Below are 123,498 nucleotides of genomic sequence, written 5' to 3'. Positions count from 1 at the left end.
CCACTCACCGCAGCTAGAGAAAGCCCACGGGCAGCAACGAAGACCCACACAGCCAAATATAAATAAATAAATAACATAAAACATAAAAGAGGGCTTCCCTGGTGGCGTAGTGGTTGAGAGTCCGCCTGCCGATGCAGGGGACACGGGTTTGTGCCCCGGTTCAGAGGGAGCTACATGCCGCGGAGCGGCTGGGCCCGTGAGCCATGGCCTCTGCGCCTGCGCGTCCGGAGCCTGCGCTCCGCAACGGGAGTGGCCCCAACAGTGAGAGGCCCGCGTATCACACACACACAAAAAAAAACATAAAAGAAAAAACGATGCTCATCTGTCTGATGAGCCGCCCCCTGAGCCTCCCTTCCCTTCCTCCTACAAGCCAGGGCTCTGAAGTCACCCTTAACCCCTCTCACCTCTCACCACGGCCCCTGCCATCCAGTCACTAAGTCCTGCCTCCTAAGCTTCTCTGGCGTCTGTTCCCTCTGCCCCAAACCCACGGCCCTGGTTCACACCCCATTGCTTCTTGTCTGGTTTCTCGTAGCAGCCACCTACCAGGTGCCCCTGAATTCCAGTCCAGGCTCCACAGAGTGCCCAAGTGACCATTCCAAGAAGTAAACTGACTCCTAGCCCTCACCCCCTGCTGAACAAGGTTCAAACGTCTTACCATGGCACCTAAGCCCTGGCTGTTCCACCTGTCCCACTGGTCTCTCTAACCACCCTCTCCTAAACCACCTGAGGGTAAGCCACGCTGGGCTACCCTGCAGTTCCCCGAAAATGCCCTGCTCTCAAACACCCCTGCGCTTTCACACCTGCTCTCAATCCTTCTGGGAATGCCCTTCTTCACTCCTCTCCCTGCCCACTTTTTGGGCACCTACCACTTCCTATCCATCTTTCAAGACCCATCTCAAGCATGACCTCATTTGAGAAGCTGTCCCTATGGTCCTGCACAACCCCAGCAGCTGGGCTCTGCCCCCTTTCCTGCCACACAACTGTTCACACACATTATCTCCATTAGGGCATGTCCCCATTTACGCAATTATTTGTTCACATTGTCTCCTCCTCCAGATGGTAAGATCCTGGAGAGCAGACACCGGAATTGTTCATCTTTGTGACCCAGCCATGCTCCAAAAATCCTGGCTGACCAAATAAATGGATTGTCTCACTTCATTCATCTCTAACCCCAAGGCTCACTGGATGGTGAGCTGTGACCAAGTAACACAGCTCAAGAGAGAGGTCGCCCTGAGGGTTTCAGGCTGGAAGATGACTCCAGAATGGAGAAAGAGGAACAGTGAAGCTGGGGAGGGGTGTATGGGGGGTTGCCCCCTCATGAAGACCAAGGAATGGCAGCCAGATAGTGAGGGGCATAGAGAAGAGTCAGGTCCCAAAGGAAATGCAGACCTGGAGCAGCATGGCTATTCCCTGGCAGGTATGTGCATGGTGGAGGGAAGGGGGCAGGGAGGGGAGACCCAGTGGGGTCTGGATTTGAACCAGATGCTACCAGATCCAGCAGGCAGGCCCAGAAGGAATCCCTTAGCAGCACTCTCAGGAAATCCAGGGCTCAAGGTATTTCCTTGGCCCCCAGGACAGGGAGCTCAGTCCAGTGACAAGGGACACTCTCTCCTACCTCACTGCCAAGGAAAGAGACCCTACACAATGAGACCTGGCTCACATATTAAAAAGCTTCACACCCTAGGGACTTCCCTGGTGGTCCAGTGGTTAAGACCTTGCCTTCCAATGCAGGGGGTGTGGGTTCGATCCCTGGCCGGGAGCTAAGACCCCATGTGCCTCGGGGCCAAAGAACCAAAACATAAAACGGGGGCAATGTTGTGGTACTTTCAACAGGGACTTTAAACATGGTCCACATTAAAAATTTTTTAAACTCTTTAAAAAAAAAAAAAAAAAAAAGCTTCACACCCTAAATGCAATGTGACATCCCTGATTGGATTTGGATTTTGGAACAGAAAAAGGACATGAGTGGAAAACATGAAATCCGCAAGAAGTCAATAGTTTGGTTAATAGTATTGCGCCAATGTTAATTTCTTCATTTTGACAAATGTACCACAGTTAGGGAAGTTGTTAACTTTAGGGGAAGCTAGGTAAAATGAAAAGTATTTGGGAACACTCTACACTATCTTGCAACTTTTCTGTAAGTCTAAACTTATTCCAAATATATTAAAATAAAACAAAACCCCCAAAACCTTTAAAACATAAGTTCAAGATTTAAGAGGCAAAAAAAAAGAGAAAGCAAAAGTTCAAAGGGAAGGTAAAGATGCAGAAAGTGGGATATATGTTTAATTCTTAGTTAGAAATCTGAAGACCTTTTCTGTATGCATTTATCCACTCAACAAATATTTATTGAGCATCTACTATGTGCCAAGCATTGTTTTCAGAGTTGGGGTTACAGCAGTGAACAAAACAGAGCCAACCCCTGCCATCCTGGGGCTTACATTTTAGTGAGTCTAGACTCACTAGTCTACACTCTAGAGCTTAATCTGTTTATCTAACCCCACTCCACCCTACAGGCTCCAACACTCAGCCCCCAAGACTGAAAAGCTGGGCCAGTTCCTCTCGGGGTCACATCAGGGTCCAGGAAGGGCTTGCTTTGACCAGCGAGAGTCAGGAGGCCTGAGGTGGCCCCGGATTGTGCGCCGAGTTGGGCTGCTTCTTGGCTTCTGACTAGAGATGGAACTACATGCCTGGCCTTTCTCATTTGTAACATGAGTAAAGCAGTAAGAAACCAACTTCCTCCCAGAGATATGCTGAAGTTCAGTGGGCATAATGTGTATTCAAAGGATAAAAGTGCTTGCATTAATACGATTGTTGTAAATATTTAGATTCAGACTAAGAAGTGGGTTAGGACCTCTCTTCTGTAGTTACTACAAACCCTCCTCCTTCCGTCGTCAAAGAACCTTCGCAACTGGAGTAAAAAATCGAGGCAAACATTGCGCGCTCAGCCAGGGTCAGGCCCACGCAGCCGCTTGGTCCTTAGGCAGTCCTGTTGCAGCGGGCAGGAAGCGCGGAGCGTCCCCGGCCTGCGCCCGCCTCGGCTCCCAGGGGAAGGGCCGGCGGCTGTGGCGCCGCGCCCTGGACGGGGATCCGCGCCGAGAGCGCCGCGACAGGTACCGGAGAGCGGACCGCACCCCTTAGGAGGCCCACACTGGCGACCCGCGCCGTGCCCCGCGAAGGGCCCAGCGCAAGCGGCCCGGGGCGCCTGGCCCCGGCCCAGCCGCCTTCGGAGGGAAAGTTGTTGCTCAACCCTGAAGAATGCGTAGCCGCAGCGGCGGCGGGCGGAAGCGGCGGGAGATCACAGCGACGGCCGGCCGGGGACCGCGCTGGGGCGGCGCGCTGCAAACTTGGCCCCATGAAAACCCCGGGTGCGGCGCGCAAAGCTGGGCCGCCCCAGGCCCCAGCCGGCCCACGGCCTGGAGGTGACAACCACGCGGCCCGGTGGTGCAGCGCGGGAGTAGGATGGCCGGGCCGTTTGGGAAGGGCGGTGGCAGAGGCAGGCCCGAGGACAGAGGCAAGAACCTCCCACTGAGAACTCTAGGAAGGCAGAGGTTTTTGTCTTTTATGATCTCGATTAGTCCCCCCCGCCCGCAGAGTGCCATGAACAGAGCAGGCGCTCAATAAACAGTTTTGAAAGTGTGATCTAATCCCTCCTGGCCTCAGTTTCCTTCTCGGTGCAACAAACGGTTTGATCTCTGAGGCCCCTAGCAACTCTGAAATTCTAGGATGCTGAGATTAAATCCCATGTGTACTGCTGTGGTTTTGCTTTTAGTTTTTCAGGGACATTTTTAGTGCTACCCTTTATGATGTGCCAGGAGTGAATTTGACACCAGATGGCTTTTTTTTTTTTTTTTTAAATAAGAAAGAAGACAAAGGGAGGGAAAAAAATATTTTCCAACTGGCAGTGCTGCCAGCATTTTGGAAGAGAATCCAGGGAGGCAAAGAGGAGCTGTTTCAGCCTGATTCTTCCTCCTCCCGCACACTCTGCCACCCTGGCCTCCACCAGAAATGGGGTAGATCAGATTGGAGCTTTTTATAGATGAGGCGAAGGGAACATCATCACAGGAAGCTCCACCCCGAGTGAGGGCTTGCTTTGTCCTCTCCTGCTCTCACAGGGGACTGGCCCCTGAGCCACAGGGGCACGGATTCCAGCTACAGGCAGGGATCCAGCTACAAGCTGACCCTGGCGTTAATTAGAAGAACAGAGAGACACCTGGCAAATCGAAAGCTAGCGTTCCCCGCCTGGGGAACATTAAGGAAGAATAACCCAAATGGCAGTGTCTCTTCCGGAATTCCTCTCTTGGATCCCAGCTCCTTCTCTTCACACAGGGAGGAGGGGAACTGGTCCTTGCTCAGAATGGCCTCTAGCTCAGTTCTTAATATTGTGGCAAGGAGAAGGGAAATTCCTAGAATGAGCCAGTTTGGCAGTGTGGACTGTGGTGTCAAACGGGGATGGACACCTGCAGTCACACGGCCTGGGTTCAAATCTTGGCTGCACGACCCACTCGTTGTTTGACTAGGACAGTGACTTTGCTTCTCTGTGCCTTAGTTTCTTCCACTGTAAAATGGAATAAACCGCCCCCCCCGCCCCCCTCCGCCGCCCTTGAGGGATTGTTGTGTAGATTTAATGAGATAGCACAAGAAAATTGTTAGCGGTCTGCCTCTTCAACAGATCAACAAGGAACGTGTTCAATGTTTTTCTTATTTGTTCAGCTTCAGGATCCCCCAAACTAGGACCTCTTGCTGGATAGGCCCTTGAAGAGCCCCACTGTGGCACTGTCACCTCTGGGCAAAGGGATCTCAATCCAGCTAACTGGTCCCTCCCATCTCCTCCTTCACATCCCCAGGAGACTGGAGGAATGCAGCACAGGATGAACAGAAATCATACATCAGGCTCCAACTTGATGAATCACCTTAAAGGGATGGGGTGGGGGGAGCTCAGTAAGAAATAGGTCACCCTTAACCCTGGGGGAAGAAGGGAACAGTAGGTGAGGAGACGGGACCATTGGTGCTAGGCTGGGAGGGTGTCACCACCGCAGTAGATAGTGAGGGGACTGTGATGGTCACCGTGGTATATAACCCTATGAGGTATCCTTGATTTTCTGCCGATAAATTGTTTTCTAGTTGTTTCAGATGCAGAGTTCTTGAATCCTTTACCAGCAAGCTCCTTGAGGTTAGGTTTTATCTTTCTGTTGTGGTATCCACCCCACAGAAACTCCCAGGAGAAGCTACACAAAAAGTAAACACTCTGGAAGTGCTTATTGGTTTGGTTGAGCTGTTTGTTATGGACTAAAGGGGCGTGTGTGTGTGTGTGTGTGTGTGTGTGTGCGCGCGTTTCCCCATCCATCCATCACCACCCCCACCCACTCCCCCCCCCCGGCCCCACCCAAATTCATATGCTGAGATCTTAACTCCCAATGTGATGGTATTAGGAGGTGGGGCCTTTGGGTGGTGATTAGATCATAAGCCCTCATGAATGGAATTAGTGCCCTCTTAAAAGAGATCGCATAGAGCTCTCTTGCCCCTTCTGCCACGTGAACACACAACTAGAAGCCAGCCATCTAGGAACCAGGAAGCGGGCCCTCACCCGACGCTGACCCTTCCTGCACCTTGATCTGGAAATGGGAATGTGAAAAATAAATTTCTCTTGTTTATAAAGCCTCCTAGTCTATGGTATCATGTTATAGCAGTCTGAACTAAGACATGTTAAAACAGAGGAACAGTTTGGGACTCTAGACTGGAGAGACAAGGGGAGACACGTGGTAGCACCAGGGTCACCCGCCGGCCCCAGGTGTCTTTCTTTCAACCCACAGGCTCTCTCTCAAAATACTGCATTCAAACTTTTTCAGCCTCTAGAAAGTCAACGACACCTCAGTTCCCAGCCTGTCCTGTCACAGGGGAGCTAATGTCCAAGGCAGAGCCGGGAAAATACAGGTCTTCAGCTATTCTGTCACTCCTGGCCCGAGTGAGCCTCCAAGGCAAGTTTGGCCGCCATGTCTTTCCCTTTCTGGAATTCCCAGCCAGGACAGAGCCAACTGCTGCTCCCTGAGACATTTTCTGGAATCTCCATATGGTTCTTCACGTAGCTGGCTCATTCCCACCCTTTGGGTCTCCTCTTCAGAGCAGACTTTCTGGACCTCCATCTATCAAAATTAACTACCCCCCTAAGATTACCTTCCATTACCTTATCCTGTTTATTGTGTTATTTACATGCTTATTGTCTCTCTGCTCCACTCAGACTGAAAGTTCCGTAAGAGCAGGGATCTTGTCTTCTGCTCATCACCACACCTTAGCCCCTTTTACAATGCCTGGTACATAGTGTCTACTTAATAACTGGTGGTCCCCTCTCAGAGTTATTCCCCTTCTCTCTAGCATTTTTAGTCAATTCTTATTTATGAGGTAATTCTTGTATCTTCAAAAGATGCATCAGTCTCCTTTATTTTGAAAACTTATCAATCCTACTCCTTAGCCATCAGCTTATTTTTTCCTCCTTCACCCCAGGCTACCAGGGAAAGATACTTGGCAGTGTCTTATGTGTCGGTTAGGACCTTTTGGTGGAAAGCAACAGAAGACCAACTAAAGGTGGCTTAAACAATGAACAAGTATATCATTTTTCGGGCTTCCCTGGTGGCGCAGTGGTTGAGAATCCGCCTGCCAATGCAGGGGATGCGGGTTCGTGCCTTGGTCTGGGAGGATCCCACATGCCGCGGAGCAGCTGGGCCCGTGAGCCATGGCCGCTGAGCCTGCGCGTCCGGAGCCTGTGCTCCGCAGCAGGAGAGGCCACAACAGTGAGAGGCCCGCGTACCGCAAAAAAAAAAAAAGTATATCATTTTTCAGAGGCACACAGGGTTGATTCCACCTTCAATAAGGTCAAGGTTCCAGTCAGCTTCTCTGTGATTCTGTGGAGACCCCTGGCCTAGTGGGCTTCCCACCTCATGTCTCATTGACCAGGGTTGTATCACATGCCTAGGCCTAAACCAATCACTGGCAGGGAGGCAGAAGCACCCTGATTGGCTGCTTAGATTGATCAACATTCAACTCCTGTGGCTGAGGGGGGTCCCCTTCCCTGAGTACAGGGCAAGTTAATTCCAGAACAAAATCAAGGCTTACCAGCCCAGAAAAAAAGGTAGGGAGTGGCTATTGAATCTGTGAGCTGCCCAATAACCTTCCAATCAACTGCTTTTCTGCTGAAGTTAGCCAGAGTTGGTTTCTGTGGCCTGTAACCACAGAATCCTGGCTGGTGCAGCTCTGGGGCTGCACAGTGAGGAGTGACAGAAGTGGCATTCATGGCCAGGAGGAGTGATGTCAGCACACAGCCGAGAGGTGGAATAGAATGGCCACACAAGGAGCAGGCGGGAAAGAGCTCTAAGACCCCGGAAACAGCCTGTGGGGTTTTGAGAGCTGCATGATTAGGGCTTAGAGCCAGAGGCTGTATACTTCAAGTGACTTTACTCTGATTGTACCCCCAGGCTATGTAACCTGGGGAAGGTGGGTCACATGGAAGTTCAGTAAATATTGAAGTGGACTGAAGTGACCACCCTCCCTTTTAAAAACTCTATCCTTCCTCGGTGTCCAAGAGGCCATCCATGTAGATGACTGAAATGACTGGCCTTTCCCACCCACCGCGTTTCCTGCAGAAGACTTGAGCAATCACACAGCCCTTTCCCCCCACCTCACATCTCACCCTCCTCAGGGACGTGCCGCTTGGTGGTTCTGCCCTGAGGGGCTCTCCCACCTCTGGACCCAAGACTCCACTGTCACTCCGACCTGCCTCACCTTCAAACCTGAGCCTCAGACCTGCCCTCTCTGACCTTAAACTCCTTTCTTTCCCCTCCTCTCGGCTGCCCACTCCTCTGAGCCTGCTTTGAAGAACTTGGTTCAGCCCCTGGCACATAATCAACATCTGATTAGTGGTTATCAAGACTATCTCATCCTCTTCTGCCTCCTGGCGAATGGCCTGCCTCAAAGCCAGTCACTTTGTTGCCTCTCCCCTCCCTCCTACCCCCCAATTCTAGAACGGCCCCCAGCCCCTCACTCTCTCCCTCCCAGCTAGGGGTTACTCCCTGCCTCTCACTACCTCCATCCCTGTTCCTTGCTGCCTTCTCTGCTGATTCTCAGTCTCACCTCACCCAGGCCTCACTGGGGCCCAGTAATCCTTGTTATCTCTGGGGGCCTCCCAATCAGGTTCCCACAGCAGCTCTTCTAAGCTCTGAAGCTCCTCTTCTCCCCTGCTCACCTCCTCCTACAGATAAGCCCCTCCCTCTCTGTCAGCAGGAGTGTCAGGCACAGACTGGCTCTACTGTCCACCTCAGGGAGACATCTCAGACTTGTGGTCACAAGATGGTGGAGTACAGCCCTTTCTGTCCCCTTTTTCTCTCAAAACATCACCCTCAAAACAAGGAGAATCAGAAACAGAAACCCAAACTTCACCTTCAACTAAACTAAGAGACATTAAGAATCCTGAACCAGGCTTCCTTGGTGGTGCAGTGGTTAAGAATCCGCCTGCCAATGCAGGGGACACAGGTTCAAGCCCTGGTTTGGGAAGATCCCACATACCGCGGAGCGACTAGGCCAGTGAGCCACAACTACTGAGCCTGCGCTTTAGAGCCCGCGAGCCACAACTGCTGAGGCCACGTGCCACAGCTACTGAAGCCTGTGCGCCTACAGCCCGTGCTCCGCAACAAGAGAAGCCACCGCAACGAGAAGCCTGCTCACCGCAATGAAGAATAGTTGCTCGCCGCAACTAGAGAAAGACCGCGCGCAGCAACGAAGACCCAATGCAGCCATAAATAAATAATTTTTTTTAAAAAAAAGAATCCTGAACTACATCGTATGAAAACAGAAAGTGTATGGGAGAGTGGCAAGAAAGGCAGGCCCAGAACACCCACGAGAAGCAAGTGGACACTCCCCTCAGAGAGGCTAGGAATTGGAAGGAGTGAGTAAACTAGAAGGCAGGGGTCTAAAAGCTGGGGGCTTGTTCAAAGACCTACTTAAAGTGCAATTTGATCGTCAGGAAACTCAGTGGTACCCAGCGCAATGAAGTGATTTATTGTGTCCCCTCCCCCACTCATGCAGGAGACAGGAAGATCGATTCTGGAGATACAGTATTGAAACAGAGAGATTCTGGACTTTGCGGGGGGTCAGGGGGAGAAGAAGGAGTGGGATCAAAAGCTGAGGGAGGGGGCTTCCCTGGTGGCGCAGTGGTTGAGAGTCCGCCTACCGACGCAGGGGACACGGGTTCGTGCCCCAGTCCGGGAAGATCCCACATGCCACGGAGCGCCTGGGCCCGTGAGCCATGGCCGCTGAGCCTGCGCGTCCGGAGCCTGTGCTCCGCAACGGGAGAGGCCACAACAGTGAGGCCCGCTTACCGCCAAAAAAAAAAAAAAAAAAAAAAAAAGCTGAGGGAGGGACTTCCCTAATGGTCCAGCAGTTGAGACTGCGCACTCCCAAAGCAGGGGGTCTAAGTTCAATCCCTGGTTAGGGAACTAGATCCTGCATGCTGCAACTAAAGATCCCACATGCCCCAACTAAAGATCCCACATGATGCAACAAAGATCCTGCATGCTGCATCTAAGACCCGGCGCAGCCAAATAAATAAATATTAAAAAAGAAAGAAAGAAAAGAAGGAAGGAAGGGAAAGGAAAGGAAAAGAAAGAGTGAGGGTGGGATAAAACCATTTTAGGTAGGCAAAAGTCTCTAAACTGTTACCTCCCAGGCATTCTTTCTCAGGAAGCTACTGGAGGATGGGCTTCATCCAAACAACGAAGTAAACCGAGGAAGAGGAAGACACTGGGTCCCTGAAAGAGGAAAAGGGCAAAGTGAATTCTTAATTACTGGCCATGAGAAGTCCCAGGGTGACAGGTGTGCTACAGGCCTCAAGAGCAACGCATCCAGAGAAAAGCAGAAGGATGGAGCACCACAGGACAAATGTCTCCAAGGAGAAACAAAACAGAACCAATAAGATTATATGACAGGTTTGGCCATATGCAAAACTGTACTGAGAAGGTGTTTTACAGAGCTGTTGAAGGGTGTGGGAAGATGGAGTCAGAGATTCAAAGAAAACCAAGCAAATAAAAAATGAGGCAATTAACTCCAGGAAAAACAAAAAAGTAGTACAAGAAAGGAAATGTAAACAGAGCACACAACAAAAAGTTATATTAGAAAAGGAAATGGAACCAGCATACTTGCCTCAAAAGTAAACAATATTTTCAAAGTCAATAATGAGATCACTGAACATGGATTTAACCCTAAATTGTGATATAAACATAATGGGAGTGGGAAGAGGGAAAGAGGCAAGGAAGAGAATCAAAACCCTCATCTACCAAGACAGGGAGTCAACAAATTAGATAAATGAACCCAGAATGGCAGTACATATATTATTTAGAAATAAGGAAGGAAATACCAGAAGACACAGCTAAACGAGTTGAAAGCGGTTGCCCCTGGGGAGTAGGATTAAAATTGGGAGAAACGCCAGTGGAACTTCTGTGTTTATTCCAAGCCCTTTAGAATGACTTGATTTGTAAGCAATGTGTTTGTATTAGCTCGATAAAAAAAATTAATTTTATAAAGCAACTATAAAAGGAGGTGTCACATCCTCCACTACAGAATGCCTGAGGAACTCTGTAGACTCAGAGGAGCAAGGGTCTCCCCAACCTCATCCCCTCCCAGATGGGCATTACTCATCAGCTCAGCCCTCTTCTCCCAAATGCACTCTCTCCATCTCCTCCTGTTCTGTCAGCCATTCACAGGGTGGCTGTACTCCACGGTCCAGAACGAGCTTCTGGGACTTCGCATGCACCGCGCATGCCCTCTACCTGGAAGGTTACTCTTTCCTATTCCACTCTCACCCCAACCTATATAGGATAGTTTAAACTTCAGCCCTCGGCAGAGATAACACTTACTCCATAGCCATCCTCCTTCCCAACCTAGTCTGGGCTAAATGCTCTTCCTCTGTGTTTTCCTACAACTCTGCGTCCCCACTGTCGCTCTTAGCACACTGCTCTGTAAATGTCCCTCACTTGTTTAGCTTTCCCACTAGACTGTAAGCTCGATGAGGACAGGAATTCATTCTCAATCACTCTAGCTCCAGGTCAGGACCTGTGACTGGTAAAATAGCCGATGATCATGCCAATGGCTAAACACGTGATTCACATTTAGTAAGGGCTCAATAAAGATTTGAAAGAGTAATAAATGTTCAGATGCAGACCTCCCCCTCCATCCAAAATATGCCTCCCTCCTGTCATCTCCATTCTACCCTCCATACTCTCCCTCCCCTACAAGGTCAAACTTCTCAGGCAAGTTGGCTGTGGCCAGTGCCTCAACTTCCCGTCTACCCACTCCTGCCTTGACCTCATAAGGCAGCCAAGGCCCCTTCACGGGACCAGGTTCAGCTCCAGTAAAGGGATTTCCAACTGAGTTCACACTAAAATTGACGGAGCACTTTAGAGACTGTCTGCACAGCCCGGAAGGAAAGCACACCCCTCTTAAGTTTTCTTGTCCCCGGGGGCCCTAAGTACAGCTCTCAGAGGTCAGGCTGGGTCCCAGGCTACGCAGAGGGGACACGGTTAGCTCTGGACTTGGGCCTAACAAAGACCCGTCTTGGCATAAACTAAGCCAGTCTCTCACCTCCCTATCCATTTTGCCTTGGTGACTCCCGGCCAGTGTTTCCAGTGGGAAAGGCGTGAGCCCCCTGCCTGGGTGCAGGGAGGCCTGGAGGTAAGAAGCGTGAGTACTCAGCACGCGCCAGGCACACAGTAGGCGCTGGAGGGTAAAAATCCGCCTTGCATCACTCCCCAAACGAAGCTGGCCTCCAAGAGGCCTGGGGAGAAGGCACCAGGATCCGCTTCACTGCAAAGCCTCTAGGTCGCCAGCCTAGGTCAGGGACGTCCTGCCGCCCCACCCCCATCGCGCCACGTGACCTCAAAGGGCCGTCCGGGGTTTGGAATGCGGCAACCTCTGCTTTGCCCCCAGAGGGGCCGGCGGAGCGGCTGCGGAGGGAGGGAGGGAGGGAGGGAAGAGGGAGGGAGAAAGAAGTGGCCGCACCCGCGGCTCGGAGGACTGGAGGGGTGGGGGTGGGGCGCGGGAGGGGGCCCTTCTCTCCTTTCCCCAGTGCGCGCGCTGGGGGAGCGAGGGAAGGAGGTGGTTTGGCTTCGTCCAGGAAACCTGTAAATACGGGCCGAGAAACTCGATCTACTCCTGTCGCTTCCCTATTTAGGAGAAGGGACGGAGCCAGGCGATTAGTGGCTCCTGGGGGCGCAGGTCACGTGGCCTCCCAGGACTAGGTGGGGGGAGGGGAGGCAGTGCTCCCGAGGAACCGGGATCTAGGGAGGCCGAAATCCCGGCCAGGCCCGGCGGCTCCTGTCCCAAATAGTTTCATTTGTCCTTATCTTACACGCTCACATACTGCCTGTGGGGTGGGAGGGTCGAGGGTCTACCCTGCTGCGGGTTCGTCCACGGCACGCGCCCTTTCTGAGTGCTGGGCGAGGTGTGTCTGTCGGTTTCACCAAGTCTCAGTCGGCTCCGGCCTCGTTTGCAAAGCCCGGGTTAGATGTGACCAGACTTCCGAGTTCCAGACTCTTGTGCCTGTGGTGGCCGTCAGGCTCCGAGGCTCCGCTCCGGGTCTGGGACTCCCTGTCCTGGGTGGTGGAGAAAGTGTCTAGGAGGCTGGCGTTCTGCCTCCGAGCTTCCCTGGCTCACTGGCCCGGGAGACCCGCAGTGCCCGGGGAGGAAAGTGCCCAGCGGGACTGGCTTCCAACAGAGCCTACTGTTTGCCACTCTGTGAGGGCATGAGGGGAGTGGAGGAGAAAAGACAGTGCCTGCCCTCAAAGGAGCTTACTCTGGAGTGGGGGCAACAGTCAAGTAAACCAGAATGAAAATACAGGAGCGCAGAGAAGCATCTAAGTCCCGGTGGGGACCTGGGAGGATTTGAGGAAGAGGTGGCACTTGAATTGTATTTTAAAGGTTGAGGAGTCATCACACACCGGAGGGGGAAGGGCACGAAGGCAGAAAGACCGGCCTTTGCAAAAGCGTGGAAGCACACGGTGCCAAAGAATCACAGGTGCCTCTTTCCTCCGGACAGAATCACGGGTGAGTGTGGGGAAGGTGTGCGAGATGGGTGGGGTGAGCCACCAGGAGCCAGAGCCAGGCATCTGTGCTCGTTCTGAAAGTCGTGGGGAACTGCTGAATCATTCCATATAGCCAGGATCAGATTTGCATCATCTTCTAGGAGAGCTGGGGATGGATTTGGATTTGGGCCCTAGAGGAGGAGAGAGCTTGATGCCAGCGTCCCCTGAGAGAGAGGTAGTGGGAATGGGGAGAATGAAGAGGCCTGACAAATACTTGCGAGGGGAAGAGCCACTTGGCCTCAGGATGGATTGTGGGGGTGGGTATGAGTGGGGAGGAGGAGTCTTGGGTGACCTCAGGTTTCTGGCGTGGGGAACTGGGCAGATGATGGATGCAGAAGGCAAGCTTGATGAGGATGAGAGTGATATCTATTGAGCACCTCCGGTGTTTCAGGCGCTCATCGCTTTGCATATTATCTCATTTAATCGTCACAGTGCTCTATGAAGTAGGTACTAACATTATCCCCATTTTAAGATGAGGAAACTAAATCAAGAGGCTCAATAACTAAGTGGTAGGGTTGGGATGATGAACATGCCTGCACCTTGCAGAATGCATCATCCCAAATCTGAAGCCCCAGTGAGGTTCCCCGGGCTACTCTACGTAGAAGCTATACTCACCACCACTGGCTCCTCCCTCCCTCCCCAGCCTCCACATCTGGCACCCCCCACAACTGTTCAGTCACTGTCACCAGATCTGTCTTTGCATCCCACCCCACCTCACCCCCAGGACCTTGCCTGAAACAGCCAGGCAAAAGCCTTGTGACAGGAGGGCACAGGGGTCCGGAACCCTGGTGCTGAGACCCCACCTTCCCAGTTACAATACAAAACGGAACTGAGACTCTGCCAGGAACAATCAGAGAAAGCAAGAACATGGATGTGTTCTGTTTGTAATAAAAATTTTCTTAAAACATTTTAATGGAACATTTCAATGACATCAGAGGGTCAGGAAAGGTCTGTCTCCGCCCAACCCTGTGTTTATTTTCTGTGGGGAAAGGGGCAGGGTTCTGGAGTAAGCGTGCACCTCCCATGGAGGAAGCTCCTTCAGCTATTTCCCTTTCCCAAACCTTGGCTCAGGAACAGCCAGTCCAACCGGAGGAGCCATGGGAGACAGGAATGGCACTCCTTTGAGCCATACCCTCACTACCCCACTGCCTGCATTCAGGTGGCGGTAGGGGCAGGAAGGGGCTGTTGCTTCCAGATTGCCTCTCAACAGCCTTCCGGTAGAGGTAAAGGTAAGATACGGGGAAGAAACAGGTAGGTGACCAGAGATAGTTTGTAAGCTTTCTCTTGGGAGAGGTGTTAGGCCCTGAGAGCCCTGGCCTCAGCTGTCACCCCTGAACCTAATTAAACGGGGCCCACCCAAAGTCACACAACCAGCAACTGGCCCAGGGCCTGGAGGGAGGAGGGTATTTATGAGGTTGTTTGAGGCAGAAGTTAGGCCTCCCACTTCCCCAACCCCCTTAACTGTAGCAAAGATGCCCATCATGACCCCAGACAGCTTTCTGGGCTAAAGACCTGTAATCTGGGGACAGAGCAGTGAGAAGCCCATGGCATCAAGAGTGCCAGCCCTGCCTGTCTGTGTTCCAGGCTCCAGTAAAGCTGCCATTGCTTTTGTAGTTTCTGGGGGCACAGAGGTGCTCACCGGGCTTCACAGGGACCTTCCGTCGTCTCACTCCTCTGCCCTTGGTTCTATTAGCACCCCAGTGCCTCCGGTCTTAGGAGGGTTCTGTGTGTTTTCTTAAAAATGAAACTTTCTTTGACCTCAGAGCAAGAGGTACTTGAGGGCCACCTCCTCTGTATCTTTCAGGGACAGCTAGAGCCGTACACACGGAAGGCGTCCACAGCACACAGAGATGAAAGCAGTGTGGTTCCAACTATGGGTCACAACCTGGTGGTGCGTCATGAGATCCATTTAGAGAGTCATGACCAGCATCTTAAAAAAACGAATACAATAAATAGAAAGTATCAGAGTGCATGCACATAGCAAGGATAAGTATTGTCCCATGAAACTTTTGTTTCAGTTATCTCACAACACAAAATGCATTTCTTGCTGTGTGTCTTATTGAACCCCTGGTTCAGAGCACTGGTTAAGACATAGACTCACAAATACATAAAGAAAGTCTGCCTGCTCTGTGTCAGGCACTATGCTAGATCCAAAATGAATAATACAGTCTTAATCCATCTTCTGGTGGGGAAGTCTGTAAGCAAACTATCTGCAAGAAATGATGCTAAGTGCTCTGAGAGAGTACGTAGGAGGCTATAAAGCTCTGGCTTGAGAGTGGGTATCTGGGAGGGCTTCCCAGAGGAGGTGATGCAGTCAGAGTTCTTAGCAAGAAAAGACAGTGACCAAAAAAAAAAAAGAAAGGACAGTGACTAGGTTCTGGTATCTCCTCCATCTTATAGATAGGAAAGGAACTAGGTGAAGTGTCAAGATTCAAGTCTTAAAGTCAAAAGAGAACTTCTAGGGAGTTCCCTGGCAGTCCAGTGGGAGTCAGCGCTTTCACTGCCGTGGGCCCAGTTTCAGTCCCTGGTCCGGAAACTAGGATCCCTCAAGCTGCGTGGCGTGGCCAAAAATAAATAAATAGATAAATAAAAAGACAACTTCTAGTCCTGCCTCCTCTTCTTAACAAGCTGTGAGACCTTAGGTGAGTCAGTTAACCTTTCCAAACCCTGTTTCCTCATCTACAAAATGGGCATATCTGCTCTGTCAACCTCGAAGCAATAAGAGATCAAATGTGACAGAAAATGTATGTGAAAAGTACTTTGTAAACTATAAAAGGGGGAGGGATTGTCTCTATGGAGGAGGAAAATTACAGTGTAGAGAGGTGAAGTGTCCCGCCCAACACTACAGAGTGGGATGGGAGGGGTGGGGGGGAGCAGGTACCCCTCAATCCTCAGTCCTCAGCTCCTGCCTGCACTCCCCCCTCCTCCCACCGCAGCAGCTTAACTACCCCACTAGAGGGTGGGGGGAGGGCCCCAAAAGGCCCCCTAGCAACCTATTAAAGATTTACCTCAAAAATCCTTTTCTATTCATGACCTTTTGACCTTCCGACAAAGATGGGAGGTAAATATGTGAGAACTCCTCCCTTTCCCCTTCTGTTAATGAATTAGGATCTACCCAAACTCAGTGTTTAAAGTTACATAAGCATCATTCAGATCTGTACCAGCTACTTTCATTTTGGAAAAACTGCATTTCCATTAAAATGGTGTTATATAAAAAGGTTTTATGTATGTATGTGTAGGAACAGAAGGAACAGGTACACGTGAGCACTGTGAAGGCACACAGGCACATACACATCACAACCTCACCTGTCCTTATGGGGAGCAGGTGTTTGATAGTTCCTGGTGAGTTAAGATGTGACCCGCTTGCTTGTCCTCCAACCCCCAGTGAGACCTCGTGCATGTTGGGCAATGGGAACTGCAGCAGGAAGGCCATCAGCTGCCCCCACCCCCCCAGGGACCAGAAAAATCCTGACCTTCCTGAAAGTTCCTTCCTTGGCAGGGTGAGCTCCATTGAATCATAAACTACGGGGGTTGGAAGTAGCTCAGAAGTCACCCAGTGCAATCTCACTGGACAATACTCTCACCAGCCTTGACGTGAACAGCTCCCTTTCTCCCAAGGCAGCCCGTGTCACCTGTGGACAGCTGTAGCTCACTGGAAAAGACCTGATACTGAGCTGAAACCTGCCCTTCTGGAGCTCCCACTTCTTGGGAACAAATGTATATCCCTCACCTAGTATCTTGAGCCGGAGGCTCACGAGGGCCCAGGAGCGAAAGGTGCCTGGGGCCTAAAAGCAAGGAGGGAGGGCAGCAAGAGTCCACAGAGCTGAAGCTCTACCCTTAAAGACCTCTATCCATCTAAACTGAGGCTGGGATTGTGAGGGAGGGGGAGCGAGGCGGGCAGGGCTGGATTGGGAGGAGGGGAAGAAAGCGGGGGAAGACTTGAATGGGAATAAGTGAGTGGCTTTGAGCAAAGCTTGGCTCCTTAGGTCTCATTTGAAGTGGGGCGGGGGGGGTCAGACCATCCCGAGGTCAGTTACAGCTCTCATTGTCTGACGTCCTGAGTCCGCCTACACACACACATATCCCTTTCAGGGTTCGATGGTTGTACTCTTATGTGAAACAGTGGGTCCACAATTCGAGCGCCAAATAGGAAGTAAAACAACTGTCCGAACCCTCTCTCTCATCCTGGCCCGACGTGAGTTAGGCTTCGCGGCTTGCTCGGTTACCGGAAGGGCGGAACCATTCTACCTTACCCACGTAGAACTGCACAGACGGGAACACCCCAGCACAAAGTAGGGAAACGTGAGCTTTGGAGTGTCCTTTTAAGTAGTTGGGAAGGGGGTGTGGCCGAGGAGGCTGGGAGGCCGCAGCCCGGTGAGGGGGGGAGTGGCCCGGGGGCGTGGCCGTAGCGTCTGGAATGTTGTTGGGTCCTCGCACCGCATAGTAAGGAGGGGTCACGCCCCTTTTCTCGGAGGGGGCCAATCGGAACGCCGGAGCGGTTTCAAGTCTCCCCTGCCAGCCTGCCCGCCCGCTACCCCACCCCCCTCGGGGATTCGCTTTTTCCGTAACAAAATTGCAAAGCTCCGGATGTTCCGCAACCCGGGCCGCTCACAGGTGGAGGATCCCGGGGCCTATGACGGTGCTTCGGAGCGGGAGGCGCCAGCGGGCTGTAGAGAGGCCGGGTTGAGATCCTGGAGGCGCGCGGGGGTGGGCGCTGCAGCCGCGGGTTGTTTATCTGGAGTACGGAGGGGAGGGGGGAGCCTGGAAACCGCCCCGTGTCCCATTTCCTCCTCTTGTTTTCGCTCCGGATTCTCCATGTTGGACCCAAACTGAGGAGCCCGGAGCTGCCGCCGGGGGATCGGGGCCGGGGGCAACCGGGGGAGCCGTTGCCCGGGCCTCCCGCTCTCCGTACAGGCCGCCTCCCTTCCCGGCCCAGGGGAGGAACAAGAGCAGGGATGTGAACAGCAGTGGGAGTCCGAGTCTCGGGAGCCGGAGCCGGAGCGGGCCCCCGCCCAGGCCCCCCAGCCCAGCCCAGCCCAGCCTGTGCGCCCGCGCGTCCTCCCGCCCAGCCAGCCCGGGCCCGCGGGATTGTTAGATGGAACACGGCTCCATCATCACCCAGGCGCGGAGGGAAGACGCCCTGGTGCTCACCAAGCAAGGTAGGGGCAGCAACTTCCCAAAACTTTGCGTCGCCCCCGGGCGGGGAGGGGGCTAGTACAGCCCAGAACCCGAGTCTCGGCCCCAGATCTCCCGGGGCTCAGAGTGGGGGATTCCCACCCGACCCCCTACTCCATCCGCCTCTGCGACCTGGTGCGCACCCAGGCCCCGGGGAGGGTTGCGCGGGGCCCCGGGCTCCCAGCGCCCGAGGGGGAGGGGCGTCATCCGCGCAGCTGTCACTCTGTCCTGCACTCCCTCCCCCCGGGCAGAGAGACAGAGGGGTAAGCGCTCGTAGCGCGAGTCCACTCGCGCCCATCCTCTCCAGAGTTGGGGGGTGGGGTCGTCACTTTCCCGCACCAGAGCGCGCGGCTGCCCCAGGACCGCGGGGAGAGAGGTGGGGAGGGGAGGGGAACGAGGGGGTCCCGGACGATCCCGAGCTAGAATGGAGCCGGGACTGGAGTCCAGCACTTCCCAGCCCCCACCCCTCCCGCCCCCAAGCCCGAGGTTGCTCAGGCAGTGGTCGGTGACGGCGTCCGGCGGGACTTGGGACCAAGTTCACCGCCCGGAGGCGGGGGCGGCCGCGGTGGGGGAGGGGCCGAGCTCTGGCTGACCGGACTTGGTCCGCGCGCGGCCCTGCGCTCGGCCTGGGACCTCGGCGCGCGGGACTCTGGCCCGGACGCCTCCTGCCTCTTTCGCTGAGCAAACAAGCGCGACCCCGAGGCCCGGCCGGAGCCCCTCCCTGCCCCGGTGCGCTTCCCCGGGGCCGCCGCCGCACACACAGAGCCGCGTTTGTTTAGCCCGAGATTGGTGTCCCTGGTTATATAATTCGCCGGATGGCATCAGACCCGGCGTGTTTCTGAATCGCGCCGCGAAAAAGTGCGAGCTCTTCGTGGGCAGCGGCTCGCGGCCCCCGCCTTCCTGCGGGTCGGGTGGAGACACGAGGGGGGTCGCGGGCCCTCTCGGGGGCGGATTTGGGGACCGGAGGGTGATGAGGCCGAGGCCTCTCCTGGGGGCGGGGGAAAGGTTGAGGCCTGAGGGTGGAATCTCTGAGTTTGGTCACGGTGGAGGCCCCGAAACTCTTTTCCCCTCCCCCACGTTCTTCTTCGGGGCCTTGAGGAATGTGTCTAAAATAGTGGACAGAATTTCCGCGGGGAGTAAGGACTAGCGTTTTTTTTCTGGAGAACTTCCCAGACTGGGGCCACCTGGCCTGAGGCTGGGGAGATCACGCTCTTGGGCCCAAATTCGGAGCGTCCCTGCCCTTCCCCTCAACGCCCCCAGAAGAGGGCAAGAAGGGCCAGTGCTGCACTTGAACATATTGAGGCCTAGAGCCTGCGGGGGGGCCCAGCTGTGGAGCCTGGGTATAGCCCCACATCCCCGTATTTGGCAACATTAGTCAGCAGATCATTTATTTCAGGGGTTCCCGGTCCCAAGGAGCTCCCCCAACTTGCCTAGGGGCAAACGGGCTGGCCTGGTGGTTTCAGCCATTCCCTAATTCCCCGGTGCAATGGGGGGGGAGGGGGGCGGCAGGGTGTAGTGTGTGTTTCCTGCATCGCTGGCCCTACTTTCAATAAGCCTTGCCTGCTCAGATCCCAAGCCCCGCAAAAGACCCTGACCCGATGCTCTCCTGACTGCATCACTAACCAGGCTACAACTTCACCCCTCTACTGCCTGCTCAGCTGTGCTGAGGGCTGAAGAAGGGAGGCTTTCTGTGTTTATAACTTAACTTCGGACTCTTCCCGCTCTCTTCCTAACCTCGTCTCAGGAAGGGACTCCCAAGTGCTAGCCAGAAATGAAGAAATGTGGATGTGGAAGGATTCCAGAGGGGGCAGTGTTGATGAGAAGGGAAAGAAGAGTCCTGAGCTTCCCTACTCTGGTCCTCTCCTCCTGGTGGGGCTCAGGAGGGTGCCTTCCCAGTGAGGGGACCACACCAGGAATGAGGGAAAGCTGGACTTCTGAAGGGACAGCTTACAAATCAGAGTTGGAAGTTTCATCCACCAGGGCAAGTGGTAGGGAACAGAATAGATGACAGTAGAAGGCAAGCAGCTGGCTTCTTGACAGTGTTCAGCTGCTGATGTTGGTTGGATTTTTCTTAGAGTTATGTTTTTCGTTTTTTGTGTGGTTTGTCCTTCAGACTTATCCCTGGAGGAATCTGAATTCTCAAGCGGACAGCTTGGGGTTCTCTTTCCCCCCTGTGTAATTTGACTGCATTCCAGAGAAGACATACTTTCTTCCTAGGCTGCTTGGGCATCCAGCAACCAGCAAACCAACTTTCTGAATCCCTCATCACTTACAAACAAATCCTGCATCTTTAAAAAAATAAAATAAAATAAAATAAAAGTAGGGGTGGGGAGCAGATGTTTTATTTAGCTCCTTTGGAGTTCCGTGCCCTCTCCCCTCCCCACAGTGTCCCATTTCTAGGCTCTGCCTCCCTTTGGAAAAAGGGGAAGGAGTACTGAGGCAGTTTATTAATCAGTAAATTTCTAGAAAAATACAAATTGCTCCTAGCATGGGCGGTTTTTTAGTGCAGTTGTTTGCCATTGCAGGTTTTTTTTTTCTTCTTTTTTAGCATTTTGTTCTGGGAGCTTTAAGGCTGGCTGGGTGTGTTGATGATTCAAAAGTAATTATAGTAGGGGAAGCAGAACAAACAAAGTTGCTGAAAGCATTGATGATAAAAGGACCCAAATTGGATCATCTTCCCAAACAGAAGGGTGAAATGGCTTCCTGGTACAGCAAGGATAGGGGTGTGTACGATACCAAAGTAAAAGAGAAAAGTTAATATCAGTGTGGCCAGAAAATGGCCATTTATTGCAGCCCCATACGAGGGTGTCGCCCCATTGCTGGGAGATTGTGCCTCGGGCTTCGAGGGTAGATGGGGAGAAACCAGGGAAGTGGGCCCACCTTATAACCTCCCCGTGTGAAATGAGAGGGCGGAGGCAAGTTCCTCCAGAGCTTGAGTGACCCACAGCCCCTCTGGGGGAGTTGGGACCTGTTTTGTTTTGTGAGGCCTGAGCCCCTTCCTTTCAGGGAGTGGATGATGATGCCTTGAGTTGTCTTTTCACATGTAGAACTGAACAACAGGTTCTGGTAACTGAGCACCCCTAAGAATTAGGCAGGTGGCAGGTTTTTCTAACTCTTGCTTTCTCCCCATAAGGGAGAAATTCTGCCTCTCTCTCTCATGTAAAAGCTTAAACACCTTTCGCTGTGGTTGTAGCTAGGCCCTTACCTTGAAAAGTTTAGACCAAGTCTCAGCCTCCCTGGGGCTTTCCTCCTTAGCTTGTTCTGTGAGCATCCAGGGTGTGTGTGCGCAGCTGGCTCCTCCCGCCCCACTGGAGCCTCTCCCCTCCCTGCGCAGCCTCAGCCTTGGCCTCTGTGGCTGCTGAGTCTCGCTCCTCTGTCTCCTTTGGAGTTGTTCCCCCATCTTGGAGTGAGGTAGGGGCTTGTGTGGTGACTTAAGCTTGTGTTTGCTCTCTCCCGAAGCAACCCAAGGGAGCCCTGCTAACTCAGCAACAACGTTTGTAAATGCCCACCATCCCGGGACTGGGAGTTCACAGTTCTGCTGCTGAGTTTAACTTGCAGAGCTTGCAACAGACCAGGACTCAGGAAGTGCTGTGAAAACCCCTTGAGAGACGGCAAGGGGTGGTAGTGTCCCTGAATCCTGTCTCCTCCTTCTCAACTATAGGGGTCTTAAAGAAACTGGGTGGAAGAGAGGTCCCGTTTCATGCTCTCGGTGGGACCTTCCAAATCCCTCATGAACACGGACTTTGTTAAAACGGTAAATACGATAGAAGTCACATTTCTAGCCAAGGTGAGTTGATGCTCCCAGCCTTTCTGTGGAAAATTAATACATGTGTTCATAACTAAGCAAGAGAAAGACAATACGTATTTATATGTAAGTATATATCTCTTCCCCTTCTCCTCAACTTTCTTCCTCCTAGCTTTTGGGTAAGTTGGGTTATTATCTTTTATTACCATCTTGGGAAGTTTGTCTCTCAGGGTGAAGAGGGGATTGGGGGGCAGGGGCAGCAGTTAGAAGTGTTCAGAAGAATTGCTCCAGGAGCAAAATTGGTTGCCTCAGGCCTGGATGCAAATCCCTATTTGCAGTGAGACTTGACAAATCACTTTACTGTGCTGGGTGACTTATCTATAAAATGGGAGTATCGGTCTCTACCCTTCTCCAATGCCTTGTACTTAGCAGATAATTGATAGATGTTAATGTCCTTCCTTTTTAGACAGCTAGACCACCACTCCGGTTCTCCTCCATTCCCCCAAGGACATAGTGCAAACAGCACACGGTCATGTGGGTTTTATTGTTAAAGACAGGTGGCCGGGGGTCAGAGGGGACACTAATGTGAGGGCTTAGGCCTTCTGGAAGAATCACCCTTTGAGACTGACAAACAGCCTTGCTGCACAGACCCCTTCTTTGTGCCCCTGTTACATAGGATGGGATTTTATGTGAGTAGCATGTGCCTTGGGGCTTTTGCCATCCTGCCTGGCGCCTGGGCATCTGGGATGGGAGGAGGCCGGGGAGCCACGCACCTCCTGTGAAGAGTCTCTGAAGTCTAAACCTTGTGAGCAGTTGCTCGGCCCCTCAGAAGTGGATGTAATGAAGACTTGAGACAACTGTGTGCTGCGTTCTCTTACCGTCTGCATTTGTTTTGAGAGTTAAAGAACCCAGTGAGATTCAGATTTCTTTAAGGAATGCTAGTAACAAGGAAAGAAAAAGAAGCTGGGATTTTGAAGAGAAATAGATGTTCTTAAGCTATGTCTTTGCTGCTGTGGTTTTGGGGTATAACCTTGAGAAAGCACAAACTCAGCATTAAATTGCTTTTCACCCTGTCTCAGGCCAGCCAGCTCGGGAAGCACAGAATTAACTCACTTGTCCTGCTGACACCGGGTTGGGTGTGGCTCTGTCATGATTCCCTCCCTCTTCTGAAATGGAGGAATAGTTCCCAACTGGGATGCAGATGAGCTTATTAACGTGCAAATCTTATGAAGGAACTAGTAGAAATCAAAGTGGAGAAGTTGACTTAGAACTTGAAGCCTCTCTGGACCAGAGGCCAAATAGAACAGAGTTTCTTTGTCTGGCAGAGTGCCCAGCCCTTCAGGTCTGAGTGTGCCTGCACCAGGTCTGTTATTACAGAATGGGTACTCCAGCGAGCACATGGCCTTCTGGGCAGGAGGTGCAAGGATGTCCTGTTTTATATTCGTCAGCTGTTCTAAGGGTTATAGCCTTAAACCCGATCTCTCAGTGGACCTGCTGGCATTTCCTTTCTTTTCCCAGGTGCGCCGTCCTCCCCTCCCACCCTGCCCCCCACCCCAAATCAGGCTTTGCTCTTATTCTCTCTTTATTCACTACCTTCTTTTTCTCTCATGACATATGAATAGTTTTCGCATCCTGTAGAATTTGCTCTTTCCCACCCACACAGTTCTCAGGGAACAAATGTGGCCCCAACCCCAATGAGAGCCAAGCAGATTCATGGGAAGGCTCAGAGCACATACCGCTGGTGTGTGGAAGTGCCTTCCCAGGACGTGGGTCCCAGCTCTTCTGCCTCCATGGCAGAATGGGGCTAGGGCTCCTCCTTCCCAGGAACAGGGACCTGCAGGAAGAGACAGGAGGCTTGGGTGTTTTGCCTTGTGACGGATTAGAGCGAGTGCCCCTAGAAAGGAAAATCAGGCTCTGGGGTGCAAGTCCCCTGAGACCTGCAGAGACATTGAGCCAGTGAGATGTGGTGGGGAAAGGGGCCACGGGGACTCTGGCTGAATCACCCTCCAGTCCTGCAGGGGTTAGTCAGGGACCACTGGCAACCTTTAGACATTGGCTCCCAGCCAGGGACACACATCAGAAACTCCTGTGACACTTACTAAAAATACAGACCCCACCTGGGTCTTAACTGAATCAGAGCATGAGCAGGTGGGCCGGGCATCCGTGTGTTCCAAATGCTCCCTGTGATTCTGACAGGTGTCCCTGGAGAAGAGCCAGGTGAGCGCAGCAGCGGCCCCAGCTGCCTGTTTAGCCCTGAGCAGGAAGAGTCCCTGGAGGGATCCAGTTTTCCTGTTTGTTAAAGATCCTGCGGCTCCTAAAGGGGAGTCCAAAAGTTTTCTGAGTGTGAATGGACAGAGTCGTGATCCCCACTTACCAGTAATGATCACGTGATATTTATAGAGCACTCACTGTGGGGCAGGCACTGCCCTAGCCTTTTATATCTATTGATAGTGTCTCACTTGAGCCTCACAATGACGTTGTGAGATAGGAATGATCCCCACTTGACAAGTGAGGAAAACCTCCGCTGAGAAACCCCAAGCACCTTGTCCACAGGAACGTGGCTGGTTCGTGTCAGCTAGGACTGGCTCAGAGTCAAACCTAACGCTGACCCGCACTGCCTCTCATTCGCGTTGCGCATTCCACTTTTTAGAGTGCCTGTTCAAGCTTTCAGGGGATCTGAAGCCACCTTGTAAGACACCATGCAGTGTAGACCTTTTCTGATCGGCCTGCGAGGAAACAACCCAGGGTGGTGGTGCCTTAGGTGAGACCACAAGGCTGCTTGAGAGGCTGAAGTGGGGCAAGAGCCAGGCTTCCTGACTCCAGCTCAGTGCTCTCAGCGGACACACCTATACTGGTGGGCTGGTCCCAGATGCAGCTGGGGTGTGGGAGGAGTAGGTGAGTGACCCTGTAGGTGGGACAGACTCCCTGGCAGGCTGCTTCCATTCCTTCTGCAGGGGCCAGCCATGAGAGGAAGGACGGAAGGAACCGGTTGGCCACCCTCAACGAGCGTGTGTGTGTGTGTGTGTGTGTGTGTGTGTGTGTGTGTGTGTGTGTGTGTGTGTGTGTGTGTGTGCCATGAGAGGAAGGACGGAAGGAACCGGTTGGCCACCCTCAACGAGCGTGTGTGTGAGTGTGTGTGTGTGTGAGTGTGTGTGACTGGGATTGGTTTTTGTGGAGTCCTGGAAAAGGCCATTTCCCAGGATTGACCCTGCCACTACTCCTCTGTGACCTCTGGAATGAGAAGAAATCTCTGTGCTCTCTTTCACTGTGAACATTTTGAGATTGAGACTGAGTGAGATAAAGGTATGAAAGTGCTTTGTACTGAATGACTAGCAGCTGAGATTTACTGAGCGTTTTACTAGGGTCAGGACACACCCAGACCGCATTGTAATTCTCACAGCTCTATGTAATATAGGTAATGTTAGTCTTTCCATTTTACAGATGAAGAAACTGAGGCCCAAGGCCACACACCTTATATGTGGCAGAGCCAGGATTTAAGCCTAAGTCCATGGCACCTATGTAACCACTCTGTTGTTCACTGGTCAGAGGAGAGACGGTTGAGGGTCCCTTGCTTTGTCCTGAGCTTTCGTTCTTCTTCCTCCATCTCACTCTCATGCATATGTCACCTAAAGCAGGCTTCTTAGCTGGAGAGGAAAGAGGCACTAGATTCTTCAGGTCTTCCACCAGACCCAAGCATTTCAGGAATCGGGCAGAGAACCAAGTCAGGGGCTGAAACAGCCACTAAGAGGGTGTTTGTGTCCTGCTGGCAGGTTTCTTTTAGCCTCCCGGCCTCCCACAGGGCCTTGCTCCGCACCTCCTTAGGAGGAGCGGGAGGCTCAAGGCGGGCAAGTATGGCTTCCAGTCCCCCACAATGACATCTCTGCTCTAGCAGGCATTGCATACAGTAAAACAAGGGCAGGGTCCAGCCCTTTGGGTTTTCCTGGATGGCATCTCAGGTCTATCCCTGCTGCTGCTGTGAGCAGATCACTTCAGATCACTTCCTGACATCCACCAAGAGCACTCTGGTGTGGGGCTGGGGGCTGAGCCTGCTGCTGACGTATCCGTGAGGAAATTGCTCTGGTCCAGGGCCTGTTGCTGCTTCTGGGAACCCACCCCCAGCCCCAGCATGTTTCTAAAATATGTTACAGCTGCCCAGGCGGGTGTTCTGCCAATAACTCTTTTAAAGGCTGATTTGGAAATTGACAGAGTATCTTGATCCTGTTTTAGAAGTTGCTAGGGATCCCGTGCTTCCAAAACTTAGTGCTTCTTGAGGGAATGTCCTGAAGTTGAGGCCCTATGTTGAGATCAGTGACAACTGCTGGAGGGGCAGGGAAAAGGCAGGCTAGGCAGTGAGTGACCGGGTCCCCCACCCTCACCCCACAAGTGGCATTAAGGACCCAGGACTGAAAGAAGCCCTCCTCTCTTAGAAGACAGGTAGAGGCAGGGAGCTGTCCTGTCCAGGGAAGGGGAACTAATGGAGACGTCTGCGTAGGTAGGACGGCCTGGCTGCTGGTCGCAGGGAGGGTGCTAGTGTAGAACATGCTGGTGTGAGCCAAACAACATGGCTAAAACTACTTTTTAAAAGTCCATGCTGGGTTTCCCTGGTGGTGCAGTGGTTGAGAGTCCGCCTGCCAATGCGGAGGACACGGGTTCGTGTCCTGGTCCGGGAAGATCCCACATGCCGCGGAGCGGCTGGGCCCGTGAGCCATGGCCGCTGAGCCTGCGCGTCCAGAGCCTGTGCTCCGCAACGGGAGAGGCCACAACAGTGAGAGGCCCACGTACCGCAAAAAAAAAAAAAAAAAAAAAGTCCATGATGTCAACTTCACAGCTGCTTTCTGGAACTTCAGGAACTGGTGCCGAGCTGGGTGAGGCCCCCCTGCGTTGTCACCTGAAGAGAGCAGTGTCAGCAGTTGCGCACTGTGGAAACTGGTACACCCTGCCTCTGGCTTCCAGTCTTTCCTGTGTGGGGGATGTCTAGGCATCTCTCACCTTCTTGTTCCCCTGCTGACTCACCTGATGGTCCAAGAGTCCTTCTGTCCACCTGGCGCTTTAGGGCCTGTCCTTAGCCAAGGCACAGATGCCCCTTGCTGAGGACCTGGGAGGACTCCTCTCCACGGGGAGCCCCAATCACATGCATCTTGGCTGCAAGGCCCAGGCAGCTGGCCAAGAAAGGCCAGAAATGCTCCAAATACTCTCCTTCCTCCAAAAGCTGAGGGGAGGGAGGCCCCTCCGGGAGGCCATTTTATAGTGATAGCCAGACTAAATCCTTTGCTGTGGGGGGAATGAGAGATGGTGGAGAAAGAAGTACTCTGAGAGATGAACCAAGAAAGCATCCTTCTACATGAATGGGCTTGTTAAAATCCGACAGCCTGAGAGCTTGCCTTCTGCCGAATCCCAGGCGGATGTGTGAGGAGTTCCTTTGCTGGGACACAAATGTATGCGCACAGGCTCCTTGAGAGTCAGAGGCAAATAGTATCCCCACCTGGTGCTTCTTGGGGGCCAGTGATGGTGGACACAAGGGGAGAGGGCATTCTTTGTCTCAAGTGGAACAACCTCACCTGCTTTCCTGTTACTTGCAGAGACCAGCCAAGGAGTTTGCAACTGGAAAACAAGTTTTGTGGTGAATTTGGGAGAAGGTATAGGGGTGGTTTTGACTTTTTGAAACCTGCTCACGATCAGAGTTCCTTTGGCACCTTTCTCATCTTCTGTTCTTGAGCTTCAACCACATGCTGGGTGGGTGGCCACAGTGTTGCCAAGGAGTGGTCATCTCCCCTTAGATAATGTGAAAATGAGCACGGCATTTAAGTTTAGTCTGCACAGTGCGTTACTGTGTTCAGTCAGAGTGGTCTTGCTGTTATCCCAGTTAACGGATGAGGAAACTAAGGCACAAAGAGGCTGTGTGGCTGAGTAGTAACTGGCAGAGCCTGGACCCCAGCCCAGGTGATCCTGGGGGGAGGGGGAGGGGGAATACCTCCCACATCCCCACTTCTCTTCACATCCTGCCTCCATAGGAAGCCTCACAGCAGTGAGATGAAGGGGTGGCTTGGCTTCCCTGTTCTCAGCAACCTGCGCACTTTCTTCTTGAGCCAGAGCTCCCCCCGTTAGGTCTGTGCTGGTCCTTTCCGACATTCAGCCCCAAACCAGATGTTCGGAGCCGGGAGAACAGATGCACATCAGTAATGGAGCTTTGTGGTACCCACTGGAATCCTGCCCTCCCTCACTGGGGAAACCTGTGCAATGAAATCCTCACCGGCCTGTAAACCCTCTTGTGCCAGTGTTTGTCTCCCGGGAGGGGCCACTGCCCCTTCCTGTCACACACGGAGGGGTGGGGGTGACCTGCACCTGGCTGTCAGGGACACAGTGCTGAGCGCTGGTTGAAAGGAGTCCTTTGAAAGGCTCTTTGATACGAGTCTCAGATCCCTCTCTGGGTGTATCCCCTCATCCTTAAACCCCCTCAACAAAGTGGCTCTTGGACCAAATCTCCTGGTTCACGTTCCTCCCCCCCGCACCCACATTGTCCTCTTGATCTCCCAGAGGTATCTGCCAGTCGGAGCAGGTGCAGGGCCGGGGTGGCGGTGAAGGGAGCCTTGTACTATTTCACCCCTTACACCTTTCATGGACTGCCCAAGAGGACAGCAAAGGAGGGGGGCTGGACCCCAAACTGATCCTTCACCAGCCCAGCCTAGAGAGGAGTAGGGCACACACTTGAGAGATCTTAAGAGTGCACCGCCACTTCCCACCTGTTGCAGGAGTAATCGTACACGATGCCTGAGCTGTAGGGGACCCTACAGAGTAGTTGTTAAGAGCTCTGCCTCTGGGTTCAGATCCTGGCTCTGCTGTCCTACTACCCGTGTAACCTCAAGCAGGTTACTTAAGCTCTCTGTGCTTTGGTTTCCCTTCTGTGAAATGGGGGATTAGTGCTTAGAAATGGGTTTGTAGTGAGGATTAAATGAAGTAATGATGTCAAGTGTCTTGACACAGGCCTGGCCCATCACTGGTGCTCAGTAAACATGATCAAGGCCCAGAAAGACCGAGTGGCTTGCCTCAGGTGCCCAGCTCGTCATAGCCCACTTCCCTGTCCTCGTAAGGGAGGGAGTCTTTCTGTTTCTAACTCTTCTGGGCGGTTGCAGACCAGCGAAGGCTTCCACAGGTCCTGGCTCTGTAGAAGCAACAAAGGCCCTAGAGGCCCCAGAGTTATTCACTCAGCCAGAGTCATGAGCACCTGCTGCTCAGAAGCCAGAGGCCAGTGAATGTACCCAGCTGAGGCCACTGCAGGCCCCGTCAGGAGGCAGCCATGTTAGGGGGAGGCTGAAGAGGCCCTGATGGCCACTGATTGTCAGTGGCAGTGTTTGTAAAGGTGAGGAGGACACACAGCCTGGAGAAGGACTGAGGGAAGTGGGGCCCCAGTGGGGGAGGGGGTAGTGAGGAACACCTGGGGTGCTGACCTTGCTGTTGTGGGTCTGGGGTCCCTTCCCCAGGCGCCACAGCTCTTTGCTCTGCTCTGAGCGCCTGCCCCGGGGTCAAGGCATCTGTGGTCTCTGAGGCCCAGGGGCTGCCTGGCCGCATTGTGTTTTAAGAAGACCTCATCCCCTGCAGAGTCCGAACCAGCTGAGGAGCGCCCCTGCCCCCTCCCAAGCTCCCTGTCTGAGGCTGGAGCGCTCCTGCCTGTTGGGCCTCCCGCAGGGGTCACCGGCGAGGCCTCTCCACGGCCCCAGCCAGCTGCCCCTTTCAACCCCTGCCTCTCAGGATTACTCAGCCTTCACAGCGTCTGTCACTAAGATGCTGAGTGCGTTCTTGATGGCCTCTCTTCAGGAAAGGCTTGGGCTGTGTGGCCTTTTAAGAAAGGCTCAGTGCCCGGGTTAAGCCTCTGATTGTGGTTCTGCGTGAAGAAACCGTAAACCAAAGGAAAAGGGATGGTTCAGCTTTGGTCTTAGAGCTTTGTGTCAGCGTCTGCTTGCGTCCCTGGGCTCGGAATTGAAGGTGGGCCGTACAGGCAGGTGGAGAAGCTGTCCTTTCCTTCCGATTTCTGGATAGATTATTCAGAGTAGGAGAGGGTCCGAGGAACCTCTCATCTTGCCGTCTTTAAGTACTGGGCTCTGCTCTCAAGTTTGTTTCCTGGACTCAGGGGCCTTGGGCGAGGCCTCCAACGCAACTTTTTCCTTCAGGGCAAAATCCCCAGTCCCTGGAAATCTTGACTCTTCCAGCAGGGCCAGGAGCTTGAGAGTGATATTCAGGTTTTTAGGCTAATTGCTGGGGAAACCTGAACATTTTCTAAAAGGTTTCTAATGGTCATACCAGTGTCAAGGGATCTGTCTGACCCAGGGAGGGGAAGGAGAGAGCACTGGACCAGACGGACTGGGGTGCCCAGCCTGCACCTGCAGGAAGCCCTCAGCCTTCCTGTTGAGCCACAGCTGAGTCGGTTGTCCTGGGGCAGTGCTGGCTGCCCTTTGACTGAGGGTCAGCGGCCTCACCTTTGGTCCAGGGAACAGTTTGGTTTTCTCTCCTCTCCAGGGGCTCAGGCAGCCCAGTAACTGGGTGTTTAATGGCTCTCCCATCACCTCTTCTGCCAGAGCCGCCTCCGTGCAGGTACAGCATGTACTCTGAGGACTGAGCCAGGGAGCTTGGCCTTGCTGGGGTGGGGGGCTCACCACATTGCCCCCCCTTTCCCTTCTTAAACCCAACAGCACGGGGAAGGTTATCCTCAGTGCCACGTTCTGTTCCCCGCCCCCCCCCCCCCCCCCCCCGCCTACATAAAGGCAGAGACATTTCTGGCACTTACTTCCCTGCACAGGAGTTTGCCCTGTGCTTTAAAGCCGAGTGGGGTGGATTTCATCCCAAGGCCTGGCCCCCGCCCTGGCCCCCAGAGAGGAGACCTGTGGCTGAGGACCATTCTGGCAGCGGTTGTGCGGCGCCACCTCCTGGCCACAGTACCCATCCTGGCTCCCTGCGCATCCTCAACAGTTGCCGGCACAGTTCCTGTAAAATAAAAGGAGCTTCGTGGGGGGAGGGGAGGAAGGCGGTCCAAGAGGGAGGTGTATATACACATATAGCTGATTCACTTCACTGTACAGCAGAAACTAACACAACATTGTAAAGCAGTTATACTCCAATTAAAAAATAATAATAATAAAAGGAACCTGAAAAAGACTTTCCGAAGTCCATTTCTGGTTGATCCTGTAAATGCCTGTAGCTTTTTCTATCAGCTTGGCCTTTCTGGGGCTGCCTTGCCAAGCCTTCTATTAAAATGGCTTTGTATTTCCAAAGCCCAAACTGTCAAGGCAGGACTTAGCAGCTGTAGCCGAGAAGCAGGGACGTCAACGCAGAACCCAGCGATGGATGTATGTGTCCCAAGAGAGTGATATGCCTGTGGTCTTTGAGGGGAGGGAGTGTTAAGGAAAGTGACTGGAGTGTGGGATGGACGCAAGGGTGTGAATGAAACTTGTAGTTTCTTGGGGCTGAAGCTGTTCTATTTTCTAGTCTGTTGTTCTAGCCTGGGCTCAGTGCTGCCAACTAACTGATTGAAGGAAGCTGACCTAGAACAGGGCTGTAGCTGCACCGACTTGAAGCGGTCTAGCTCACTCCCTTCTCTAGAATGGGTAGTATTCTGGGAACTGGTGTTAGGGAGGATTTTTGTGAATTACCTTGGAGTGTTCCCTCAGTGTGCTGCTACCAAAGTAGATTCTATAGCTGGCCCCATCTCTCAGTGCCCCTTCACCCCCACGGAATGAAGAGCAAGTTTTCTGCAGTTCACTTCCCAAACCAGGGACTGGGCATTCCTGCTGTTTCTAGTTTACAGAGAAGATGTTGGAATAAACATGTACATTTCACCATTGACTGTATTTGGTTGTTCGCCAAGCACGTGCCTTGTGCCCCAGTGGAGCTTATAAACTAGAGGGGATACAGCATGGGGGTGGGTATTTGTGGACAGACGCCCTGTAGCTAACGCCTCTGTCATTCCCTCCACTCTAGGCCTGGTCTCCAAGTCCTCTCCTAAGAAGCCTCGTGGACGTAACATCTTCAAGGCCCTTTTCTGCTGTTTTCGCGCCCAGCATGTTGGCCAGTCAAGCTCCTCCACTGAGCTCTCCGCATACAAGGAGGAAGCCAACACCATTGCTAAGGTAGCTGGATCCAGGGTGGTGTGATGCCAGCAAGGACGGGACTGCTGTGAGCGAGTGGGGGTCCCCGCAACCACGGCAGGGAGACAGGGCAGCCTTGCCTGAGTTGGAAGATCTGTGGCCCGGAGGAGGCCCTTCCTCTGTCCTTCCCATAGTGGTCCATCTTCTTCCTGTTGATTCCCATTTGTGGTGTGGGCCATCTGGGTGTCCCTGTGGTTTCTGAGGGGCCCCGCGGTCCAGATCCTTCCAGGTTCCAGGAACCGTGCAGGGTGCTTTGCGTAGGTTGTCTCATGTGACCCACAGCAGCCCTGCGAGGAGAGCCACAGGATTCCCCTCACAGACGGAAACTGAGACTCAGAGGGTGTGTGTAGCCGCTGAGTAGTTAATGGTTAATAAGTGGTAGTATCAGGGTTTGAACTCAGATCTCTCTGGTTGTAAGTCCTGTGATTGTTGTTTTTTATTTTTAACTAAGCAAAAATACCTTCCAAGTTACTAGGCTTTCAGGGAACCAAGGAATTGAAATTCTATCACATTCTTGATAACCCCTTCCAGCACTATCACCTGTACCTGTGAGAGACATTTGGAAATGTGTGGGTGTCTTTGATTCTTATAATTACCAGAAGATATGTCTGGCATTTCAGAGGCGGGGGACAGAAATCCTCCTTTCTGCAGTGCCATTTGTACTTCTTTCTGAAACACCAAGGTTTAGCTGTCCTTCCTCTCTTTCAAAACCAGGCTAAAGATACGTACATCAGTGAAAAATCACCTCATTATCCAAAAGGGGACAATGGTTAAATGAAGTACAACATGACGGTATTAACCGAACTATTAATTTTTACTAAGAGTTCACAACAATGTGGAAGAGTATTGAGTTGCAACATTAAGTCAAAAAGCAGAATGCAGGGCTTCCCTGGTGGCGTAGTGGTTGGGAGTCTGCCTGCCAATGCAGGGGACACGGGTTCGTGCCCCGGTCCGGGAAGATCCCACATGCCGCGGAGCGGTCGGGCCCGTGAGCCGTGGCCACTGAGCCTGCGCGTCCGGAGCCTGCGCTCCACAACAGGAAAGGCCACAACAGTGAGAGGCCTGCGTACCCCCCCCCAAAAAAAAAAAAAAAAAGCAGAATGCAAAATTATATGTCATGAAGAAAAAAGACTGCTTGCCAAAGCAAGCTTGAAGGAAATGCACTGAAATGCCAACATTAAGTTTTTCTAAGTGCTAGGATTTTAATTTTTCTTCAGGGTTTCCATTAAGATCACTTACTTGTTACATTATAACGTTTTACTTATTAGCCGAAGGCGGGAAGAGGCTTTCCGAGCTCTCTGCACTCTATCTCCCCTCACGTTTCAGGACCCACAGTGTGGGCTCACATTGGCTTACTTGTGCTTTGTAGGGGCTCAGTGCACCTCCCCCTAATCGAGGCCCCCAAGGAGGATGGAGAGAACACATGTTCTCAAAGAGCAGCCTGGGTTTCGGGACTAAGCAAGAGGCCAGACCTCCACAGCGAGGAGTTCCGATTTTGATTCTGCCTCTGACTCTGTGTCCCTGCGTCAGCTGCTTGAGTCCCCTGTTCCTTGGAGAGGTAATGGCAGCTGAGAACAGGGACACTTCCTTCTCCATCCTGCATCAGGCCGAGTGTGGAAAGAAGATTTTGGCCCCTTTCCTGCCCAGCTCTTAAGGAAAGTCACTTTTGTCATGTCAGAGCTTTCCAGGGGGCTGGGGTCTTGGGGAGAAAATTCCCCTCCAGGCCTGAGTGGGCTTTAGACAACCAGGAAAGGCATTAGTGGGCTGGCACTGACCACCTTCTTTTCTCCCGTAGTCGGATCTGCTCCAGTGTCTCCAGTACCAGTTTTATCAGGTATGTGAATCTCACAGGGTATGGCCTCAGAAGCCCCGACACCCAGTGATACCTTCTAACCCCATGCCCCATGCGGTGAAGCCCTCATTCCTCTGTGTCTGGCTGGCTAACTCCCTGCCCTTGGAAGCTGTTTGTCCCAGATATTTGCTGAGGGCCCACCACGTGCAAGGCATTAGATTGTGCGGGGGACAGCCGGTATCCATCACCAGCTCTGGCCTCCAGCTCCAGTATCCGGATCACTTCACAGTCCCAGGCTGAAGGAAGGAGCCAGCTCAGTCTCTTCTTTCTCTACCTCTTGGCCTTTAAGTGTCGCCTCTCTTGGGTTGAAGTAGGGGGCTTCCATCTCCTCAGTGGGCCCAGCTCTTCCCAGAGTTCTATTGGGGAAAATTAGTCTTTCTTGGTGGCAGATTCAGTAGCCTGGCTCTGGTTTTAGATTCCAGGGACCTGTCTGCTCCCGGAGGTGACAGAGGAAGATCAAGGAAGAATCTGCGTGGTCATTGACTTGGATGAAACCCTTGTGCATAGCTCCTTTAAGGTAACTGGACATCTGGAGCTCTTCTTACACTCGTCCTGGGCTGTCTTGGAAGCCTGACTGCAGGTGCCAGTGAAGTGGCCTAAAGTTGATGATGGAAGAGTGATCAGAAGTAGGAGGGCCGGCCTCTGGCATTTGGCCACAGTCGCATCACAGATACCTGGAGGCCCCACCAGAGAATGATGTTGAGTGGGAGCCCCTGCTCTCCGCAGTTGCTGACAACAGGCTACAGCTGCCCCCCAGCCCCGTCGCAGCACAGCCACCAGGGCTCTGTACAGGGGTACAAAAGAGGGGTTAAGTCAGCCTTGGGCCATGCCCCTATCCATTTTATCAGGATGTTTGTTAACTCAAGAAAGCCCAGAGACTGTCTGAGCTCAGGTAGAATTTGCAGGTGGTGGTAAGTAGGGAAAACCAGAAGGGGTGTCGCAGCCTGTACTTGGGTGAGAGCCACTTAGTTGGGACAGCAGGAGCTTCCTAGGGCCTCTGATATCTGTCCCTCCCCACCCCGCCCAGGGGGTGGAGCACTGGCTGTGGCAGGGACTGGGGTGTGGCTGGGCTCTTGTCCCTTCCCACTAGCTGACTCATTAACTCTTCTGCCTTCCAGCCAATCAACAACGCTGACTTCATAGTGCCTGTAGAGATCGAAGGGACCACTCACCAGGTGAGCTGCTGCCAGGCCACGCCCAGCCCAGGAACTCGGGGTCTTCTGCTCCTCGGGGCTTGTGTTCCATCAGTTGATCCTTTCCTGTAACTTCAGCCTCTCTGCTTTTATTGGTAACCTTTCACATTCGAGGCTTTCGCATCTTAAAAAATGCAGCCCCTCATCCCCCTCTAGCTGTCACTTTTTTTCTCTTTGCAGCCAAGCTGTTTAAAATTAAATTATTTAATAGTAGTAATAGCTATCATTTATTTATCTCCCCTGGTCCTACTGAATGTGACCAGCACTGTTATATGACTTAATACATTTTCTCTAAAGCCGAAGAGTTGGTGTATCTGCCTGTTACAGACAAGGAAGTCAGTACTAGCTGTTTTCTCTCCTCCCCTGCCCACCCATTCCATCTAGCCGGTGAATTTCTTTCTCCCCAGAAAAGGCATCTCCTCCTCTGTAAAGCTTTCTCCAATTCCCCTCCCCTTGGGGTCCCTACACTGGATTCTGCCACAATACATACTCAGTACACATCTATCAAAAAGCGCTTGAATCTAAATAAGGTGAGGCTCTGGCCCTACACAACCTGCTCAGTCCAGAGTTAAGGATCCTGTGGTGTTGATAGTCAGATAGAAGAGTTACTTGTAGGGAGATGGGGTTTGAGGCTTCCATGGGTGGTCAGCACTATCCTGTGTCCATTAGAAGCTTTCTTCACCCCACCACCCTCCTCCCAGCTGAGGTGCTCTCCCAGTCCCAGTGCTGGACTCTGCACAGCAGCTCTTTACAGTCTAGTTGAGGGTATAGAGAAATATACAGAACCCACAGATTTTTTAAAAAGGCGTATCTTCAAACACTGTGAACTCCTGGCTAACAAGGAGAGGTGTGAATAATGGAAAAGGGATGACATTTACATGAGTGGGGGGTGGGGGTGAGGTGTCTACCTGCAGAAGGTGCGTTTTCAGCAAAGAGTGTTGAGACGATGCCAAGCTTGATGAATAGCCAGGAGGAGGGAGGGACTTGTTGAAGGTTAAAGAAATGGTAAATGAGGGCTTCCCTGGTGGCGCAGTGGTTGAGAGTCTGCCTGCCGATGCAGGGGACCCGGGTTCGTGCCCCTGTCCGGGAAGATCCCACATGCCGCGGAGCGGCTGGGCCCGTGAGCCATGGCCGCTGAGCCTGCGCATCCGGAGCCTGTGCTCCGCAACGGGAGAGGCCACAACAGTGAGACGCCTGTGTACCGCCAAAAAAAAAGAAATGGTAAATGAAAGGAGGCCCGGTTGTGGCTACCTGGAGCAGAGGGTTCCTGCAGCAGAGCTGGGAGGGGTCTGGTGAGTCGATGGCCAGTCCAGGCCATCTCCAGGAGGGAGAGTCATGGCAGGCACATACACTTGAGCAGGGAGTGAGCTGGATGAAAAGAACTTTGAAGGAGTGGTTCCAGTAGCCCCTGTGTAGGCTGGCTGAGAGGAGAACACCTGGATGGAGACAGGGAAGCAACAGACAGCAGGCCCATGAGGGACATGCGGCCAGTGAAGCTTTTAGGCCATAATGTGCAAGGTTATGAAAGGTGGACACCAGGGTTAGGGGTGGCTGTCAGGGGCAAGCACAAAATGGGGGCGTCACTAGAGCGAGATGCTGCAGGGTGTCAGATCTGTGGTCACTGAGGGGAAAAAGTCACTTTCCCCTGGTGCATTTCAGAGAAGCTCTGCGAGGGCATGAGGTTTCAGGAAGTATCTGCGACCCTGCCTGATGGGGTCCTGGACTAACTGTCCTGTCAGAGCCAAGGACAGGAAACTCCCACAGAGGCTGTGGCTGGATTCAAGTAATCCAGGATAGGCTGTTTCCATCTGTGAGGCCTATTCTTGATTACTTGTTTCTGGAGGCAGCTGATGGTTCGCCGCCGGAAACAGATGGCTCCTGGGACATTAGGTGTTTTTGTTTCTTCCTGAGCTGGGTCAAGGTTGGGACCACTGAGCCGGCAGAAGCCTGGTGAGGAGGTGACGGTCGTGCCCTGGTCTGCGGGGCAGAAGGCTTCCAGCCAGGTGGTCCCAGAGGCTGGGGTGTGGGAGTCCAGACAGAGTAAGGTCTGAACCAACTTACTGCTCTTTGTGTAGGTGGTGATGGTGACCGATGCCGTGAGGCTTCACCCTCGTAGGGATGCCTCCAACAAGCCTTTCTGCTTTTCCTCAGGTGTACGTGCTCAAGAGGCCTTACGTGGATGAGTTCCTGAGACGAATGGGGGAACTCTTTGAATGTGTTCTCTTCACTGCCAGCCTAGCCAAGGTACCTGGGGGCAGGAGGGGAGTAAAGAACTGGGAGCAGGTGTGGCAGCTCCTTGCAGGTCACAGGATGCCACGGGGAAACCAGGACTGCATCCAAACAAAAAGCTTCTGCTCTCTTCTCAGTATGCTGACCCTGTGACGGATCTGCTGGACAGGTGTGGGGTGTTCCGGGCCCGCCTGTTCCGTGAGTCCTGTGTGTTTCACCAGGGCTGCTATGTCAAGGACCTCAGCCGCCTGGGAAGGGACCTGAGGAAAACCCTCATTCTGGACAACTCGCCTGCTTCTTACATCTTCCACCCAGAGAATGCAGTGAGTGGTCCAGATACACCCATATTGCAGGGATTGGGAGAGTCCCTGCCCTGGAAGGAGGAGGGAGAAGGGGATGGTGGTGGAACCATGGGCTTTACCAGAGGAGGGCACCACCCCAGGTGGACCAGCCAGCCTCCGGGGGTCTGGGGCAAGGGAGGGAAGCAGTGGCGGTCGGGAGACTTAACGCTGCCTTTTCCCTCTCCAGGTGCCTGTGCAGTCTTGGTTTGATGACATGGCAGACACTGAGTTGCTGAACCTGATCCCAATCTTTGAGGAGCTGAGCGCAGCAGAGGATGTCTACACCAGCCTTGGGCAGCTGCGGGCCCCTTAGCCTTCCCTGCTGCCAAGCAATGGCCATCCCAGTAGGGGACTTTCCTACACTGTGCCTTTATGATCAGCCTGACAGAGCGGAATCTGGAGCATCTCACCAAATGAGACCTGGAAATAGAAGTGATTGCAAAGAGCTTTAGGACAGGTTAGATGCTGAGTGGGCAGATATCAGACCAGCGATACCAGAGCTGCCTGCTCCCTGAGTTGGGTTCCCGAGATGTGAGTAAGTGTATTTGTGTGTGTGTGTGTGTGTGTGTGTGTGTGTATGAGTGTGTCTTGCCTTCAACTGTGGTCCCGGGATATAAGTGTTTCAGGTTGGGGGAGAAAGTGAATGATCAAGACTCTCCCCAAGTTAGTTTGTCTCCTCTCCTGTCACCCCGAGAGCCACCGAGCTCTATAGGGATGAAGACCATTGAAGGCTCCGTCGCCAAACCTATGGCCTTTCCTCAGCATTGTAAGGCTTATGCCACGGAGAAAGGTAGGGTCAGAGGCTGCCTTCGGGTGCCCCAGGCACACATCTTCCTGAAGCCTTTCTCTCGCCGACTGCTGCAGACAGAAAGACGACACTTCTGGGGAGATGAAAGCTTGTATCCAGAACTGGTAGCCCCAGTGGCCATCAGGTCCTGTGGCCCAAGGGCTGCACTAGCCTCTGGCCGAGTGCCTGGCTCGGGCTCTTTCTGTGTCTCCCCAAGGCTTGGGTGCCAGGCCTGCCTTCCTCACCACCTAGCCATAGTCTTGAACCTGTGGGGAAGGAGGTCTTCTCCCTGCCCTGGAAGAGGACAGATAACTGATTTCCGTTCTTTTGACTCTGTTTTAAAATTCTCTTTCGAAATATGGAGTGTTGGGCTGTTTTGTTTCTGACAGAGCTACAGCCCTGGGCCTGAGGTGAACGTGGGAGGCCCTGGTGGTGCAGGGAAGAGGAGAATCCCAAGGGCATGAGTGTGTGTGTCCCCTTGGCTTGTAGGTCAGCTGGGCTCGGGATGTGTCCCGAAGTCTGCTCTTCAGGCATTCTGTGCTGGTGCTGCCGCAGGGACTTTGTCCCCAAGCCTGGGAAGGGCGCTCTGGGTCCCACCCACCTGTTTCTTGGGCAGGGCTCTTTTCTCTCGTGTCTTCCCCCAGGGCCAGGTGTCTTCGTCCTTCCTGGCTGTTGCTTTTTCTCTCCAGGGTCTCAGGCACTCCTGCGTTTCCTGGGCTGAGGGGCTGGGTGTTCTCACCGTTTAGTTTGCCAACGTAACGCACGTGCCTCCTGCCAATGGTAACAGGTGTGAGTGAGCTCTTCACACACCTGCGCTTTGCGTGTCTCTTTGCTTTCAAAGTTTCTTAATAGTGAATGCTTTAAAAAATAAGTCACACAAAGGAAGTTTCCCCAGGATGGAAAACAAAAGGGGAAGTGCTGCTGTAATTGGGAGCACAAGGGATCCCCTAGAGGGAGCCCCACTTCAGCATCACTGCCTTAGCCATGGCCTCCCCTCCCTCCGTCGGGCGGGAGGGGGTTCCTATCCCCCTCTCTGTTTTCCCTGGAGGCAGATGTCACAAAGCATTTGTAAGTTGCTTCAGGTGCAAGAACACCGCCCACTCAGGACTTACCCCCATTATCCTTTTCAGACTGGCCACACACTAGGGCAGTGTGAGGAGCTAGCCGGGACCAGGTGGTGGAGCAGCAGCGTGGCGTTCTGAGCGCCTAGCATCCTTCTCTAGCATTGTGATGCCACCTCCCCTCCTTGTCCCAAGGTTGTGAGGCTTTGTCTTTCCCTTTGGTATCACATGAGTAGAACAGGGTCCCCAAAGCCCATGTGATCATTTCCCAGGCATCATTCCCTGGTGCCTGTGGGATCCTGCTTCATGCAGGTAGGGGAAGAGGGCTCCAGGGCTGGCCGGGAGCGACACCTCCTGAAGGAAAGTGGGAGCTTCTGATTCTAAGGCCCTGGCCTAGGCCTCTATCCTAATATTGCAGGAGGGGCCTCTCTCCCAAGCCCCATGCTAAGGATTAGCCCTTGGGCCAAGTCTGCCATGGGGTCCAGCTATGCTTTTCTGACTAAATAAGCAATAAGAGGCTCTAAGCTGATCCAGTTCCGAGGCCCCTTTCTGCCCTGCTTTGGGTCTCCTTGCTTCCAGGTGAAGGAAGAGCTGGTGCCACCCGCTTTCCTATCAGACTTGTCCAGGTGTTCCAAGGGACTCATGACCAGAGCCCAGGATGGCTTGGTGGGAGTGTCCCCGCTGCTTCTGCATGAAGCCTGGCTCCATAGGCCTCGTTCTCGCCAGAACACTGCCCTGCCCCCATGCAGTTCCTCACCGGAAATGCCACACCCCCACTCACCCTCTCCTCCCTTCCCTGGAGAGGCAGCTCAGCCAAATAGGTCTAGGCAGGGTCCATCGGTGTGGACCAGAGCCAGCCTGAAGTCATTATGCACCTTCTGGTCTCCAGTTTCACAGTGTGTTAGGGGCAAGAGATGACTGCAAGACGTGCTCCTTAGAGGAATCAGGCCAGACTCAGTTTTGGAGGAAGGCAAGATTGAGAGAGAGCCAGTTCACCCCAGGATCTCTTCCGGGGTTTCCTACCAGCCCTTCCTGTCTGAGGCTGGTCTTCGGGAAGCAATAGGCCACCAGGCCTGGTCGACCCCAGTTCACGCCGTGCCAGGAATCTGCCCACCTGCCAGGTTCAGTTCTTTAAGGTGCCTCTTCAGGGACACAGTGTGTCTCTCTGATTGGGCTTCTAAATCAAAAGCCTGATGTTCGTGTCCCTCTCATAGGGGGAGCTTTGGACACAGGACCGTTTGGAAAGGGTCAGGTAAGAGTTTCCACTCTGCACATTGTAGAGGGGACACTCTGTAGGTCCATGGGTCCCTTACTATAGCGAGGTTGAGTAAATTTGCCTTCAGTTAACCTGGGACCTTCTGTTTAATTCCCTCCTGCCTCCCAAAGATTTTGACCATTTTACAAATTCACCTCTGTTAACAGTGGCCCAGAAACTTCTCTGTGCTAAAAGCATGGGAAGTCTAAAGGCAGTCATTCCCTGGGAAATGGATCCCGTCCTGTTTTGCTACCCCTACCCTGTTCATGAGGCCTCATTCAATAAGGCAACCCCCCCGTAAGGCTGTCCTGTATCCCATGTCCCAGAAAGGTCAAGTGTCTGTGGAAAGTAAGCCTGTTTTCCCCTTCAGGTCTTCAGTCGGTTACTTGCCACTACTGTCCCTCAGTCGCCTTTTTTGTAAAATGGGGTTTTAGTTTTGTCCTTTTATTTTAATACTGGTAAATACTTGCATTCAAGCAGGGGAGGGAAGGCAGGGGTCTGGCCCCCTGCACCATTCCTTTACTGCTGTGGGGTTTGCCCCTGGAGCAGACCCTCCTCTTTGCGCCCCGTGAGCTTCTTTGCTTGTAGTATCTCAGATTTTACATGTTCCACGTCGTGCCACGTAACCCCCTTCAAGATACCGTTTGGAGGGTGGGGGAGATCTGCTTCCCAATGTGACTGGGCTGTGGGGTTCTGACTACCTTGCTCACAGGTTCATGGTTTGATAAACTTGTATTCAAAAACTTGAAATGTAGGACGCCATTAAGTGTCTGTTTATATTTTTGAAATATTTGTACTACTTACAATTAATGAATAAAAGTGGGTTTAAAAAACCCATCCGTGAATGGGCACTGCCTCCTGACCCTCCTGTTGTTCATTCGGGCACTTACCCCCCCTTCTTCCCTTAAAACGCCTCTGTCATGACGAGGCTGGAGCGCCCAAGCTGGGGGACCAGCCGCACACTCAGCACAGGGATTTTGCTCAAGGTTACAGAAGTCGGGCTACATTAGCTCTTCCCTGGCCCCCATGTGGAATCAACCGCATTGCCATCCAGGTGCTTAATAAGCATATGCTTGGTGTCCTGTTGACTTCTGGGGAGGAACCAGAAGCCCCAAGGGATTTAGAGTCTTCCTTCTGTGCCCCTTACTGATTTCCCCAAACTAGGAGCCTTGAAACTCAGAGCCCGGCATGGTTCTTGGCACATAGTAGGCACTCAGATATTGACTGGGCTGATCTATGACCCCAAGGGAGACCCCAAGGGGCAAAACAGAATGACCTAATAACTCACTCCAGGTCCTTCTCCCAGACTTCCCCTCTGAGAAATGCCCAGGAGCTTCTCGGGAGGTGCTTGCCAGCCTGGACATCCCATGCACTTGGAGGGCGGGGGGCAGCCCCAGCCCCTGCTTCCTGTCATCGGTGTAATGCATTCATATCTACAATATGGCAAATTTCATATCCTCCCACCCTCTTTCCTGCATTATTGATGGGCTGTGCACTTTAAAAAAATCAATTAGATCAGGGTGTGGAGCTGGAGTTAAAAGAAGCCTTTAAAAGTCTGCTCTTGTTTTTGCTGTTTTGAATAGGAACAGATACAGCTTTCTCTCTGGTTTGAATAAGTCAAGCCCAGGGCTAGGTTGGCTGTGATTGGCCAGGACTAGGAAAATGCAGTTAGGATGCAAATGCAAGCAAATATAACCCAGTGTATGCGCAGCCATTACTAAGGTAAGGCAGCAGGACCTGGAACCTCCAGCATTGGGTGGTTCCTCAACAGTGCTTACCCGCCAGAAAACTGGGAAGACCGCTGAGAGCGAAGGCAAGGTAAGTTCTATATGGTTTATGGATGCACGTCAATAGAGCAATTTTACTTGAACTAGAAAGAAACAAAAGAGAGGAGATTAAAATTTCCTTGGCTTTGTGTTCTCGGATGAGGCTTTTAAAGGGTTGAACCAGGAGTTTGTGGCCAGTTTTGCAAACTTCCTGCTGAGAAGTCGAGGTGCTTTCTAGAGACCACTAAACATAGGACACACTTTCAAAAGCTTGGAAAGATTCACCCATCTCAAAGAGATGGTGTGGGGCAAGGCAGAAATTTACACCAGCTTCCTCTGCTTGGGGTCCATTCCTAGGAGTATTGGTAAGAATTAAGGGCCACCAGCTTTTAAGCTGGGATTTCAAAACTGCACCCCACCCAGCGGTTTGTGCAGTGGTCTCAAAGGGTGCTGAGTTGATAAATTAGGACTTGAGGAGGAGGGAGGGAGAGACTGAGCTTTGGGGGACTTTGCTCAGTCCCCCAATCACATTTCCTGGGTTTTCCAGTATGGCAAAGTCCCTGCTTTGAGCATGTCCTCTCCTGCATTTCAGGGACCCTGGCCCAGTGAGCATTTTGATTGCCAAGTCCCTGCTGGAAAATGGGACTGCTTTTGGCCTCTGGACTCACAGTTCTAATTAGTGCCAGCTGGTTTGACTTTTACCAGGTTTACTCTTACCTCTCTCCAAGGAATGAATTCCTTGTCCCCTTCCCCTAGTTGGGTCACAGCATTTGCCTTTAATGACTGAAATCTAGGGTCTGAAGAAAACCTGAACAAATATTTCCTGGCAATTCTAAGCAGCACAGGGTGGGGCAGTGCCAATTATCAAATTAAATCCTTAAACACTGGCAGCTCCACATCACTGCTCTGCTGTAGTCCTGCTGTAGCAGTAGACAAAGAGAGTTTTTTGTTTGTCTTTTCTTTTGTTTTTTTGGCCAACGTCCATACTAGATAATGGCACATACTCTCCAAACCTGGGTTCATCCACCAAGGCTTAAGAAAAGAATGGCCAGACATGCTCCTCTTAACAAGCACAATATGCCTCCAAATAGCAAAACCCCAGATAGTCCTTTCTGGGTGGGGTTGTTTTTTCTTTATTTTTCTTTTTCTTTATCCTATGTAACTTCGTCAAGCCCTTCCTTTTTCCTTTGCCTCTTGGAAGCATTCATCAGTGATGTGTATCAATCAGATTGCAAGCCCCTTGAGAGCAAGAACCAGGCAGGAGGGGCTTCCCTGGTGGTGCAGTGGCTGAGAGTCCGCCTGCCGATGCAGGGAACGCGGGTTCGTGCCCCGGTCCGGGAAGATCCCACATGCCGCGGAGCCTGCGTGTTCGGAGCCAGTGCTCCGCAACGGGAGAGGCCACAACAGTGAGAGGCCCGCATACCGCAAAAAAAAAAAAAAAAAGAACCAGGCAGGAATTTTCATTATTTCAAGCCTGTGTGGCCATGGACATGTGTAGGTGCTTAATAACCCTAGACACACTTCGAACAGAGATGGTACACAATCCATACTTCTCTTTACCTCTTCCTCCCTCTCCCCACCCTGTCTGTGGGCGGCCACAGCACGACTGTCTGGGTCTGTGTGGGAGGGGCCAGGGGGGAGGATCTGCCCACAGGCCACGCCCACCTGCCCCTGCTGGCACCCTGCACTCTTTGTCCCAGGCCCAGCCCTGCCATTTTACTTTCCCTCTTCTGTGAGGCACAGGGAATATATTAGTCATGTGACAGAAGCAGAATGGGTTGTCTGAGTTTTAGGATAGTTTACTTAAAAAAGTCTGGGAAGTAAAAGCTCAAATTGTTGACTGTGGAGAGGACCTGGCAAGCAGGGAGTCTGGGAGAGTTAGAGGGACTGGGAATGAAAGAAGGAAACCCAGTTTGGAAATAGTTATTCCGACATAAGCTTTTCAATCCCATGTGCCACTAAATTTACGTAAGTTAGGAAGGGCTGCAGTACATCACAGAAACTAGAAAAGAGCACAGATTTTAAGATCAGGTATGGATTTCATTCTAGTGATACTGAGTAAATTATTTAACCTCTCTGAACCTCAATTTTCGCACAATGTAAGACAAAGAAAATATACTCAGCTCATGAGAATTAAATGAGAGAACATAAAGTGAACCCACACAGGGCTTAGCATATTTGTCACCCCTTCAGTAAATAGTCATGGCTGTGTTATCAGAGCTCTTAACAAGGAAAGTGGCAAGTGGGAAGCAGAATTTCCGGTGGGGATCCCTGGGCCAGCCAGCCTTACGACATGAACTTGGACAAGTCATTTTCCACATCACTGTGAGATAGTGCAGGGATGCACCACAAGGACCTGGCAGGATGGCTGACAAGAGATTGGGAAGTGAGTTAGGAGGAAAACTGGCTGGATGACTGCTGTGAGAGGCGTCATCTCCGTGCTTGCTCTGTGATGTTTCAGTCCCAGGAAGACAAGCGCCATGTCTCTGAGCAGTGCCTTTCAGGCTGTGGGCAACGACCCTGGGATCATCACCTGGAGAATAGAGGTGAGCTGGGCTGGATGGGGGCAGGAGACTGTGGTCTGCTGAAGGCCCTCCACATGCCTCGATCTCCTGTCTGTGGTTCATCAACAGTGAGAGGCAGCTCCAAAGGGCACATTTTCCGATCCTTGACCCCTCCTGGGTGCTCAGAGCAGGCGGGTGACAGGTGGAGGAAAGCAAAAATAGGCTTGCCTTTTATCTAGCCATCTGCACTTCTAGTAAATGCCCTAGAGAGATGGGTGGGGCCCAGGCCCACCCACGGAGCCCTGAGACACCTGGCTGCTTCTGTCAGGACAATGGAACCTGTCTTCCACGGGGCACTCTGGCTCCTGCAAGGTGGTAGGAAGATTTGGCGAGTACAGCACAGATCGGTGCCCTGCTCATCCCTTCTCCCACTCGGGGCTTGAGCCCCTCTGGCTGACCTCGAGCTCTAGCGGTCTATAGTTGGGAACCGCCCTGGCCTGGCAGCCTCACCCCACCTCCCTGCTCTGAGCCCAGTGAGTGGCTCTGCTGCAGAAAACCCAGAGGTGATGCCCCACCTCACCATCCTCCACCACGAGGGGGGCCACAGCCCCCTAGCAAGCAGCTCAGAGCTTGTGAGAGCCCAGGTCACTCCCACTGTTTTAAGGCTCCCAGTTGATTTAAAAACTAATAGGTACTAGAAGAGTTACGCAAACTGTGGGATATTTAACATTTTTACATTTAACACGTATTTTACACAGAATACACTCAAACATGACTGCAGGCTTACCTACTAGGAGGTATGATGAAAGTCCACATCTGAGGCCATGGGAATGGCTCTCCTGGGACGAGCCACACATGCTGGTGACAGGTGCATCAGGGCTCCCACCCAGACTCCAAATACAGAGCCCTTGGCAGGGAGCCTGCACATGGCTGGCAGTCCCCCCCAGAGCCTCACAGAATCCTGGCTCCCCATTCTGTCAGAACTTGGCCAGCTCTGGGTGGTCAGAGTCAGCGCTGGAGGCACTCTGGTGCAGCGGCTCAGAGATGGGCTTTTACTTGAGGGCTTACACCCAACTCTGCAAAGGACTGAGGCGGCGCACAGGCTCTTCACAGTGTAGCAAGAAGAGGCCGGGCAGGCGGTGCGAGGAGGATGGGGTGAGGACAGGCACCCGGATCCAGACCCAGGGCCGGGCAGGTGGAGTTCAGCAGAAGCCAGAGGGGTGACCGCACTAATCCTGTGGCTGGCCGCTACGCCCCGTGGGGACATCTCCCCACTCTCCCCTGCCGCCTGTGTCAAATGACGGCGTGCAGGGGGAGGCCTGGGGGGGTCGGGGGAGGAGGGAGAGAATGCAGCCTATACACACCCCTTGTCCTTCCAGAAAATGGAGCTGGCACTGGTGCCCCTGAATGCCCACGGCCCCTTCTATGAGGGGGACTGCTACATCATCCTCTCGGTGAGCACCATGCCCCCCATTCCCATGAGCTGCTCCCCTGAGAGCCAGCTCTGGGGCCCCACTGGGAGATCTGCCCGTGAGGTTAATCTGGTATCCATCTTGATTCTTCCTTGCTTTTATATAGAACAGGCCTCCAGTTTGACTATCAAAGGGTTTCTTAGGCCAGGGTTTTAAATTTTGCATCAGAGGGTATGGGTGTGGCCCTCAGTCTGAACCTCAGTGAGTCGCCTACAGCAGCACTTCTCCCTCTGGGACCCAGACCCCAGATTACAGTGCTGTGAAGGAAGGCCAGGTGGATACAAGGCCACCTCTGGCCTCAAAGTACTCATCTAGCAGAGGAAACAATCTCCCACGTGGACAGCACTGAGAGAGCCATGCAGATGGACAGCAGCGCTGTGCCAGATGTGCAAGAGCAGGGGTGCGAAAGAGCAGCAAGAAAAGCCTGCAGTCCAACCCGGAAAAGATCCCCATTGGTCTCTGTTTATTTTGAGAACAATAAGCTGTCAACATTCCCCAAATGTGGGGAGGGATTTGTGCTGCCAGGGCTTGAGCCACGGAGGAGGTCTGCACCCGGGCCACTGCAGGGAGGGAGAGGCCCCGAGCCTGCCAAGGGCAGGACACAAGTCACCGTAGGCCACGTTCTTCCCACGCCAGAAGGGCCAGCAGCGAAGGGGAGGCGAGCTGGCCCCTGACCTGATCTCTCTGACTACATCCCAGACCCGGAGAGTGGGCAGCATCCTCTCCCAGGACATCCACTTCTGGATTGGGAAGGACTCCTCGCAGGATGAGAAGAGCTGCGCAGCCATCTACACTACGCAGCTGGATGACTACCTGGGGGGCAGCCCTGTGCAGCACCGGGAGGTCCAGTGCCACGAGTCCGACACCTTCCACGGCTACTTCAAGCAGGGCATCATGTGAGTAGCTATGCACAGAGCAAGGACGTAAGCGCAGTTTACCAAAGAGGAAACCAAAAGGGCCAAAATGTATATGAAGAAAGTCATCAGAGAAATGCAAATCCAAACAAAGCCATCATTTCCGCCTACTAGAGCAGAGTAACTCAGAGAGCTGAGAGGCGCCAAGTGTCCTCAAAGCTCTGGGGAGACAGGTGCCCTGCTGGTGCAAGTGAGAACTGGCCCAGCATTCCGGAGAGTAGTCTGCTGCCACTGGGGCAGATCTCACCCCCGGCGTGTGACCCAAAGGAGCGCTCACCTTCCCAGGTCCACAAGGGCACATGAACCAGAACGTTCACATTAGTGGTGGTGGGAAGCTGCAGGCAATGTGGACAGGAAAAACACTCCGCGACACAGCGGAGTACAATGCCACAGCTGGAAGCAACAGATTAGAGGCACATCTGACATGTGGACAGACCTTAAAAACATGGGGCTTAGGGAGCACAGGTAGAAACAGGCTTGAAATATAGAACAGAATGCCAATTTCTGTTTTAAAAAAAGTACATAAACTCAAAACAACAGGCCACATTTTACCAGAATGAAAATAAAAAGACTGATGTTAAACTGTTAGAATGGATGCTTATGGCGGGGAGAGAAAGGGGGGTAGGGTATGCAGATAAAAGGGAACACATAAATACTTACTACAAGAGAGGGGTCTCAATAAAGGCCAATGGTGAAAACCTTCCACGAACTGAGGAGCTTGATTACCTCAAAACTTTGCACTTGAGATTGAAAAGAAAAAGGAATTCCAATGAGCTTGAGAGTTCTGAGGCTGGTCCAAGGCCAGCTTCTTGCAGGTCAGCAGTCCCCACTGAGGACCTACTGGGCACAGAGCACCACACTGAGTCACCAAGGAACCCTCTGCTCCCCGTGGCTTTCTGCGTGCCCTTCACGTATGGGACCCCTGGGGGAGGCTGGGCTGGGGTGAGGGCCAGGGGCGGGAGAGCGGATTCTTGGAGTGAGATGGTTTTTAAGGCCACGGTGTCATTAATGTTTCTGCTCCCGCCTGACTTGTGCCCCTCTCCCCATCACACGCGACATTCACACAGTTTCTAGAACGAAACAAAACAAGTTCTTCTGTGCTCTGGGGACTTCATCAGTGATGCACCCTCTGTCTGGAGAACTAGTCCTCTGGTGGTTGGTTCCTACTCTTAATATCCCAGCTCAAATGTCAGTCCTTCGGAGAAGACTGCCCTGAACATGCTGTCTGAGTGCACCTCTGTGGCAGTGGTGACCAGCATCTATGTTTACCTGCTCATTTACTGTCGTCACCCACGTGGGCAGAGGTTGCATGTGTGTGATCCACAACTGTCTCCCCAGTACCTAGCACATAGCAGGTGCTCAATAAATAACGGATGTTCCCTCAGCTACAAGAAGGGGGGTGTGGCCTCCGGGATGAAGCACGTGGAGACCAATACCTACGATGTGAAGCGGTTGCTGCACGTGAAGGGGAAGAGAAACATCAGGGCCACCGAGGTAAGTCCTGCCCCTTGTCTGTCCTGGGCCCAGGGCCTCTCCGCCTAGCACCTAAGAACTCCTCCTACATAATGTCTACCTCTCTCCTGCAGGTGGAAATGAGCTGGGACAGTTTTAACCGAGGTGATGTCTTCCTGCTGGACCTTGGGAAGGTCATCATCCAGTGGAATGGCCCAGAGAGCAGCAGCAGGGAGCGTCTGAAGGTGTGGCCTGTTCTGTTGCTCCCTCCCCCACCCGCCGCGGGGCCTCACGGGCTTGCACTCCCTCAGTTGCCCTTTCCTTCTTCTTTCCTCGCTGGCTCTTTCCTGCCCTTCAAGCCAGACCCCTGCCTTTGAGCAGCATCTGTTTCAGAGACAGGCCACGTATGTGAGCCTGCGACTCAGCATCAGGGTAACTTCTGTGTCTGGGATCCAGGCTGCTCCTCCGGTCCTCGGGCTTCTTTACAGGCTATGCTCCTGGCAAAGCATATTCGGGACAGGGAGCGAGGGGGCCGTGCTGAAATAGGAGTGATCGAGGGAGACAAGGAGGCGGCCAGTCCAGAGCTGATGAAGGTCCTTCAGGACACCCTCGGGCAGCACTCCATTATCAAGCCTGCGGTCCCCGATGAGATCACAGATCAGCAGCAGAAATCAAATATCACGCTGTATCAGTGAGTAGCTAAGCCTGGCTGCTGGCTGGAAGCTGGGGTAGGGGGAAGGTGTCCCCCCAGAAAACTTCTGCTTCGCTCCTCGTTTGGGGTGCAAGTGACTGGCTTTCTTTCGGTCTTTTTCAAATGCAGCTTCTATAAGGAGCTCGGTGTTCCCTGAGCAGCTACCATCTGCTCTTGTTAGCAACTCTTCCTCGTCTCTGGGGGAGACCATTTCTTTGCTCAGATCTATACGTGCCTAGGGATGTGGACAGGATAATGTTCGGAAGAGAGATGCACAAAAGTCTCCTCCACAGAACAGAGTCCATCACATTCCTGTCTGCATTCAAGCCATGCCTGTCACAAGAAGTTGAACTCTACCCAGAAACTCCATTCTAAGACAAAACCATGAAATATCAGATTGACTACACGATGCTTTGTAGAAGAGAAGGTACAGGCTAACCTCTCCCCTTCTCTAGTGTCTCAGACTCAGCTGGGCAGCTGGCGGTCACAGATGTAGGAACGAGGCCTCTGGTCCAGGGCTTACTGAACCATGATGTAAGTAGAGCTTGGGTGGGCTTGGCTTGGGGTAGCCAGATCTGGCTTCAGAGGCAGACTCTAGGGAAAGGCCTTCCTCATGGTCTTGGGCAGGAGTAACCACTTTTATCCCTGACCGTCTGCTTCAGGACTGCTACATCCTGGACCAAAGTGGAACCAAGATCTATGTGTGGAAAGGAAGAGGAGCCACAAAGGTTGAGAAACAGATGGCCATGTCTAAAGCTCTGGTAGGAGCTATGGATGTGCAATATTGTCCAAAAAATTCTGTCCATAACACATCAGATGTGCTCAGAGAGCCATATTAGGCACCAGAGCATAGAACATCGCAGTTACATACATAACTTCAAAGTCAGACAGACAAACTGGCATTCAAATCCAGGTTTAATGCCATCTCCTGGGGTTGTTGTGAGGATTAAGTAACATTTATAAAGCACTCAGAACAATACCTGGCACACACACCTGCTCAGTAAAAGGTGGCTGTTATTATTGAAGGAGGTATCACATATCAAGGTCAATGGCCCTGTCCTCAAGGAGCTTATGACATTGTGCAGACCCATGCAGATGAACCAAGCAGGATGCACTTACAAAGCAAAAAAGGGGCAAATGAAGGTGATACAAAGTCAGTAGAGTACAGGAGTGCTGAAGGAACACAGAATAGAGGATCTTACCAAAAAAAAAAATCAGTAATAATCATGACAGGCCAATGAAGAGATGTCAAAATGTTCTACTCAGTCCTTTCCTTGAGGCAGGTAACTTGGTCCCTAGACAGAAGTGAGTTAGAATTTGACTCTAACTCTGAGAAGGGAACAGTCCTACCAACTGGCTTCACAGGGTTGAATCACCAGCCAAGTCAAGAGCCCAGTGCACTCCCGGACTGACCTGTCCTTTGGGGGCGGGGGGGCACCCGCAGAACTTCATCAAGATGAAGGGCTACCCCAGCAGTACCAACGTGGAGACCGTCAGTGACGGTGCCGAGTCAGCCATGTTCAAGCAGCTGTTCCAGAAGTGGTCAGTGAAGGAACAGACCGTGGGTCTGGGGAAAACGTGCAGCATTGGTAAAATCGGTAAGATTGCCCCCAGATCGTGTTTTCACTGCCGGGACTCTGTAGAAAGGCAGGCACAGGTGCTTTTTGCTCACTTGGCTTCTCCTAACCCCTTCCGTGCAGCTAACGTTTCCCAGGATAAATTTGATGTGACTCTGCTGCACACCAAACCAGAGGTGGCAGCCCAGGAAAGAATGGTCGACGACGGCAACGGCAACGTTGAGGTAAGCCCAGTGACCCACATCCCAGGGCAGGCGGCAGCACTGGCCCTCCTGGCTGCTCTGCTCTACAGAAGAGACACGTAATTCCATGTCTGCTTTGCTTTCCTTTCCACCTCTGGCACCTCAGGACTATTCAAAGAGGTGTCTGAGTCTGCAGGGTTTTCCCACAATTCTTCACATAAGTGAAAGGTAGATACTCCAGTGTGCTATCAATAACTCACCTGGCAGACATATTCAAATCATCTCTGAGCCATGATGGGGATGCATCTGACCAGGGACGATCCAGTTCTTGGGATTCAAATCATGCAAATGTGATAAGCCCTCACCACTGGAAAGAAGCACCAGAGCGGGAAGGTATACTTTGAATGGACGTTAGTGCCTCACCCACCTGGATTCTCTGCTAAGCATGGCCCAGTTCCCTCCAGATAGCTGTTTCTTCACGGGACTCCCATCTCTGGGGAACTGTGTCTCCTTCTATGCCTAGGTCTGGAGAATTGAAAACCTAGAGCTGGTCCCCGTGGAGCATCAGCGGTATGGCTTCTTTTATGGGGGAGACTGCTATCTGGTTCTCTATACGTACAAGGTGCACGGGAAGCCACACTACATCTTGTACATCTGGCAGGTAGGCCTGGGGCAGCCTCTCAGCTTTGGATCCTGGCGCCTCCTCTGGCCACTGAGCTAGGGCCGGGGGTAGCAGGGACCCATCGCACCCGCTCACCACTACAGGGCCGCCACGCCTCACAGGATGAGCTGGCAGCCTCGGCATACCAGGCGGTGGCGGTGGACCGGCAGTTTGATGGGGCCCCTGTGCAGGTTCGGGTTACCATGGGGAAGGAGCCACGCCACTTCATGGCCATCTTCAAAGGAAAGCTGGTTATCTTTGAGGTGAGAGCCCTCAGATAAAATTATACCATAAGCAGAATGCTCAGAACCAGCAGGTCAGCAGGAGACTACAGTAGAGGAGAGGAGGGGTAGAGAGCAGGGCTTGGGGAAGACATAGACAAGAAGCGGGTGAATCTCTCTAAGACACTGAAGTGAATCCCGACTGCCTAGGGCTTCAAGTCCAAACCACTGCCTAATTCATGTTCAAGGTCTTTTATAATCTGACCCGTATTACCTGTGCAGGCACATCACCCTCAGCTCCCTAGCCTACACACTCCACGCCAGTCAGGTGGGTGTCCTCATTAGACCTCACATGTGCCATATCATTACCTGTCCACCTCCCCCAGAGAATGTGCCCCTTCAGATTCAAGTTCCATTTCTTCCATGAAGCCCTGGCTGAAGCACTACCCCAAATGTATAATGTCACATGTTTGATATACGCAAGTCTGTGGTCAAGTCCTAGTCTTGTCATTTATTAGCCAAGTTTCTAAGCCTGTTTCCCCATCTGCACTGTGGGATAATAATACCCACTTCACAAAGTTATTATGAGGATCTATAAGATGATGTAGATAAGGCACCAGCAAAGAGCCTGGCATATAACCAGGGTCTCATAATGAAAGCTAATACTATTGGTACCATAATTCCAGCTCACCTCAACCTCTCCCAGTTAGCCTAGACGCTCCTTGAGGGCAAAGACGGTGTCAAACACATCCATGTTCTCCACAATGCTAGCCCAGTGCCCGGTGCATATGGTGCACCTTAGTTCCAGACGCTGCTTTTCTCTCTCTCTAGGGTGGGACTTCCAGGAAGGGAAATGCCGAGCCCGATCCTCCGGTAAGCCTCTTCCAGATTCAAGGAAATGACAAATCTAACACCAAAGCGGTGCAGGTTCCAGTCTTCACCTCCTCCCTGAACTCCAATGATGTCTTTCTGCTGCGGACCCAGGCAGAGCACTACCTGTGGTATGGCAAGGTAGGATGGCTGGCCCAGTGGTCATACCAGCCCCTCAGAGCCCAGCGCTGCACCAACCCTCCTGTCAGCAAGGGCAAAGGAACTAAAGAGTGGGCTGGAGCAGTCCTCAGAAAAAGGAGCCTTCTCCTAAAGGATCTTCAAAGGGACTGACAATGTTCCCCACAATCAGGCCTCCAATTAGAAACTCACTAACACACTGCTTACATCCAGGAGACCCTCCATAAACCTCTGAACACATGGAGGCTGGATGCAGGCTGGATAAGTCAATCTTTCCACACCAGTTTGGTGGACTGTAACAGGACGGCCATGAACACTGAACAGAAACACTAAAAATGTGATTTTTGTCAATTTAGATTGCATCTGCATTAGAAAGCACTAAAATTGTTTTGCAAAAGAGAATTGAACAGGAAAAGATGCTCAACTTCATTAGTCATTAGGGAAATGCAAATGAAAACCCCAATGAGATACCACTACACACCTATTAGAATGACTGAAAAAAAAAAGATAATATCAAGTGCTGGTGAGGATGCGAAGCAATAGGAATTCTCACACACTGCTGGTGGGAATGCAAATATGGCCTTTGGAGAACAATTTGACAGTTTCTTATAAAACATACACTTACCGTATGACCCAGCAACCCCATTCCTGGGTATGTACCCATGCGAAATAAAAAACTATCTTCACACAAAAACCTGTACACAAATGTTTATAGCACCATTATTTGTAATCACCAAACACTGGAAGCAAACCAACTGGAGGATGGATAAACAAACAGCGGTGCATCCATACAATGGGATACTACTCAGCTATGGACAGAAACAAGCTGTGGATACCCACAACTGCAAGGATGAATCTCAAATGCATTATGCTAAGTGCACAGTGCACTAGCACAGAGGCCACATAGTGTATGATTCCATTTATGACATGCTGGAAAAGGCAAAACTATCATGATGGGGAACAGATCAGTGGTTGCCAGAGGTTAAGGATTCAGGGAGGGTTTGACTACAAAGGGGTAGGTAGCCCGAGGGAAATTTTTTGCAGTGGTGAGATGACTGTTCTGTTTTTGTTGTGGTGGTGGTAGCATGATTCTATGCATTCGTCAGGAGTCATAGAACTCCACGGCAAAAAAAGTGAATTTTCCTGTATATAATTTTTAAAATACACTTAAATTTTCTCTTAAAAAATAGTCAAAAGTAGGTGCTAAAATTCCAACTGAAAGCAAAACAAAGGTGACTTGTCAATATCCACTGTGGGTTTCAGAGTTTAGTCTTGTCCTTTGCCACCACTGTTTTCCTCCGTGTCCCCGCCCCTTGCCCCCTGCCCTTCCCAGCACCAGAACAAACCTATCTATCTCCCCGTCCTGAGGTACTGTGGCTTGGTAGATGATCCTGGCTGCACTGAGCTATTAGTCTCAGACACTTTTTTCCCACATCAACGTGCCTGTGTGCAGCTAACATCTGTGTTCTCCCCACCCCACTCTCAGGGGTCCAGTGGGGATGAGCGGGCAATGGCTAAGGAGCTGGCCGGGCTTCTCTGTGATGGCTCCGAGAACACAGTGGCTGAGGGCCAGGAGCCAGCTGAGTTCTGGGACCTGATGGGAGGAAAAACTCCCTATGCCAATGACAAAAGGTACAGGACCACAGCATCCCCTCCTCTTGGCTCCCCCTGCCTACAGACTTGTGAACTGCACATGATTTCTAAGCAGCTCAGTTCCTCTACTAAATGGACTGTATTGCAGACTACAGCAGGAAATCCTAGATGTCCAGTCCCATCTCTTTGAATGTTCCAATAAGACTGGCCATTTCACTGTCACTGAGATCACAGACTTCACCCAGGATGACCTGAACCCAGATGACGTGATGCTCCTGGATACCTGGGACCAGGTAAGACAGCCAAAGAGCTTGGAACAAATGACAAAGATCCTCAAGCTTTAGGCTATTTTTTGTGTAGTACCTCTCCCCAACCCCCCCAGATAAAGCCAGGGTAGCCCTGGACCATCCCCAAGCCAATCAAACATTTGTCAGTGGTGACCAAAGGAAGAACCTGCTTTTTGCCAGGGCTGGAGAGAATAGAATGTTGTTTAAAACTCACCATCCTGGGAATTTTCCCACTTTGCTTTAGGAAAATCACGCCATCCTATCATCATGCACCCCATTCTCTCAGGACCAAGGGCAGCAGGCTCCACACCCAGGGATATGGGCCTTTTAGGGAACAAAGGGATATGAAAGCGTATCTTCAAGGCCACCCCTTCGCCACATCCCATTTTCTTCAGTTTGGCTCAGCAAACATACTCAACACCTTGTCTGTTCTAATCACTGTGCTGGGTGTGGTGTCACCAAGGCCAAGGGCCTCATCCTACTCTCAGAGTTTACAGGCTGAGCGGGGGTGGAGGAGACCGGACATAGAAACATCATTTTAGTATGAGGGAGGTACGTATGAGGTGCCATGGGAGCACAAATAAGGGGCACTCAACACAGTTTAGGGGCTCAGTGAAGACTTTCTGGAGGAGATGGCTCCCAGACTCAAAGGATAAACAGGCATTAATCAGGTAGAGGGCATTCAGGCAAAGGAAAACCAAGGCATGAATAGTCTAGTATACAGGGAACTACAAATAGTATCGTCAGAGCATAAGACAGAGTTAAAGAGCACGCTAGAGGTGGAGCTAAAGAAGTAGGGGTGGGCCTTACCTACCACGTCAAGAAGTTTGAAATTCATCCGGGAAAGCTACTGAAATTTAAGCAGGCGAGTGACATGGTCAGACTGTGCTTTAGATAGATCACTCTGGCGAGTGCAGGAAAGGAGGGATGGCTTATGAGGAAAAAGACTGTATGTTGGGAGACCAATCAGCAGACTACTGTCCTAGTCCAGTAAGAGCAGCTGCTGGCCCACACAGGAGCTGTGGAGTAGAGACAGAGGGATGGTGACAGATTGGACAAAAGCATAGGAGGTAAATTAGCTAAGTCCTGGTGTTATGGAAGGCATTTAGGATGACTCCCAGGTTATTGCCTTGGGTGACTGAATGGACACCATTCACCAAGAATGGAGACACAGATACAAGTTTAGAAAAGAGCTACATTTGGGGGGTGTTACACTTGATGTGCTTGGAGTCAGCCAAGAGGAGGTGTTTTGCAAGAAGCTGGATCCAGGAAGCTAAAGTTCAGAGAGAGAGAGTTCAGGACTGGAGATGTAGATTGGGGAGATACATAAATCAAAATGAATCTGAGAAAAGCTTTACTCTGATGAGGCTGTGAACTGCTGACAGGTAAAGACAGGGCAGCACGTATGATCTAGTATTGATACTTAGCCCTTGGTATGAGCTCAATAACAAATAGTCAATCTCTACCACAACAGGTGTTCTTGTGGATTGGGGCTGAGGCCAACGCCACAGAGAAGGAGAGCGCTCTTGCTACCGCCCAGGAGTACCTGCACACTCACCCCAGCGGCCGCGACACCGGCACACCAATCCTGATCATTAAACAGGGGTTTGAGCCTCCCATATTCACAGGCTGGTTCTTGGCCTGGGACCCTCACATTTGGAGCGTAAGAACAGAGAGGACCGGGAAGATGTTCTTACTGCCAGGGCGCTCGGCACTAAGAGCTCAGTGGGATGGCGGGGTACTCAAGGGCTTAGTAAACCCAGGACCGCATCTCCCCCACTCCCTCTCCCCTCCCCGCTTTTTACTTTCCTTCTCTTTCGCGCCCACCAGGGCACTAAGTCCAGTTAGAGAATTCACAGCTTGCCTCAGGAACAAGCAGTGTGTGAAAAAGTAATAAAGTTTATAAAGTATATCCACATACATTACTTTTTGAGCTCTACATCCTGACAGCTAGGGAACAGTTTCCTGTGTTAACAGATGAGGAATCTCAGAGGAGAAGTTATTTGTCTGAAGTCACAATTAACCAGTGGAAAGAAGCCAGGTTTACTGACTCCTAGTCAACTGCTTTTAGTATGGAGCATTGAGGGGCCACCAGCAAAGAATGCAGACCATGTTTAAGTACCTCCCAACCCTGCATAGACCCAGAAGGGGGGATTTTCATTTTTGCTTATCCTGAAATGTCTTCTGTCTCCTGGCTTTTTTGCTTCTCTCGAGGGTACAGACCAGGCCTGACATGTCCCTCCCCTACAAGCAGCATCTCATGCTGTATTTTCTATTTCTTCTTTTCAGGCAGGGAAATCATATGAACAGTTAAAAGAAGAGCTGGGAGACACTGCTGCTATCACGAGAATCACTGCTGTGAGTTTCTTGGAGGAGCTATTCACAGACAACCAGAGCCAGAGAGAAACAGTAAATGCTACAGATGCAACATGGCCAAAATCCTATCATGTCCTTCTTAGCATGACTCTGGTGGTCTATTTTGATATGAAGATTGTTTTAATCGGTAGAAATGCAGGTCTCAGAGCCAAGTTCCTTATTTTACTGCCTTCCAGAATTTAGAACAGACTTGCTGTTTAAAAAAACAATGAAAACAAAACCAAATTTTATTATTCAACTCTCTCTGTCATTCAGGACAGATTAAACTTACTGTTAGTATTTTTCAGAAATAATAAGCTTCTAACCCACATGATAATGTTTATCAGTTTCTGACAGGGGCGTCCACAGAAACTCAGGCCATTACCCCTATTTTTTTGTTGTTGTTGGTGGTGGTGGTTTTTGTTTTTTGCGATACACGGGCCTCTCACTGTTGTGGCCTCTCCCGTTGCGGAGCACAAGCTCCGGACGCGCAAGCTCAGCGGCCATGGCTCACGGGCCCAGCCGCTCCTCGGCATGTGGGATCTTCCCGGACCGGGACACAAACCCGTGTCCCCTGCATCGACAGGCGGACTCTCAACCACTGCGCCACCAGGGAAGCCCTTTTACCCCTATTTTAATGGCCAAAAGAAGTGGAGCTTCTGGCCAGGAATCCAACAGCTCTTTAACATCAGGACAAGTACATGGCACCACTGTCCGAACCATCTGGCAGTTTTGTCCTTTGTGCTGTACAAACTCAAGATTCCAAAGCTAATGGCAATGTAGCATCTTTAAAAAATATTTAAAAGAAGTAGGACTTGAATTTGAAGTCATTTGAAGACTGGAAATGTAGAGCCCAAGTAAAAGTACCAATAGAAGGAATGTGATCACAGTATTTAAATGATGTTTAAGCAAAACATCTACGCCAAACTGGCTATACAGGATTTACCTTAGACTTACTGAATCACTTTCCCAAGAAGGACCCTAAAATCTGAATATTTTAGATTCCCAGATGATTCTGACATGCAGCCAGTTTTGGGGACCATTGTTCTAAAGGATGATTATAAAGTGGTAAAAACCAAAATTTAAATATTATAAACACAGAACTTCAACGGCACAGACCTGAAGAGTCTTATCCAGTGTCTACATTCTTATCTTCCCTAGGATATGAGGGACACAACCCTCTCCCTAAATTCTGAGCCAAAATATTACCCCGTAGAAGTTCTGTTGAAAAATCAGAGTCAGGAGTTGCCTGAGGATGTGAACCCTGCCAAAAAGGAGGTGAGTGGCTGCATCTGATGTACGTGAGCTCTCCATGAGTAAAGCACCTTCTCACTATACAGCCTAGGACAGATCTGGAACACTGTAAAGCACTCAATAGACATCTGAGTCACCCAGGAGCTCAAGCCGAAAACCCAGGGCTCCTTCTTGCTTCTTTTTTCTCACCTCCCACATCAATCCATCAGCTAGCTTCCATTCACTGCTCTCCATCTCTCTGCTGCCAGTACGGTCCAGCCATCATGGACCACTGCCATAGGCCCCCAACTGGTTTCCACCCCTGCCCTACAATCTGTTCCCCACATAACAACCAATGGGCTTCTACAACAGATGATACTTTTCTATTTAAAACACCCTGAATGGCTTCCCACTACACTTAGAATCCAAAGTTCTTCTGATGGCCTCCAAGGCCCCAAACAATCTGGCCCCTGCCCACCTCTGACTTCATCTCACAGACCACTACCCTCTTCACTTACCGCCCTTCAGCCAGTGGCTGTTTTTCCGTTCCTCGAACATGAGCCTTTATGCTTGCTATTGCTCCTGCCTGAAAACATTTTTCTCCCAGATCATCAGACAACCAGCTCCTCCTCACTATTTAGGTCTCAGTTGCAATGCCACCTCCCCAGGAAGGCCTCCCCTGACCACCCCGACACTGCCTCCCTCACCGCCTATAGTCCCTTTATACTGGGTCACCATCTATCTGCCCCACTCCAGTGATACCCTCAAGAGCAAGGACCTTGTCTGTTTTGTTCACGCCCACATTCTCAGCTTTTCAGCATCTAGAATGGTGCCCAGCAGATCACAGGCACACCTTAAGTTTCAGCTGATTGAATTAACAGTCATGTTGAATGAACTAATTTATTTCCCCCTTGAAGCGGAAGGGCCTCTGGATTTTCCACAGTGTCTTATCTAACCAACTCTTAAGTATCTGGGCTGCAACTTTCTTGAAAACAGAGACCATATCTTAATAATTTTACTTGCACAGTAAATATTCATTAATCATTAATAAATAAATGTTAGGAGAATTTTATGCTCTCATTAAGGTCCACCTGATCTTGCATTTGAAAATGTCCAGATAAAAAATGGCAGATAAGGGCAGAAAGCAAGGAAAACCATCGATTTAGTTCTCCATTCAGCCAAAGCCTAATGTTCAGAACTTGTACATAATATATAACCCATTTCTTGTCCTTCTGGCAAGACACTGGTGCCAGGTGGGACTGTGCGCAAATCCAGCCAGGGCTTTCAGAGGCCAAGGTGGGACTCCACAAGCCAAAGAACTCTCCAATGAATAATTTAAGTCCATTAAAAACTTTCTAAGAAATCATTCTACTTCCCCTTTCAGGGAACTACCTGGGACTCTCTCTTGGCCCCATTTCCCCGACCCCGTTAGCACTGACAGGTGCTAGGTCTTCCTTCTAACTAGAAACTTTGTCTTCTCTCTTAGAATTACCTCTCTGAACAGGACTTTGTTTCTGTGTTTGGCATCACAAGAGGGCAATTTGCTGCTCTGCCTGGCTAGAAACAGCTCCAGATGAAGAAAGAAAAGGGGCTTTTCTGAGGCAAGAAGGCATCTGCCTACTGCGAGACCCCAGGAGAAAGCAGATAGTGCCAGTACCGGGAAAGAATTTCTCTACTAATTTCTGCCTAACATCCAGCTACTTAATGTTGATACAGTAGGCTCTGCAAATCACAGCATGTTCTCCATTTTTCTCATCCCTGTGTTCCTTAGTTGTTATATACCTAAAATGTTAGCTACCCACTTTTTAATTTTTGTGGCCTCAGCAGAAAGCACTAAAACTGCAGGAATCTGGAGAAGTCAAAAGTAAGAGAACAAAAAAACTAAGTTTAAAGTGTTTAATATTGGGGCAAGGGCCTAAGTTTGTTTTAAATCTTAAGATCGGTATTTCCTGTTTAACCCACAAATCACTGAAGTTATTCACATATACACCCTGAAGTCAAAATCTAAATGCTCAGAACTGTATGTGCCAGAGACTTTGAAATTTTCAAATAAAGATACCTGTAAGAGCAAAAGGGAGTTTTTTTTTCAGTATTTTGGGTCTGCCCATTATGATAACTATTTTGTTCTACTGGGAGAAATGTCTCAGTACTGGGCAAGTAAAGAGACACTGCTGAGTGAGCTCTCTGGATAACTGGAATCCCTGTTGACCTAAGAATGCCAAAATCTGCCTTACAGCTGTCCAGGAAACCTCAGTCCCCACCCATCCCCACCCCGCTATCCAGAGGAGAAACAAGGCCATGTGTTATTAATTTCAGTAATGAGGACAGAATCAATGTGTATACCACTGCAGAGAGAATTCAAAGCACGCTATGGACATCAACAAATGAACCACATTTTCCAGACAACTCCAAGTTTGAGTCAACAATTCCAAAGAATCCATGTGGCACAAGTAATGTAACTGGGGAAGTTCCAGGATAGAAGCATAGTCCAAAGCGTCACAAAGCAAAACCGAACAAGAGAGTTCTATGTCACAGGAGTAGGATGGAACAAGGTAGACATTTTAGGGACACCATAATAAATCTGCATTGAAGGGGGCAGCAGCACAGTTGGTGATGCCTGTTCTCCCAGACACTGTCAGTCACTTCAGTGAGACCCACCTGTTGTTTTCTAAAACCTGTCACAAGTCAGGCACAAAAAAGCTAGACCCAGCATTACACAAACAAAGAAAAGATTCCACTCTCTTTATTATATAACAATTTTATTTAATAGCTTAACCCATGAAGTATATAATTTCATTATAAACTCAAATGAAAAACAAATGCTGGGTTTGAAGAGGCTTAGGAAATAACTAATAATGTAATAATGTCCAGAGTTAAGAATAAACATTTTCTCCTGGGCCAAAAGTCTCTGGAACCTATTCAGCCTCTGCTGCCTCTTTGCCTTCTCCACATTCAAACCGCACGAAGTCTACTACAGACACCCCTTGGGGCTGCACATACTGTCCCAGTGTGATGGAGGGATCCAGCAAGTACGGCTGGGACAGCATCTTGGTTTCTGCCTCTCCCCCAGGCTCATCGTCCAGGGAGCCAACAGAGAGAGGAGCCATGCCCACCACATGCTGCCCCAGGCGGCGGCCAAGGTCTTCAAGGTTTGCTTTCTGCTCAGACGTCTCGCAGATGACCAGGGCCCCATATTTCCCCAGAACCAGGTTGTGGAGCGAGGGACTGTGCATTGCCCCATGGACATAAGAGCCAACATAGAACCCAGCTGGCACCTTCACCCATGCAGCTCGTTTAAGAATCATGTTTTCTCCCAGCTTCCCTGTGAGAGAGCAAAAACAAAAAACACACTTCCAGAATGATGCTCGTGGTAGTACCAAAATATGCACAGAAGCAGCCAAGTCTGGGAGACGGTCCTCCGCATTCACACCGTGGATGTGCCACAGAGGGAGAGATACCATTTTCAGCGTAAACAGGAAAAGGGGTGTGGGGGGAGAGGGTGGGAGAAATGGAGTGAACACCAACTAGGCGCCATGCTGGTATTCAGAAACACAGGCTCTGGTGTCACACATATTCTGGGCGCGGGTCTCAGTTCTGCCTCTCACTGGCTTCGACCTTAGGCAAGTAACTTAATGATATAACCCCATTTACTAATTCATCAAGCCTTCATTTTCTCTTCTGTAAAATGGAGAGGATGCCACTTAAATAACCTGAAAACAGGGTTATTGGGAGAAATAAATAAGATGTGTAAAAGAACTTATTACAGTATCTGCACATAGTGAGTGCTCCAATCTGGCTATCATCACTACCTTAAACTCAGGCTTAGAGAGCTTAAGGAAGCTGCCTAAGGCTACAGAGCTAATGTATGGCAGAGCTGGAATTAAAACTCAGATCTAGGGACTTCCCTGGAGGTCCAGTGGTTAAGACTTCGCCTTCCAATGCAGGGGGTGCAGGTTCAATCCCTGGTCGGGGAGCTAAGATCCCACATGCCTCGTAGCCAAAAAACAAAAATGTCAAACAGGGCTTCCCTGGTGGCACAGTGGTTGAGAGTCCGCCTGCCGATGCAGGGGACACGGGTTCGTGCCCCGGTCCAGGAAGATCCCACATGCCGCGGAGCGGCTGGGCCCGTGAGCCATGGCCGCTGAGCCTGCGCGTCCGGAGCCTGTGCTCCGCAATGGGAGAGGCCACGACAGTGAGAGGCCCGCGTACCGCAAAAAAAAAAAAAAAGTCAAACAGAAGCAATACTGTAACAAATTCAATAAAGACTTTAAAAATGATCCATATCAAAAAAAAATCTTTAAAAAAACAAAAAAAACAAGAATAACCCCCTCAGATCTGACTCCAAACCAATTGTGTTTTTTCCCCACCAAATCACCATCCCTCCCAAAAACCACTATAACTGACACAGACAACTCCTGATCATCCATTGTAACAGGAAAAAGTCCAAAACTAAAAGCCCCAGAAAATCCAAAGCCCTGTGTCATATGGTGGTTTCAGCTTCCCCTCATCAAAAATTAAAAGATAATATTTTCAGAGTTATTTATAAGAACCAAAAACAGATTCTAGGATGCTATCCCCTCTAACACAAGTCCAAAGAAGCCAAAAGGTAGGTAGGGGTAGGAGAATAGACAAAGGGGTCTGGGTAAATATCCCTGAATTAGCCATTGTTATAACTAAAAGTCATAAAAGGGAAGTATCCAGAAACCAAAAGGAATCTTAAAACAGCTCAAAGCATCTACCCAATAGTTAATTCCCAGAAACTGGCAAGGCTGAAACACCCAATTCTTCCAGAATTTCTTAATAAGTTCCATACACGGCTGTCTATCTAGTTTTTCAACCATGACTCACTGAAACATCATACATACTTCAAGATGACCTGATAAAAACAGAATTGATGTCCTGACTGGAAACATCAGATGAGCAGTAAATTCCCAGCAAGCTCCAACCCCAGCCGTACCTCCCTCCTTCCATCAAGGACATGTACGAAGAAGGCAAAATCCCTACTACTCCCACTGCCAATGATCCAGATACGGCTCCTATAGCCAGTGGTTCTGAAAGAATGTACCTTCACAAATTCAGGATCAGATTTTTTTTTTAAGAGAGGACAAATTCCTAAACATGATGCCCTGAAATACTCCTGGATCCCTTCATAAAGAAGATGAAATGACCTCTGACGGACTATTTCCTTCATAGTGTACAGAGAGGTAGTCAACCGGAGATCAAAAGGCCATCTCTGCCTAAAGACATGCTTTGTTTGGTCAGCACAGTGATGCCTACTAATTTTAAGTAGTTGCAAACAGCTAGAAACTAAATTTTTTTTCATACAAATCCAAATTCTTTTAAAGGAATTTAAAAATTCTGATGACACTGGGATCCCATTTCCCTCAAAGTAATAACAGGTGGCTTGGTAATGGTTTTCTTCAGCAGAGTGTGAGCTTTTCAGGGTGTCCACTGCTCACTAATATCTAACACACAACCCACCTCTTGCAATCAGATTATCAGACCCTTGAAGGAACTTGACCTTGTAATTCTTGATCTAGATTTGGAGGAATACCAAAGATACCAGGAGATCCAGTTATCAATCTCCCGTTTCCAGATCCTTACAAATACTCACCAATTGCTAAGGCCAGCTGATCCCTGAGACAGCCTTCTCTCTCACGCCCAGCTGGAAGTTCAGAGAGCTCAGAGGAATTCAAGAAGCCCTAAGTGCACAAAGAAAATGAACACGAGTCAGTCTGTGTAATTAAAATTACCAAGAGACTAAGCAAAAATATAGTCTATTTCTCAGAAAATGATTTAAGACAACTAAGTATAAATAGACATTGTTTTCATTAAGCCAAGAACGTTAAAAATTGCTAAGCGCTCCACCCCCAATGCCATCCCAATCTCTGGCCTAACTTCTTAGAATGCAGTTTCCTAGAAATCAGAAGCAATATTTTCATACAATCATAAAATGTTGAAACTAAAAGGTTTGTAGATTGTTGGTAGGAATGAAAAATGGTGCAAATCCAATGGCAGGGAATTGGACAATAGCTAACAAAACTACATACACTTTTAAAAAAATAAATAAAATAAAAAAACAAAACAAAAAAAAACTACATACACTTTTATCCTTTGACCCTGCAATCCTATTTCTAGAAATTTACTCTAATACACTTCCAACAATACAAAAGTACATAGGCACAAAGTTATTCATTGAGCAATTATTTCTAATCGTAAAATACTGGGAAGTCTAAATGTCCAAACAGGCAGAGTCTGGCTGAATAAACCACAGTACTGTCACAAAATGGAATACTATGCAGCTGGAAAAAGAGGGAGAGAAAAAAAGATGGTCTCCACGAGCTGCTATGGAGTATTTCCAGGATATATTAAGTGAAAAAAGCAAATTAAAAGAATACATACATATTATACCAACACTTGTGTAATAAATATTTGTGTAAATATGCTTATTTTTGCAAAAAGGATAACCTGAAATTAGTGGAGATGGTTATCCACAGGAGTGGACAGGAATGGGGTGGAAGGGAGAGGAGGGAAGTAAGACTTGTGTATGTGGCTGGGGGAGGGGGGAGGAGAGTTTTAACTTCCAGAACCTTGTTAATGTTTTACATATTCAAAAATAAAATTAGGGGCTTCCCTGATGGCGCAGTGGTTGAGAGTCTGCCTGCCAATGCAGGGTACATGGGTTCGTGCCCCAGTCCGGGAAGATCCCACATGCTGCAGAGCGGCTGGGCCCGTGAGCCATGGCCGCTGGGCCTGCATGTCCGGAGCCTGTGCTCCGCAACGGGAGAGGCCACAACAGTGAGAGGCCCACATACCGCAAAAAAACAAAACAAAACAAAACAAACCACAAAAATAAAATTAAATTAACAAGGATTGGGGGTGAAAACAAACACTGACTAAACAGAAACAGAGATTCTAACTGTATTTCAAAGGAATAACACAATCTCAAAAGGGGGAAAAAAACTAATCCAAGTTACTTTCGATACAATCCTTTGGCCACAATAACTTCAAAGTAAGGACAAAAAGAACATCAAAGAAATCCTGAACTCCTTAGTAGGTTTGTTATTTGCAGCGGTCAGGGGTAGTAACTCTGAAACAAAGTGTGTACCCTACAGAGAGTAAATAAGCAAACATACTGAAATTGCTAGAAGCCAGTGTATTCACTATGAGAGAAGGAAGGTACAAATACAGAAAGGGGGAAGAAAAGAAAGAAGCCTGTGGTGCAAGATTAGAACTGAAACGTACACACACACACACACATTTCCTAGCTCTGCTGAAAGAGCAGAGCAGCAATGACATCTCAGTAGAATTAAGCATACCTAATGCTGCCCAGATCTTGGTTTCTAAAAACCATTCCCCCACCAGAAAGGATCAGGACCCCTTGGAGAAGTTGCCAATCCCATGGCTGGGGCAAGGAAAGTATGACATAAACCCAGAATACTCTGTTATGCCAAAAAGTACGGAAATAGTCAGAAAATAATAAGGCCATACCAAAAAGACAATGGAGCCAACTTGCATAGGCTTGGCTTAAACTTGCCAAATCCGGGGATAATTTGAGCATTAAAATGACTAATGGACCCGCGTGCAGCAACAAAGACCCAACGCAGCCGAAAATAAATAAATAAATATATATTTTTTTTTTTAAAAAAGAAAAAGACTAATGGATTGTATAATGAATTGTATAAAAAAAGAATCTATGAGTCAGTGTTGCTACTAAGTAAATCCCTAAATAAAGGGAGAAGGAGAAATCTCCTTATTACAATAGAATGCCACCTAATAAAACTAACCCATGTGAAAGAAACTATAAGGGTTAGAAAAATAACCATTATGCAACTATCACAGTAACAACTGGTCCTGACAAGAATCATCAAGGGATGCTAAAACTTTTAGGCACAAGTTTTTTGAGGAACTGGATGTCTACACAGTCTCAAAAAAATCTCCCATACAGATTACTTACTAGTTACAAAAAAGGAACATGGTAAGTTTAGAGTGGAGAAACCTGGCAGATACTACCTTAACCAAGAGATCAAAATTAGCACCATCAATAACAAGACCACAGTCCCAACCCCCTGTGCCTCCTGATGTGATGTTCTGAGAAAAACAGAGGGTAATTTATTTAAGATTCTTATAAAAATCCATATTCTAAGTATGAAGAAACATCAGTTGAACCCAAATTGAAGGACATTCTACACAACTGTCCTGTACCCTTCAAAAATGTCAATGTAATGAAAGACAAAGAAAGGCTGAGGAACAAAGAAAGGAAACCAAACTGACATGGCAACTAATTGCAACACATGCTACTGGACTGGATCCTGGATCACAAGAAAAACTGCTAGTTGCCAAAAATGGAATGTATATTGTATATTATCTAAATAAAAATATTGTATCAATGTTAAAATTCCTGAATGTGATCACTGTACTGTGGTTATATAGGAAAATGTCCTTGTTTTTAGGAGATACATGCTGAAGGGATAAAGGGTTCTAATGTCCGCAACATACTCCCAAAAGGATAAAAAAACAATAGGGATGACGATAATATGAATATAAAAAGTGATAAAGTAAATAAGGCAAAATGTTAACAAATGGTGAATCTAGATAAATTTACTCTCTAGTTTACTGTAGAATACTGGCAACTTTTCTGCAAATTTGAATTTTCTTCAAAATAAAAGTTTTAAAAAGATAAAGCCCAAAAGGAAAAAATTAATAAAGCTAAAAGGGACCAAAGTCCCTTGTTACAGATAATGAAACAGAGGCACAGTAAAGTAAGTGAATAGCTCAGGGTTACAAACAGCTACTGGCAAAGTCAAGATTAGAATTTCTACTTCAAGTGACTCATCTATTCAGTACAATTCTAAAAAATAATCTCAACATAGTTTTCCATGTAATATGACTATTTAATGGCAGTAATAATTAACATTTACCACAAGATCTCAAAAGAAAGATAAACAGAAGGAAAAGGGTGGTACTAAACAAAAAAATTGTTGTGCGTAGTTGGTTCATTTTTGCCTTGGCCATAAGGATGGATCAAAGGCGTACTGATACAATTCCTTCCTTGATCCTTCTATAGATTAAGAATATGCTTAGTCTCCTAAATTGTGCCTTCTCCAGTATCTATATTTAGAAATCCTTTCCTCAGGCCATTCTAGATTTCTGAACACAAAGCTTCACCTGATTTATGGACTGTATTGCACTGGCATTCATTCATTCATTCAACAGAGCCCCTAGCAAGCGCTGGGCCCACTCCTCATGCACCAGAGACACACTAGTGAAAAGACAAATCTCCTGCCTTATGAAGCTTACATTCTATTGGGGAAGGCAAACGAGAAATAAATAAATTAAAACGTAATATATAAAAACTATAACAACAAATTTTAAATGAAGCAAAATAAGGGGATAGAGCAATAGGAGGAAGGTACTCCTCTCCAGAGAGATAACATTTAAGCAGAAACATAAAATAAGGAAGTGAGACATGAGAATGTCTGAAAAAATGGAATAGCAAAGACCCTAAGAGGGGAGGAACAAATCCAGCATGTTGGAGACAACCCCCAAACTCACTTTACTATATGTAGACAGTTGATCCTTTAGGCTCTGACAATGCAACAGGGTTCCCAGGGCTACTTGCTGGACCAACTGTTGAAATTTTAAATTTCTGGAAACAAAATCTGTCTCACAGTTCACCTGTGGGAAGAAATTGATGTTGCTGTATAAGCTGTTTACTAATAGTCTCCAAAAATGCCTTAAAGCAAGGTATTGGTAATACAGGCAGCAGACGCAACAAAACAGAAATAAATGTCTCTAAGATTAAATCCACAGTTCCTCTACTAGCTTGAGGCCAGAAACTGAATGAAGTGATTCCTGCTGTGCCAATGAGTTAGCAAAAACCTGTGCATTCACAGGACGGTTCCATAACGTCCCCCAAAGGATTCACTACAAGTTCACCACCTGCCTGTGGCACATGCCATAATCGCCTCATTCCCTAGGCTCCTCCAATGCCAAACCACTTTTATCAGCTTGTTTATCTCTTCTCTCGCTCTAGACTAATCCACACCTGATTCTTCACCAGCTGGGCCCCTAAACCTCCTCTAAAACAGCTGCTTGCTGTTCATCATCTAATTAGTCTAATTCCTAGCTTTAAAATCTAACTATTCCAGGAAACAATCAGTGACGAGGTGTAAGGCCACAACTGACTCACATTTAGGAATAACAGTCTACACTACTAGGCCTTTTCTCACCCACAACCTGTGCATTTCTATACTTAAATGAATCCATAGCTAGTAACTGCGGTCTCACGGGCTTAATTCTAACTAGCTTTTATGGTTCTCAAACACCTCTTCTTTAAGAATGCAAAGGGTCTACCACAAAGCCTACACCCAAGGGACAGCTGTTCCTGGCATCTGGAACTCTGACAACTCACCTCTACTAACACAGTCGTGTTTCCTTCCTGCAGCAGCCCAATCAGACCTTCTTTGGTCTTCCTGCCATGGAGCCTGGCAGCTTTACTCCAGCCCTCCTTCTGGGCCTGTTTGTGGAGCCAGCTCTCTGCCTATAAATAAAAAAGATAAAAGGCAGATGACAAAGGCACAGAATTTAGAACAGAATGGGGCTCTAAAATACCTCAGGTTCCCCAGTTCTTTCTCCTTCCCCTCAGCCCTACAAGAGAAACTAATCTATCATTTATTGGCAGCCTACCACTAAATGACAAACAGTGGGCATTGTGCCTGGTGTTTTGAATAAGTTTAATCTTCACAACAACTCTATGGGGAAGATAGTACTATTTTCTTTATATATAAAAAAACAATGCAACTCTGAAATATTAAGTAAGGTGTCCAAGGTCACAGGATTAGTGTGAGGATACCACGATTTGGGTCTTAGTCGTCGGTCTGACTCCAAAGCTCCCACGAGCCCTTTCAGCCCCAAGCAGCAGGAAACCTCATAGCAGCCTTGCATGGAATAGTTTCTTAGCCCTGCGACCCTGAGTCAATTGCTTCGAAATAGATAAGTCAATGGGTGAGACTGTCATTGAAGTCAGAATCCTATCTAAGACTCTATCGTTATGGATCACTGGGCAGCAGATCTGACTTCTACGCGACCTCCCAAACGCACTGGGGTCGGGCCCCAGTACCCCACTCCCACCCTCGCGCCTGCTCCCCTCTACTTCCTCTCCCACACCTGTTTGAGATCCCCGCCACAAGTCTCCAGAGCCTTCTTGCAGTTTACAAAGGAGTAGCCCGTTCTCCGCCGCAGCTTCATGAGGAGCTCCTTGCTGGAAGCCGAGGAGGACAGCCAGGGCCCAGCGTGAAATGTATGCCACGGCTGGGGCGACTGAAGCAGAAGGGGCCCCACCTGGAGGGAGTAAGAAAGCATGAGAAGCAGGAAGCAGCAAGGAACTCGTGGGGTGGGAGCACGTCGGCCGGGAGGCGACCTTAGTAGAGACAGACCCAGGGGGTGGGGGAAGGCAGTGCCCGGACGCTGCACCATGAAGAGGGACTGAGGTGCGGGGAAGGGGGAGATGGAGCCGAACGCAGCCAGCGGAAGGGGAGGGAGCGTGCCCGGCGCACGGGAGACCTGCAAGGAAGGCAGAACGGGGCCAGGACCAAGAGCACTCACTGGGCAGCTCCCGGCCCGCGCGACCAAACAGAGGCGCAGTGAGCGCAGCGAGCGCAGCAGCGACATCTTTCCGGGGGCCGTACGCTGTTGCCGCACCCGTGAGGCCACGGGCCTACGGCGTAGCGGCGAGGCCAAAACTCTCCACCGGAACGCGCCAAGAGGAGATGGCGCCACCTGCTGTCCGGGGGGTGCATTCGCCTCCCCTACTTGGCGTATTGAGACTACATTTCACAAGGGAATTACCCCCCGCAGGTAAAATAACAGAAAGCATGAGACAGAAGTGTCACAAAATAACAATACAAGACACGTGGTAACACTTCATGTTTATTTCCAATGTACTTCATATTCATTATCCATTTATGACTCATGACAAACTTGTGAGGTAGTTGGGTGAGGTTCAGAAGTTTGGCCAAGGTCACACAGGGAGGAGGAGTAAATATTTGTTGAACGAACAAAAATATTTGATGAACACCAACTGTGTGCCAGGAACCATAGCCCTGCCCTCCAAGGTAATCTAATGGTGAGAAAATAGGGAGCAGACAAATGATCACACGAGACAAGGTAAGCCTCACAAGACGAAGTTAGTTAAAGCGTCTCAAGGGAGAAAGAAATCACATTCAAACAGGAGGCTCAGGAAAAGCTTTCTTCAGGAGACAAGCTAAGAATAATGAAGAGTTTGAGAGGTAGAAATAGCCCTTCCAGGCAGGGAATCATCAAAAAGAATGAAGGAAGAAGCCAGGGAATCTTGGTGTGGATTTAGGGAACAAAGAGTAGACCTTTTGTAATTTGGCCAGAGGTTGCCATACATGTAGGAGACCAGTAGGAAATGAAGTAGCAGGATAATTTGGGATCACACGGGACACACTGAGTACCAAGCAGAAGAGCTTATTCTTGCTTCTGTTGGGCAGCAGCAGAAGCTAATCAGAGCTGATTTTGGATGATCACCAGAGTTTACAAAATGGTTTGAAGGGGAGTGAATGGAGGCCAGGAGGCCCCAGGAGGTGATGTGTGGCCCAAGGAGTAAGTCAGGAGAGCCCCCATCAGAGGCCCCACAGTGGGAGGAGAAAAGAGGTGAAGGCAAAACACATTAGGAAGGAAGGACTGATAGGGACTGGAAACCTAAAGAAAAATCAAAGAGAACCTGGTACTTAGTGATCAGGGGTCCAACTCCAAAAAGAGTGAAGGAGCTATGGTCCAAAGGACAGCTCTGCTGCCTATCCCCAACTTCAGGGCTGGGAGGACTTAACCCAGTTAGAGCCATGGTTCCACCAGACTATCTCTAGAAGCAAGAAGTGGGTGGTCGGAGTTTTCTTGCTTCCCAGCCCCCCAGTAAAAGCCCGAGTTCTCTGGATGCAGAAGAGATCTTTAATGCTTATTTATTTTCCTTTTTTTTTTTTTTTTTTGCTGTACGCGGGCCTCTCACTGCTGTGGCCTCTCCCGCTGCGGAGCACAGGCTCAGGACGCGCAGGCCCAGCGGCCATGGCTCACGAGCCCAGCCGCTCCACGGCATGTGGGACCTTCCCGGACCGGGGGCACGAACCTGCGTCCCCTGCATCGGCAGGCAGACTCTCAACCATTGCGCCACCAGGGAAGCCCTATTTTCCTTTTTAAAAAATTCCAGTAGAATCTGGGGGAAAAAAATCCATTCTGTATAAAAAGACAACAGCAGGACTAGATGGGATCATGACTGTCTCTCTGCAGCCACTGTTCACACATCCCACTTACCTCCCCTTCCCGTAAAATCCTGGATACCCTCCCATCTTCCACTGCTGAGAACAGGAACTGGGAATTTCCTTTGCACTCTAGCCCGGTACAGCTAGGGCTCTAGTATTCCTAGCACATAGCACCTCCCTGCACCTGCCCAAGAGTATCTCAGGAAACAAAAAGGGAAGGAGGAAAGACAGAGGCAAGGGAAATCCATCGTTTTTGGTCCTTATGTTTACGGCTCTGGACATATGGCAGTTCCTTCATTAGAACGAGGTATTCAGAGGAGCAGAAGGGTGACATCAAGCAGGTCTTGGTCCCCTGTGCCTGGCCCTATAGATGTTAACATTCTCATTCTCATCCCGCTTGGCCAGCTCCAGTTGGAAATGCTGGGGCAGGAGATGCTGAAAGAAGCTCTCTGTCCCGTGCTCCTCTCTCATCTTGGAAGCCAGATAGATGGTGCCATGGGGCCCGCACAGGTGTTGGAGGGTCCCCAGCAGCAGTGGGAAGGTGGGCTCCAGATACACGATATCAGCCCCCAGCACCAGGTCATAGTCTCCAGGGAAGACATGCTGGTCAATCCCCCAGGACAAGGCGCGGACCTGGGCCCGGCCTCCAGCCGGCACATTGGCCTGGACGTTGCCCTGGATCTGTTCTAGGACCAGGGGCAGGTCAGTGATGGTAACATCCCCCCCTGAGAGAGAGGAAGGAGGAGAAAGGCAAGTCAGAGGGACCAACCAAGGGGTTTCGGCTCCTGCCCAGAAGGTGCAGGGACCTCAGGGCTTAGAGGATAATGTTTGGACAGCCCAAAGTCCACACTTTGAATTTTAGTTGCCCTAACCTCAACCTCAGCCATCTCATTACTCTACATTCTACAACATCAACATTCTCTCTAAGCTAATCTTCAACCTCTCTGCCCAACACACGACAATTAGATGTCAGCAGAAGCCTGGGCAGGACTAAGCTGGAGGTGGGCTGCACACCCACCCCTTACTGACACAAACCAGCCCTCATGGATCTGGAAAGCTTCCCAGAAGACATAACCTCAGCAAGCCTTAAAGGACAAGGAGGAGTTAGTCAAGTGGAGCTTCCCAAGCAGAGATCAGAGAGTACAAAGGCCTGGTTGGGAGAGAGCACACTGTATTCAAGGAAGGCTGGATCTCAGAGGATGTGGAAGGGAAGAGAAAAGTGTCAAAACAGGAGAGTACAGAGGAAAATGATTATGACATGCTAAGGAGATTCAGGCTTGATCCCGAGAGCAATAGGTTTTAAGGGCAGAAGCAGAGGGTGAAGATGATTAGATTAGGACTTCAGAAAGCTTCGTTCATGCAGTAAATATATTTATTGAGCATCTACTAAGTTCTGGGGGTACAGGCATGAGTAAAACAAAACCTTGGCCTTCCTTGAGTTCTGTTATAGAGGTAGAGACAAATGAGGTAACGCAAAACTATTTAATCACGATCATGGTGATTATTACAGAAAGAGAAAATACTCAGAATTCATTCATTAATATTCATTATGTGCCTCTATGCCAGGTGCTGAGAATACAGCAGTGAACCAATCAGACAAAATCCCTCTGCTCCCGGGGCTTACAGTCTAGTGGCAAGAGACCTACAACAACAAACAAAATGAGACAAACAAAACACGCTGTAAGTCAGATGGTAATAAATGCTACGCTGAAGCATTAAGCAGGGAAGGAGGATAGGAACTGCTTGAGGGACAGGGCAGGAATGTCATTTTAAATTGGGTAGTTAGGGAAAGCCTCATGGAGCAGATTATGTTTGAGTAAAGACCTGTAGGAAGTGATGGAGCAAACTCTGTGGGTCTCTCAGGTTAAGATGTACCAAATGAGGGACTAGCAAGTGTAAAGACCGTGAGGCAGGAGTGTGCCTGGCAAGTCTAAGGACCAGCAGGAAGGCCAGTAGCTGGAGCAGAGTAAGTGAGAGAAATAATAGTAGGGCCAGATTCTAGGCAGGGCAGCAATGTCTAGGAAATTGGTCAGATCCTGAATATATTTTGAAGGTACAGTCAAGAGGATTTGCTGACAGATTAGATACAAAACACTGGGAGCGGGAGGTTGAGGATGGCTCCAAGATATTTGGCCTGACCAACTAGAAGACTAAGTTGTCATTTATTTAGGTGAGGAAGGCTGCAGGAGGAACAGGTATGGACAGGAAAATCATGAGTGCATTTCTGGGCACATTAAGCTTGAGATGTACATCAGACAACCACAGGAATATATCGAGTAGGTAGCTGATTACACAAACAAATCTGGAGATACAAATGGAGGAGTCATAGAGTCATCAGCATGGAAAGGGCATTTAAAGCCACGAGGTGATGAAACTGCTTGGAAGTGAGTGTAGACAGAAAAGGGGAGGGGTCAGAGGACAGCTCCTGAACCCTGGCACGCTCAGACTTTCAGTTGTGAAGAAGAACAGGAACCAACAAAGGAGAATGGAACAAATGCCAGCGAGGTGGGTGCCCTGGAAGCCAAAGGAGGGAGAGACAAACACTGCCAAGTCCAGTAAGGTGGGCTCATAACTGACTCTTGTACTTAACAACATGGAGTCAGAAGTGAAGCTCACAGCCTTTCTGGAGCAACTGGAGTGGAGGGGGCAGGCTGGGTTGGGGAGGGGGGTAGAATCTAGAATGGAATTGAGGAAACAATAGGAAGAGAGGAATGACAATGAGCATTAACTCTTCTGAGTTTTGTCATAAAGCAGAGCAGAGAAATGGAGTGGGAACTGGAGGGATGTGTAGGATCAAGAGTTTTCTCTGATAGGAGACATTACAGCCTATTTATGTGCATAATACACACAAACACACATATGGAATGATCCCGAGAGAAGGGAAAACGGATAATGCAGGAGAGGTGGTGGAGCAGGGTGTTTGCAGGAACAATGTCTTTAGGTAGATGAGAAGGTTTGGGGTCTCATGACACACACTTGACCTTAACTAGGAGCACAGTACGTCTGCCATGGTAACAGGAGAGAAGGCAGTGCAGACAGACACAGACACAGCTGGGGAAGAGATGCTGTGATAAGAACATGTGGATATCTGCTATGAGAAAACAGAAGCGATCAGAAGAGCTAGGAAACAAAGTCATCAGCTGAGGAGACATTTGGAAGTTTGAAGGGCAAAAAGATAAGAAACAAGATGTTTAGGAGAGCAGAAGAATAAGTGGGTGAGGGCAGGGTAAGAGGCTAGCTGGGCAGCGTTTAAGGACGCATCTGAGGATAGTGACAACAAATTTAAAATGAAACCAGGGACCTCCCTGGCGGTCCAGTGGTTAGGACTCTGTGCTTCCACTGCAGGGGTCACGGGTTGGGGAGCTAAGATCTTGCATGCTGCGAGGAGCAGCCAAAATAAATAAATAAAATAAAACCAGTCAACACAGTTGTATATTATATTAGGAGGGCCTGGGGGTGGGAGTGTCCAGGAGGCTTTCCCTTGGTAGTGATGTTTGAGCTGAGCGCTGAAGAAGGCATATGCATTAACCAGGTGGTACAAGGGTTCCAGACATAGAGTGCAGCCAGTGTGAAGGCTCCAAGGAAGGGGACATCAAGATAGGCTTGAGGAACTGATAGGAGGACACTAGGTAGCACAAGGAGTACAAGAGGGAGAGGGAGAGGTAGAGAAAGAGGCTAGAGGGAGACGCAGGGCCTTGGAGGCCATGCCAAAGGGGTTAGTTCTATCCTGAAAGCAGCAAGAAGCCATTGAAAGATGGGCAAGAGATGCCGAAAGATCACTCTGCCAGTCGGGTGGAATGGGCAGAGGTCTAGGTGTGGGCAAGGGGTAGAAGCAGGAAGACCATTTTGACTAATTGTAGCCTTCTAGGCAAGTGATGGTGACAAGGACTGGGGAGCCATCAGTGTGGATGGAAAAACAGGAGATTCAAGAGATTATTAGGAGATAAATCCGTCGGACTTGGATAATGGAGTTGGGGGTGAGAAAAAGGGACGTGTCAATTGTGGGTCTAGATGTCCCACTGGGTGGATGGTAATTTGATTCACTGAGATGGGGAAGGCTGAGGGAGAAACAGGTTTGGTGGCGGAAGAGCACAAGATCTAGTTTGGGCAAGCCAAACTTCCCCATAGGGAAGCTCGAAGACACTTGTGAAAATCCAGGGAAAAGATGGCAGTGGCCTGAGCTAGAGATGGAGGGAAGAGGAATAGAGAACTCGGGAAGTACTAAGTTCACATGACCCAAAGGACTCACTGATTGCCAGGATGAGAGGGGAGAGGGCAACAGATGAGAATGACACCCAGATTTCCGACTTGGCAGCAGAATAGGGAGCAAAAGAAGAAGAAGCCAGTCTGGGAGCAAGTGAAAGATGTTTCCATCCATATTACACCCATTTTTCTCCCATTTTAGCATATCTGCCCACTTCTCATCCACCCATTCCTTCATGGAAAGCTGCTGTTGACACTCCCTCGGTTCTTTCTGAGCCTGCTATGTTCATATTCCTCATCTGACAGAGCTTCTCCCTGATGGGTTCCCAGAGAGTCAAGGGAGACACGGCCAGAGCATGTCCACTGGCTCTGCACATACCTCGCCATAGTTCTCATCCAGTAACATCTTCCCCCATCTTCACCACTAGACCATAAACTCCTTGGGGAGAGGAAATCTATCTTACTCATTGTTGTATCCCAATACCTAGCATGATTCTTGGCACATAGAGGACTCCAAATACATGTTGGCTGGATGAATAGAAGAAAGAATGCCTGCCTCTGGAAAGACTTCCCTGAATGTGTTTCGTGTTATGTCCCTATGAACAAGGACATGTTAATTTGCATTCCTAGGGAGATGACATCATAAGTGTTTTTAAAGGAACGTTTTCGGTGTGAAGTTTTGCCTGCCCGTTAGATTATAAACTAAGGAACCGTTTCCTTTGTAGTTTTTGGTTCTTGACAAAAATGGAGCAAAATTTTCCTTACCTTTTCCTTTCCCAAGTCTGCAGTGCCTAATTCCTACCCCACTTCCCACAAAACACACCCTAACCCTCAGAAACTCATAAGCTTGTTCCTCCCAAGCAATGAAATCCTAAAGAATCAAAAATATATTCACAATGAAGTCATAAAGTACTCATGAGGTTTAATACCTGCAAATTGCTCCCCCTACAGGATATACCCATATATGCATTTTGACAGAAGACCATATATAAAGCAAAGGAGATTTTTCCTTGTAAATATCCATGAAATCACAAAGAGCAAAAAGGTAGGAAAAACTCCTTCTACTAAGGCCTGCCCGATTTTTATTCCTTGCCCCCAAATTAACCACCTTGGGTGCTCTGACAGCCAATCAGCGCTGTCTGGCACACAGGAGCAAGTAGGGGCACACACACGAAAAAAGTTAGAAAGAAGGGACTAGGCTGGTTCCAAACCATTCCCCTCTCCCAAGAATACAGGAAGTGACAACTTCTCCACATCCCCGTCCTCCCCCCCACCCCCTCCCACCGCAAAGCTCACGCACCCTGCAGCGCTGCCAAGATACCCACGATGCCCGTCCCAGCGCCCAGTTCGATCACTTTCTTGCCTCGGAAATCCACATTCTGACTCTCGAAATAGTTGCACAGGCTTAGAGCCTACGGGAGAAAAGAGAGAAAAGATAAGACTGCAGCGGGGATTGGCTCCATATGGGAAAGCGAGAGTCCGGGGTCTGACCTTCCGCGGACCCTAGCCCAGGGCCGCTCACTCCTCACCGCGTCCCACACGTGCGCTGCCACCCCGAGGCGGGACCCGAAGTTCTCCGTGATGCTCAGCACGTGACCACAGAAATAGAACCGGCTTTTCTTCGAGTAGGAGTCGGCGAAGAGTCTGACCTCCCGTGGGAACACGGATTCGGGCTCTGATTCAGGATCTGGGCGGGGATCCGCCATCTGGCCGCGAGAGTGCCGGGTCGCCGGCCAGCGCTCGGATCCCGGATCTGAAGCGGCGTGGGGGTTGAGGACCGCGGGCCGTCTCGGCTGCCCAGTGGCACCGAGCCCCACCTCCCCGAGTTTGCCCTCCTTCCTCCAGTTTGACTTCCTGGAGGTGGAATGAGGAGCTGCCTCCCTAGCTCCGGTCCCCAGCGCACACACGATGGGACTCACGCCGCACCACGGGGGTCAGACCCGGTCGACTGCTCGGAGAGCGGGAGAAGGGGAGAGGAGGGAGGATTAACTCACCGTAGGAAGCGGGGTCCCTGGACCCCTCTCACCTGCGGGGTGCACGGGGGCCTACAACCGGGGTGGTAACCCAGACCAAACAGAAGCAGGCTAAGGAAAGAGGCTGGGTGGGGTCTGGCCTTGCCAGCCCAGTTAAAGACCAGCGGCCCGGAGGCGCCCTCCCGCGCGGCCCCTCTGCGTTCCTCCCTGCCCAGCCCATTAGAATTCACTCCTGGAGCTTTAAGGGGTGGGCTCTGCTCACTACGTGCCTTCGTGCGTCATTCTCGTGCGCCCTGAGCCTCGGTCGTGGTCCACGTGGGTTCGGTGGATAAACCCGGGCTGGGGATCATGGCGGGAACAGAGACTGGGGACGCCGCAGCAGGAGCCGAGGCCCCTCAGCCTCAGAAGCGCTACTATCGGCAGCGGGCTCACTCCAACCCCATGGCGGACCATACGCTGCGCTAGTGAGTGAGCAGGGCAGGGGCGAGCGGGGGAGGGAGAGTAGGGCAGAATTCTCAGAGTAGCCGGGAAAAGCGATTGTGCTGCGACGGTTGGAGGGTTTAGGGTAGGCTCGGGAGGATCAGCTGGGTGACGTCAGTTTGCGGAGGGTGGGTCTGGGAGATTGGGCAGAGGGCGGAGTTGGCGGGTTGGGAGGGGGCGTGGCGTTCTGGCCGAAGGCTGGGTAGGGTTGCAAGTCTGGGAAGAGAAAGAAGTTGTTACCGAGACTAGAGTAATGGAGGCCGAATGTCGTTTCCATCTTTCAGTTTCATCTGTGGGATTTAAAAAAAGACAAACTTGGGGGGAGGGATTAATTGGGAGATTAGGATTGACATATGCACTACTATATATATGAAGTAGGTAACTAATAAGAGCCTACTGTATAGCACAGGGAACTCTACTCGATACTCTGTAATGACCTATATGGGGAAAGAATCTAAAAAAGAGTGGATATATGTATATGTATAACTGATTCACTTTGCTGTACAGCAGAAACTTACACAACATTGTAAATCAACTATACTCCAATAAAAATTAATTTTAAAAGAAGACAAACTTATACACAATCTGCCCACACCTTACTCCATCCTCTTCCCGCAGAGAACTTCAACAAAGCCAAGTCCCTATGCCTTAGGAAGCCAGCCTCTGGGACAAGGGGAACTTGAGCCCCAGAAAGGAGAGCCGCGCAGCCAGAGTCACATCAACTCTGGAAATGGAGACAGGCAGATCAGCAATAATGGGCCACTTGATAGGCCTATGATTCACACTGGGAGGTTAAGGGTGGTTTCCATTGTGCTTCCTAGAGGCCAAAGGGCCCGCTCTGACAGAATTTTTGAGAAAGCCTCCTCTCATCCATCTCCCACCCTCACCCATCCACCCACACACACACAGTACTGCTTCTGCAATGGTATGACCAACCTTCTCATGTTTCTCACGTCTTCTCTCCAATAGCCCTGTGAAGCCAGAGGACATGGATTGGTCTGAGCTATACCCAGAGTTCTTTGCTCCACTGACTCAAAATCAGAGCCACGATGACCCAAAAGATAAGAAAGAAAAGAGAGCTGAAGCCCAAGTGGAGTTTGCAGACATAGGCTGTGGCTATGGCGGCCTGTTAGGTAACACTCTGGCCCTTTCTCTGGAGCAAGGAGAGGCAACGCCTAGGTTCTGCCAACTCAGCAGGTTTGGGGCAGGGGCATAGTTGGCCTTTCCCCTTCGGACCAGACATTGGTGCTGTGACATCAGTGTGGAGAACCTCCACTTTCCCTCCACTCTGGGTCTGTGGCCTTTGCCCTGGAGAAGGGAGGGGGCTGCCTCAAAGCCTCTTAGAAATTGGGTTGTCTTGTCTGGCCCTGCCCCTGGCCCCAGTCCCTACGTGAGCCATTTCACCTGCTAGGTGCCGGGTCAGTGAGCTGGTCAGCACAAGCGTCAGAGATTAGTCGCTGTGGCCAGTGATCCTGAACTGTCTTTCTCAGGGATTCCACCACCACCCCTCCCCCTCCCCCCTTCCTCACCAGAACTCATTCCTTCTCCATGCTCATATTTTCTAATTTCTCTTGTGTTGTCTGTATTGTCCCAGCCATACATGCTGGACCGACTTCTCTGTTTTTAGATTTTCCATAGAAATAACAGCATGACAGAGAGGAAGCTCATGGTACTTGGTGGCGGAAAACCATGGTTCAAGTTCTGATTCTACCTCTTCTTAGCTCTGTGACTTCGGGCGTTTCTGACCCTCAGTTTTCTCATCTTTGCAATTTACCACAGAATGTAATGAGGATTAAATGAGACATGTGTGAAAACACTGTGAAGACTTTAAAGCACATGCAAAGATACATGTATTCCCAGGCCCTCCCACTTCCAGTCCTGGTGACTTTTTTTGGGTCTCCCGCAGCCCACTCCTACAGCACAGAGCCATCCATACAGGTAGCTCTCTTGCCACACTTGTCATTATTGATTTTGGTAATTGCAGATTGAGGCTTCCTTTCCTGTGTTGACTCCTTTGAATATCCTGCAAGTATGAGGTTGATGATTCCATTCCTATTTCTGTGACCAGTGGAACTGTCACCGCTGTTCCCAGACACGCTGATTCTGGGTCTGGAGATCCGGGTGAAAGTCTCAGATTATGTGCAAGACCGGATTCGGGCCCTACGAGCGGCTCCTGGAGGTGGTTTCCAGAACATCGCCTGTCTCCGTAGCAATGCCATGAAACACCTTCCTAACTTCTTCCGCAAGGGCCAGGTGGGGAGGGGCACCCATGGGTTAGGCTGGTAAGCAGGTGGGGCATGGAGGCCAGGCTCTCACAATCCTGTTGGTGCACGTCTGTCTCACAGCTGACAAAGATGTTCTTCCTCTTCCCTGACCCACATTTCAAGCGGACAAAGCACAAGTGGCGAATCATCAGTCCCACGCTGCTGGCAGAATATGCCTACGTGCTGAGAGTTGGGGTGAGTCGAGAGTGGGAGGGAGGATGGGGTCAGGGACCTAATAAGGGACCTTCCACTAAGAATTCAGTGGGGGTGCATTTAGGACTCACCACCACCCCCGTGATCCTGCTGCTCAGTTGCATGCAGCCCCCCATCTAGGGTGACTTTGCCGTGCAGGGGCTGGTATACACCATAACTGATGTGCTGGAGCTACATGACTGGATGTGCACCCATTTTGAAGGGCACCCCCTGTTTGAGCGTGTGCCTCTGGAGGAGCTGGTAAGTAGGGGGCCTAAGGGAAATTGCAAAGATTTCTGGAAAGGTCCTTTCCAGAGTGGTTCTGTATGCTTTGACTCTAGCTTAATGCCAGGAGGATGGGATGGGTGTCTGGGGACCAGGGCAAGGACTTATTGAACCCTTCCTTCTCCCAGAGTGAAGATCCCATTGTGGGACATCTGGGCACCTCGACCGAGGAGGGAAAGAAAGTTCTACGCAATGGAGGAAAGAATTTCCCAGCTATCTTCCGAAGAATACAGGATCCCACCCTCTAGGCAGTGACCCCCAATCCTACCCTTCCTGATCACTGACTTTGCCTTTGCTGACTTTGCCTTAGTTGGACCCCATCTTCCAGGGACTGGAAAGAAGACTGGGCCCTTGGACCTTCCGAGCTGAGCCTCCTAGGGCTGAGCGGCAACAGTCTCTCAAAGAAGTTGAGGAGCTGCCCAGGGCAGAACCCTGGAGTTCATGACCACCCCTGACTCCTCTCACCTTCTCACCCTTCCAGTGGCAGCAGAAAGCAAAAGCAGCTGACTGGGAAGGTCACAAGACCTTGGACCAGAAGGGATCTTTGGAAGGGAGTGGAATCTTGCTCTCCCTTAGCAGTCCCTTCTCCTGGGATTTCTCCTTCTCAGCTGGAGTGAAGAACGCAGTTCTCCACTGTCCATCTAAACTGCCTTCTAAGCTCAAATCACCTGCCCACTCGTGTTTACTTTGCAGTTCAGGGGGTAACGTGTATGTGTGCACATCCCATGCTGCTGTTTCTCAGGAAAGGCTAGAGTGTGTATCACTCCTGTCCTCTCCCTGCCTAAGACTTGACCTGGGGAATCTGTGTTCCGTTTATTGTTACTGTCTCTGGAGATCCTGGGAGGGTGTGGTGGTGGAGACCCTCTCCTTCTTCATGTTGACCTTTGCTTTGATCCCAGAACTTCAGAGCTGTCTTGCTGACACAGAGCCTGCCAGGGCCGGGGGCGCGGGAGTGAGGAGCAGAGGTGAACTGGGGAGGATTCTGAGGCTAAAAGTGGAAAGGGGCTGCTGACTAGAAAGCCCCACAAAGGGGACTGAGTCAGCTGGAGATTCAGAGCACTCGCTTAGCCCTTGCTCTGTCCAGGAGCCCAGATAAATCTCTCAACTTTTCTCATTTGCAAAAAGTTCCTTCATTTGTGCTCCTCAAGCACCAAATTACCATGGCTGGAAGGACAGGGCTTGTTGACGGAAGAGACCAAGCCCCCTTCCCAAGGAATAAAGATGAAGGCTCCTGGAACCATCTTAACCCGTTAACCCACTTGCTATCTGCCCAGTGTCAGGTACGGGGGAGGGGGAGATGTAATGCAGGAAAATTGCGCTCACATACCAAAAAGGTGCATCCCGATGAGCCTGGAATCTGAGGACAGCTACAGCTGTGCCTCTTCCCTGCTTCCCTTCCCGGAGGAGCTGGAGGATGGGGAATTCCTGAGGATGGGCCCCAGTGGGCCTGAGGAAGTGATGGGAATACCAGGGACCCAGCCTGTATCTTGGTCACCTAAGCCTCACCAAATAGCCTTTCCGAGGAAGAGATCTTTAGGCTGCTGGACTAGGGCACCAGCCCAGGAGGAGAAGCCTCCCCTCCCAAGATGGTCATTGCAACATGAGGTCCACGGGAGCCTCTGTGGCAGCTCCGGCCCCGCCTACTGTTCCTGGGTGCTCATCCCCAGCACAGACCACTCAGGAGAGGGGATTGGCTGAGGAGCTTGAAGAGGGGGCGTCGCCACTATCGCGCCCAAGAGTTAAATAGGGGCTGGGAAAAGGCGCTCCGGAGAGGCACTCTTTCCCGGGTTCCCCAGCCAGACCATGACCCAGACCCTCAAGCTCGCTTCCAGAGTGTTCCATCGCGTCCGCTGCCCTCCTGAGCTGGGCGCCTCACTGGGCTCCAGAGGCTCGGACTCAGCGACCCGGGGCTTGGCGGACATCCCAGGCCCCTCCACACCGGGCTTCCTTGCTGAACTTTTCTGCAAGGGGGGACTGTCACGGCTACACGAGCTTCAGGTAGAGGGCACCGTTCTCGGGACTGCAAGCTGGGGCGGTTGGCTTTAACAACACCCTAGTGCAGAACGTAGGAGGGAGGGCCAGTGAGAACAGATGCCCATGAATTATGGAAAAGACAAGTTGGGACTGGGGTCGGTGGTTCCCCAGGGGCGGAGTCTGTCCCAACACCCAGCAGAGGAGTGCGTTCAGAGAGCGCCTTCTCGCTGTGCAGAATTCTGGAGACTCGGTAGATCCAGGACAAGTGCGCGGGAGGCACGTTTGGCTTAAAGTTAGTGCGTTCCTGTACATTCAGTGGAGGCTCGTCCTGAGATGGACAGCCCACGTGAGGAACCTTTAGGGGTTTCTCCGCCCAGGTGACCAAAGAGAGATCCAGAATGTCAGCTTTGCACCAAGTCCCTCCTCCCCGCCAGCCCCCCGTTTTGCCAAACACACTCAAACTTCCTAGGGATGGGAAGTGAGGGAAAGAGGAGGAGGGGTTTGCAGCATCAGAGCCTTACACTGCTTGAGAGCAGAAGCTCCCCCTTTCTAACCCGAAACGACGCCCTTGGCGTTGGCACGAGCCGAGGTGGCAGTTGCCGGCCCGGGTCTCCAGTGTCCGCTGCTCCTGTACTCCTAGGTGCAGGGCGCCGCGCGCTTTGGGCCGGTGTGGTTGGCCAGCTTCGGGACGGTGCGCACTGTGTACGTGGCGACCCCTACACTCGTCGAGCAGCTGCTACGACAGGAGGGACCCCGGCCTGAACGCTGCAGCTTCTCACCCTGGGCGGAGCACCGTCGCCGCCGCCAGCGGGCTTGCGGACTGCTCACCGCGTGAGTCCTCTGGCCCCAAAGCCCCGACGCCCAGCTGCGTTGCTCTTTTGTGGCCGGTCTGGTGGCAGTGTGGGGATGTGGAGGGAGGTCGGTCGTTTCCCCCAACCTTCTGGCAAATCGAGGTTTCCACCCCAGTCTGTTTCGCCCAAGCTCAGGTAGAGCCCGGCTCTCGCCTCGCTTTCCGCTCTTTTTCTTTTGAAGCCAGAATCCTGGGAACTCACGGAAGGGGCTGAGGCACCAGGATCTAGATGTAAAGTAAGATTCTGTGACTCAGCTTACCCAGGAACCCAGGCCCCTCCGGGGCAGGAAATGAGTAACGAGGAGGGGGGGAGGAGAGTGGATGGAAAGCGGGTGCAGGCAGGGGCAGGTTTCTGTACCCCCAAGGGAACAGACGCAGCCCCCCTCCTGGCCACCCCAGCCCAACACGCTCCTTCTCAAGCGCAGCCAGCCCCGTCGGGCCGCCTCTACACACCACCGTCTGCCCTGATGCGCCCCTTCTCCGCACCCCCGCAGGGAAGGCGAAGAATGGCAGAGGCTCCGCAGCCTCCTGGCCCCGCTCCTCCTCCGGCCTCAGGCGGCCGCCAGCTATGCCGGGACCCTGCACGACGTGGTCGGTGACCTTGTGAGGCGACTGCGGCGCCAGCGGGGACTGGGCGCTGGGCCGCCCGCCCTGGTTCGAGACGTGGCAGGAGAGTTTTACAAGTTTGGACTAGAAGGTGAGTCCCTAGACAGAGGCAAGTGTAGGAGGCACCTGGTCCGGGTCTCCCGGTGCCCTGACAGCGCCCCCTCCCGGCCAGGCATCGCTGCGGTGCTGCTGGGTTCCCGCCTCGGCTGCCTGGAGGCCGAAGTGCCGCCAGACACAGAGACCTTCATCCGCGCGGTGAGATCGGTGTTTGTGTCCACACTGTTGACCATGGCGATGCCCGGTTGGCTGCACCGCCTCGTGCCCGGACCCTGGGACCGCCTCTGCCGAGACTGGGACCAGATGTTTGCATTTGGTAAAGCACAGAAATGAAGTAGGAGTGGGGGAGCATAGAGCTGTTCAGCGGTAGTGAGGCGTCCCTGTCCCCTGTGCCCGCAGCCCAGCAGCACGTGGAGCGGCGAGAGGCCGAAGTAGCCATGAGGAGCCAGGGAAAGTCTGAGGGGGACACGGGATTTGGGGCGCACCTGACCTACTTCCTGTTCCGGGAAGAGTTGCCTGCCCCGTCCATCCTAGGGAATGTGACGGAGCTGCTGCTAGCTGGAGTGGACACGGTGAGGTCCTCCCTCCATGTTGGGAGTCCCACTTCCGCAGCTTAACCTCCTCAATCGCAGGGGCCATTTTCCTGCTGCAGGGGATCCATTATGGTCCTCCAGGCCAGCCTGGCTTAGCACCTCCTAGGTTCCAGACTGCCTCAGATTCTGCCCCCTATGCTGGGTCCCCACTCTCAACCCCTCTGACGCTCTCACCTGTCCCCTCAGGTGTCCAACACGCTCTCCTGGGCTCTGTATGAACTTTCTCGGCACCCCGAAGTCCAGACGGCACTCCGTTCTGAGATCACAGCTGCCTTGGGCCCCGGCTCCAGTGCCCACCCCTCAGCCACTGCTCTGTCGCAAATGCCCCTGCTGAAGGCTGTGATCAAGGAAGTGCTAAGGTGAGGGGGCAGAAGAGGAGAGCTAGAGAAGATGCTGGGGAAGGGCTGGGGAAGCAGCTAGCAGATGGGAGCAGGGAGAGAGATCAGAGGAAAATGGTACTTTACGCCTGGCCAAGAATGGGTTTGGAAGTTGGGGGGGTGGGCATGAGAGGGAGGCTACAGCCCCCAGCTTCATCTTGTTGTCTCCCTTTTGTGCCCTGCAATCCAGACTGTACCCTGTGGTACCTGGAAATTCCCGTGTCCCAGACAAAGACATTTGTGTGGGTGAATATATTATCCCCAAAAATGTGAGTAGAGCCTATGGGCCCCTTTTGCTAAGCCATCCCTCACTACCTTGGGACTGTTCCTGTTCTCAAATACTCCCAATAAGCCCTTCAAACCCTCTCCTTGGCCTCAATGCCTCTCTAGGATATAATGGGGCAGTAGAGAAAAGTAGCCCCAGAAAACTTCCACATCACAACCAACCAGAGCCTGCCTTTGTCCCAGTCCAGAGATTCTGTTCTCTACTTCCCTCCTGGCGTTGTTCCTGAGCCCAAATTGACAAGTTTGTGTTCCTCCCTCACCAGACGCTGGTCACTCTGTGTCACTATGCCACTTCAAGGGATCCCACCCAGTTCCCAGAGCCAAATTCTTTTCGTCCAGCTCGCTGGCTAGGGGATGGTCCAGCCTCCCACCCATTTGCCTCTCTCCCCTTTGGCTTTGGCAAGCGCAGCTGCATGGGGAGACGCCTGGCAGAGCTTGAGCTGCAAATGGCTTTGGCCCAGGTGAGTGATCTAGATCTTCTACCTTCCCCAGACTGGAGCTCTAAAGCCATGAGCTCTTCTCCTGATAGGCATAGGAAAATATATAAGACTTGGGAGACCTAATCCTCTGAAATATGTCAATCCCATCATAGGCCTGGAGGGTGAGTGAGGGTATTTGGCCTATCTTTTTCCCTACCACAATCTCTTACCGTCATTAACTAAGACATCCCCTACCCGCCACAGGTGCCATTCCAACACTGACCATCCTAACACTAATAATGCCCGTTACCAATCAAGCCCACCATTGTAGACCCCTCCCATAGTGATAGCCTTCCTCCTCCCTTTCCAGATCTTGATCCACTTTGAGGTGCAGCCTGAGCCAGGTGCTGCCCCCGTCAGACCCATGACCCGGACTGTCCTGGTACCTGAGAGAAGCATCAACCTACAGTTTGTGGACAGATAGTCCCGTGGAAGCACACTGTCATCATCACCGTTTCTCTCATCATAGGCGTTTATCAGGCACAAGACCAAGATATGTGTATTCCCCTGTGGCCTATCTGACCAAACTGGTTAAAAGACCATAGCAAAGTGCTTGAAGCAGCCCTGATCGAGGTGTGAAATATGCACTTGGCCTGACCCAGCAAGCCCTGAGAAAACCATGGTCCATTTGCCTGCTTAGCCCTTCTGGTCAAATCATATGCATCCTTCAAGGGCCAGCTCTGATTTTAACTAATAATGCTGGGTGGCCTGAGGAAGAATTCGACCACTGGCCTTTTGGGGCTTCACAGTATTCACTCTTGCTGCTGGCTAAGCACTTATCATGGCATGAGCTAAGTAATTGTGCATCTGGTCTGCACCTGGTTGATCCTCTCTCCTTGCATGTGAGCTCTTTGAGAGGAAGGATGAGGTCTTATTCTGTCTTTATACACCCTGCCAGGGCCTATCCCTGACTGGTTGACACCATATCGATTCTCAGATTGTATTTGGGCAATGTGGCAGAAGGGATAAGCAGCTTACCAGGCTCTGTCTACCCTGCTCCTTTCTCATCTTGCCCCTAGGAAGGTGAGTCTATCCTCACCTGGTGTATGATTTTTAAAAAACTCTCCTTGGCTCTCTGGTCACTATTAGGTTTGGCTTGTCCCACCACTTAGGTCACAGGCAGAGATGTCTTTGGACCTGTCCCTGCCCAAGCCTTCCTTTTATATATTGAAGTTTTTAAATATTCAGTTTTTAAATTAAAAAAAAAATTGAATGTTCCATCCTTGACTTTTGACTGACTTATTTTCCACTCTCATTTCCTAGAAGACCTGGAGGCCAGACCATCATACAAATCCTCCACTTTGGTTTCTTAGGTCCTGGGAGTTACCCCATAACAGTGGGAGGTCTAGACACCTGGGAGAATGGTTTGCATCACAAACCCAGACACATTTCTTTTCTTTTCTTTTCTTAATTAATGAAGATACTTTTAATAATTACGGCCATCACAGATTGAGGCAGTGATTTAAATTACAGAACTGTGGTCTAGGTAATTTAGCAATTTTAATTTTTTATTATCTTAACTTAAAGACTAACCACAGAACTTACTATTCACTTGTCATTCTACATTTAATTATCTCCAAAATATAGAGAAGATCATTGAGGACAAGATTTATAAAAATTTGGGGGACTATCACAGGTACATGAAGAGGACTAATTATTAAATTATTCTTTATGTTTGGTCAGTTTTGCCAGACACATTTCTATCTGTAGTGGGAACAGCCAAGTCTGGCTCCCTGTAAGAGATGAAGGGGATGGTGGTGAAAAGTAGCTTCGAGGGTTAGGCTGTTAAAAGGGTGGATAGGGACTTGCTGAGACAGCCAGAGACGGCTGACTCTTTGTTAGAAGAGTGCTTTTGGAACCTGGAGTGCCAGGACTAAAGGACACCCTAGCATGGACACTCTGTCCTCTCTGGAGAAGTTGCTCCAAGGCAATTTCCTTCAGAGAAAGACAGGGATACAGAGAAGTGAAGTCAGACAGACAGGATGAAAGCCAAGTGTGGAGGTGGCCAGGAGCCCTAGGGCACCGAGGCAGGAGAAGAGGGATGGGCAGCAGGAGCCTCTGTTTCCCTGAGTCAGCATTATCTGGCCCCCCGGAGGCTGGGCTCCGTTCTCCCCTTGTGATGTATATAGATTAACTCATCTTCCATCCAAATACATCTCTCAGCACATTCCCTGCAGCTCCTTCTGTAGCCTAGCTTACCCTCCCCGTGTCAGGACTTGTTCCCCTTCCTCCTGCTCCCCTCCATTCCAATTAGCAGATGGAGACAGAGATTTCACTTCACACTTCCCCCTCCTCTCACCACCTCAGCCCCTGCCCTAGACATGGCTCCCTGACTGCAGAAACTCCATCAGCCACTGGCCTTCTGGGAGGTATCTATTTATGTAAGACCTACAGAGGGGCAGGGTATACCCAAGGCCCTGTGCAGAGACCAAGGTTTGTGTGCTCTTATTGCCCCTCCTCTCAGCTCCTTCTCTACTGGGTTCTCAGTCTCCACTCACGTTCCCTACCACTAAGCTCAACTTGAACCTAAGTGACCCGATATTTAGCAGTTTTGAGCTTGGAGGGGAAGTAACGCCCAGCTTCCTCTCAGACTCTTTCCCCTGGAATCACTGGGGAAGATTTTGCACACCCACACTCCTCATGGGAAAATAGGATGGCTCACTTGAGGAGGGCAGCAGTTCTTATGACCCCTCTCCTGGACAAGAATCTCTTAAAGGTGGAAAAAGGAAAGGAGAGAGGACCTACAGATCGCTGTTCCCAACTTCCATACCGAGACCTCCAATGGTCCTGAAGGGGAGGGGAACATACTTTCTCACCGGGCCTCGTTTTAGGACGCAGGGTGGAAACAGAGGCGGTGTGTTTGTGTGTAAGCGTGCCTATGCTCTTGGGCATGTCTGAGCCTCCATGTGCGGCCATTGTAGGGGACAGCCCAGGCTTGGCACAAGCCTCAACTGTGTCATAGCTACCTAAGCCCTGTCTGCCAGGATAAGAACTAAGAGTCACTTGGATTTACTGTCTCCCTTTTGGTGTCCACCAGCTATTCTGTGAAAGGCAAATCAGTGAAGTCTGGCCCTTCTGTCTCCCCAGGTGGGGAATGTGGAAGGTTCTCTCTCTGGGAAACAATTTCCCACTAGAAAAATGGGAGGCTCAGCCTCAGTCCTCTCTCCACTTTGATCCCCTCCAAGGCTGGAGGTGATGCACTTCAACACTTCCAGGTAACTCAAACCCAAGTACAGCTTTGGTTCCTATATTCCCAGGCGAGTCTGGGTGCCAGCACCGTGGACAGCGACCAAGACCCCTTTTGGAGAGGGATGGAGAAGACCATTTCCTGGGCAAGGATATGTGACCTTTAATAGAGAAGCACTGTCCCCAAAACATCTCCAGGGAGAAGGTAGAGCAGAATCTTCCCTGAGAGAAGGACCAATAATAGGAAAGGCCTCTGGATCTGACTTAAGCAATGTTATGAAGTAATTATTTTAATTGCTGAGGGATAGTTCACATAAAAGACATCATTCATATAATACACAGCCCCAAGGCCTCGAGAGAAAGGGACCAGGCTTTAGGCTGACAATTAACCAGTCCTTCCCAAACCTTTTCTCTATAAACAACAGCCCTCTATGCTGCTGCCTCCAAGCACATCTTCCAGTTAATATCACTAGCTGGGGCACAGCAGGATCAGACCTGTGACCCTGAATTGCCATAGCAGTAGCTTAAACTGGGGTTGGAGACTCATAACTCTAGGAAATTCTGTCTGTCTTACTCCAAACGAGCCCAAATTCACTGCATACCACTTCTCTGGGTGAGCACATTACCTGGTAGGGATTACTAGAACCCACAAGATCCCCAGAACTAGAAGGATTGCTCCAGCCTTTCCCATTCCCCAGTGTTTAGGGGGGCTGGAGGAGCTCTCATTCTTGCAAATAACCACGATCCTTCACATGTGCAGTGTCTATTTCCCCTCATATTTTCCATATCTATTATAACATTTAACACGAATTTCCAAGGCTCTGTGCAACTCCAGATGAAAAACATTTTGGAATTTGTTAACCAGCTATTATTTGAAATAAATGGACCATCAACTAGTCTAGAGATCTTTTTATGCCATCACTGATTTTCTTTGCAATGGCATTCAACCTATCCCTCATTTATCCTCAGTCCAACCCTATGAGGTAGACAGGAAAACCACGGTGGAGAGATTTTTTTCTAAATCACACAACACGCAGGTGTCAGGTCCACCCCTTAGATACTTCTGAGCACTGCCACCTAGCAGCCAATGTGAATTATTCACCACCAAGTGGGAGTTACACCTCCAACTCAGAATCCACTGCTGCATTTGGGATTTGCAGCCTCTGCAGAGAAAACTGCCCACACCTCCCAACCCTCCAGAAAAGCCCCAGATGAGAAAGGAGTCTCCACGTGCATATAAATGATTCTTTATGCCCTCCCCCCATGCAATGGGGGGTGGAGCGGGGGAAGTACCCCCACCCTCATGCAGGGAATGGGAGGTCAATGTATACTAGTCTTATTGCCAGCTGCCCTGTGGCCATGGGGTGGGGATTGGGGGGGGTCTACAGCCCCTTTCTTCTCGCATTGGACCCCCTTTACCAAGTCACCATAGTAGAGCTGGGGGGCTGGAGGCCCTAGGAGCTGAGGTAAGGACGGTTCTCTAGGGAAGAAAAGATGCTCTCCCCACCTGCCCACTGGCTGCCGCAAGATGAGTGTGGGGAGCTGTCAGTGGGGGCTGGAATGTCATCCAGGCACCTCTACCCAGTGGGCAGTAGAGGCCAATGTCTCCAGCTTGAGGCTGCCCACAGAGATCCTCAGTGGTGGGGCAGTGTGCCCCAAACACCTTGTCCAGGTGGTACCTCCAGCAGCCATGACAGCTTATCTCTGGCTGATGCATTGTTTCAAGATCCCCACTCCTGGAGTTTAGTTCAGACTGTGGTGACCCTCATGACAACCTCGCGGCCGGAATGGGAACTGGAACGGGGATCTGGTGGCCGCAGCTGTCCAAGTAGGTGCAGGATTGTGTAACCACAGCGCTGAGGCAAGAGCGTCCGCATGCGCTGGGCGGCCAGGGGGCGGCTGGGGGCCCCAGTGGGGGGGCCCGTCCGTGAGGTCCTGGGGCCCGGCTTCCCTGCCGTCCCTCCCCCTGCATCTCCTCCTATGTCCTTGGTCTTGTCGTAATTCAGGACCTTCCACTGCTGGTTTACTGCCTGCCAGCGCTTGAAGATACGGTAGACAGAGGAGCCTTCATGGACGATGAGGCCTGAGCAAGAGGATAAGAAATCCAGGGTCAACTGCTGCCCAGACCTAGGCCAGAGGTACTTAAGCAAGCATTTCTCCAGGGGGAGGAGACAGAATTTGCAAAGGGCCTGGAGAAGCAGAGAAGGGAGATAGCCCTAAAGGCCCCCAATGGTAGAAAATGTGGCCATGAAACTGAGGGAATGGGCAGGGAAAATTAAGTGTGTGAGTTGGAGAAAGATGCTGAGCAGGTGAGAGAGAGAGAGGTATCCTCACCTATGCAGACGACATCCATGAAGCCGTACATGCCGTAGCAGATCTGAAAAAGCAGATCTTGCCGTTGCCACTTGGCTGAAGGGCTGAGTGAGGACCAGATGAGCCAGGAGATGCTGGCGACAAGGAAGAGTGAGCCCAGAACTATGGCTGCAATCTGGACCTTCTCAATGACCGTCAGGGAGATGGCCTGCCACTGTGTGGGAGAAAAGGCTCCAAAAAGTCACAGAAAGAGACAGAGGGCCAGATTAGGGTGGCTCTGAATAGAAGGATACACCAGGAGCCTTCCAGAAACCCTTCAGGCAGGATTAACAATCTGCTTCTCTGTGCCTTGATCACATCTAGAATGTGGCATCTCTCACATTGAGACCATTTTCTGTCTTATTTTAGAAAGGCATGATCAGGCAGGTGCTCTGAAGCCAGACCATCTAGGTTTGAATTCCAAATCCTTACTCCATTACTTACTGGCTGAGTAACATAACTATTAGAATTATTATGAAGATTAAAAGAGTTAATACACACCAAGAACTTGACCCATAGAAAACTCTACATGTTTGCTACCAGCAGTAGCAGCAGCACTACCATCTTTTCTTCTTTTGTTATCCCAGGGCCTGGAACACAGGTGGCGCCCAATAAATGTTTTTGTGAGTAAATGAAGGAAGGGAGGATTTACAGACAGATACTAAATTATGGCAATGGTAGGGAGGGTGACTTTGAAATCAAGAGTAAATGGATAAATAGGCTTCCTGGAGGGTCCTTGATTCTAATTGCTGAAAGGCCCTTGCCCCAGTCTCAGAGTTCTCCCCTTGCACCTCACCTGCAAGGGATTCTTGGTGCTGATCGCCAGGACCTGGTACTTGAAGTAGCAGAGCTCACAGCTCCAGGAGCCCCGCTCGCTGATCCAGCGGATGAGGCAGGGCTGGTGCGTGCAGCGCACGGAGCCGTCGCAGCGGCAGGGGCTCAGGAGCTCCCCCTGGAGGAAGAGTGAGGAGGGTTCCTGTCAGCTATCGCCACCCGACCCCAGTCCTCTGCACTACAGGAGAGGAAAACCTCCTCTCCAGGTCAGTCTCCCACCTTAAAAAAAAAAAAAAAAAAAAAATCAGGCTTTTCACCCAAAACAAGGCAAGAAGCTAAGGCTGCACCCTAAAAGAAAAAAATTAGAGCTCAAGGTAAACTTCCCTGGCCCAATAGAAGAGACATGGAAAGGGACTAGGGGGGCGGGGGAGGGTTGGCCGGTGAATACTGGGTCTTCCCTGTTTCCAGAGTTTGAGAAGGGTGCTCTTTAAAGGTTCCCAAATGGAAGGCTACCACTTAGGATCTGGAGAGACAGGAGGGCAGGGTCAGAGCTTCTGAGCCATGCCTTCCTAACCCACTCCCCATCACTGTAAAGTATTTCACAGATGTGGTGCAGACTGGGATAGGTTACAGTCCTCAGTTTCCACGTATCAAAAAGGGGGAAATTCTAAGGGTGTGAGTGGAGGGTGTTCCCCTTTAATCAAAGAGTAATTTCTCACGACATAGAGACCCCCCCCCATACTATCCCGGGACAACTTTGTCCATAACATTTAAACAGAGGATATTCTTCGGAATGAGAAGTAAAGTTGTGGAATGGGAAATGAAGAAAAGTGCCCCACGTAGAGAACTATCGAGGAAGGCAAGGGCACCGGCTGGACCCCTCCCTTCAAGAAGCATTATTCTCTCTGCCCACCTCTCAGAGGATAGGCCCTCTCAGCCTACAGAGACCCTGGGGTGAGAGAAGTGGGCGAGAAAGGGTGTCTCGGTTAAGGGGAGAGATTTTGAACCCTCCCAGGAGAAAGCCCCACCCCTTCCTGGGGACCCCTGATCCCCCTCCACGCCAAATCTGCGCTCCCGGAGTCTCCAGCCAAGCCCCCCAACCTCACTCCATTTCCACCCCGGGCGCTGGGTCCCGCCCAGCTTCCTCAGGCCCCGCCCCCTGTTCCCGGTCTCCCCGGGCGCCCCAGGTGCGCGCCCCACCCCTCCCTGCGCCGCCGGATGCCCGGGCCTTACCTGCTCCGGGCCCTGGAAGCAAATTCGGCACTGGGGGGTTCGGAGCCCGCTGTCCAGGCTGCTGCTGAGCGACAGGGCGTCCAGCGCGCCCGGGGGCGGCGGCGGCGCGGGCGGCGGCGGGGGTCCGGCCCGCGGCTCCTTGTCGCCGGCCAGGCCCCGGACCCTCGGCTGGGACCCGTAGTACTCCTCTTCGTCTCCGTCGCCGTCCCGGGTCGAGCAGCCGGCGAAGGGCGCCCAGCCGCAGCCGCCTCCCCCGCCCCCCCGGGGCTGCGGCTCGGCCCGGGGCCGCCCCCCGCCCGTCAGCACCAGCAGCTTCAGCTCGTTCAGGAACATGCGGAGCCGAGACTTGAGCATCGTCCGGGCGCCGGGGGGCGGGGGGCGGCGTGCAAGGGGGACTCTCGGGCGGCTGGGGGAAGGGAGAGGACAAGGCCGGGAAGGGGGCGCGCGCTGGAGAGCCGAGCCCGGCCGGGGTCTTCGGGGCCTGCGAGAGCCGTTCACTGCTGCCACAGCCGGGGTTGCGGGGCTTGCGGGGCCGAGAGGGCTGGCGGCCCGGGGGCGGGGGGGCGGGCAGCCATGGCCGGGGCAGTGGGCGGGGAGGGGGGCTCAGGGTGTCGCGCCCCGCGGGTCCGGGTCCGGGGCGGGCCGGGCTCCCGGGGTTACGCGCCCCGGTCCTCCTGCGGCGGGGCCGCCCCCCATCGCCGTCCTCCTGGCCCCAGTCCCGCTCCGGCTCGCGGCTCCGGCTCGGCCCGTGCGCTCGGCGGTGGCAAATGGCGGCTCCTTCCGGCGGCGGCGGCGGCGGAGACCCCCCCGGAGCGGCGGGCGGGCGGGGCGGGAGCCGGGGAGCCGGTGAGGGATGGAGGGAGGGGCGGGGCGGGGAAGGGGAGAGGAGGAGAAGTGGCCGCGGCTGCGCATCCCCGCCCTGCCCGGCACGAGCAGGTGTCCCCAGGGGCGGGGGCGAGTGTGCGAGCCCGGGGGAGGGTGGAGGGAGAGGAGTGGCCAAGGAAAGGGGTGTGCGCTCGGGTAGAATAGGTGTGTGAATGGGTGTGTGTGTGTTGGGGGGGGTGAGCGGGTGAGGATGGAAGGTGAGTGGTCAAAGACGCAGGTGCACCAGGGAGGGAGAGGCTTGTGCAAAATGGGAGTGTGCAAAGAAAGCAAACTATGCAACTGTCAGAGGTGAGTGAGCAAGAGATGGACTCAAGCAATAAACACTTTTACACAAAAGACTGAAAAGTGTGCACGGTGTGTGACTATGGAAAAGAGATGAGTGTGTAAGGGATCGAATTGGATTGTAAGAGAAACAGAAGTGTGTAATTGTAATGTGTGAGGGAGGTGAGTGAGCAAGGGAGACTGGAGTGCTAAAGGGATGAGTGTCTTTCCTGGTATTCTCCTGACCCACCACCACTGCAACTGAAGTGAACAATACGTAACACACACACATGCTTAGCTCTTTGCTTTTATGGGGGTCTTGACCCTGAGAACCAGTTGTACCCCCTCATCACATTATTTCTGCCTTACACTTACATTCTCCCTCTCCTCTCCTTTTCAGTGCTTAGAGAAAAGGAATTCCAGGGGAGCTCACTGTATCAAACACAATGGAAAAAACTAATTACTGAAAGAGTAATTAACAGGAGAAGGGAGGGTATGTAATCAGGGACAGACTGTCAAACTAAAGATCCTCAATAGAGAGTGATTAAGGAGAGTAATGCTCTTATGAAGCATTCAAATATTTTGGATGGTGGATGAATGAATCAGAAAAAGGGGCTGGAACCCAAGTCAACATAGAGGATGACTTCTATTTTAAAAACAGTGAGTGGAGGGTGAGGCTAAAGTGGACCCTGCTGGTGTAGGATGGAAGTTTGACACACTCAGAGACACTTAGCCTTCCAGAAGGTTTACAAACCAACCAATCCTAGCAAAATAGCCAATGAAACATACTCCTCACAAGCCCCTTAGCCAGTTAGGACCTTGAGATTTTTCTTACTAGTGTCCTAGTTGCCTTTGCCAGCAAGGGCCCAGAACTACAACCAGCAGAATGCAAAGAGGGGGAATCTATACTGACATGTCTTCCATTTTGCCCTGGAGCATGGTTTATATTAATCTCAAGCCTGAACTCTTACATCCTCAGGCAGATGGTTAAGGAGAATAGAAGTTAGGGCACAAGGAGAGCAAATAGAGTAATAGAATGGTTTCAGATTTTAAACAGTTTATCATACATGAGACACTGATTCCTTCCTTCCCTTATTCCCATTCACCCAAAGGGTTGGGAGATAAAGAAGTTGGAGCCGGTAAGACAAGGGAAGTCAGAGAAACTTGCCTGTTGTCTACCTAGATGTCTGTGAACAGAGGCTATTTGGGAAAAGTCTGTTCTGAGGAGGGGCAAGGGCTAAGAAAGCTTGCGATAGGGGAAAAAAGGGAAACACAATGACCCCATATAAGGAGTCACAAGGTTTTGCAGAAGGGCACAGTCATTTTCACGCAGCGTGGTGGTAACTTCCTTGCACATGCTCACTCCTATATCCATCTATATGTGCTGTATATAGTATCATACACATATATATACACATACACACATATGTCATAGCATCTTACTGCAGAAAAGAACCTTAAAGGTCAAGTATTCCTGTTTCCAGCTCATCAATAACTTCTCTGCCAGAAGGTATCTGGTCTCTGCCTTAACACTCCCAGGAAAAGGTGAAAGTTGAGAAGAGGGAAGGGTATTACCTTGCCACTCTTCCTGTTGGATTACTGTATTAATCTTCCTTCCATCAATCCTTTAATCCTAGTTTCGCCCTCATATGGGTACTGTCTACTCCCTATTTTATATGACCACATATAAAATATGTGGCTATATCTTTACAGATAGCCTTATCACTAGTTTAAAGGACACAAACAAAACTCCCACATAAATACAGGAAGCAGGACTCAGTAAAAATTTGTTGAATGAGTGAAACAAAGACACAAATGAGAATATGTTTTTCCGATAGCGGTGGAGCAGAAAGACGACAGCACCACCTCCCGTCCCCCTACCCACCTCCCCACAAGGAGAGAGAGTGAGAGACGGGTAGTGAGACTGGAGATGCACTCAGGCTCGGCTTCCAGCCCAGTGTTGGGAATCCTGGGTGGCCCAGGTTGCCATGGCATCGCGTTGGACTCCACCCTCTCTCTTCTCCCGCCCCAGCCCCGATCCAGAGTTACGGCAGCCAGTCACGTGCCCTGCTGCGTAACCACACCTCTGCTTCTCCAAGCAATGTCAAGCGGTCACGTGTGATAGCAACAGATCACGTGGTTGCCATCGCCCCTCCGCCCCTTTCCCCTCCCCGCCCCCTTCCCGTTCAAAGCCGCTCCCGGCTGCCCCTCTGCGCCTGAGTAGTATGGTCACGTGCTCCGAACGTCCGGCGTTCTCCCCGCCCCCTCGATTTCCGCGCGCCTCTTTGGCAGCTGGTCACATGGTGAGGGTGGGGGTAAAGGGGGCCGCTCTAGCCTGTGGCCTGTGTCTATGGTCGGGCCCGTAGCGTCCAGCTGCCCCGAACCGAGCTCTAGTGTATGGCGCGGCAGGAACCGGCTCCGGGGCCCCGATAACGGGCCGCCCCCGCAGCTCCAGACACGGGGTGAGGTAAGTGTAGCCCTTTCCAGGAATGGAGACCATACTCGCCCTCCACGGCTTCCTACGCGGGTTGGTTATGGAAGGGTCGCTCGAGGGCGGGAAGTGGGGCAGGGTGTGATATGTTCCTTTGTGGCCGTAGGAAGGTGCAATTTCAGGGACTGGGTGTAGGGTCTTCGATGTAGGGAGTGTGTCGTGTGGCATTTCCCTTGTGCGGGGTTCGATCGCCCCAAAGGAAAATGCATTTTTTTATTCTAGGAGCTCACGCGGCTGGAGGGGTTGGGGTTAGGGTCATTGTGTTACCTGGGAGTCGGCATCATGGAAGTTTGGGAAAGGGACGGGATGCTGTTGGTGTTGTCTTTGTGATGTCTTTTGTGGGAGTCACTTTGTTGCTGCAGGCTCATACCATCCGAACTGTGGAAGGAATTTCGGTGGTAGGAGTCTCTGTGATTGTAGGGTCTCCTCTGGTCTGAGAATGGCTACCCCTCGATATGAGCCAGTGGCTGAGATTGGTGTTGGTGCCTATGGGACGGTGTATAAGGCCCGTGATCCCCACAGTGGCCACTTTGTGGCCCTCAAGAGCGTAAGAGTCCCCAATGGAGGAGGTGCTGGAGGGGGCCTGCCCATCAGCACAGTCCGTGAGGTGGCTTTACTGCGGCGGCTGGAGGCTTTTGAGCATCCCAATGTTGTGCGGTGAGAAGATGGAGGGTTGGGAGTGGGTAGTAAAAGGGAAAAGACAACCTAACCTATAGGTGTGGAGTGGTGGTCAGGAGAGAAGTGGGGACCCTGAGGGAATAGAGGAGGCCATGTTGGGTCAAAGATGATTGCACAGTGAGTTACCATTTGTTCCGGACAGGCTGATGGACGTCTGTGCCACAGCCCGAACTGACCGGGAGACCAAAGTGACCCTGGTGTTTGAGCATGTGGACCAAGACCTAAGGACATATCTGGACAAGGCACCCCCGCCAGGCTTGCCAGTGGAGACCATCAAGGTGAGTAAGGTGGGCAGACACTGAGAGGTAGATTGGGACCTTTGTAGTAGCATCTGTTGTGATTTCAGGTATGGTGCCTAGTTCAGTTTCTCTGTACCTCCCCCTTCCAAACCAGGATCTGATGCGCCAGTTTCTAAGAGGCCTAGATTTCCTTCATGCCAACTGCATCGTTCATCGAGACTTGAAGCCAGAGAACATTCTGGTGACGAGTGGTGGGACAGTCAAGCTGGCCGACTTCGGCCTGGCCAGAATCTACAGCTACCAGATGGCACTTACACCTGTGGTCAGTAGAATGATGGCAGCCAAAATGGGTTCTGGCTGGGGGAGGAGAGTGATTGCCCATAGCAGTTGAGAAGGCATGTGTTTGTCACATCCTTGACTTTAGTGAAGCAGTTGTGCTTCAGGGTAATTCGTAGGGCCCTCATCCACTCTTCTTATTCCCGTTAGGTTGTTACACTCTGGTACCGTGCTCCAGAAGTTCTTTTGCAGTCTACATACGCAACACCTGTGGACATGTGGAGTGTTGGCTGTATCTTTGCAGAGATGTTTCGTCGAAAGTATGGGGCCCAAGTATCCTGAACATCTTGAATTTCCCAAATCTCATATTCGTAAACCACATCCATCCCCTGCCCACTCTTCCACTTGAATTCTGGCCACCTTGTCCGTAACCAGCAGGTCTGAAATGTCGTGGGATTAGGAATTTCGTAACCCTTTATTCTTCTTACCCTATGTTTTGAGCCACTAAGCAGTAGTCGTTCTACTACCGTATCTTTGAAAATGACTGCTACCTAAATGAATGTCTCTTTTCACCTTAGGCCTCTCTTCTGTGGAAACTCTGAAGCTGACCAGTTAGGCAAAATCTTTGAGTAAGTGACCTGCAGAGGGGAAGAGTTTTCCATTCTGAGTCCTTCTCTTTCTGCTGAGCCCTGAATGGCAACTGGCTCTGCCCCTGGAGATGGGGGCTGGAGAAGGGCCCTCCTGACCAGAACTCTCCTGTTCCCCATAGCCTGATCGGACTGCCCCCAGAGGATGACTGGCCCCGAGATGTGTCTCTACCCCGAGGAGCCTTTTCCCCTAGAGGGCCCCGCCCCGTGCAGTCGGTGGTACCTGAGATGGAAGAGTCTGGAGCACAGCTGCTGCTGGTACTGGGCTTGGGCGTGGGCATAGGGTGAGATTGGGGTGGAAAATGGAGCAGGATAAAAGGGACCCAAACACATGGTGGTTACTGAGACTTGTTGGTGGATGGGCTAGTTTTTATTGCTGCTTTGAATGGCTGTCCACAAAGAGGGATATAGAAAATAGCTCATCCCTGGTATTGTTGGGGGTGAGCGGAAGTCTTTTTTCATGGTTTTCTGACCTTTGCCTCCCTTCTCAGGAGATGCTGACTTTTAACCCACACAAGCGGATCTCTGCCTTCCGAGCCCTGCAGCACTCCTATCTACATAAGGCAGAAGGTAACCCAGAGTGAGCCATGGAATGGTTGCAGCAGAACCGAGAGAAGAGAAGCCAACATTTCCCTTCCTTTGAACATTTGAGTGGAGAGCCCCCCACTAAGAAGGTGATCCTCTGCCTTCATCTCTGAGGCTATGGAGACGACTCCAACTTTTTATAGAGAATATTTTGCTGCCTTAATGACATTCCCTTCCCACCCCTCCTTTTGAGGCTTATCCTCCTCTTGCCCCCTCTGTGTCCTTACGCCAAGGGGTATGTCCCTTGTTCTTCCCCTTCCCTATACCTTGATATTGGGATCCTTTTTTATACAGGAAAAACAACAAAACAAAGAAATCTGGTCTTTTTTTTTTTTTTTTTTTTTAATGTTTCTTTCTCTGGTTGGCTTTGCCGTTTGGGGATTTGAAAAAACCATTTGGAAGATGGAACTTCCCCGCACATTCTCCTTAGGTCACAGGGCCTACATAGTCAGTGGAGCCCCTCAACTAACTAAAGAGAAGAAAAGGCACTTACGTTGCTTCTTTGATTATGGAGTTTAAATGGTTTTTATTTTTATATTCACTGAACTTCCCCAAACCGAGTCCTGCTTATTACACGAGTGCTTGGTTTTCTCTCTGGATCTGTCCCTGATTTACTCTTGGAGCAAAGATGTGTTGAGATGGTCTAGTGTGTGGAAGGGAGCAGAGGGGAAATAGCCAAGAATGACTCCAATCCCCATCCCATTTCATGCACTGCCAGGAGCTTCCCATATTCACTTAGGGAGAGAGGAAGGAAGGTTTTTCTTTATTCCTTATAATCTTACTCCCAACAAAAGATGCCAAGGCATAAAGCCTAGCTGTTCAGTCATCTTTAGGGAGCATGGCAAAGGGCCTTTCCTTTTTCTCAAACAAAAAGGGCTGTAGACCCCAGGTTTTCCCTAAGCGAGGAAGAAAAAGCTTAGGGAAAGCAGACAGCAGGAGAGAAGTCAGAAGGATCCAAAGTCTCATAGAAAGGCACTGGGGTTGGCTCGAGGATCCTTCTGATTCCGAAATCTCATTGCTAGCCACATACCAAGGATCTGTGGAAGCAAAGGGAAAGAGATAAGCACCAATTCTGAATCTCTGGGGCTAAGCCTTAGAGATGCAGAGAAAGGACATAAGGGAACTAGAGAATGTTACCTCTGTAAAGCTAAAGAAGAGCCCAACGCCCCCCAGGATTTTCAGGGCTTCGTCGGAATGCTTAAGAAACTTCTCTCCACACATCTGGCACGTGGGGCTCCGGCTCTTGCAGATCTGAGGATAAAACACACGTATGTGTGTCTGAGGATGCAGAATCGTTACAGTGCTCTATCCTAATATCTATGATGAATGACCCTAGAAACTATCTTCCAGTTCCTGATCAGTACCCTACAGACTGGAATCTCACTTGGCTAATTCTCTAGTCTCTGTATCCACCCCACCACTCCCACCAGCACACAGCCCCAGTACAAGTGAGCTACTAGAGAGGCAATCACGTTCAAACTCAAATCTGCCAATTTGGGCATTGGCCTTGCCCAGTGTCAGTCCATTCCCGCCCTGGCACCCTGCACGCTTTCCCACACCAACTCACTGCAGTGCAGAAAGCATAATCTTGTTGGTCCAGGGTTGTGAGGTTGAACAGGCCACAGCAATCAAAACTTCTTTCCAGTTCATCCCGGGTCTTGTTGCTCATGACCCACCAGGAAGCATTGATGACATCTGTCTGCAGGGTACAGGCAGAAGAAAAGTACTTGCTGCTAACCTTAAGAACCCCCTACATCCTGATCCCAGTTCGAGTAAAGGGAGTTAACATCCTTCAGAAGCAAAGGTGCAGACACAGTGATAACTACCCACTTCCTCTGGATCATCCTCATGGACAATTAGCCAGACATCCCAGAGGAAGCAAATGGCCCCAGATTCTGGAAGTAGTGGACCTAAGAATGACCTTTGGGGCCAGACTGAGAGTAGAGTTAGAGGTTAGAGGCGGAAAAAAATCAAGTACCTGAAAGGGCACCCTCTTACCTGTTTGCTTAGGTTAATAGCCAGACATGAGCAAGAGATTCCAAACTGGAAGATGAAGACCAAACCAAGGATGATCATGTACTGAGAGGAAGAGTTATGGAGGAAAAAAAAAAAAAGTCCTAGATTCTTTTATGTTCCACCTATAATAACTATCTGATCTAGTCAGAGAACTTATAAAATTATGTCAGTTGAAAACAATAAAATCATCAGCTTCTGTTTCATAGAGTATGGTATAAGGGAGGGCAAGGAGGCATATCCCCAAGGTGCCTGAGGTCTCCTACCCTTGTCACTAACTTCCTAGCTGACTCGGCCCTCCCACGAGCCCCAGTGCCCCCATCACTTCAGGTCAGGATACAAAGAACAGCAGTACTTGGTGGTGGTTGACAGCACCCACCAGTCCAGCCACCGCGATGAGAAGAAGGAAGACTCCCACAACGATGACTCCTCCGATGATGTGGATGCTGGACACCAAACCCAGGCCCCTAGCCCAAGCAGCCACTCCAATGAGCAACAAGCCTACCAGCTATGGGAAACACAGCAGGTACATCTCAAAAGAATTCTAGTGTGCACCACAGCCAAAGGCCATGGCCGGGGAGGGGGGGGCGGGGCCCGGGGGTTGGACAAAAAAGAACTGAGTTTTGTGTGAATGAAGGAGAGGAAGTGCTACTATCAGGGCCGGGAGCATCCCTGGGCGTTCCTCCCATCAGAGGTCAGAACGGCTGGGATAGGGGTGGGAGGTGGCAGGGATAGTAGAGTCTATGAATGTAAAATGGAACGTTTAGCTTCATCCATCACTTCTATTTGGGAGAAACTTAAGTTCACAAGAGGGAGGGCTGGGCCTTTAAGCCCACAGCCTTCAGTTCATTACCCCCACCCCCAGACAAACCCTCTGATCACCGGAAGTCTCCCCTCATCCCACGGAAGTCCCCAGGAATTCCCTCTTCGCCGGAAGTTCCCGGGAATCTTCCCGGAATCCCCAGTACACCCCTCTCCCCATCGGAAGTACCCTAGAGATTCTCCCTGCTCGCTTTTCCGCCCTGAAGCTTCCCCCACCTCCCAAACCTCACCATGTAGACTACGTTGAGCGCGCACAGCGCATTCTTGGAGCAGGCAAAGCCTCCGCAAACCATCTCCCCAGCTTTGGGGACCCAAGTGGTCCCAAGGACTTGGGGGGAGGGTCGTGGGTACCGTCTTCTTGGACCCCGACAGCTTCTGTCTCTTTAAATCGAGTCCAGCCAAACCCAATCCTCTGCGCCTGCACCGTCCCACCCCTGCCTTTGCATTGGCGAAACTCGGGGCTAATCCAGGACGTCGATGGCCTGAATGCCAATCAATCTGCATTGCGTCACTGAACCGCCTGCCGGCCCCTCCTTTTGGTTCTTTATTGGATGAAACTTAAAACTGGGGGCAGGGCTTCCAGAGATTCTCAAAGTGACCAGAGCCTAAACTTCAAAACCCCGGATTGAAAACAGAGCTTTCTGTGGTGGCAGCTGGAAGAGGTCTTATCCGAGGGAGGAGGCTCTAGAGAAACTCCGGTGAAGAGAGAGAAGGTGCCGGTGAAGAGAGAGAAGGTGCCGCTTCGAGGGCCGGGTGAAAGGGCTCCTCCCCTCAAGGGAGTGCCCTCCCGCCCCTTTCCCCTTCTCCTGCAGTGACTTCATGATGACGCCCTCGTTCGCTGCTATTGCGTCACACGCTGGAACACCCAGAGAAGCAAAATATTGAGCTATTTACCCCGGCTACAGAGGCCCCGGGTTGGGCACAGCGACACCTAGCAAATACATGTTTGCAAGTGCGTCCACTGGTACACATGGTCTGTTCCATATCCCCTCCTAACGGGATGTGTGAACATGCTAGACATTCAATATGAAAAACAGCAGCCTCGGGCCGGCGCATTCCTGTATGTGACAAAGCCACAGGTACAGACATGAGTGTGCTGGAGTCTTCAGAGTACATGCCTGATCCTGGGCGCGTAAAAAAAAAAAAAAAAAAAGACAAAGGGAGGGGTCTGGAATATGCATAAATATGAGGGGAAGGAGGAGTCCACATTTTCACTAGGAGCGGCCATAGTGGTTGATCAATATTTGTTTATTATTAAATAAGTGCTTTGACACACGGCCTTCTTCGTGGGGATGGGAAAGGGCATAGTTCCTCTTTCCCCCAAGAGAAAGAGGCAGTCATAGTAGGAACACAAATGAAAAACCTCCCTTCAAACCCACAGAATGATTTACATTTGTGCGTACTTAGATTCTATGACTGCGTAAGTGGCATCATCTTACCGCTAGAGTCAGACTGCATGGGTTCCAACTTTGCCACTTACTAGCTGTGTAACCTTGGCTAGTTACTTAAGCTTTGGCCTGTGCCCGTTTCCTCATCTGTAAAATGGGGATAAATAACAATACACCTATCTCTTGGGTTGTTGTGAAAATTGAATGAGTTAATATATGTATATAGAATGCTTAGAACAGTACCCGGCACATAGTAAACACTCATTGTTAGTTATTATTGTTCAGGCTATTTTACAGTTGCCCGTGGGTAATCCTAACCCTAATTCTCCTCTCCAGCTACACATTAATATATTAAAATCCGCTATCCTTCACGAATTAGTATCAGTTAGATACGCAGGAGAAGAGGCATTTGGCAGGGCCAGAAAGGTTTGAGTCCTGAAACAAAATGATTACATCAAACTATCCACTATTTCCCCCCTCACCCACCCCTGCATCTTCATTCTGTCCTTCAATTCCTCATCCACCCTCTTCTCTCTCAGGTCCTAAATCAAGGGCAAGACAGTGGTATTAGGGATAAGGGGAACTTGTTGGCAAGCATCTTAGTTGGCTGGTGTAGTGAAAAGGGTATCAGGACTATAATCAGAAGACCTAGATCGGTATCCTTGTGTCACCTCTTACTGGCCTCTCTGAGCTTCAGTTTCCTTTTCTGCAGAATAGGGATAAAAATCCTACCCCTTGGGCCTGTCGTGAAGTCTATATGTGTGAAAGTGTGTTGTAAACTATTAAGTGTTATAGATGAGTTAATTATTATGAAACTAATTGAACATGGAGCCTTGTGGTTTTGTCTGATTATAGGTTACTGTCCTCCATAACCTGTTCTCCCTGTACCTACTTGGCCCTTTAAAGCAGGAGGTGGTTGCAGTGGGGAAGCCGACTAAGGAAGGGTTACATTGCAAGAGGTAAGTATTTGAACTCTTTGGATGTGCGGAGTAGGTGGGGAGTACAACTGTAAGCTGGAATGCAGGGCATTAAAGGTGGCAGACCGGGTGTGTATGGATTCCTGTAAGAGTTTGAGACTGAATACAAACCTGTAGGTCATCAAGAGTTTGGGATTACACCTGGGACCTGGTGTGCCACATTCTCCCAGCACCAACACCCATCTTAATTAGCCACCTCCCGCAGGATGCCCTGGGATGCTTGTTAAGGTCTCTCCATCCACCTGGCTGGGGAATCGTAGCAGGGACCAGCTGGCAGAGCTGATAGGCCAACGCTAGAGGGGGTGGGTGGTGTAGGAGGTAGTGCCGACCCAGGCTGTGGGTTTGAAACTCACCAGTCAGGAAGTGAAGTCGACAGACGGAAGGGCAGGCAGGGGAGGGGAGTTCTGGGGCGCAGCAGAAGAGGCCTTCTGGGGTTTGGAGGCAGTGGGGCCATGGGCTTCAGGGCCAGAGGTTGCTTTTAGCCCAGCAAGACAGATCTGGGCAACATGAATGCCCAGAGGCAGTTGGCTGTAGCTGCAGTGAGAGCAGAAGTCAGACGACATGAGGTGACCAGGCAGGCTCTAAGCTGCCTCAGGAAGCTGGCAGAGAGGGTGAGCGACCCTGAACTTCGGGACAGCATTCAGACCTCAGTGGACCGCATACGAGGTAAGAGAAGGATTAGCTCCCATCTTGGGTGTATTGGGGACCAGCAGGGGCATATAAGGGCTTGCTGGATCATACAGCACTTCCCAATCAGCCACTTTCTAGTCCCCAAGATGGAGCTGGGACTCTGGGGGAAGAATATATTTGGAAAGAATGGAAAAAGACATGGGAGGTATCATTCTTCCTCTTTCCCCAACTCTGATCCTTCTCCCAGGGGATCAAAATACAGGTCACTGCTGAGCTGAACTTGACAATGGAGAAGTGGGTGAGCATGGGGAAGACAGGCCGTGACAGACCCATGGTAGACTTGGACCCTGCCTGGGGAGTCCGGGGCAGGAAGCAGTTTGGGGCAGGAGGTTCTGGGACTGGATAATGTGGTCATTCCCAGGACCCATGAAGGATCAGTGACCTCTTGTTCTCCAGCTGTAGAGAGAACACACACACACACACACACACCACAACAGATTGAAATACACCACGCAGAGTATCTCAGGCTCCCAGACATACACTAACGCTCACATAGCATGCTCTGCACAGCCGAAGTGCAAAGAAGTTCCCAGGACTCTCCTCGGTCCCCTCTCCTCCCCGTGCTCACGTTCCTGTCTGCCCCCCCCCCCACACCTTCCGCCCTTCGTCCTTAGTGCCATTAGAGCAAGTGATGACAACACAGGGAGGAAGTGCTGCTATGGCAACACCATCCGCCACATCCTCCTGCCCACCCCAGCCTTCAATCCTGTGGTGGGGCCCTGGCAGGAACAGCTTCTCTCTATCCACAAGGCCCCACCACTAAGGAACTGGTGGAACTGGAGGTCACCTCTGGTCTGGTGTCATCTAATTTGCCCCGAAGCTGCAAAGAGCCAATAAAAGCCGGCTGCTTTGCTCATGAAAGGTGTCTGGGAGAAGCACATCCTCCATCATTTCCTGGTCTCTTCCAGCCTCTCCATTCTTAGCTGCTTACCTGGGGGTTGGGGTGGGGGGGTGGGCAAGATACTGTTCTTTCCATCAAGGATACCTCCTGCCAGACCCCTCTGATAGTAGAGGCCGTCAGAGCATAACTTGGGGAAGAACCAGTTTGGTTCAGGTTCCTAAGGGAACAGTCTGATTTCCTTCCCATTTCCTTTCTTCCAGTAGTGCCCCTCTCACCTCCTGTCCCCCACCATTTGCCAAGAACTATAGCTGATACCTTCCCTACAGCTGTTGGAAAGGCAGACCTAGGGGGGAGTGGCCCCATGGGGCCTCCTAGGGAGGAACTCCAAGCTCCACCCCAGTAGGAAAAGAAAAGGGTGGGGGAGGAAAGAGGTTTAGTCAGGTAGAGGAACTCAGTTTAGCTCTGGAGAGGAGGGAGTGAGGAGGGGTGGAGGCTGAACTCTTTGAGAAGACCACTCTTCATAAGTGATTTTTGTTCCACTCTAAGAGTCAGTATTCTGTTCCCATTGAACTTAAAGGAAAACTGAGGCCACCAAAGGAAGGAAGGAGAATTAAGCCAGAATCAGCAAATCTTCACCTTCTCTTTCAGAAAAGGCTGCTGAAGGGTCTTCTGTTCTGGGGATGGTGTCATCCTGACGCTGCGGTGGGAGGGGGGCTCTGGGGGGCGGTGCTGACCTCGGGACAGGTCCGCGGAGGGAAAGGGCACCCAGCATCCTGGTACTGCCCCCCTACCTTACCCCCTACCAGGCCGAGCATGCCGCTGGCTCCAGCCTCCGAGAGCCGCCCACGGCAGCACTTATTATAGTCTCCGCTGCGTCAGGAGGGTGGGACGCCAAATTAGGGGAGCGCTGAGACTCCCCGAGTCCCAGGGAGGGGTCTCCAAGGCTGAGAGGAGGCCTCCCTCGACGCCCGCCCCACAACTGCCGGTCTCAGCCTCTGTCCCCCATCGGCCTACCCACTTCAACCTTCTCCCTGGGCTGGAGGACAGTAAGCCTTCAACTCCAAGGTCCCTAAAGGGGTGGAGGACACAGAGCAGACGTTTTCCATTCTTGCTGTCTGTCTCCTCTTTAACCTTCTAAAAAAGCCCCACCCCGAAAACCTCAGGAGATTGAATGGAAACCCAGAAGAGGCCTGTACCCTCTGCCTCAACTGAGGGCGGTCTTTATATTCGGGGCACTAAATACCCCACACGTGGGTAGCCAGGTGTGAAGGTGGCGCCTCCATTAACCCCGAATCCCCTGGCGGGCGCCCCCACCCACCACGCACACCGATCCTCCTCTCTGCTTATCCCCGCTGTTTCGGAGGCACTCTTGGAGCTACGGTTGCTATGGAGACCGGATGAATTTTGGTATGGGGGGTGGTGTCAGTCTGTAGACGTATTCCTTCTCCTTCCACCCCGAGCTCGAGTCTTTTGACTCACTTTTCGGCCTGTGTTCCTCGACTCCTCAGATCTTTCCCCTCCTGAGGCACCCCCTCCTTCCACCCACCCTGCTAAGTTCCATGTTTGTCCCCATCCCCAGGGAACACTTTCCAAGTTCACTTTGGGACAGTTAGGCTCAAGTACGGCCCAGTCAATGCACCGCGTATGGAGGGTGGGGGTGGGCGAGGGGGCTGGGTCATGGGGAAGGGGACTCGTGCAAGTACCTGGGGGAAACAAGGGGTCCTGGGAAAGGGATTTCAGGGCTCCCCACTTTCCCACATCAGCTTCCCCAGAGTTGGCAGTGAACCCGCATTTGCTCCGTTTTCTCCGAGGATCGTCCACCCATACACCGATCTTTACTCTCGCGCCTAAATGTCATACCCAACAGTAGCGCTCCCTGACCGGGGTGTGCTAAGGGAGGGTGCTGGAGTGTTGGAGTAGGTGAGTCCAAGTTCCAGGAAATCCAGCCCAGGATTTGGGAGGGAAATCCAGTCCTGGATTTTGCACCGCCTTCGCAGACAGCCGTGCTGGGGGAGAGAAGGTGCGGGGGGAGATAGAGTGGGGAGGGGGGCCGGGGGCCGCCTCCTCCTCACTGTGAGGGGAGCGCCCGGACACAGCGCGCATCCGGACCAAGCCGAGCCCCGGCGAGCCCCCCAGACCCTGCGCCCGGATCTCACGCCCCTCCTCTCCTAGACCCTAGACCCGTGGGTGCCCACCCCCTCCGGCTTCCCTCCTTCCTCCCCCGCCGGCGCCTGTATCTCCATCCCCAGCATCCTCCCCGCGCCCCTGCGAATCCCCCGCACGACCAGCCCCATTAGCTTCCCACCCTCCTTAAGACCCCCTCTCCGACCCCCCCATCCGCGGCCTCTGCCCCTTGAGTCCCCATCCCCGCCGCCTCCCCCGCACCGGTTCTTCTCCCTAGCCTCGGGTTCCTCTTTTCTGCCCCCTTTTCCTCCCTCTCCCCTCTTTGCCCCTCTACAGTCCTCCCCGCCCTCCCCCGCCCATCTCAGCGCCGCCACCCAGGCCGGGGTGCGGGGTCCGGCGCGCCTCCCTGGAGCAGCACCAAGGTCCCGGGGCTCCAAAGGGGTGGGGGGGCAGGGCGGGGAGCATGGGGAGGGGGCGCCCCGTGTGATGGGAGGGGGGCGCAAGCGGAGGCGGCGGCGGCGGCGGCGACAGCGGAGCCGGGCCGGGGGCTCAGCGGGGTCCGGGGGCTGGGGGCAGCGAGCAGGGCGGCCCCATGGCCGGGCCCCCCTGAGGCAGTCCGGGGGAGTCCCCTCCCCTCCCCAGCTCGGGGGTCTCGGGGCCCCATGAGCCGGGGCGCGGGCGCGCTTCAGCGCCGGACAACGACCTACCTCATCTCGCTGACCCTGGTCAAGCTCGAGTCGGTGCCTCCGCCGCCGCCTTCTCCGTCTGCGGCCGCAGCTGGTGCCCCGGGGACCAGAGGTACCGAGACCAGGGATCCTGGTAGCCCCCGAGGCGCGGAGGAGCCGGGCAAGAAGCGGCACGAGCGTCTCTTCCACCGGCAGGATGCGCTGTGGATCAGCACGAGCAGCGCGGGCGCCGGGGGCGCCGAGCCCCCCGCCCTGTCCCCGGCTCCGGCCAGTCCGGCCCGCCCTGTCTCCCCGGCTCCCGGCCGCCGCCTCTCCCTCTGGGCCGCCCCTCCCGGGCCCCCACTCTCCGGGGGGTTGAGTCCCGACCCTAAGCCCGGGGGCGCCCCCACCTCCTCCCGGCGCCCCCTGCTCAGCAGCCCGAGCTGGGGAGGTCCGGAACCCGAAGGCCGGGCGGGCGGCGGCGTCCCCGGTTCTTCCTCCCCGCACCCCGGCACCGGCAGCCGGAGGCTCAAGGTGGCGCCTCCTCCGCCGGCTCCCAAGCCTTGCAAGACCGTGACCACCAGTGGCGCCAAAGCCGGCGGGGGCAAGGGCACCGGTAGCCGCCTGTCATGGCCCGAAAGCGAGGGCAAGCCCAGGGTCAAGGGGTCAAAGAGCAGCACCGGGACTGGAGCTTCTGCCGCTGCTGCTGCTGTCACCGCCGCCGCCGCCGCCGCCGGGGGAGGGGGAGCGGCAGCCACGACCGCAGGTGGGGTCGGGGCTGGGCCCGGAGCCCGCGGGAAGTTGTCCCCTCGGAAAGGCAAGAGTAAGACCTTGGACAACAGTGACTTGCACCCGGGACCGCCTGCTGGCTCTCCTCCTCCACTAACCGTCCCAGCAACCCTGGCTCCAGCCGCTGCTGTCACCGCCGCCTCCGCGCTGCCCACTGGGCCTGCACCTCCAGTCACTCTGGAGCCTCCAGCTCCCGGGCTGAAACGGGGCCGGGAGGGGGGCCGAGCATCCACTCGAGATCGCAAGATGCTCAAGTTTATCAGCGGCATCTTTACCAAGAGCACAGGGGGCCCTCCTGGCTCCGGACCTCCTCCCGGACCCCCGGTCCTGTCTTCTGGCAGCGGGTCTAGGGAGCTGCTGGGTGCAGAGCTCCGCGCTTCCCCTAGTGAGTAGGACCAGGGCCTGAGAACAGCGAGGGGAGGGCACCTGAAATGCTCAGCTTGGGGTGGGGGAGCGGTGTGCAGGACTGACTTAGAGAAGCTTCTTTCTTGGGTGGGTGGATGAACCAGGCTCAATTCTCTGCCAAGGACTGGGGCAAAGGATGAGAGGTCCTGGAGAGGGGTGAGTAGGCATTGCGGGACATGAGAGAAGACTTGATTTCAGAGGGACTCAGAAAGCCTCAGAGCTTTCTGGGAAAATAATGCCCTTGGTCAGCGTGGCTGTAGGAAATTGCTCCCAGAGAAGCCCCAGACCCCACTTCCAGCCTCAGCTGGACTCTGGGAGATGGAAACTGGGCTTTGCCTTACCCAGAGGAACACTGAAGGTGAAAGGGATGAGGAAGCCTCAGTTTCTCCTGAGCACTTGGGGTAGGTGGCATGAGCGTGACCTTGCAGGCAGCTCCTCGCCAGGGACAGGTCTTTTCCTGGGCTGAGAGCAGGCTAGTGAGGCAGCAGGGAGGCAGTGGGTTTCTTTCCAGGCAGTGAAGGCCGATTGGGCGGTACGGGAGTACGTGGGGGCTGGAACATGCTGAATACTTGAATGTGAAGGGAGAAGGGCTGATAGGAAGCCTCACTTCCCCCACCGCCCACCCCGGCCCCCTAGCAGCATTGAAACCCGCAGGGGACCGACCAGGAGTGACTCAGGGGGGTGGAACTGCTGCAAAGGCAATTCTTACCCCTGGAGACTTGGGAGAGGGTGCGGAGAAAGTAGTGTCTTTTTGCGGGGAGGGAGGTGTCTTTATTTATTTATTTTCTGGAAGAGAGAGGCGAGGGCGTCTTGGTTCAGCTCACACTCCCGGGAGAGGAGGCGGGTCCGAGAGCGCGGGCGGCCCCCGGGGTTTGGCTCTGGTGCGGGTGGGAGCAGATGGCTCCGGATCCCAGAGTTCCCGCCGCAGCTGCGGCGCCCCGGGAACGTCCGGCTAGTGTCAGGCGCGGGGGCTGGACCCGGCGGGCGGAAGGAGCATCCTTCCCTCCCCCGTGCCCCCCATCCCTCCCCAGGCCTGTGGCTTCTCTCGGCCAGGGAGTGGAGCCCTTCCCCACCGTTCTCTTGGAGGGTGCTTGTGGGAAGGGTATGGGAGAGGGAGGTATAGAAAAAATCCAAGCTCCATTTCTTGGGCTGTGGGGAGGGGTCAGGGGCACCGTGCCGTTGACCTTGAAAAGGGGGAAGGATATCCTCACCTCAGTTTCTGTCCTGTGAAATGGAGATTGAGGACGACCCACTCCCTTCTATGTCCCAGCCCCTCTTCCTGAGATCTGCCCTGAGAATCTGTCAGGCCGGTGGAGAGGACACCTTTTCTCCTTCCAGAGGGAAGAACCCGCCACGGTCAGAGCCTTGGTCCCTCGGTCTGGAGCAGGGACCTACGTTTGGGGATGTGCTTAAAGGGAGATGCCAACCGAAGTATTTTTGTCTTGCTGGCTCCGTTGCTAAGCAACCACTGAGCGGCAGCAACAGCTGTGGGGAGAGTGGCTAGGATGGGAGGACTGGGGACCACTCTCAAACCTAGCCTTTCCACAGAGCTCTCCAGTCCAGGCTGGGCAGCTACAAAAGGAGGAGGGCTAGCTGAGGTTTGGGAGCCCTCCTTGGCCTGGAGCATCCCCTCTTACAACTTTTCCGTTACAGAAGCTGTGGTCAATAGCCAGGAATGGACTTTGAGCCGCTCCATTCCTGAACTGCGCCTGGTAGGTAACCCAGTCCCCTTGTCTGTATGAAGATTGACCTCCCCCCCCAACCCCGCCCGCCACTGAACTCTCAACTCTCTCTTCTTCACCTCTTCCCTTCCCTCTCTGTGAGAATGGGGAATAGTTTTCCAGTTCTCCTGAGATTCTACCTTCATGGCACCTTCCTAGGACTTGATACATCCGCACAACCTTTTCTTCTATAGTCTCGCTTCTTCCTGCTTGTCCATGGTCCTCTTCCAGGCTTCTTATATCTGACCTCTCCCCTCTAGCCCTTCATGTTCTGTTGCCTAGAATTGGGTAAAATTTTCCAACTAGTGCCCAGAGCTGTGACATGCCCCCCACCAGACATGCATCTAGTATGTTTCCTAAACAACACAACAGCAAAAAAAAAAAAAAAAAGGTACTGAGTTGTTGACATTCTTCAGCTTGTTGTACGCTTCCAGCTTGACATCATTTCTTACACATGCATGGCCTGATCCTCCCAAATGCTGTCTCCTGACTGACTGTCAGCCAGGCCCTGTAGGACCCTGCTTGGATGATTTAACACTGCCAGTCCCTTTGAGTTCTCTGGAGTGTTCAGACTCAATTATCCTCCTTCCTCTTAATTCCTGAAATCTCTGTTCTACAACCTTGTCCTCAGGGTGTGCTGGGTGATGCCAGGAGTGGGAAGTCATCGCTCATCCACCGATTCCTGACCGGTTCATACCAGGTGCTGGAGAAGACAGAGAGTGAGTTTTCAGGAGCCATAGTAAGCTAAGGATTGGGGTCAGGGATCCAGGCAGTGTGATCAATGACTGCAGGTATGGAGACCAGAGGGAAGAATGAGGCCAGAATAGCTAAAGTACAAGGAGAATGGGGAGGTTTGGTGACTGTGACCTCTGACCTCCTACCACATCCAACTCTTCTGGACAGGTGAGCAGCACAAGAAAGAAATGTTAGTGGATGGACAGACTCATCTGGTGTTGATCCGAGAGGAAGCTGGGGCACCTGATACCAAGGTGAGGGATGAGATGATGGGGTAGGCAGGTGGGCTGGGGTCAGCACTAGCCAAAGGAGAGGGCTCTGGTTTCCCAGGTCTCCTTGGGAATAGCATCCAGAGGAGTGGACCTGTCTGACCATCCATTTGCTCCCTCACGCTCCGCAAGTTCTCAGGCTGGGCAGATGCTGTGATCTTCGTCTTCAGCCTGGAGGATGAGAACAGTTTCCAGGCCGTGAGCCGTCTTCATGGGCAGCTGAGCTCCCTTCGGGGGGAGGGACGAGGAGGCCTGGCCCTGGCATTGGTGGGGACACAAGGTAAGGAGGGGCTGGGGAAGTGCTGCTTTCAGGGGAGTTCCTACTGGGTATCACCCAACATAGGTGAGAGCTTGGTAATGTGTGGACACGGCTACTTGGACTCCAGTAACCCTCTGGAAGGAGCCTCGTCTCCAAATAACTTCAGTAACCCTCTGGAAGGAGCCTGGTCTCCCAAATAAGAGAGTCATTAAAGCAAGCATAAACTTACCAAGGTCTGAGAGAGAAAAGAGGACTCTCCAGGACGGAAGGGACAGCTACAGTGGCAGTCCTCATTCCTCTGAGATGTCACCTACCTTGTGTTTCTCACGCTGCCATTTCCTGATGCCACCACCATGGTAAATACAGTGAAAACCTCAGGCCCTAGTGTGGCTAGAAAGCCTTCTGCATCTTCCCCTTGCTACAGCTGGGTCAGGCTGACACTTTTCAAAGGAACTTATCTAAAAACAAAGAGAAGACACAAATGAAATGATGGAGAAAACACAGAGAGGGCCACCAGGCCATCTTTTCCAGCCGAGCCAGGAAAAGCTTCTCCGGTACCCACCTGTGTGAAGCCGGCAGGACTTTCTGTCTGGATGCCTATCTTGCAGGTGGCTGCTTCCACCTGTCGCTTGCCTCCTGCTTTCTTGCTGCAGATGAACAGTCCACCTGTTATCCGTGGACATTCAACCTCTTCCTGGTTCATATGCCAGGTGTCCTCCCACTCAGCTCAGGGTTCATTGAATTTGCAAGGCTGGGTGACTGTTACTCAGGAGTCTCAGCCATTTCAGACCTTATCAGGACGCTCCGTTCACCTCTGGAGTATTCTTTGAAGACACTCACACAGGGCTAACCCACCCTACTCATGCTGCAGCGGGGCATGTGAGCTGGGCTCGGCATTCACAAAAGGCTTACATGCTCCCATCGCCCTGGGTCATAGGAGGGATATTCTCTCATACCCTGTCCTAGTGGTCCCAGTCTAGGACTAGAGCCCAAGAGAAAGGAAAGCAGCAGAGTGGGGATGGGCCCCCCTCATCCAGTCCTCCCCCTTTCTTGTCCCCTTAGACCGGATCAGTGCTTCCTCCCCTCGGGTTGTGGGCGATGCTCGTGCCAGGGCTCTGTGTGCCGATATGAAGCGCTGCAGCTACTATGAGACTTGTGCGACCTATGGCCTCAACGTGGACCGGGTCTTCCAAGAGGGTGAGTGTGGCGATCCCCACATATGTGGGAACCAGGGAGCTGGGGACTAGGATATTCTTGGAGGTCACACATCCAGGCCTCTCTCTGTGAGTGACAGGAAATTAACCTGCATAGGAGGGAGGAGGGACCAGGGAGGTCAGAGAAGGTTTGGTTCATAGCCACAGGTCCTTCTGGACAGGAGGAGCTGGCTAGGCTACAGGTGGCATGAAGGCCACAGTGACAAGGAAGTTGAGACCTATGTTATCTCCTGGGGAGTTCTCAAAGCTGGGCAACGAAGGGTGGTCTTGGGTGTCTGCCCCGCTCATTCCTCCTCCTCCCCCTCCCCTCAGTGGCCCAGAAGGTGGTGACCTTGCGCAAACAGCAACAGCTTCTGGCTGCCTGCAAGTCCCTGCCCAGCTCCCCAAGCCACTCAGCTGCTTCCACTCCTGTAGCTGGGCAGGTGAGTTGGGGTTTCAGGGTCCACAGAGGGGCCGGTAGGAATCAGAGGAAGGGCTGGTGATCCAAGGACAGGTACAGAGAACCCAAGGAGGTTGCGGGAGGCAGATGGAAATGGCAGTGATACCATTTGTAGAAAGTGCGTTGGACTGGAAATCAACCGGGCTTGAAACACCCTTTGCAGCGTCCTTGAGCAACTCACCTAAACGTCCCAAGGTTGTCAGGAACATTGTATGGCATGATACTTGTGAAGTCAGCCTCTGCAAAATCTAAAGCACTGTGACAATGCTAGTTTTATTATTAATGATAATACAAATAAATGGTGATGAGATGAAGGAACATCTCAAATTCCTCAGAACTAGATGTAACTGTAGCTTGGTGGGGGGGCATCTCAACTGTTCTGACCCCTCCATCTGCCTGCAGGCTAGTAACGGGGGCCACACTAGCGATTACTCTTCTTCCCTCCCATCCTCACCCAATGTTGGTCACCGGGAGCTCCGAGCTGAGGCAGCTGCCGTGGCTGGATTGAGCACCCCAGGGTCCCTGCACCGGGCAGCCAAGCGCAGGACCAGCCTTTTTGCGGTATTGGACATTCTAACCTCCTATCATCCTGTCCTCTGTTACCTGCCCATCTTCCCTCATCCCTAGACCTCTCTGTTGGGCCCTTCTTCCTCTGTCTTCCCTGTCCTTCCGTCAGCATATCCCTCTATCCACCCTCTAACTGATGCCAGTAACCATTCCAGAATCGTCGGGGCAGTGACTCTGAGAAGCGGAGCTTGGACAGTCGGGGAGAGACAACGGGGAGTGGGCGAGCCATCCCCATCAAACAGGTGGGTGGCCCAGGGACCGGGGGCAGGCTGGGGGTAGGTGCTCTTAACTGGTTTTCTCCCATATGCCTCTTTCCGTTCTCCAGAGCTTCCTACTAAAGCGAAGTGGCAACTCCTTGAACAAAGAATGGAAGAAGAAATATGTGACCCTGTCCAGTAATGGCTTCCTACTCTACCATCCCAGCATTAATGTAAGTGCTAGAGACTGGCTGGGCCACACTGGCTGGCCTTGGATGTACTTCTAGGTCTCCCAGTCTGTGCCTCTGACAAACACCAACATCGGTTCTCGGAAGCACTAGTCCTATTCTTTTCAGTTTAGCAAACATCTGTTAGGCACCTACCATATGCCCATGCAGGAGATGGAAATGTGAATACATCTCCCTAGGACTTGCAGTCCAGTGGGAGAAAATGGAGGAAGGACCTCCACCTGGCCTGCCATTCGGGGATGCTTTCTGGAGGAGACAGTGCTGGGCCCGGTCTGTTGAGCTCATCCCCTAGAGCTCATCCCAACCCAGTCCGCTCCTAGAGCCCCCTCTCCAGCCCTTCTCTAGCCGATAGTATTGGCTGCTTCCCAGAACCACTGAGGACCCCAACCTTCCCTATACTCTCAACCCCTATACTGCTGCAGGATTACATCCACAGTACCCATGGCAAGGAGATGGACTTGCTACGAACAACAGTCAAAGTCCCCGGCAAGCGGCCGCCACGGGCCATCTCTGCTTTTGGCCCCTCAGCCAGCATCAATGGGCTGGTGAAGGACATGAGCACTGTCCAGATGGGGGAAGGCCCTGGTGAGTGGGGCTGATGACAAAGGGGCAGGAGAGGGGCCAGGGCTAGGAAAAGGAGGGGTAGTAGGGAAGAAGGAGTGGGACTGGTTAAGCAGGAAGGTGGGTGATGAAGAGGGACCATGTAAGGAGTGGGGCCCAGAGACTGAGTAGCTCACTGAGGATTTATCTTCTTCCCCTTCTGACAGAAGCCACCACTCCTACCCCAAGCCCGAGCCCCAGCCCCAGTTCCCTGCAGCCACCACCAGACCAGACATCTAAGCACCTGCTGAAGCCAGACCGGAATTTGGCCCGAGCGCTCAGCACCGGTCAGTGAGGACTCACCCTCCTTGCACTGTCTTCCAGATCCAGATGGGATGCAGTGAGAAGTGAAATTGGGGTGGGAGCTTGGAGGCTGAATGCGTGAGTGGACACCTTGAGCATCAACTGGGTGCCCAGGCATGTTTAGCATAATGGCTAACACAACTGGGTTCTAGAGCTAAGCTGCCTGAACTTGAACTTGAATCCTGGCTTGCCACTTGGGCAAGTTACTTGACCTCTCCACACCTCAGTTTCCTCATCTGTAAGAGGGAGATAATAGTTTCTACCTCAGACAGTTGCTTTGAGGCTTATACTGAGAACATTGTGCAGCACATAGCCAGCCATCAATGTTTGGAATGTTTGGAAATACGTATTTTTTAAAAATAGCGAGTAACATCGTAACAAATGGTCCTCACAACAACTTTGTCGGGTCAAGATTATTATCCCTATTTTAGGGATGAAGAAACTGAGGCTCAGAAGATTAAGTGACTTGCTCAAGGTCTCAAGGCCAGTAAGTGGCAGAGCCAGGATCTGAGTACAGGTCTGACTCTAAACCACTCATCTGCCCTCCTCCCCAGGAATGACCAAGGGGGACCTCCTAGAGAGGGTTGGTGAGGAGGGGGACCCTAAAATGCCAAATCTAGTTCAGGGGAGACAGGCTATGGAGAAATCAGGAAATCTATGGAGGGGGCAGCTGAGGCAGCTGTGTCCCCCTCCCTAAGACTGTACCCCATCTGGAGACCTGAGCCCCCTGAGTCGGGAACCCCCTCCTTCTCCCATGGTGAAGAAGCAGAGGAGGAAAAAGTTGACAACACCGTCTAAAACTGAAGGCTCGGCTGGGCAGGCTGAAGGTGAGGCCCTGGCGGACAGTTCTACTCCCACCCTGCACCCTCACCCCTAAACTCCAGATCCCTGACCTCACTCCTGCAGGAGGAGGAAAAGTGCCTGAGCTGAGTACTTGACTATGATTACCACTCTGCACATTATTTAGTGAAAAATGGATGGATGCCCCTCAGCCCCTGTCCTTCCTCCCATTCCCCAGCCAATGCCTTTTACCCCAATAGTCCCCAGCCCGTTCTCAGTGACCCCCCATGTCTGCAGCTCCTGCCCCCCCTCCTAATGACCCTCTCATTCCTGTTGCTGCCCTCAACTCTGCTTGTCACCCCAGCCCCTGCGCCCAGAAGGCCCCACAACCCCCAGGGACTCAGCCCCTGACCTCTATGTCCCCCACGACTCCTCAGCTCCTGGGCTCTGACCACCCAGCTCCTGTTCTCAATAACATCCTGTGATTGCCAAGCTCCCCCAACAGCCTTTGACTACAATGATTCCCATTCCTGCCCCTAGCGACTCCCCCCAGATCCTTGAGACTCCCCCTGAACCCCAGGGACCCCTCACCCCAGGCCTGTGAACTCCTGTCCCCTTTCCCCGTGTTCACTCAGATGCTGGCCATCCCTTCCCCTCCCAGAGACCCGGCTCCTCACCGGTCATGATAACCAGTCCCCACTGCCCCTGCTCTCTGCCGGGTGCTCAGACCCGGGTTCCAGATCTGCCTACTCTCATGGCTCTTGGCTTCTGCTCTACTCTGCTCCGGGGCCACTGACTTTAGTTCTGCTTTCTCTCCCCATCTGTCTGTCCTGCTTTGTCTCTGGAACTGTCTGTCACTATCTCTCTCTCCATCTCTCCATCTGCCTCTTTTTCTTCTTTCTTCGTTTCTTTCTCTCTTCTGCTCTTCATTCTGTCTCTATCTCCTTCGCTTCGGGAAACCAGCCAAGCGCAAAATGTGGAAACTAAAATCCTTTGGTAGTTTAAGAAATATTTATAAAGCAGGTAACAAGCGGGGAGCTGGGTGGGGCGCTCAGCTGGGGTGCAGAGGGGCGGGGGTGCTCCTGTCTTCCCCTGCATGTGCTCGGGCTTCCTGCTCTCCCCCACCCTCTGCTTCCCCAGTGACTCTGCCCCACTCCCAGGGGCTTGGGATGGATATCAGGGAGGAAGAGGGTTTGGGGAAGGCAGCTCCTGTTGGAATTCTGTCCCTCATGACCCCATCCCATCCCCCCACCCAGAGGAAAACTTCGAGTTCCTGATCGTGTCCAGCACTGGTCAGACGTGGCACTTTGAGGCAGCCAGTTTTGAGGAGCGGGACGCCTGGGTTCAGGCCATCGAAAGTCAGATTCTAGCCAGTCTGCAATGCTGTGAGAGCAGCAAGGTCAAGGTAATGGGTCGGGGGTCGGGCGGAGAGCAGAGGTGAGTGTCTGAGGAGTCCGGATAAGGGCTCAGAGGGAGAGTCAGTACTAACCCCAACCCTTCCTGCAGCTGCGCACAGATAGCCAAAGCGAAGCCGTGGCCATCCAGGCGATCCGGAACGCCAAGGGGAACTCTATCTGCGTGGACTGCGGGGCCCCCAGTGAGCGCAAGGGAGCAGTGGAGGGACGTGGGAGGGAGTGTGGTTCGCTGGAATTGATGAATGCTGGGGTTCCCGTGCTGCTCGGCCAGGAGCTGACCCCTGCATTCCGTCCCCAGACCCGACGTGGGCCAGCTTGAACTTGGGCGCACTCATCTGCATCGAGTGTTCTGGCATTCACCGGAACCTGGGCACACACCTGTCCCGCGTTCGCTCGCTCGACTTGGACGACTGGCCGCGGGAGCTGACCCTGGTGCTGACAGCCATTGGCAACGACATGGCCAATCGCGTGTGGGAGAGTGACACGCGGGGCCGTGCCAAACCCACGCGGGACTCTTCGCGGTACGCGTGCAGGAGAGGGGTAGGGGAGACTTAGGGTGTGCGGCTCCCGAGAGGGTCCCCTGGGTAGGGAGCAGAGGTCCTGGGCGCGGGGTCCCTAGAGCCCTTCCCGTTGATCCCTGGTCCTGCAGGGAGGAGCGTGAGTCATGGATTCGCGCCAAGTACGAGCAGCTGCTGTTCCTGGCGCCGCTGGGCACTTCCGAGGAGCCGCTGGGCTGCCAGCTGTGGGCCGCGGTGCAGGCCCAGGACGTGGCCGCCGTTCTCCTGCTTCTGGCCCATGCGCGACACGGGCCGCTCGACACCAGCCCAGAGGACCCGCAGCTTCGCTCTCCACTTCACCTGGCGGCCGAACTCGCCCACGTCGTCATCACGCAACTGCTGCTATGGGTACGTGAGCGGGGAGATGGTAAAGGGGTCTCTGAGGGCTCCGTCTGGCAAACAGCCAGGCGCGGGAGAGCCCGAGGGCCCCAAAGGGACCCTGGAAGTGGGCCCGGCGATCCCGGGGAGCCGGCGGGCGGGGATTGGCCCTGGGGACGCTCCGTAACGCGGCCGTCTCCGCCCCTTAGTACGGCGCCGACGTGTCCGCCCGCGACGCGCAGGGCCGCACGGCGCTGTTCTACGCCCGCCAGGCTGGCAGCCAGCTGTGCGCCGACATCCTCCTCCAGCACGGCTGCCCGGGTGAGGGCGGCAGCACAGCCACCACCCCCAGCGCGGCCACCACCCCCAGCATTACCGCCACGCCCAGCCCCCGTCGCCGGAGCAGCGCCGCCAGCGTGGGCCGAGCCGACGCCCCCGTCGCGCTGGTATAGTTGCGCCGCTGGAGAGACACCCCCTACCCCACCACGGGCCGGGCACGACCACACTGGGTGGACCGCTGGACAGATGCACCCACTCACCTCTCCAATCCGCACCCCGTCCCATGGGAGCACTTCTTACCCCCCCCCCCAAGAGGGCACAGCCCCCACGCCTCCCAGAAGACACAAACTCACCTCCCTCTCCCCAACGAGGCATGGAGACCCCATCTTGACACGCCCCCTCTCCACTGTTTGCACCCTCGGATTGCTCTGGGTCTACCCTCTGGGTGTTGGCGGCAGGGGACGCCCCCGTCACGGTCCCTGCTCCTGGCCGTTTGGATGTGCCCGCTCGCGCCCCCTAGGGGTGGGGGAAAAGACCCAGTCCTGCCTGTGCTCGACAGTCCCACGGCGCGCGAGCACTTACCCAGGCTGGCTCCTGGGGCGACGTCACGCCACAGGGAGGTGTTAGTAAGTGGGAGGGCTAGCCCTGGGACTTGAGGCCAATAAGGGGGACCCTACCCTTTCTATGCTAATCTCACTGCCCAGTGAAGGGGGAAGGGCAGCGAGGGGCAGGACCCCTGCTGCCCATGGGGGTAGGGGGTCCCCAACCCTTTCCGTGAAAGGGACCATGAGGAGTGGAAATCAGGACGTTCCCCCCACATCCACCCATGGATGGAAGCTAGAGGGTCGGGGGAGCCTAAAGCCTGGGTCCCTCCTCACTACCATCTCGGGAGGGAGAAGGGATGGAGCAGGAGCGGGCTAATGGGGACTTGGGAGGGGCCTTGTAATTTATTGCTTTGTTCCCCAACAAGGGGGCGGGGGCGGGCAGGGCTTGGGGAGGGCGTTTCAGGGTAGGGGAAGCCAAGGGTGGGCAGAGGGTGGGGTGGGGTGGGGTGCTCTCGGGTTGTGAGTGTCTGTGACCGTGACTGCGTACCTGTGACTGTGCAGCGCCCGTGGTGATCTGGGGTAGGCGGCACCCCTACAATGGGACCCCTCCCCCACTGTTCTTCCTGTCCAGCCCCTCCCTTCCACTGGAGCAGCTCCAGACCCAGCCCTCAACCCCAGGATCCCTCCCAGCCAGGGTTAAGAGAATGTGAGGTGGCTGGGAGGGTCTCCAGGCCCCCTGCCTCATCTCCGGAAAGGGGGTGCTGGGGTGAATTTACCTGGCCCAGCCCCGCCTCCTTCAGTCAACCCAGCCCTTGGGCCGTCTGTGTCAGTGGTTTCCGGTATTTTTTTTTTTTCCTGGCTAAAATATTTTGCAAAGGACCAGGTAACTGGGGAGAGGAGAGGGGCGGGGGCAGGGGGGGAATACCCGCCCCTCATCTCCTCCAAGGCAGGTGGTGTGAATCTTCTTCAACAGCAATTAAAGAGGAAGTGATTTTGTCTAGGGGGTGAGCTGCTGGTCTGTTCTTGAAGAGTTGGGTCAGGGAATGGCCTTGGTCAAGGTGGGGAATTGGAGGTGGGAGAGGGCCAGGGAGGGTGCCTCCTGCTGGGGCTGGTGTCAGGGCAGTATCCAAGGGCGCGGGGGCAGTAGGTCAGATGCTCCATCATGTACAACAGTTCCAGGTTCATGTAGTGGAAGGAGACGGGCAGGTCAGGGCAACAGTGGGGACCCAGGGAGCAGAGAAGTCACTGACTCCCAAGATGACTCCTGTTTTGGGAAGGAGTTGGGGTGTGGAGCTTAGAGAAGAGGACAGGGGAGGGGGGCTGCTGGAGGGGTGAGAAGATAGAGTAGCTTTGGTTAAGAGCAGGAACTTTGGAGTCAGATCTAATTTTGACACCAGTACCTCCACTTCATAGTTAGGTGATCTTGGGCAGGTTACCTTGGTGGCATCTGTTTATTTGTAATCTGAACAATATCTGTTCAGAGGGCACCTGGTAGGGGCTCCAGCATCAGTCCTGGAGGACTGCCCCAGGCCAGCCTACCCACTTGGAGCACCTGGTACCAGAAGTAGAGCTTTATTGTAGGGGTCCCTCTCCTGGCAGGGAGGGAAGGGATGGAAGGTCTCCCAATCACAGATGTCCCTGGTGTCACAAACTCCATGTTCAGCTGAGGCAGACATTTGCCCACCCCCGTGTCATGCACAGGACTGCAAGGACACAGCAGCCTGAGGCCGGCGCAGCCGCCAAGAGCTGCAACATCTCGTGGTTCAGCATATAGGCAGTCCCGCTGTTCCTTGTGCGCAGCTGAAAGCATTTGACCTGGTAGAGGGACCGGCGCGGGGGCGGGCGGGCGGCGGTGGGCCAGCAGCCTGCACGGGCTGGGCAAAGCCACACACATGTTGTCAGCTACCTTGACAAACCAGTCTGTGGCCCAGCGTCCTCCGGTAAGGTTGGTTCTGGTCCTCTGCACCCCTCATCCCCACGAGGGACATTCAATTGCAGGTGCATCACTGAGCTGGTTGCAGG

The 123,498-nt window shown here is 52.0% G+C and overlaps 10 protein-coding genes across 32 annotated transcripts; 6 read left to right on the top strand and 4 right to left on the bottom strand.

Moving 5' to 3' along the window:
- Window positions 1-14,031: 14,031 nt before the first annotated feature.
- Window positions 14,032-41,744, top strand: CTDSP2 (CTD small phosphatase 2). 2 transcript variants are annotated; one of them, XM_004276575.4, is made up of 9 exons: window positions 16,738-16,895; window positions 17,214-18,280; window positions 32,011-32,159; window positions 33,973-34,011; window positions 34,445-34,546; window positions 35,148-35,204; window positions 37,374-37,466; window positions 37,589-37,774; window positions 37,980-41,744. In XM_004276575.4, exons 2-9 carry the CDS (start codon window positions 18,217-18,219, stop codon window positions 38,103-38,105), a joined length of 816 nt encoding a protein of 271 aa, XP_004276623.1. In that variant the 5' UTR covers window positions 16,738-16,895; window positions 17,214-18,216; the 3' UTR covers window positions 38,106-41,744. The 2 variants fall into 2 exon arrangements, with proteins under 2 accessions (XP_033296371.1, XP_004276623.1); XM_033440480.2 differs by lacking the exons at window positions 16,738-16,895; window positions 17,214-18,280 and adding an exon at window positions 14,032-14,350.
- On the bottom strand, window positions 33,355-70,630 carry TSFM (Ts translation elongation factor, mitochondrial). 7 transcript variants are annotated; one of them, XR_007470259.1, is made up of 7 exons: window positions 70,377-70,630; window positions 69,981-70,154; window positions 69,226-69,354; window positions 68,367-68,489; window positions 64,426-64,513; window positions 35,202-36,658; window positions 33,355-34,813 (listed from the first exon to the last, which is right to left on the bottom strand). XR_007470259.1 is itself a non-coding variant. In XM_049694770.1 (7 exons), exons 1-7 carry the CDS (start codon window positions 70,482-70,484, stop codon window positions 35,375-35,377), a joined length of 840 nt encoding a protein of 279 aa, XP_049550727.1. In that variant the 5' UTR covers window positions 70,485-70,630; the 3' UTR covers window positions 33,355-35,374. The 7 variants fall into 7 exon arrangements, 5 of the variants coding, with proteins under 5 accessions (XP_049550727.1, XP_049550724.1, XP_049550725.1 ...); XR_007470260.1 differs by having other exon boundaries at window positions 33,355-34,703; XM_049694770.1 differs by having other exon boundaries at window positions 33,355-35,407; window positions 36,474-36,658.
- Window positions 44,080-60,874, top strand: AVIL (advillin). Of its 5 annotated transcripts, XM_004276572.4 has the most exons (19): window positions 44,080-45,207; window positions 46,545-46,619; window positions 47,337-47,533; window positions 48,937-49,045; window positions 49,138-49,248; window positions 49,492-49,694; window positions 50,150-50,228; window positions 50,357-50,455; window positions 51,139-51,292; window positions 51,395-51,495; window positions 51,977-52,114; window positions 52,219-52,377; window positions 53,167-53,346; window positions 54,830-54,975; window positions 55,085-55,229; window positions 56,698-56,886; window positions 57,513-57,581; window positions 58,740-58,856; window positions 60,298-60,874. In XM_004276572.4, the coding sequence occupies exons 1-19, from the start codon at window positions 45,142-45,144 to the stop codon at window positions 60,370-60,372; spliced, it is 2,412 nt and encodes an 803-aa protein (XP_004276620.2). In that variant the 5' UTR covers window positions 44,080-45,141; the 3' UTR covers window positions 60,373-60,874. The 5 variants fall into 5 exon arrangements, 4 of the variants coding, with proteins under 4 accessions (XP_004276620.2, XP_049550721.1, XP_049550720.1 ...); XM_049694764.1 differs by having other exon boundaries at window positions 51,139-51,495; XR_007470258.1 differs by having other exon boundaries at window positions 51,139-51,495; window positions 57,513-58,856; window positions 60,298-60,320.
- Window positions 70,631-70,728: 98 nt separating the features above from the next.
- Window positions 70,729-78,000, bottom strand: EEF1AKMT3 (EEF1A lysine methyltransferase 3). Its single transcript, XM_004276571.3, has 3 exons — window positions 77,824-78,000; window positions 77,595-77,706; window positions 70,729-72,816 (listed from the first exon to the last, which is right to left on the bottom strand). The coding sequence occupies exons 1-3, from the start codon at window positions 77,998-78,000 to the stop codon at window positions 72,425-72,427; spliced, it is 681 nt and encodes a 226-aa protein (XP_004276619.1). The 3' UTR covers window positions 70,729-72,424.
- A 92-nt stretch (window positions 78,001-78,092) lies between these two features.
- Window positions 78,093-82,598, top strand: METTL1 (methyltransferase 1, tRNA methylguanosine). 3 transcript variants are annotated; one of them, XM_033440490.2, is made up of 7 exons: window positions 78,093-78,227; window positions 78,566-78,731; window positions 79,717-79,880; window positions 80,816-81,000; window positions 81,135-81,206; window positions 81,363-81,464; window positions 81,617-82,598. In XM_033440490.2, the coding sequence occupies exons 1-7, from the start codon at window positions 78,203-78,205 to the stop codon at window positions 81,734-81,736; spliced, it is 834 nt and encodes a 277-aa protein (XP_033296381.1). In that variant the 5' UTR covers window positions 78,093-78,202; the 3' UTR covers window positions 81,737-82,598. The 3 variants fall into 3 exon arrangements, with proteins under 3 accessions (XP_033296381.1, XP_004276618.2, XP_033296382.1); XM_004276570.4 differs by having other exon boundaries at window positions 81,093-81,206; XM_033440491.1 differs by lacking the exon at window positions 78,566-78,731 and having other exon boundaries at window positions 78,115-78,227; window positions 81,093-81,206.
- A 283-nt stretch (window positions 82,599-82,881) lies between these two features.
- On the top strand, window positions 82,882-89,927 carry LOC101284262 (25-hydroxyvitamin D-1 alpha hydroxylase, mitochondrial). 3 transcript variants are annotated; one of them, XM_049694766.1, is made up of 9 exons: window positions 82,882-83,486; window positions 84,103-84,293; window positions 84,807-85,009; window positions 85,091-85,291; window positions 85,375-85,547; window positions 85,755-85,927; window positions 86,136-86,214; window positions 86,494-86,691; window positions 89,797-89,927. In XM_049694766.1, the coding sequence occupies exons 1-9, from the start codon at window positions 83,292-83,294 to the stop codon at window positions 89,881-89,883; spliced, it is 1,500 nt and encodes a 499-aa protein (XP_049550723.1). In that variant the 5' UTR covers window positions 82,882-83,291; the 3' UTR covers window positions 89,884-89,927. The 3 variants fall into 3 exon arrangements, 2 of the variants coding, with proteins under 2 accessions (XP_049550723.1, XP_004276617.1); XM_004276569.3 differs by lacking the exon at window positions 89,797-89,927 and adding an exon at window positions 87,020-88,345; XR_004486902.2 differs by lacking the exons at window positions 86,136-86,214; window positions 89,797-89,927 and adding an exon at window positions 87,020-88,348.
- A 228-nt stretch (window positions 89,928-90,155) lies between these two features.
- MARCHF9 (membrane associated ring-CH-type finger 9) lies at window positions 90,156-95,116 on the bottom strand. The gene is made up of 4 exons (XM_004276568.3): window positions 94,255-95,116; window positions 93,044-93,199; window positions 92,230-92,422; window positions 90,156-91,978 (listed from the first exon to the last, which is right to left on the bottom strand). The coding sequence occupies exons 1-4, from the start codon at window positions 94,606-94,608 to the stop codon at window positions 91,644-91,646; spliced, it is 1,038 nt and encodes a 345-aa protein (XP_004276616.1). The 5' UTR covers window positions 94,609-95,116; the 3' UTR covers window positions 90,156-91,643.
- Window positions 95,117-97,625: 2,509 nt separating this feature from the next.
- On the top strand, window positions 97,626-100,632 carry CDK4 (cyclin dependent kinase 4). 4 transcript variants are annotated; one of them, XM_004276567.3, is made up of 8 exons: window positions 97,626-97,867; window positions 98,312-98,548; window positions 98,712-98,847; window positions 98,963-99,130; window positions 99,295-99,404; window positions 99,663-99,713; window positions 99,854-99,989; window positions 100,223-100,632. In XM_004276567.3, the coding sequence occupies exons 2-8, from the start codon at window positions 98,331-98,333 to the stop codon at window positions 100,313-100,315; spliced, it is 912 nt and encodes a 303-aa protein (XP_004276615.1). In that variant the 5' UTR covers window positions 97,626-97,867; window positions 98,312-98,330; the 3' UTR covers window positions 100,316-100,632. The 4 variants fall into 4 exon arrangements, with proteins under 4 accessions (XP_004276615.1, XP_033296379.1, XP_033296378.1 ...); XM_033440488.2 differs by having other exon boundaries at window positions 97,646-97,867; window positions 98,294-98,548; XM_033440487.2 differs by having other exon boundaries at window positions 97,647-97,867; window positions 98,254-98,548.
- A 182-nt stretch (window positions 100,633-100,814) lies between these two features.
- Window positions 100,815-103,763, bottom strand: TSPAN31 (tetraspanin 31). 2 transcript variants are annotated; one of them, XM_004276566.3, is made up of 6 exons: window positions 103,382-103,712; window positions 102,670-102,837; window positions 102,315-102,395; window positions 101,884-102,015; window positions 101,454-101,567; window positions 100,815-101,353 (listed from the first exon to the last, which is right to left on the bottom strand). In XM_004276566.3, exons 1-6 carry the CDS (start codon window positions 103,442-103,444, stop codon window positions 101,279-101,281), a joined length of 633 nt encoding a protein of 210 aa, XP_004276614.1. In that variant the 5' UTR covers window positions 103,445-103,712; the 3' UTR covers window positions 100,815-101,278. The 2 variants fall into 2 exon arrangements, with proteins under 2 accessions (XP_004276614.1, XP_033296384.1); XM_033440493.2 differs by lacking the exons at window positions 102,315-102,395; window positions 102,670-102,837 and having other exon boundaries at window positions 103,382-103,763.
- A 334-nt stretch (window positions 103,764-104,097) lies between these two features.
- AGAP2 (ArfGAP with GTPase domain, ankyrin repeat and PH domain 2) lies at window positions 104,098-122,476 on the top strand. Of its 4 annotated transcripts, XM_033440479.2 has the most exons (20): window positions 104,098-104,230; window positions 105,395-105,498; window positions 112,684-112,742; window positions 113,383-113,470; window positions 113,655-113,740; window positions 113,888-114,035; window positions 115,077-115,211; window positions 115,541-115,650; window positions 116,070-116,228; window positions 116,390-116,476; window positions 116,560-116,664; window positions 117,102-117,264; window positions 117,447-117,566; window positions 118,281-118,409; window positions 119,326-119,385; window positions 119,619-119,767; window positions 119,869-119,959; window positions 120,076-120,298; window positions 120,427-120,682; window positions 120,862-122,476. In XM_033440479.2, exons 5-20 carry the CDS (start codon window positions 113,675-113,677, stop codon window positions 121,102-121,104), a joined length of 2,244 nt encoding a protein of 747 aa, XP_033296370.1. In that variant the 5' UTR covers window positions 104,098-104,230; window positions 105,395-105,498; window positions 112,684-112,742; window positions 113,383-113,470; window positions 113,655-113,674; the 3' UTR covers window positions 121,105-122,476. The 4 variants fall into 4 exon arrangements, with proteins under 4 accessions (XP_033296370.1, XP_004276613.1, XP_004276612.2 ...); XM_004276564.4 differs by lacking the exons at window positions 104,098-104,230; window positions 105,395-105,498 and adding an exon at window positions 109,090-111,010; XM_004276565.4 differs by lacking the exons at window positions 104,098-104,230; window positions 105,395-105,498; window positions 119,326-119,385 and adding an exon at window positions 105,929-106,182.
- The last annotated feature ends 1,022 nt before the right edge of the window (window positions 122,477-123,498 follow it).

Source organism: Orcinus orca, chromosome 11, assembly GCF_937001465.1.
Source record: "Orcinus orca chromosome 11, mOrcOrc1.1, whole genome shotgun sequence".
NCBI classification, from domain to species: domain Eukaryota; kingdom Metazoa; phylum Chordata; class Mammalia; order Artiodactyla; family Delphinidae; genus Orcinus; species Orcinus orca.
The sequence above is the reverse complement of the archived record's forward strand: the minus strand, read 5'-3'. Positions and strand labels throughout refer to the sequence as shown.

What these genes read in the sequence shown, in the direction of transcription:
- TSFM (XM_049694767.1), bottom strand. Translation starts at nt 70,484, where the DNA reads ATGTCGCTGCTGCGCTCGCTGCGCTCACTGCGCCTCTGTTTGGTCGCG. An exon ending in GTGGCGGGGATCTCAAACAG is followed by an intron (nt 69,355 to 69,980) that starts GTGTGGGAGAGG and finishes TTTTATTTATAG; the next exon opens with GCAGAGAGCTGGCTCCACAA. An exon ending in ACACGACTGTGTTAGTAGAG is followed by an intron (nt 68,490 to 69,225) that starts GTGAGTTGTCAG and finishes TTCTTCCCACAG; the next exon opens with GTGAACTGTGAGACAGATTT.
- TSPAN31 (XM_004276566.3), bottom strand. Translation starts at nt 103,444, where the DNA reads ATGGTTTGCGGAGGCTTTGCCTGCTCCAAGAATGCGCTGTGCGCGCTC. An exon ending in CGCTCAACGTAGTCTACATG is followed by an intron (nt 102,838 to 103,381) that starts GTGAGGTTTGGG and finishes TGTTTCCCATAG; the next exon opens with CTGGTAGGCTTGTTGCTCAT. An exon ending in CTATTAACCTAAGCAAACAG is followed by an intron (nt 102,016 to 102,314) that starts GTAAGAGGGTGC and finishes TGTACCCTGCAG; the next exon opens with ACAGATGTCATCAATGCTTC.
- EEF1AKMT3 (XM_004276571.3), bottom strand. Translation starts at nt 78,000, where the DNA reads ATGGCGGATCCCCGCCCAGATCCTGAATCAGAGCCCGAATCCGTGTTC. An exon ending in CAGCGCACGTGTGGGACGCG is followed by an intron (nt 77,707 to 77,823) that starts GTGAGGAGTGAG and finishes TTTCTCCCGTAG; the next exon opens with GCTCTAAGCCTGTGCAACTA. An exon ending in TATCTTGGCAGCGCTGCAGG is followed by an intron (nt 72,817 to 77,594) that starts GTGCGTGAGCTT and finishes CCTCTCTCTCAG; the next exon opens with GGGGGGATGTTACCATCACT.
- AVIL (XM_049694763.1), top strand. Translation starts at nt 45,142, where the DNA reads ATGTCTCTGAGCAGTGCCTTTCAGGCTGTGGGCAACGACCCTGGGATC. An exon ending in GAAACATCAGGGCCACCGAG is followed by an intron (nt 49,046 to 49,137) that starts GTAAGTCCTGCC and finishes TCTCTCCTGCAG; the next exon opens with GTGGAAATGAGCTGGGACAG. An exon ending in GCAGCAGGGAGCGTCTGAAG is followed by an intron (nt 49,249 to 49,491) that starts GTGTGGCCTGTT and finishes GCTTCTTTACAG; the next exon opens with GCTATGCTCCTGGCAAAGCA.
- AGAP2 (XM_004276564.4), top strand. Translation starts at nt 109,834, where the DNA reads ATGAGCCGGGGCGCGGGCGCGCTTCAGCGCCGGACAACGACCTACCTC. An exon ending in GGTGCTGGAGAAGACAGAGA is followed by an intron (nt 113,471 to 113,654) that starts GTGAGTTTTCAG and finishes TCTTCTGGACAG; the next exon opens with GTGAGCAGCACAAGAAAGAA. An exon ending in CCAGATGGGGGAAGGCCCTG is followed by an intron (nt 117,265 to 117,446) that starts GTGAGTGGGGCT and finishes CCCTTCTGACAG; the next exon opens with AAGCCACCACTCCTACCCCA.
- METTL1 (XM_004276570.4), top strand. Translation starts at nt 78,203, where the DNA reads ATGGGACTCACGCCGCACCACGGGG. An exon ending in ACTCACGCCGCACCACGGGG is followed by an intron (nt 78,228 to 78,565) that starts GTCAGACCCGGT and finishes GTGCGCCCTGAG; the next exon opens with CCTCGGTCGTGGTCCACGTG. An exon ending in CCTACGTGCTGAGAGTTGGG is followed by an intron (nt 81,207 to 81,362) that starts GTGAGTCGAGAG and finishes TTTGCCGTGCAG; the next exon opens with GGGCTGGTATACACCATAAC.
- LOC101284262 (XM_004276569.3), top strand. Translation starts at nt 83,292, where the DNA reads ATGACCCAGACCCTCAAGCTCGCTTCCAGAGTGTTCCATCGCGTCCGC. An exon ending in TTACAAGTTTGGACTAGAAG is followed by an intron (nt 85,010 to 85,090) that starts GTGAGTCCCTAG and finishes CCTCCCGGCCAG; the next exon opens with GCATCGCTGCGGTGCTGCTG. An exon ending in TGCTAGCTGGAGTGGACACG is followed by an intron (nt 85,548 to 85,754) that starts GTGAGGTCCTCC and finishes CTGTCCCCTCAG; the next exon opens with GTGTCCAACACGCTCTCCTG.
- CTDSP2 (XM_033440480.2), top strand. Translation starts at nt 14,047, where the DNA reads ATGACATCAGAGGGTCAGGAAAGGTCTGTCTCCGCCCAACCCTGTGTT. An exon ending in AAGCCAACACCATTGCTAAG is followed by an intron (nt 32,160 to 33,972) that starts GTAGCTGGATCC and finishes TTTCTCCCGTAG; the next exon opens with TCGGATCTGCTCCAGTGTCT. An exon ending in TCGAAGGGACCACTCACCAG is followed by an intron (nt 35,205 to 37,373) that starts GTGAGCTGCTGC and finishes GCTTTTCCTCAG; the next exon opens with GTGTACGTGCTCAAGAGGCC.
- MARCHF9 (XM_004276568.3), bottom strand. Translation starts at nt 94,608, where the DNA reads ATGCTCAAGTCTCGGCTCCGCATGTTCCTGAACGAGCTGAAGCTGCTG. An exon ending in GCACCAAGAATCCCTTGCAG is followed by an intron (nt 92,423 to 93,043) that starts GTGAGGTGCAAG and finishes TCTCCCACACAG; the next exon opens with TGGCAGGCCATCTCCCTGAC. An exon ending in CATGGATGTCGTCTGCATAG is followed by an intron (nt 91,979 to 92,229) that starts GTGAGGATACCT and finishes CCTCTTGCTCAG; the next exon opens with GCCTCATCGTCCATGAAGGC.
- CDK4 (XM_004276567.3), top strand. Translation starts at nt 98,331, where the DNA reads ATGGCTACCCCTCGATATGAGCCAGTGGCTGAGATTGGTGTTGGTGCC. An exon ending in TGCCAGTGGAGACCATCAAG is followed by an intron (nt 98,848 to 98,962) that starts GTGAGTAAGGTG and finishes CTTCCAAACCAG; the next exon opens with GATCTGATGCGCCAGTTTCT. An exon ending in AGATGGCACTTACACCTGTG is followed by an intron (nt 99,131 to 99,294) that starts GTCAGTAGAATG and finishes TATTCCCGTTAG; the next exon opens with GTTGTTACACTCTGGTACCG.